The 109,810-nt window shown below is 58.4% G+C and overlaps 2 protein-coding genes and 4 gene segments (V, D, J or C); 3 read left to right on the forward strand and 3 right to left on the reverse strand.

The window, feature by feature from the left end:
* Positions 1-4,159: 4,159 nt before the first annotated feature.
* Positions 4,160-14,331, forward strand: LOC104579102 (Ig mu chain C region-like). The segment is given in 8 exon segments: positions 4,160-4,175; positions 5,261-5,554; positions 7,354-7,668; positions 7,749-7,822; positions 8,688-8,940; positions 11,327-11,659; positions 13,929-14,050; positions 14,312-14,331. Coding segments are annotated over 8 exon segments (1,416 nt in total).
* Positions 14,332-20,296: 5,965 nt separating this feature from the next.
* LOC148592479 (immunoglobulin heavy constant alpha-like) lies at positions 20,297-26,638 on the reverse strand. The segment is given in 5 exon segments: positions 20,297-20,685; positions 21,862-22,182; positions 24,090-24,398; positions 25,876-26,163; positions 26,611-26,638. Coding segments are annotated over 5 exon segments (1,332 nt in total).
* Positions 26,639-29,435: 2,797 nt separating this feature from the next.
* LOC148592480 (Ig gamma chain C region-like) lies at positions 29,436-43,140 on the forward strand. The segment is given in 6 exon segments: positions 29,436-29,701; positions 30,013-30,085; positions 35,635-35,911; positions 39,246-39,575; positions 40,361-40,693; positions 42,809-43,140. Coding segments are annotated over 6 exon segments (1,611 nt in total).
* Positions 43,141-54,714: 11,574 nt separating this feature from the next.
* LOC148592481 (immunoglobulin heavy constant mu-like) lies at positions 54,715-69,743 on the forward strand. The segment is given in 6 exon segments: positions 54,715-54,721; positions 57,927-58,238; positions 60,488-60,814; positions 63,848-64,183; positions 67,934-68,097; positions 69,678-69,743. Coding segments are annotated over 6 exon segments (1,212 nt in total).
* Positions 69,744-73,355: 3,612 nt separating this feature from the next.
* On the reverse strand, positions 73,356-94,809 carry DCAF11 (DDB1 and CUL4 associated factor 11). Its single transcript, XM_088534662.1, has 15 exons — positions 94,766-94,809; positions 91,935-92,108; positions 90,861-90,949; positions 90,667-90,770; positions 89,687-89,751; positions 88,005-88,105; positions 86,855-87,001; positions 86,009-86,063; positions 85,005-85,131; positions 83,085-83,264; positions 80,947-81,100; positions 77,505-77,645; positions 76,212-76,318; positions 74,447-74,609; positions 73,356-73,999 (listed from the first exon to the last, which is right to left on the reverse strand). Exons 1-15 carry the CDS (start codon positions 94,807-94,809, stop codon positions 73,356-73,358), a joined length of 2,295 nt encoding a protein of 764 aa, XP_088390788.1.
* A 1,309-nt stretch (positions 94,810-96,118) lies between these two features.
* Positions 96,119-108,391, reverse strand: LOC148592483 (phosphoenolpyruvate carboxykinase [GTP], mitochondrial-like; the record flags this gene model as incomplete). Its single annotated transcript, XM_088534663.1, has 7 exons — positions 96,119-96,573; positions 97,938-98,033; positions 98,107-98,244; positions 100,943-101,075; positions 103,179-103,264; positions 105,076-105,238; positions 108,203-108,391. Coding segments are annotated over 7 exons (1,260 nt in total), but the record flags the coding sequence as incomplete, so codon positions are not given.
* Positions 108,392-109,810: the final 1,419 nt, after the last annotated feature.

A 109,810-nucleotide genomic window follows, 5' to 3' on the forward strand; every position in this document is an offset into this window, starting at 1 on the left:
AATTGACCTGCAAAAAGGCAAAAAAATAAAGAAAAACGGGGAAAAAAAAAGAAACAGCTTGACCCAAATCTTTCATTATTAAGGGTCTTCGTTCCTCTATTTTTTCCCATTTTTTCCCTTTCTTTAAACCCAATTAAACCCATTATCAACACTTTAACTATTTAAGTATTATTTATTATTATTATTTAATTAGCCGGCTTTATTAACGCTAATTAATTACTACGCAACAACTTCATTATTTCCCCTCAGATTTTATTTTTTTAAAAAAATTCTTTTTGAAAAAAAAATCTTAAAAATTCCTTTAATTTTTGGACGCCCCTTGAGCCCATTCGGGAAGAAAAACCCAACCCCAATTTATTATGAAATAAATTATATAAATAAAAACATACATATATATTATATATATATATATATATATTATATAATATACATAATATATAATATACATATATATTATATAAAACATATATTTTATATTTTTTATGTTTATATATTTATATGTTTATATATTATATAATATATATATAAAAATAAATATATATAATATATATATTATATATATTATATGTTTTTATATATATTATATATAACACATATTTTTATATATGTAAATTTATAAATATATATAAATATATATAAATATATAAAATATATAAAAAATATATAAATACATATAAGTATATAAAATATATAAAAATATATAAATATATATAAAAATAAATATATATAAAATATATAAAAATATATAAATATATATATAAATATATATATATTAAGGCTAATTAAGGCAAATTATCAGCCAGCTAATTAATTAAACTCTTGGGAGCAAAGGGACAGTGGAAACGGAACCATTAAGAGATTTATTTCCATTTTTTCCGTGGATATTTCGTATTTTTAAGGAAATTCTGGTTTTTTGTGCTCGCGTCGTCGCGTTTTTTTGGGGCCGAAACGCCCCGAATTCTTCCATGTTGGTCGGGCCGTTGCTTTTGGTGGAAATAGCGGCTGTTTTTTGAGGTCGTTTGTGAGGAAAATCCCGTTTTGGGGTGAATTCCGGGCAGATTGGAGCTTTTGGCTGGTCTCCGCTGGAGATGGGGCTGGAATGAGGAGAAAACACAAGATTTGATGAGTTTTGCAGTTTCTGCTTCGAGAGCTCCTTGATTCGAAATCAGCCGCTTTTGGGCAATCGTTGGCTTTTATTTTTGACCGATTTCTCCCTTTTTTGAGGAAATACCTTGAATTGGTCCCAATTAAATCCCGGGCCGGCCTCGGGCGCTTATTTTGGGGCAAAATGAGCCAAATTGACCAGTTTGGGGCAGATGCAGTGGAGACATTTGAGCAGTTTTAGGGCTTGTGATTAATTTGATTAATTAATTTGATTAATTAATTCTATTAATTGGCCCTTAATTGGGCCGAGGGCTTTCACATGGCCCCGGAGCATCCAGGGAGGCTATTGACCCATTTTGGGGTAAATTCTCCCCATTTTGGGGTTAATTCTCCCCATTTTGGGGTAGATTCCCCTCATTTTGGGGTAGATTTCCCCAATTTTGGGGTAGATTCCCCCATTTTTTGGTAGATTTCCCGCCGTTTTGGGTAGTTTTAGGGTCTGCTCATGGTGGCACCGGTGCTGGGTCCACCAGAACCGGTTCCGTAGGGGCCTTGGGCAGCTGGAGCACCCAGGGGTGCCGGTACCGGCCCAGCTGGGGTTCTACTGGGTCGGGTGCATCGTGGTACCGGGGTCCAGGTCCTGCAGAACCGGCTCTGGGGCACCCGGGGGTGCTGGTACCGACCCAATTGGGTCCAGCAGAACCTGTTCCATAGCGGTACCGGGGTGGTACCGGGGTCCGGGTGCTGCAGAACCGGCTCTGGGGCACCCGGGGGTGCTGGTACCGACCCAATTGGGTCCAGCAGAACCTGTTCCATGGTGGTACCGGGTGGTACCGGGTCTGGGTGCTGCAGAACCAGCTCTGGGGGGCACCTGTGGGTGCTGTACCGACCCTGCTGGGTTGGGTCCAGCAGAACCTGTTCTATGGTGGTACCAGGTGGTACCGGGTCCAGGTCCTGCAGAACCAGCCCTGGGGCACCCAGGGGTGCTGGTTCTGACCCAACTGGATCCCAGCAGAACCAGCTGCATGGTGGGACTAGGTGGTACCGGGTCCAGGTCCTGCAGAACCGGCTCTGGGGCACCCGGTGGTGCTGGTACCGACCCAGCTGGGTCCAGCAGAACCTGTTCCATGGTGGTACCGGGCGGTACTGGGTCCAGGTGCTGCAGAACCGGCTCTGGGGCACCCTGGGGTGCTGGTACCGACCCGGTAGGGTCCAGTGGAACCTGTTCCATAGCGGTACCGGGCAGTACCGGGTCCAGGTCCTGCAGAACCAGCTCTGGGGCACCCAGGGGTGCTGGTACCGACCCAATTGGGTCCAGCAGAACCTGTTCCATGGTGGTACCGGGCGGTACCGGGTCCGGGTCCTGCAGAACCGGCTCTGGGAGCACCCGGGGGTGCTGGTACCGACCCAATTGGGTCCAGCACAACCTGTTCCATGGTGGTACCGGGGCGGTACCGGGTCCAGGTGCTGCAGAACCGGCTCTGGGAGCACCCTGGGGTGCTGGTACCGACCCAGCTGGGTCCAGCAGAACCTGATCCATAGCGGTACCAGCTTGTACCGGGTCCAGGTCCTGCAGAACCAGCTCTGGGAGCACCCAGGGGTGCCGGTTACCGACCCAGCTGGGTCCAGCAGAACCTGATCCATGGTGGTACCAGCTGGTACCGGGTCCAGGTCCTGTAGAACCAGCTCTGGGAGCACCCAGGGTTGCTGGTACCGACCCAGCTGAGTCCAGCAGAACCTGATCCATGGTGGTACCGGTTTCGGGTGCTGCAGAACTGGCTCTGGGAGCACCCTGAGGTGCCGGTACCGACCCAGTAGGGTCCAGCAGAACCTGATCCATAGCAGTACCGGGTGGTACCGGGTTCGGGTCCTGCAGAACCGGCTCTGGGGGGCACCTGTGGGTGCTGGTACCGACCCTGCTGGGTCCAGCAGAACCTGTTCTGTGGTGGTACCAGCTGGTACCGGGTCCAGGTCCTGCAGAACCAGCCCTGGGGCACCCAGGGGTGCTGGTTCTGACCCAACTGGATCCCAGCAGAACCTGTTCCATGGTGGTACCAGCTGGTACCGGGTCCAGGTCCTGCAGAACCGGCTCTGGGAGCACCAGGGGGTGCCAGTACCGACCCAATAGGGTCCAGCACAACCTGATCCATAGTGGTACTGGGCGGTACCGGGTTCGGGTGCTGCAGAACCAGCTCTGGGAGCACCCTGGGGTGCTGGTACCGACCCAGCTGGGTCCAGTAGATCCTGTTCCATGGTGGTACCGGGCGGTACTGGGTCCAGGTGCTGCAGAACCGGCTCTGGGAGCACCCGAGGGTGCTGGTACCGACCCAGCTGGGTCCAGCAGAACCTGATCCATAGCGGTACCGGGCGGTACCAGGTCCGGGTGCTGCAGAACCGGCTCTGGGGCACCAGGGGGTGCTGGTACCGACCCAGTTGGATCCCAGCAGAACCAGCTGCATGGTGGCAATAGGTGGTACCAGATCCAGGTCCTGCAGAACCGGCTCTGGGAGCACCAGGGGGTGCCGGGTACCGACCCAATAGGGTCCAGCACAACCTGATCCATAGTGGTACTGGGCGGGTACCAGGTTCGGGTGCTGCAGAACCAGCTCTGGGAGCACCCTGGGGTGCTGGTACTGACCTAATTGGGTCCAGCAGAACCTGTTCCATAGTGGTACCAGCTGGTACCAGGTCCTGCAGAACCGGCTCTGGGGCACCCAGGGGTGCCGGTTCTGACCCAGTAGGGTCCAGCAGAACCTGATCCATAACGGTACCAACTGGTACCAGGTCCAGGTCCTGCAGAATCAGCTCTAGGGAGCACCCTGGGGTGCTGGTACCAACTCTATTGGGTCCAGCAGAACCTGTTCCATAGTGGTACCAGCTGGTACCAGGTCCTGCAGAACTGTCTCTGGGAGCACCCAGGGGTGCCGGTACCGGCCAAGCTGGGGTTCTACTGGGTCGGGTGCATCGTGGTACTGGGTCCAGATCCCACAGAACCGGCTCTGGGGCACCCGGGGGTGCTGGTACCGACCCAGTAGAGTCCAGCAGAACCTGTTCCATGGTGGTACCAACTGGTACCGGGTCCAGGTCCTGCAGAACCGGCTCTGGGGCATCCTGGGGTGCCAGTACTGACCCAGATGGATCCCAGCAGAACCGGCTGCAGGGTGGGAATAGGTGGTACCAGATCCAGGTCCTCCAGAACCGGCTCTGAGAGCACCCTGGGGCGCCAGTTCTGACCCAGCTGGGTCCAGCAGAACCTGATCCATAGCGGTACCAGCTGGTACCAGGTCCGGGTGCTGCAGAACCGGCTCTGAGAGCACCCTGGGGTGCTGGTACCGACCCAGCTGGGTCCAGCAGAACCTGATCCCTAGCGGTACCAGCTGGTACCGGGTCCGGGTGCTGCAGATCCGGCTCTGGGGCACCCTCGGGTGCTGGTACTGACCCATATGGGTCCAGCAGGGCCTTCTGGATGTTGGGACCAGCTGGTACCAGATCCAGGTCCTGCAGAACCGGCTCTGGGGCACCCGGTGGTGCTGGTACCGACCCAGCTGGGTCCAGCAGAACCTGTTCCATGGTGGTACCGGGCGGTACCGGGTCCGGGTGCTGCAGAACCAGCTCTGGGGCACCCTGGGGTGCCAGTACTGACCCAGCTGGATCCCAGCAGAACCAGCTGCATGGTGGGAATAGGTGGTACCAGGTCCAGGTGCTGCAGAACCGGCTCTGGGGCACCCAGGGGTGCTGGTACCGGTTCAGCTCCAACCATGGCGTCTTCCACGGTGACCTCCATCCATGATGGCCTCCAACCGCATTGACCTCCATCCATGATGGCCTCCAACCGTGGTGGCCTCCAACTGTGGTGGCCTCCATCCATGATGGCCTCCAATAGTGGTGGCCTCCATCCATGATGGTCTCCATCCATGGTGGCCTCCAACCGTGGTGGCCTCCAACCGTGGTGTCCTCCATCCACGGTGTCCTCCATCCATGGTGGCCTCCATCCACGTTGGTCTCCAACCACTTTGGCCTCCATCCACGTTGGCCTCCATCCACGTTGGCCTCCATCCACGTTGGCCTCCAACCGCGGCGCCTCCCTCCGGCTCTTCCCAAATCCGCGGCCTCCCTTGGGCCTCCCCTCCCAGCGCCTCCGCTGTCCCCCTTCCAGGCGGCGCCAGCCCCCCGGACCTCTTCCCGCTGGTCTCCTGCGGCACCTCGGAGGACTCCGAGCTCTACTCGGTGGCCTGCCTGGCCGTGGACTTCCGGCCGGACGGGGTGACCTTCTCGTGGAGCGACTACGCCAACCAGAGCGTCTCCGGCGGCGTTGCCGTCTACCCCGAGGGCCTCTCCAAGGCCACCAGCCAGTTGAGGCTGCCCTTGCAGGAGGGCAAGAGCCAACAGCCCTTCTACTGCCGGGCCCGGCACGCCGAGGGCGACCGCTACGTGGAGCTCCACAACCCGGGTGAGTTGCTCCTCAGGCTTCGGTGGTGGCGCCGTGTTCCACAGCAGGGTGGGTTTTTGGGGTGGTTTGTGGTGTTATGGGTAGTCTAGGGCGTTGGGGATGGTCTAGGGCGTTATGGATGGTCTAGGGCGGATGGTCTAGGGTGTTATGGATGGTCCAGGGCATTGTGGGTGGTCTAGGGTGTTATGGGTGGTCTAGGGTGTTATGGATGGTCTAGGTCGTTGTGGATGGTCCAGGGCATCATGGATGGTCTAGGGCGTTATGGATGGTCTAGGGTGGATGGTCTAGGGCGTTACGGGTGGTCTAGGGCATCGTGGATGGTTATGGATGGTCTAGGGCATTATGGATGGTCTAGGGTGGATGGTCTAGGGCGCTGTGGATCATCTAGGGCATTGTGGGTGGTCTAGAGTGTTATGGGTGGTCTAGGGTGTTGTGGGTGGTCTAGGGTGGATCATCTAGGGTGTTATGGGTGGTCTAGCTCGTTATGGATGGTCTAGGGCGTTGTGGGTGGTCTAGGGCGTTGTGGGTGGTCTAGGGTGGATCATCTAGGGTGCTATGGGTGGTCTAGCTCGTTATGGATGGTCTATGGCATTGTGGGTGGTCTAGGGTGGATCATCTAGGGTGTTATGGGTGGTCTAGCTCATTATGGATGGTCTAGGGCGTCGTGGGTGGTCTAGGGCGTTATGGGTGGTCTAGGGTGGATGGTCTAGGGCGTTATGGATGGTCTCGGGCGTTGTGGGTGCTCAAGGGCATTGGGGATGGTCTAGGGTGTTATGGATGGTCCAGGGCGTTATGGGTGGTCTAGGGTGGATGGTCTAGAGCGTTATGGGTGGTCTAGGGCATTGGGGATGGTTATGGATGGTCCAGGGCGTTATGGGTGGTCTAGGGTGGATGGTCTAGAGCGTTATGGGTGGTCTAGGGCATTGGGGATGGTTATGGATGGTCCAGGGCGTTATGGGTGGTCTAGGGTGGATAGTCTAGAGCGTTATGGACGGTCTAGGGCATTGGGGATGGTTATGGATGGTCCAGGGCGTTATGGGTGGTCTAGGGTGGATGGTCTAGAGCGTTATGGACGGTCTAGGGCATTGGGGATGGTTATGGATGGTCCAGGGCGTTATGGGTGGTCTAGGGTGGATAGTCTAGAGCGTTATGGACGGTCTAGGGCATTGGGGATGGTTATGGATGGTCCAGGGCGTTATGGGTGGTCTAGGGTGGATGGTCTAGAGCGTTATGGGTGGTCTAGGGCGTTGGGGATGGTTATGGATGGTCCAGGACATTGGGGATGGTTATGGATGGTCCAGGGCGTTATGGGTGGTCTAGGGTGGATAGTCTAGAGCGTTATGGGTGGTCTAGGGCATTGGGGATGGTTACGGATGGTCCAGGGCGTTATGGGTGGTCTAGGGTGGATAGTCTAGAGCGTTATGGACGGTCTAGGGCGTTGGGGATGGTTATGGATGGTCCAGGGCGTTATGGGTGGTCTAGGGTGGATGGTCTAGAGCGTTATGGACGGTCTAGGGCGTTGGGGATGGTTACGGATGGTCCAGGGCGTTATGGGTGGTCTAGGGTGGATGGTCTAGAGCGTTATGGACGGTCTAGGGCGTTGGGGATGGTTATGGATGGTCCAGGACATTGGGGATGGTTACGGATGGTCCAGGGCGTTATGGGTGGTCTAGGGTGGATGGTCTAGAGCGTTACGGACGGTCTAGGGCGTTGGGGATGGTTATCGATGGTCCAGGACGTTGGGGATGGTTACGGATGGTCCAGGGCGCTGCGGGTGCTCAAGGGTGTCCCCACCGCAGGCCCCGTGGCCACCACGCTGGACGTGCGCGTGCACCCGCCGTCGCGCGACGACTTCGAGGGCCCCTTCCGCAACTCCACGGTGCTGTGCCGCGTGCTGTCCCCGCGCGCGCAGCCCGTGGCCGTCAGGTGGCTCAAGAACGGGGCCCCCCAGGACCGCGGCGTCGTCACGGGGGCTCCCGCGTCCGACGGCCGCGGCGCCTACGTCACCCACAGCGGCCTCTCCGTGGCCGAGGCCGAGTGGGACGCGGGCGCCGTCTACACGTGCCAGGTGGACGCCGAGATGAGGAACACCAGCAAGGCCATCGAGTGCGGCTGTGAGTCGGGTTTTGGGGCCGTTTTGGGGCGTTTTGGGGCGTTTCGGCCCCCCGATTCACCCCAAATGTCCCCTTTGCAGTTGACCGCCCGCAGGACACGGAGATCGCCGTCAAGGTGGTGGCGCCGGCCTTCGCCGACATCTTCGTGGACAAGGTGGCCGAGCAAAATAGCCATTTTCAGGCTTTTTCTTCATTTTTTTCCCCCAGTCGTGAAGAAATCACCTTTTTCTTCCCCAAGTCCTGCCTCTTGGGGCCATTTTGGGTGAAAAACGGGGATTTCGGGATATTTCGGCTGCGACTGAGGCTCTTGGTGCCGCTTTTTCACCCGTTAATTGTAAAAATTCCCCTTTTTGCCCCTTTTTAAGGGTTGAAAATCCTTTTGAATATTTTTAAAGGGGTCTACGGAGTGAAAATGTTGCTTTTTGGGGGCCAACTTCTGCATTTTTCACCCCAAATATTGAATTATCTCGGGGGTGGTGGGAGAAATATAGAATATAGAATATAGAATATAGAATATAGAATATAGAATATAGAATATAATATATATAATATATAATATATAATATATAACATATAACATATAACATATAACATACAACATATATAGAATATAGAATATAGAATATAGAATATAGAATATAATATTATATATATAAAACATATAACATATAACATATAATATATATAGAATATAGAATATAGAATTTAATATAATGTATATAACATAGAAAATATAACATAGATTATATAACATATAATATATAATATATAATACATAATACATAATACATAATATGTAATATATATGTTATATCATATATCATATATCATATATTATATATTATATATTATATATTATATATAATACGTAATATATAATATATAGTATAGAGTATAGAATATAGAATATAGAATATAATATAATATATAACATATGACATATATAATATATAGAATATAGAATATGTAATATATAATATATAACATACAATATCTTCGCCGGCGTCTTGGTGGCCCAGGTGGCCAAGCTGACGTGCCGCGTGCTCAACCTGCCCAACGTGGAGGGCTTGGCCATCTCGTGGCGCAAGGAGTCGGAGCAGGAGCTGGAGACCAGGACGCTGCCCCGGGTGCTGCAGCCCAACGGGCTCTACAGCGTGGACGGCGTCGCCAGCGTCTGCGCCGACGAGTGGGACAAGGGCGACGGCTACACGTGCCGCGTGAGCCACCCCGACCTGGTCTTCCCCGTGGAGGAGACGCTGCGCAAGAAGAACGGTGAGCGGCTTCCCGTGGGCCGTTTTGGGGCCGGAAACGCGAGATTCGGCACCACCGCTTTGGGTTTTGGGGGGGAAAACGGGAGAACGGGGTGCGTTGGGCGTCCACTCCATGAAATGGGGGTTTCTCATTGCAAGGAGATCGTTGGGCGCCTCCTCCATCTTCTTTTGGGCGTTGTGGGTCTCGAAACGCAAGATTTGGTGCCACCGCGTCGCGTTTTTTTGGGGAAAAACCAGGAGAATGGGGCACTTTGGGCAAAACGGGGGGTTCCTCATCACGAGGAGATCATTGGGTGCCTCCTCCATCTTCTTTTGGGCGTTTTGGGTCTTGAAACACAAGATTCGGTGCCAACGCGTCGCGTTTTTGGGGGAAAAACCGGGCGCGTTGGGCGAAACGGGGTTCCTCATCACGAGGAGATCATTGGGCACCTCCTCCATCATTTTGGGGTCTCGAAACGCGAGATTCGGTGCCACCGCGTCGCGTTTTTGGGGAAAAACCAGGCGCGTTGGGCAAAACAGGGTTCCTCATCACGAGGAGATCATTGGGCGCCTCCTCCATCTTCTTTTGGGCGTTTTGGGTCTTGAAACGCAAGATTCGGTGCCACCGCGTCGCGTTTTTGGGGGAAAAACCAGGAGAATGGGGCACTTTGGGCAAAACGGGGGGTTCCTCATCACGAGGAGATCATTGGGCGCCTCCTCCATCTTTTTTTGGGGTGTTTTGGGTCTTGAAACGCAAGATTCGGTGCCAACGCGTCGCGTTTTTGGGGGAAAAACCGGGTGCGTTGGGCGAAACGGGGGTTCCTCATCACGAGGAGATCATTGGGCGCCTCCTCCATCTTCTTTTGGGCGTTGTGGGTCTTGAAACGCAAGATTTGGTGCCACCGTGTCGCGTTTTTTGGGGAAAAACCAGGAGAATGGGGCACTTTGGGCAAAACGGGATTCCTCATCACGAGGAGATCATTGGGCGCCTCCTCCATCTTCTTTTGGGCGTTTTGGGTCTTGAAACGCAAGATTCAGTGCCAACGCGTCACGTTTTTGGGGTAAAAACCGGGAGAAGCGGGCGCTTTGGGCAAAACGGGATTCCTCATCACGAGGAGGTCATTGGGCGCCTCCTCCATCTTCTTTTGGGCGTTTTGGGTCTTGAAACGCAAGATTCAGTGCCAACGCGTCGCGTTTTTGGGGGAAAAACCGGGCGCATTGGGCGAAACGGGGTTCCTCATCACGAGGAGATCATTGGGCGCCTCCTCCATCTTCTTTTGGGCGTTTTGGGTCTCGAAAGGTGAAATTGGGTGCCACCGTGTCGCATTTTTGGGGGAAAAACTGGGGGTGTTGGGCGAAACGGGGCTTCCTCATCACGAGGAGATCATTGGGCACTACCTCCATCGTTTTGGGGTCTCGTGTTGCATTTTCGGGGGAAAAACCGGGCGCTTTGGGCAAAATGGGGGTTCCTCATCACGAGGAGGTCATTGGGCGCCTCCTCCATCTTCTTTTGGGCGTTTTGGGTCTTGAAACGCAAGATTCGGTGCCAACGCGTCGCGTTTTTGGGGGAAAAACCAGGAGAATGGGGCACTTTGGGCAAAACGGGGGGTTCCTCATCACGAGGAGATCATTGGGCGCCTCCTCCATCTTCTTTTGGGCGTTTTGGGTCTTGAAATGCAGGATTCAGTGCCAACGCGTCGCGTTCTTGGGGGAAAAACTGGGCAAAACGGGGTTCCTCATTACGAGGAGATCATTGGGCACTACCTCCATCGTTTTGGGGTCTCGTGTTGCATTTTCGGGGGAAAAACTGGCCGCTTTGGGCAAAATGGGGGTTCCTCATCACGAGGAGATCATTGGGCGCCTCCTCCATCTTCTTTTGGGCGTTTTGGGTCTCGAAACGCAAGATTCGGTGCGAACGCGTCGCGTTCTTGGGGGAAAAACTGGGCAAAACGGGGTTCCTCATCACGAGGAGATCATTGGGCGCCTCCTCCATCTTCTTTTGGGCGTTTTGGGTCTTGAAACACAAGATTCGGTGCCAACGCGTCGCGTTCTTGGGGGAAAAACCGGGCAAAACGGGGTTCCTCATCACGAGGAGATCATTGGGCGCCTCCTCCATCTTCTTTTGGGCGTTTTGGGTCTCGAAAGGTGAAATTGGGTGCCACCGTGTCGCATTTTTGGGGGAAAAACTGGGGGTGTTGGGCGAAACTGGGGTTCCTCATCACGAGGAGATTGTTGGGTGCCTCCTCTTTCTTTTTTGGGGCATTTTGGGTCTTAAAACGCAAAATTTGATGCCAACGCGTCGCGTTTTTGGGGGAGAAACCGGGCGCATTGGGCAAAATGGGGGTTCCTCATCATGAGGAGCTCATCGGGGCGCTCTAACGCGTCGGCTCTTCTTTCCCGCCCCGCAGACGCCGCGGCGAAGGCGCCGTCCGTCTACCTGTTCCCGCCGGCGCCGGAGCAGCTGTCCCTGCGCGAGGCGGCCACCGTGAGCTGCCTCATCAAGGGCTTCAACCCGCCGGACCTGCTGGTCCGCTGGCTCCGCAACGGGGAGCCCGTGGCCGCCGGCGACTACGTGACGATGGCGCCGGCGCGCGAGCGCCCGACGGGCGACGTCTTCTTCACCTACAGCGCCCTGAGCGTGGCCGGCGCCGACTGGGCCGCGGGCAACGTCTACACGTGTCTCGTGGGCCACGAGAAGCTGCCCCTGCAGGTGGCCCAGAAGTCGGTGGACAAGTCCTCGGGTAAACCCACCTCGGTCAACGTGTCCCTGGTGCTCTCGGACGCCGCCGCCGCCTGTTATTAACCCCAAAATCGGCAATTTCGCCCCAAAATCGCCCCCGATGGGGGGAATTTGCCCCATTTTCCCCCCGATTCCATGCGTTTTTGTACATAAATCTCCATATCCATAAAAAATCCAGCGAAAAAATCCACCCTGCCGTGTCGTCCTGCTCCGCCGGGGAGGGGGAAAAAGGGCAATAAAGTCGATAATTTTCAGGAGATACCAAAAATATAGGGTTTCTTTTCGGTTCTAGGATTTTCTTTTCGTTTTGGGGGGTTTCTTTTCGTTTTGGGGGGGTTTCTTTTCGTTTTGGGGGGTCCCTTTTCGTTTGGGGGATTTTCTTTTCAGTTTTGGGGTTTTCTTTTCGCTTTTGGGTGTTTCTTTTCAGTTTGGGGATTTTCTTTTCATTTTTGGGGGTTTCTTTTCAGTTTTGGGGGTTTCTTTTCGTTTTGGGGTGTTTCTTTTCAGTTTTGCAGATTTCTTTTCAGTTTTGCGGATTTCTTTTCAGTTTTGTGCATTTCTTTTCGCTTTTGGGGGTTTCTTTTCACTTTTAGGGGTTTCTTGCATGCATGCATTGCATTCTTGCATGCATGCATCAGCCTTTGCATGCATGCATTGCATTCTTGCATGCATTGCCTTCTTGCACGCATGCATTGCCTTCTTGCACGCACGCAACACCTTGCACACATGCAGCACCTCGTTGCATGCACATCTGCATGCAATTGCACAGTTGCATGCATGCACGCGCACCTGCATGCATTTCCTCCTTGCATGCATGCATGCAACACCCCTTTGCATGCATGCAGCACCTCGTTGCATGCACATCTGCATGCAATTGCACAGTTGCATGCATGCACGCGCACCTGCATGCATTTCCTCCTTGCATGCAACACCCCATTGCATGCACGACCACTGCACGCATGCAACGTCTCCATGCATGCAATGCCTTCCTGCACGCATGCACGGCCTTTAATGCAGCTTTTCCCTCTTAAAAACGCTAAAAAAGGGGTTTTCTCCTCAAACCAGCGGCACGGGGTGATGCAAACTGGAAAGGGCTCCGTTTTGGGGCAGAACAAGGGGAAATTGGGGCCTAGAGGCGGAGGCGCCGGGAGAGGTTGCAAAAAGGGGTGGGAAAAATGAGGAAAAGGAGGGAAAAGGGGATCCTGGGTTGCGTTTTTTGGGGGGGAAAGAGCCGTATTTAAGTGCATTTAAGCCCGTTTGGAAATTGGGAATTTTGGGGGGAAAAAAACTTCTTCCAAGAGGGATTTTGCCCCCAAAAAGTGGCGTTTTGCCCCATCACAGCCCGTTCCAGATTGCAGCATTGCCCCAGATCCCCAAAAACTCCCCAAATTGGGGCAAAAAAGCCTAAAAAGGGGCTGCTGGGTGGGAAAACACCACGTGGAGACGCTGCATGGGGGAAAGAGCCGGATCCGGGCGGAAAATCCCGGAAAAGGAAGCGGAAAATCACCCGATTTCCCCAAATCCGCAGATTTTTCCTCGGATTTTTGCAGCTTTCCCCCATTGAAGGACTCCAAATTTCTCACAGTGCCCTGAGCAAAAATGGGGGTTTTTGAAATAAATTTATTCCATATTTTCCCTGCTTTGCAAATAAAAGCTTCTTTTGGGGGAAAAGCTGGCAGAAAAGGGGCTTTTGGGGAGCATCGGCTCTGGAAAAGGGGGATTTTGGGGATCCAGGGGCTGATTCATCCCATTGGGCTCCGATCCCGGAGCTCGTGCGGGAAGAGCACGAGAAATTGCGGGAATTTTGCAAATTTGGGGCATATTTTGCCATAATTTTGGCTAATTCGCCAATTCTGCAAATTCTACCACGAAATTGGGCCGATTTCTGCCTCCGCGTTGCAATAAATCCCCGTTTCACAATAAATCCCCTTAATGCCTTAATACCAGAAAACCACCCCAAAATCCCCAATGGGGGCTTTCACACCACAAAAAAAAACATATAATATTTGCAAAACAGCACGAAATTGGGCCATTTTGGGGTGTTTTCGCCTCTTTGTCGCATCCGCCTCCCTGTGGCTTTCGGAGCTTGCAGCCCCCTTCGCTTGCAGCCCCAAATCCTCTCAAAAACGCCCAAATTGGGCAAAATTCCCGATTTTTTTTCGCTATATCAATTTTTTCTTTCGACGTAGGGATTTTGGTTGAAAATACCCATTTTTGCCTTGTTTTTCGTCCCGTCGAAGGCGCTAATCGGCTTTTGGCTCTGTCCCAAGCCTCCCTCGACGTCCTCGCGGAGGACGAGGAGGATCTGCACAACCTCTGGACCACGGCCTCGACCTTCATCGTCCTCTTCATCCTCAGCCTCTTCTACAGCGCCACCGTCACCTTGATCAAGGTAAATCCGGAAAAAAAAGGGGGAAAAAAACACCCTTTTCGCCCCAAAATCCCACCCCGAGACAACGCAAAACACCCAATGCAAAGATATTGCCCCGGGATGCAAAAATATCCCCCTTTTGGCCCCAAATTCCCTCTTTTTCCACCCGTTTTCCCCCCTTAGACTGTCCTTCTCTTTGCACAAAAATATATTAAAAAACAGGGGAAATCTGGGATTTTACCCCCAAATTAATGTTTTTTCTTGCTTTTTTCCCGATTTCAGGTGAAATAAGCTCGTTTTCCAGCAGGCCCCGCTGCTGCTCGATGATCCGGATGGATCCGGGGCTCTTTGGGGGTTCGAATCCCACCGACGCCTGCGGGAATTTCCCCTTTTCCCCCTTTTTTCTTGTAAATAACTGGAAAAATAAAGGGTCGATGGTGGCTCCTCGGTGTCGGCTTTACTTGTGTCCGTGTGCGATGTTTGGGATGCTCCGAGCACGGATCCGCGAGATGGGAATGTCATAGTGAGCTTGGGAATGTCATAAGGACCTTGGGAATGCCATAGTGAGCTTGGGAATGCCATGGCGAGGTTGGGAATGTCATGACGAGGTTGGGAATGTTATAATGGGCTTGGGAATGCCATAGTGAGCTTGGGAATGCCATAAGGACCTTGGGAATGCCATAGTGAGCTTGGAATGCCATGGCGAGGTTGGGAATGTCATGACGAGGTTGGGAATGTCATAGCGAGCTTGGGAATATCATGGCAAGCTTGGGAATGCCATAGTGAGCTTGGGAATGTCATGGCGAGCTTGGGAATGTTATAATGGGCTTGGGAATGCCATAGTGAGCTTGGGAATGCCATAAGGAGCTTGGGAATGTCATGATGAGGTTGGGAATGTCATGACGAGCTTCGGAATGCCATGGTGAGGTTGGGAATGCCATGGCGAGGTTGGGAATGCCATAGTGAACTTGGGAATGCCGTGACGAGGTTGGGAATGTCATAAGGAGCTTGGGAATGCCCTGGTGAGCTTGGGAATGGCATAGTGAGCTTGGGAATGCCATGACAAGCTTGGGAATGTCATGACGAGATTGGGAATGCAATAAGGAGCTTGGGAATGCCATAGTGAGCGTGGGAATGTCATGATGAGACTGGGAATGTCATAATGAGCTTGGGAATGCCATAAGGAGCTTGGGAATGCCATGACGAGGTTGGGAATGCTATAATGGGCTTGGGAATGTTATGATGGCCTTGGGAAAGCTAGAGTGATCTTGGCAATGCCATGCTGAGTTTGGGAATGTCATAAGGAGCTTGGGAATGCCATGGTAGGCTCGGGAATGCCATGACAAGCTTGGGAATGCCATAGTGAGCTTGGGAATGCCATAAGGAGCTTGGGAATGCCATGTCGAGCTTGGGAATGTCATAAGGACCTTGGAATGCCATGGCGAGCTTGGGAATGTCATGGTGAGCTTGGGAATGTCATGACGAGTTTGGGAATGTTATAATGGGCTTGGGAATGTCATAGTGAGCTTGGGAATGCCGTAAGGAGCTTGGGAATGTCATGACAAGCTTGGGAATGCCGTGACAAGCTTGGGAATGTTATAATGGGCTTGGAAATGACATAGTGATCTTGGGAATGCCATGGTAGGCTTGGGAATGCCATGACAAGATTGGGAATGCCATGGTGAGCTTGGGAATGCCACGGTGAACTTGGGAGTGTTATAATGAGCCTGGGAATGCTATGATGACCTTGGGAATGCCATAGTGAGCTTGGGAATGCCATAACGAGCTTGGGAATGCCATAATGAGCTCGGGAATGCTGTAGTGATCTTGGGAATGCCATGAGGAGATTGGGAATACCCTGGTGAGCTTGGGAATGCCATGGCGAGCTTGGGAATATTATAATGGACTTGGGAATGCCATGATGAGCCTGGGAATGCTATAATGAGCTTGGGAATGCTATAGTGAGCTTGGGAATGCCAGGATGAGCCTGGAATGCCGCGGCAACCTTGGAATGCCATGACGAGCTTGGGAATATTATAATGGACTTGGGAATGCCTTGATGACCTTGGGAATGCCATGATGACCTTGGGAATGCACCTCTTGCCTTGCCCGCTCCCGCATCCGATCCCTCGACTTTTCCGGGTGCCATCACAAGATGGCCGCGCGCCCCATCCCCATTCGGACACAAAAAAAAGACACTTTTGCCCCAAAATTACCTATTTTGCACCTTGTTTATTCGGTTTTTAACCTTTTCCCCCCCAAATTTGCCTTGCGGCGCGAGGGGTTTCCCATGAAAACGGCCCCTCCGTTTCCCCTCCCCTTGGTCGATTCGACCGGGAAAAGGGGTGGGGAAACGAGGGCGTTTGGGGGCCAAAACCGGCGATTTTGGGGTTATTTTCGCCCTGTGCTGACTCAGAGGGGGAGACGGTGCCGGCGTAAACAGGAAACATCTGGCGGCCCCGGGCCAGATGTTTGGGGCAAATTTGGCCCGTTTTGGCTTCCCGAATGACTCAGCGGCGCCCGGAGAACGTGGGAAAAAGGGCGAAATCGGGCGGTTTTCTAATAGCGAAACCCGCCTTCTAGGGCACGTTTTTGGGGCGATTTGCACGAAAACGCCGCGGTTTTGTCGCTCGAGAGTGAAAAATGGGGGTTGTTTGCACAAACCGGGCGTAAATTGGGGTGAAACGCGCCAAAACGCCCCGGTTTCACCCCAAAGGGATTAAAAAAACGGGATTTTTTTGCAACCTGGTGTAAATCGGGGTAAAATTCACCAAAACACCCTGGTTTCACACCAAAGGGGAAAAAATGGTGTTTTTTTTTGCAACCTGGTGTAAATCGGGGTGCAACGCACCAAAACACCCCAGTTTCACCCCAAGGGATAAAAAACAGGGATTTTTTTGCAACCTGGTGTATATCAGGGTAAAATACACCAAAACACCCCAGTTTCACCCCAAAGGGAAAAAAAAATGGGGATTTTTTTGCAACCTGGTGTAAATCGGGGTAAAATTCACCAAAACACCCCGGTTTCACCCCAAAAGGGGAAAAAAAGGGTTATTTTTTGCAACCTGGTGTAAATGGGGGTGCAATGCACCAAAACACCCCAGTTTCACCCCAAAGGGATAAAAAATGGAGATTTTTTGCAACCTGGTGTAAATCAGGGTAAAATACACCAAAACACCCCAGTTTCACCCCAAAGGGAAAAAAATGGGGATTTTTTTGCAACCTGGTGTAAATCAGGGTAAAATACACCAAAACACCCCAGTTTCACCCCAAAGGGACTAAAAAATGGAGATTTTTTTGCAACCTGGTGTAAAACAGGGTAAAATTCACCAAAACACCCCGGTTTCACCCCAAAAGGGGAAAAAAGGGTTATTTTTTGCAACCTGGTGTAAATGGGGGTGCAACGCACCAAAACACCCCGGTTTCACCCAAAGGGATAAAAAACAGGGATATTTTTGCAACTTGGTTTATATCGGGGTGCAATGCACCAAAACACCCCGGTTTCACCCCAAAGGGATTAAAAAATGGAGATTTTTTTGCAACCTGGTGTAAATCAGGGTAAAATTCACCAAAACACCCCGGTTTCACCCCAAAAGGGAAAAAAAAAGGGTGTTTTTTTTGCAACCTGGTGTAAATGGGGGTGCAACGCACCAAAACACCCCGGTTTCACCCAAAAGGGAAAAAAAACAGGGAATTTTTTTGCAACCTGGTGTAAATCAGGGTAAAATTCACCAAAACACCCCGGTTTCACCCCAAAAGGGGAAAAAAAAGGGTGTTTTTTTGCAACCTGGTGTAAATGGGGGTGCAACGCACCAAAACACCCCGGTTTCACCCCAAAGGGACTAAAAAACGGAGATTTTTTTGCAACCTGGTGTAAATCAGGGTAAAATACACCAAAACAACCTGGTTTCACCCCAAAAGGGGAAAAAAGGGTTATTTTTTGCAACCTGGTGTAAATGGGGCTGCAACGCACCAAAACACCCCAGTTTCACCCCAAAGGGATAAAAAACAGGGATTTTTTTGCAACTTGGTTTATATCGGGGTGCAATGCACCAAAACACCCCGGTTTCACCCCAAAAGGGGAAAAAAATGGTGTTTTTTTGCAACCTGGTGTAAATGGGGGTGCAACGCACCAAAACACCCAGTTTCACCCCAAAGGGATAAAAAACAGGGATTTTTTTGCAACCTGGTGTAAATCAGAGTAAAATACACCAAAACACCCCGGTTTCACCCCAAAAGGGAATAAAAAAGGGGATTTTTTTTGCAACCTGGTGTAAATTAGGGTAAAATACACCAAAACACCCCAGTTTCACCCCAAAGGGATTAAAAAAACGGGATTTTTTTGCAACCTGGTGCAAATTAGGGCACAATGCACCAAAACACCCTGGTTTCACCCCAAAGGGATAAAAAATGGAGATTTTTTTGCTACCTGGTGTAAATCAGGGTAAAATGCACCAAAACACCCCAGTTTCACCCCAAAGGGATAAAAAACAGGGATTTTTTTGCAACCTGGTGCAAATTGGGGCGCAATGCACCAAAACACCCCGGTTTCACCCCAAAGGGGAAAAAAAAAATGGGGATTTTTTTGCAACCTGCTGTAAATCGGGGTAAAATGCACCAAAACGCCGGCGTTTCCGGCTCCCCGGCGAGGACGAGGAGGACGAAGGCTCCGGGACCCTCATCGGGACCCACGGAGGTCACATGACCTGGGGAAGAGACCGGGTTTCATGAATTTGCCCCCGCTAATTGGGTTAATTAACCAATTAACGACCCAACGAGGCCGCTACCTTGAACAGGGTGACCCCGGTGCTGTAGCAGAGGCTGAGGAGGAAGAGGAAGATGAAGGTCACGGCCGTCCACAGGTCGCCGGGGTCCTCGGGGCTCTCGGCCGTCGCGTCCTCGCCGAACGTGACCACGACCCAGTCTGGGGGGACAGAACCGGGGCGCCCAATGAGCTCCCGCTGGGTTTTGGGGCAAAAAACGGCGATTTTGGGGCTAAAACGCCCCCATTTCCCGCCCCGTGGTGAAGCAGCGGCGCCGCGATGGGTTTTTGGGCTCAAATCCGCCCCCAAAATCCCCCATTTTCCCCCCATTTTCACCCGCCCCCAAAGCAAGGCCCGGGGGGATCCTTCGGCCCGTCGTTTTGGGGTGAAAAAGGGGCGTTTTGGGGTAACTCGGTGTCCAGAAGGAGCCAACGGGGGTGGGAGGGAGGAGCGATGAGTTTGGGGGTCCTGAGGGGGTTTCTTGCCCTTCTGGGGGGATGTGGGTTGTTTGGGGCTCTTTTCCCCCATTTTGGGCTCTTTTCCCCATGTTTTGGGCTCTTTCCCACCCATTTTGGGCTCTTTTCCCCCGTTTTGGCTTCTTTTCCCCTGTTCTAGGCTCTTTTTCCCCCATTTTGGGCTCTTTTCCCCCATTCTAGGCTCTTTCCTCCCCATTTTGGCTCTTTTCCCCCCATTTTCGCTCTTTCCTCACCATTTGGGCTCTTTTCTCCCCATTTTGGCTCTTTTCTCCCCATTTTGGGCTCTTTCCCCCCATTTGGGCCCTTTCTTCCCCTTTTGGGCCCTTTCTTCCCCTTTTGGGCCCTTTCTTCCCCTTTTGGGCCCTTTCTTCCCCTTTTGGGCTCTTTCTTCCCCTTTTGGGCTCTTTCCTCCAATTTTGGGCTCTTTTACCCCGTTTCAGGCTCTTTCCCCCCATTTCGGGCTCTTTCCCCCCATTTCGGGCTCCTTTCCCCCCATTTCGGGCTCTTTCCCCCCATTTCAGGCTCTTTCCCCCCATTTCGGGCTCCTTTCCCCCCATTTCGGGCTCCTTTCCCCCCATTTCAGGCTCTTTCCCCCCATTTTGGGCTCCTTTCCCCTCATTTCGGGCTCTTTCTTCCCAATTTCACGCTCTTTCCCTCAATTTCACGCTCTTTCCCCCAATTTCAGGCTCTTTCCTCCCATTTTGGGCTCTTTCCTCCCCATTTTGGCTCTTTTCCCCCCATTTTGGCTCTTTTCCCCCCATTTCACGCTCTTTCCCCCAATTTCACGCTCTTTCCTCCCATTCCATCCTCTTTTCCCCCCAATTTCGACCCAGGGCGCTCCGGGCAACCCGGGACCGGAGGAGACCCCCCCATTGGCCCCGTTGGGGTCAACCACGACCAGGCGCCATCACGTTGCATCTCCGCTTTATTCCGTAGCCCAAGGGCCACCCAACGCAACCCAACGCAACTCAACCCAACCCAACGCAACCCAACGCGACCCAACGCGACCCAACGCGCCCCAACGCGGCCGCTCAGGAGCAGGTGACGTCGGCGTCGGCCAGGACCACCGAGACGTTGACGGAGGCGGCTTTACCCGAGCTCTTGTCCAGGCTCTTCTGCACGAACGTGAGCGGCAGCCCCTCGTGGGCCACCACGCAGGCGAACGAGTCGCCCCGTTGCCACGCGGCCCACGTGGTCTGCAGGGCGCTGTAGACCGTGTAGCCCCCGGCGTCCTCCTTGGGGCCGAACACCTGGTAGCTCCCGCTGGCCACCGGCTGGTCCTGCTGGGTCCAGGTCACCAGGATGTCCTTGGGGCGGAAGTTGGTGGCCAAGCAGGTCAAGGTGGCCGTCTCCTCCCGCGCCAGCTCCTCCGCGGGCGGCCCGAACACGTAGACCGAGGGCGCCTGCACGGGGCCCGCTGCGGAGACGGGGGGAAGAGGCGCTCGGGACGTGGCCACCACTGGCCCCGGTGGCTCTCGCCATGGCCTGGACCCTTCCCGTTGACCGGCCCCTTCCATAGACCGGCCCAGTTGGCCCTTCCAGTAGAACAGACCCTTCCAACAGAGCAAACCCTTCCAATAGACGGGCCCAGTTGGCCCTTCCGGTAGGTTGGACCTTCCCAGTAGACCGGTCTCTTCCAGGAGAGCGGCCCATTGGGCTCTCCCAGTGGCCCAGTTGACCCTTCCAATAGACCAGACTCTTCCAGTTGACCCATCTCTTCCACTAGACCAGCCCAGTTGACTCCTCCAATAGACCAGACCCTTCCAATAGACCAAGCCCTTCCACTAGGGTGGCCCAGTCGACCCTTCCAATAGACCAGACCCTTCCAGTTGACCAATCTCTTCCACTAGACCGGCCCAGTTGACCCTTCCAATAGACCAGACCCTTCCAGTTGACCCATCTCTTCCACTAGACCAGCCCAGTTGACGCCTCCAATAGACCAGACCCTTCCAATAGACCAAGCCCTTCCAGTAGAGTGGCCCAGTTGACTCTTCCAATAGACCAGACCCTTCCAGTTGACCAATCTCTTCCAGTAGAGCAGCCCAGTTGACCCTTCCAGTAGAATAGACCCTTCCAATAGACCAAGCCCTTCTAGTAGACCGGCCCAGTTGACTCTTCCAATAGACCAGACCCTTCCAATAGACCCATCTCTTCCACTAGACTGGCCCAGTTGACCCTTCCAATAGACCAGACCCTTCCAGTTGACCAATCTCTTCCCATAGAGTGGCCTGGTTGACCCTTCCAATAGACCAGACTCTTCCAATAGACCCATCTCTTCCACTAGACCAGCCCAGTTCACTCCTCCAATAGACCAGACCCTTCCAATAGACCCATCTCTTCCAGTAGACTGGCCCAGTTGACCCTTCCAATAGACCAGACCCTTCCAGTTGACCAATCTCTTCCAGTAGACTGGCCCAGTCGACCCTTCCAATAGACCAGACCCTTCCAATAGACCAAGCCCTTCCAGCAGAGCGGCCCAGTTGACCCTTCCAGTCGCCTCATCTACCCCAACAGCCCCAGCTCTCCACCTGACCCCATCCAACCGCGTCACCCGACCACCCCGGCGCGGGACCGGGCGTCCCGGAGCTCCTACCCGTGCTCTTCTCGATGCTCTTGCTGATGGGCTCGAGCAGCTCGGGGCCGGACACGGTGCACGTGAAGGTCTCCCCCGAGTTCCACTCCTCGGCGCAGACCTTGAGGACGCTGGCGACGCGGTAGAGCCCGTTGTCCTGGCGCGCGGCCTCCCCGGTGGCCGCGTCCAAGGCGCCGCCGCTGCCGCCCTTGCGCTTCCACGAGAAGGTGACGTCGCCCGGCGCCCGCACGTTGGTGGCCACGCAGGTCACGCTGGCGTTCTGCGTCACGAAGAGCTCCTCCAGGGTGGGCGGGAAGATCTCCACGATCACCGTGGCGTCATCTGCGTGGAGGAAGCGGCAGGTATTAACATTTTTCCCAAAAAAGAGAGAAAAAATGGCTTTTTTCCCCAAAAAAAGAGAGAAAATATGGCTTTTTCTCAAAAAAGAGAGAAAAAATGGCTTTTTTTCCTCAAAAAACTAGAAGCCCTCTCCTTCTTCTGGGTTCTCACCCAGGGGCTTTTTTTAGAGCTGGTGTCACCTCCCATGGGGGTTTCGCAGGTGGCCGCGGCGCCACCGCAAGCGGCGGGGGGTGACGAGACGCGTCCGGGCGCTGGCGCGTGCAGAGAGCGGCGTGGGACCGCGCGCCCGGCCATCCACACAACCATCCAGCTTCCCATCCATCCATCCATCCATCTTCCCATCCATCCATCCATCCATCCATCCATCCATCCATCCATTCATCTTCCCATCCATCCATCCATCCATCCATCCATCCATCCATCCATCCATCCATCTTCCCATCCATCCATCCATTCATCTTCCCATCCATCCATCCATCCATCCATCCATCCATCCATCCATCCATCTTCCCATCCATCCGTCCATCTCCCCATCCATCTACCTGTCCCTCCACCCACTCAATCGCCCATCTTCCTGTCCATCCATCTGCCCATCCATCCGCTCAACCATCTCTCCATCTATCAACCCCTCCATCCATTCAACCCATCTCTCCATCCATCAATCCATCCCTCCATCCACTCAACCATCCCTCCATCAACTCAATCCATCCCTCCATCCATCAACCCATCCCTCCATCCACCAACCCCTCCATCCACTCAACCCATCCACTCAACCCATCCCTCCATCCACTCAACCCATCCCTCCATCCACTCAACCCATCCCTCCATCCACTCAATCCATCCCTCCATCCACCAACCCCTCCATCCACTCAACCCACCCACTCAATCCATCCCTCCATCCACTCAATCCATCCCTCCATCCACTCAACCCACTCAACCCATCCACTCAACCCACTCAATCCATCCCTCCATCTACTCAACCCATCCCTCCATCCACTCAACCCATCCCTCCATCCACCAACCCCTCCATCCACTCAACCCATCCACTCAATCCATCCCTCCATCTACTCAACCCATCCCTCCATCCACTCAACCCATCCCTCCATCCACCAACCCCTCCATCCACTCAACCCATCCACTCAATCCATCCCTCCATCCACTCAACCCATCCCTCCATCCATCAACCCCTCCATCCACTCAACCCATCCACTCAATCCATCCCTCCATCCACTCAATCCATCCCTCCATCCACTCAATCCATCCCTCCATCCACTCAATCCATCCCTCCATCCACTCAACCCACTCAACCCATCCACTCAACCCACTCAATCCATCCCTCCATCTACTCAACCCATCCCTCCATCCACTCAACCCACTCAACCATCCCTCCATCCACTCAATCCATCCCTCCATCCACTCAATCCATCCCTCCATCCACTCAATCCATCCCTCCATCCACCAACCCCTCCATCCACTCAACCCATTCCTCCATTCCCTCAATCCATCCCTCCATCCACTCAATCCATCCCTCCATCCACTCAACCCATCCCTCCATCCATCAACCCCTCCATCCACTCAACCCACTCAATCCATCCCTCCATCCACTCAATCCATCCCTCCATCCACCAACCCCTCCATCCACTCAACCCATTCCTCCATTCCCTCAACCCATCCCTCCATCCACTCAATCCATCCCTCCATCCACTCAACCCATCCCTCCATCCATCAACCCCTCCATCCACTCAACCCACTCAATCCATCCCTCCATCCACTCAACCCATCCCTCCATCCACTCAACCCATCCCTCCATCCACCAACTCATCCCTCCATCACCCCCTCCACCCCCGTCCCCCCGTCCCGCCGCGTCCCCCGCGTCCTCCTCCCCTCACCTAAGCACTCGTTGCTGATGGAGCGCTCGATGGGCTCCAGCAGGGCCTCCTGGGACACGCGGCACGCGAACACGGCGCCCGCGTCCCAGCTCTCCCGGCTGACCCGGACCTGGCTCGACTGCACCGAGCGGTTGTCGGAGCACTCGGCGCACACGTAGTCCTCCCGCGGCGCCTCCAGCGGCTCCCCGTTCTGCAGCCATTCCACCTGGGCCTCGGCGAAGAGGTTCTCCACCAGGCAGGCGAGCAGGACCTCGTCCTCGCCCTCGTGGCTCAGGATCTTCACGTCGGGCTGGGCGGTAGGGCACGATCCTGGAGAACAAGGAATTGGATGGGCTGGTGGCCCAAGACCTTGTGCAAGGCCAGGAGCATCTTCAGGAGCCAACCAAGGTCTTGTTCAATGGAGGAACCAGGTCAGGAGCATCTCCAGGACCTCCTGGAATCAATCAAGGCCTTGGATGATGGAGGAAACAAGGCCAGGAGCAACCCCAGGACCTCCTGGAGTCACCCAAGACCTCCTGCAAGGCCAGGAGCATCTTCAGGAGCCAACCAAGGTCTTGTTCAATGGAGGAAACCAGGTCAGGAGCATCTCCAGGACCTTCTGGAGTCAACCAAGGCCTTGTAAGATGGAGGAACCAGGTCAGGAGCATCTCCAGGACCTCCTGGAATCAACCAAGGCCTTGTAAGATGGAGGAACCAGGTCAGGAGCAACCCCAGGACCTCCTGGAATCAATCAAGGCCTTGTATGATGGAGGAACCAGGTCAGGAGCAAACCGAGGACCTCTGGAGTCACCCAAGACCTCGTGCAAGGCCAGGAGCATCTTCGAGAGCCAACCAAGGCCTTGTAAGATGGAGGAACCAGGTCAGGAGCAACCCCAGGACCTCCTGGAGTCAACCAAGGCCTTGTAAGATGGAGGAACCAGGTCAGGAGCATCTCCAGGACCTCCTGGAATCAACCAAGGCCTCATGCAATGGAGGAACCAGGTCAGGAGCAACCCCAGAACCTCCTGGAATCAACCAAGGCCTCGTGCAATGGAGGAACCAGGTCAGGAGCAACCCCAGGACCTTCTGGAGTCAACCAAGGCCTCGTACAAGGCCAGAACCAAGGCCAAGGGCATCTCCAGGGCCTCCAAAGCCAACCAAGGCCTCGTACAAGGCCAGAACCAAGGCCAAGGGCAACTCTGGGGCCTCCAGAGCCAACTGAGGCCTCAAACAAGGCAAAACCAAGGCCAGGGGCAACTCCAGGGCCTCCAAAGGCAACCAAGGCCAGAACCAAGGCCAAGGGCAATTCCAGGGCCTCCAAAGCCAACCAAGGCCTCATAGAAGGCCCAAAGTGAGACCAGGAGCAACTCCAGGGCCTCCAAAGCCAACCAAGGCCTCGTACAAGGCCAGAACCAAGGCCAGGAGCATCTCCAGGGCCTTCAAATCCAACCGAGGCCTCATAGAAGGCCCAGAGTGAGACCAGGAGCATCTCCAGGGCCTCCAAAGCCACCCAAGGCCTCGTACAAGGCCAGAACCAAGGCCAGGAGCATCTCCAGGGCCTCCAAAGCCACCCAAGGCCTCATACAAGGCCAGAACCAAGACCAAGAGCAACTCCAGGGCCTCCAAAGCCAACCAAGGCCAGAACCAAGGCCAAGGGCCTCCAAGGCCTCATAGAAGGCCCAAAGCGAGACCAGGAGCATCTCCAGGGCCTCCAAAGCCACCCAAGGCCTCATAGAAGGCCCAAAGCGAGACCAGGAGCCACCCCATCCCACCCGGGGCCCCCATCGAGGCCCGGATCCCTCCTCACCGGAGAAGCTCTTGGTGACGGTGGTGTCCGTGTCCGGGTGCGTCACGGTGCAGGACACGGAGTCGGCGTTGAGGTTGGCCAGGGTGGTCGTGAGGCTGGAGACCAGGGAGGAGACGCCGTCGGCGTCCGCGTAGACCGGGTAGACGTAGGACTCGTAGGGCTGCTCGGAGGCCCAGGTCACGGTGAGGGGCTCGGGGAAGAAGGCATCGGCCCAACAGGCGACGGTGACGTTGTCCTCGGGGCACGAACAGGGTTTCAACGGGTAGACAACGGGCGCCTGGGCCGGTTCTGGTGGGAGAGACGCGCGGTGACGTCGGGGCGGCCATTTTGCCCCGGAGGTGACGGGGTCGGCGGCCGAAAAGGGGACGTGAAAGTCCCGGCGGCGCCGGCGCCCCCCGGAAAAAAGGGGAAGTTCGAAAGGGCAGGAGTTTTCCCCCGAGACGCCGTTTCTGAGCCCAAAAAGGGCCCCGGCGCCGCCGGCGTCTCCTTGGGCTTCGGGGCGGCGAGAAGAGCCGGCGATTGGCCAAAAAGAGGGTTTTTGGGGTGTTTTTGGGGGGCAACGAGGGGTCTTGGGTCGCTCCCCGGCGAGGATGGGCCCGATTTGGGGGTGAATACGGCAAATTTGGGACGCGGCCCCTGAGGAGAGCGGCAGAGCGGCCCCCCAAGAGCAGGTATCGGAACGGGGCGTCGCGAGGGGCGCGAAAATGGGGTGGAAATGGGTGTTCGAGCACGAGCGTCGCGAGTACGGGTTAAAAATGGGCATTATGGGCACGGCTTGAGCACGAGCGTCATGAGTACGGGTTAAAAATGGGCATTATGGGCACGGCTTGAGCACGGGCATCGTGAGCTTGGCTTGATTAGGAGCCCTATGGGCACCATTCGAGCATGAGTATCACGAGCTCGGCTCAATAAGGAGCACTATGAGCTCGGCTTGAGCTCAAGCGTCATGATCTTGGCTCAAACAAGGGCTTTGCGAGCACGATGAGCACGAGTATCATGAGCTCAGCTCAATAAGGAGCCCTATGAGCTCAGCTTGAGCTCAAGCATCATGATCTTGGCTCAAACAAGGGCTTTGCGAGCACGATGAGCACGAGTATCGTGAGCTCGGCTTGATAATGAGCACTATGAGCTCAGCTTGAGCTCGGGCATCATGAGCTGGGCTCAATAAGGAGCTCTATGAGCTCGGCTCAATAAGGAGCTCTATGAGCTCAGCTTGAGCTCAAGCGTCGTGATCTTGGCTCAAACAAGGGCTTTGCGAGCACGATGAGCACGAGTATCATGAGCTCAGCTCAATAAGGAGCCCTATGGGCACCACTCGAGCGCGTCGTGAGCGCGGCAGGAAGGCGAGCGCGGTGAGCACGAGTCGGTGGTGCCCGCCGTGAGCGCGGCGCGGAAACGAGCGCTACGAGCACGACTTGAGCGTGAGCGTTGTGAGCTCGGCTCAATAAGGAGCCCTATGAGCTCGGCTCGAGCTCGAGCATCACGAGCTCAGCTTGAAGATGAGCATTGAGAGCACGGCTCGAGCACGGGCATCATGAGCTCGGCTTGAAAATGAGCTCTATGAGCTCGGCTCAAGCTCGTGCGTCGTGAGCTCGGCTCCATAAGGAGCCCTATGAGCTCGGCTCAAAAAAGGGCTTGGCGAGCACGACTCGAGCTCGAGCATCGTGAGCTCGGCTTGAAAATGAGCCCTATGAGCACCGCTCGAGCACGAGCATCATGAGCTCAGCTTGATAAGGAGCTCTATGAGCTCAGCTTGAGCTCGGGCATCATGAGCTCGGCTCGATAAGGAGCTCTATGAGCTCAGCTTGAGCTCAAGCATCATGATCTTGGCTCAAACAAGGGCTTTGCGAGCCCTATGAGCACGAGTATCATGAGCTCGGCTCAATAAGGAGCTCTATGAGCTCGGCTCGAGCTTGAGCATCGCTAGCTCGGCTTGGAAATGAGCACTATGAGCACGGCTCGAGCTCAAACATCATGAGCTCAGCTCAAAAATGAGCACTATGAGCTCGGCTCAAGCACGAGCATCGTGAGCTCGGCTCCATAAGGAGCCCTATGAGCACCGCTCGAGCTCAAACATCGTGAGCTCGGCTTGAAAACGAGCACTATGAGCACCGCTTGAGCATGGGCATCGCGAGCTCGGCTCGATAAGGAGCCCTATGAGCTCGGCTCAAGCACGAGGAACGCGAGGTCAGCTCGAAAATGAGCACTACGAGTGCGGCTCGAGCACGAGCATCGTGAGCTCAGCTTGATAAGGAGCCCTATGAGCACCGCTCGAGCTCAAACATCATGAGCTCGGCTCAAAAATGAGCACTATGAGCTCGGCTCAAGCACGAGCATCGTGAGCTCGGCTCCATAAGGAGCCCTACGAGCACTGCTCGAGCTCAAACATCGTGAGCTCGGCTTGAAAACGAGCACTATGAGCTCGGGTTGAGCATGGGCATCGCGAGCTCGGCTCAATAAGGAGCCCTATGAGCACTGCTCGAGCACGAGGAACGCGAGGTCGGCTCGGAAATGAGCAGTACGAGCTCGGTTCGAGCTCGAGCGTCGTGATTTTGGCTCAAAAACGAGCACTATGAGCGTGGTTTGAGCTCAAAAATCACGATCTTGGCTCAAAAATGAGCGCTACGAGTGTGGTTTGAGCTCAAACGTCGCGATTTTGGCTCAAAAATGAGCACTATGAGCACAGCTTGAGCTCAAAAATCCCGATTTTGGCTCAAAAATGAGCACTACGAGCACGGTTCGAGCTCAAAAATCACGATCTTGGCTCAATAAGGAGCATTATGAGCACAGCTTGAGCTCAAAAATCACGATTTTGGCTCAAAAATGAGCACTATGAGCGTGGTTTGAGCTCCAAAATCATGATCTCGGCTCAAAAATGAGCACAACGAGTGTGGTTTGAGCTCAAACGTCGCGATCTTGGCTCAAAAATGAGCACTATGAGCACAGCTTGAGCTCAAACGTCACGATTTTGGCTCAAAAATGAGCACTATGAGCATGGTTCAAGCTCAAAAATCACGATTTTGGCTCAAAAATGAGCACTATGAGCACAGCTTGAGCTCAAACGTCACGATTTTGGCTCAAAAATGAGCACTATGAGCATGGTTCGAGCTCAAATGTCGTGATCCTGGCTCAAAAATGAGCACTATGAGCACAGCTTGAGCTCAAAAATCACGATTTTGGCCCAAAAATGAGCACTACGAGCGTGGTTCGAGCTCAAAAATCACGATTTTGGCCCAAAAATGAGCACTATGAGCACAGCTTGAGCTCAAAAATCACGATTTTGGCTCAAAAATGAGCACTACGAGTGTGGTTCGAGCTCAAACGTCGCGATTTTGGCTCAAAAATGAGCACTATGAGCACAGCTTGAGCTCAAAAATCACGATCTCGGCCCAAAAATGAGCACTATGAGCACCACTTGAGCTCAAAAGTCACGATTTTGGCTCAAAAATGAGCAGTAGGAGCGTGATTCGAGCTCAAAAATCGCGATCTTGGCTCAAAAATGAGCACTATGAGCACAGCTTGAGCTCAAAAATCACGATTTTGGTTCAAAAATGAGCACTATGAGCGCGGCTCGAGCTCAAACGTCGGGATCTTGGCTCAAAAATGAGCACTACGAGCATGGTTTGAGCTCAAAAATCACGATTTTGGCTCAAAAATCAGCACTACGAGCGTGGTTCGAGCTCAAAAATCACGATTTTGGCCCAAAAATGAGCACTACGAGCACAGCTCGAGCTCAAAAATCACGATTTTGGCCCAAAAACGAGCCCTACGAGCACGACGAGCCCGCGCGTCGCGACATCGACCACCAAAACGGCTTCGGAATCGCGTCTCGAGGGCCAACGCGGCTCCAAAACGGGCGTCGCGGCCCAAAAACCCCAAAATGGGGTTATTTTGCCCCAAAAGAGCCGTTTTTTGGCCCTTCCGGGGGGTTTCGGCGCCCCCGAGGGTCCCCAACGCGTCCCCAACGTCCCCAATGTCCCCAATGACCCCAATGACCCAAACCAGCGTCGAGGTGGCACCACCGGGTCCTTCTTCATGACCGTCATGGCCGAGACCTGCAAGAGAAAAACGGTGATTTCCGGCGCGCGAAACGGGGCAAAAATCGCCCAAATTGACCCATTCTTTCTCGTTTTTCAGCCCCCGGGCCCGTTTTGGGCTGAAAAACGCCCGTTTTGGGGCCGCCGAGACGCCACGCGCCGCGAAACAAGAGGTGGGAAGCGGCCGCCCTCTCCATCGCGCCCGGATCGATGGATTGGCCGAGCGATTAGCGTTCCTATTGATTATTGATTGTTGATTATTGATTATTAATTATTGATTATTGATTATTGATTGTATCAATTATTGATTTTATTGGTTATCGATCCGATTTTATTGGGCGTTTCTCTATTAATTAATGGGCCATTGATCGATCCTATTGGTTATTGATCGTGGCCGCCATCAACGCCGGCGCTTGGCGATCGCTTATTGGCCGCTTATCGGCCACTTATCGGTCACTTATTGGTCACTTATTGGTCCCTTATTGGTCACTTATCGGTCACTTATCGATCACTTATTGGCCACTTATTGGTCCCTTATTGATCGCTTATTGGTCACTTATCGGTCACTTATTGATCGCTTATTGGCCACTTATTGGCCGTTTATCGGCCGCTTATTGGTCATTTATTGGCCACTTATTGGTTGCTTATTTGTCGCTTATTGGTCATCATTGATCACTTATTGATCACTTATTGGCCGCTAATTGGCTGCTAATTGGCCGCTTATTGGGCACTTATTGGCTGCTTATCGGTCACTTATTGGTCACTTATCGGTCGCTAATTGGCCGCTTATTGGTCACTTATCGGTCACTTATTGGCTGCTTATTGGTCACTTATTGGCCTCTTATCGGTCACTTATTGGCCGCTTATCGATCACTTATTGATCACTTATCGGTCACTTATTTATCACTCATCGGTCGCTTATTGATCACTTATAGGTCGCTTATTGGCCGCTAATTGGCCATTTATTGGCCGCTAATTGGCCGCTGATTGGTTGCTTATTGATCACTTATTGACCGCTTATTGGTCGCTTATTGGCCGCTAATTGGATGCTTATTGGTTGCTTATTGATCACTTATTGGTCACTTATTGGCTGCTTATCGGTCACTTATTGGTTGCTTATTGGTCGCTTCTTATTGGCCACTTATTGATCATTTATTGGACACTTATTGATCGCTTATTGGCCACTTATTGGCCACTTATTGGCCACTAATTGGCCACTTATTGATCACTTATTGGCCGCTTATCGGTCCCTTATTGGCTGCTTATTGGTCCCTTATTGGCTGCTTATTGGCTGCCTATTGGTCACTTATCAATCGCTTATTGATCACCTATTGGCCGCTAATTGGCCGCTTATTGGTCGCTTATTGATCACTTATTGGCCGCTTATCGGTCCCTTATTGGCTGCCTATTGGTCACTTATCGATTGCTTATTGATCACTTATTGATCGCTTATCGGTCCCTTATTGGCTGCCTATTGGTCACTTATCGATCGCTTATCGATCACTTATCGATCGCTTATCGATCGCTTATCGATCGCTTATCGATCGCTTATCGGTCCCTTATCGGCCGCTCATTGGTCGCCTCGCGCGCGCGGGTCAGGACGCGGCGCCGTTTTGGGGCCGTTCAGGCAGAACGGGGCCGTTTCGGGCCCGTTTCTCAGGAAGTCGCTGGTTTCTCCAGGCCAATTTTAGCCAATTTTCCACCCGCCCCAGCAGAGGCTTTTTTGGGTTTTTTTCGGGTTTTTCTCACCCTTTTTTTGGCCTTTTCGGCGTCCTCCAGGTCTCGGCTCAGAAAGGAGCCATTTGGCGCCCGGCAGCGGCCCCAAAAGCTCCAGTTTTGGCCCCAAATCTTCACCAGGGACCCAAGGGCTCCGTCGTGGAGCCGGAACCTCCAGGATGGACCCAAAAACTCCATGAATGGACCCAAATTCTCCAGCATCGACCCCGGATCTCCTTCACGGACCCAAAAATCTCCATTATGGACCCAAATTCTCCAGCATCGACCCCAGATCTCCTTCATGGACCCAAAAATCTCCATTATGGACCCAAATTCTCCAGCATCGGCCCCAAATCTCCTTCACGGACCCAAAATCTCCATGAATGGACCCAGAATCTCCATCAGGGACCCAAATTCTCCAAGATTGACCCAAAATCTCCATGAATGGCCCCAAATTCTCCAGCATCGACCCAAAAATCTCCATGAATGGACCCAGAATCTCCATCACGGACCCAAATTCTCCAACATTGACCCCAAATCTCCTTCGTGGACCCAAAATCTCCAGGAATGAACCCAGAAACTTCATGAATGGACCCAAATTCTCCAGTTTCAACCCAAATTCTCCAACATTGACCCCAAATCTCCTTCATGGACCCAAAATCTCCGTAAATGGACCCAGAATCTCCTTTGTGGAACCAAATTCTCCAGCATCGACCCCAAATCTCTTTCGCAGACCCAAAATCTCTATAAATGGACCCAGAATCTCCATCACGGACCCAAATTCTCCAACATTGACCCCAAATCTCCTTCATAGACCCAAAATCCCCATAAATGGACCCAAAAACTCCTTCGCGGAGCCAATTTCTCCAGCATCGACCTCGAATCTCCATCACGGACCCAAATTCTTCGAGAATGGACCCAAAAGGACCGGGATGGACCCAGAATCTCCAGGTTTGGCCCCAAAAGCAGCGTCATGGCCCCAAATGTCCAAATTTGGACCCAAATCTTGGCCGGGGAGCCCAAAATCTCCAAAATGGAGCCCGGAATCTCCCACCTGGACCCAAAAACGCCCCTTTTTGACCCAAAATCGCCAACGTGGCCCTAGAGTGACCCGAAAGCTCCATAATGGACCCCAAATCTCCTCCAAATGGCTCCAGAAATGACCCAAAACTGCCGGAATTGACCCCAAAACTGGGGCAAGGGCCTCCAATATGGGTCCAAAAGGGCCAAAATGGCCCCCGAGTCTCCGGAAAGGCCCCAAAATCTCTCGTTTTGGCCCCAAATCTGAGCCGCGGGGAGGCCGGAGGTGAGAGGGGCTGGGGGGACCTGTGGGGCTGGGAGCTGTGGGGCAGCCGTGGGGCTGGGGGGGCTATGGGGAGCTATGGGGAGATATGGGGCTAGGGAGAGCTATGGGGCTAGGGGAGCTATGGGGAGCTATGGGGCTAGGGAGAGCTATGGGGCTAGGGGAGCTATGGGGAGCTATGGGGCTAGGGAGAGCTATGGGGCTAGGGGAGCTATGGGGAGCTATGGGGCTAGGGAGAGCTATGGGGCTAGGGGAGCTATGGGGCTGGGGAGAGCTATGGGGCTGGGGAGAGCTATGGGGCTGGGGGAGCTATGGGGAGCTATGGGGAGCTATGGGGCTAGGGGAGCTATGGGGCTGGGGGAGCTATGGGGCTGGGGGAGCTATGGGGAGCTATGGGGCTGGGGAGATCTATGGGCTGGGGAGATCTATGGGGCTAGGGGAGCTATAGGGAGCTATGGGGCTAGGGGAGCTATGGGGAGCTATGGGGAGCTATGGGGCTGGTAGCTGTGGGGTTAGGGAGTAGCTATGGGGAGCTATGGGGCTAGGGGAGCTATGGGACTAGAGGAGCTATGGGCTATGGGAGCTATGGGGCTGGGGAGCTATGGGGCTGGGGAGATCTATGGGGCTGGGGGAGCTATGGGGCTGGGGAGAGCTATGGGGCTGGGGGAGCTATGGGGCTGGGGGAGCTATGGGGAGCTATGGGGCTAGGGGAGCTATGGGGCTGGGGAGATCTATGGGGCTGGAGGGGAGCTATGGGGCTGAGGAGAGCTATGGGGCTGGGGAGATCTATGGGGCTAGGGGAGCTATGGGGCTGGGGGGGGGCTATGGGGCTGGGGGAGCTATGGGGAGCTATGGGGCTGGTAGCTGTGGGGTTAGGAGTAGCTATGGGGCTGGGAGAGCTATGGGGCTGGGGGTAGCTATGGGGCTGGGAGCTGTAGGGATAGGGAGTAGCTATGGGGCTGGAGAGGAGCTAATGGGGCTGGGAGCTATGGGGCTGGGGGAGCTATGGGGCTGGGGGAGCTATGGGGCTAGGAGAGCTATGGGGAGCTATGGGGCTAGGGGAGCTATGGGGCTGGGGGAGATATGGGGCTAGGGGAGCTATGGGGCTAGGGAGAGCTATGGGGAGCTATGGGGCTGGTAGCTGTGGGGTTAGGGAGTAGCTATGGGGCTGGAGGTAGCTATGGGGCTAGGGGAGCTATGGGGCTGGAAGCTGTGGGGCTAGGGCTAGCTATAGGGCTGGAGAGAAGCTATGGGGCTGGGGAGAGCTATGGGGCTGGGAGCTGTGGGGCCAGGGGTAGCTATGGGGGCTGGAGAGGAGCTATGGGGCTAGGGGAGCTATGGGGAGCTATGGGGCTGGCGGTGAGCTGTGGGGCTACGGGTAGCTATGGGGCTGAGGGGAGCTATGGGGCTGAAGGGAGCTATGGGGCAGGTAGCTATGGGGCTGACGGGAGCTATGGGGCAGGTAGCTATGGGGCAGGGAGCTGTGGGTTAGGCAGTAGATGTGGGGCAGGGTCTATGGGGCAGGAGGCAGCCGTGGGGCAGCACCATGGGGCTGGGGGGGGGGCTATGGGGCAGCAGCCGCCAGGCCCAGCCCCACAGCTCCCCCTGCCCCATAGATCCCCCTGCCCCATAGATCCCTTCCAGCCCCACAGCTCCCCCTGCCCCATAGATCCCCCTGCCCCATAGATCCCCCCTGCCCCACAGCTCCCCCTGCCCCACAGCTCCCCCTGCCCCATAGATCCCTTCCAGCCCCACAGATCCCCCCTGCCCCATAGATCCCCCTGCCCCATAGATCCCTTCCAGCCCCATAGATCCCTTCCAGCCCCACAGATCCCCCCTGCCCCACGGAGCTGCCCCCCAAGTAGCCGTGAGAACTGTGGGGCAGGGGGCTCCTCTCAGGCTCCTCCCCCTTCTATGGGGCTCCCCTCCGCTATGGGGCAGGAGGCTTCTCTATGGGTCCGCCCTGTTCTATGGGGCAGGAGGCTCCTCCCCATTCTATGGGGCTCCTCTCCTTTCTATGGGGCCCCTCCTCATTCTATGGGGCAGGGGGGTCCTCTCAAGCTCCTCCCCCTTCTATGGGGCTCCTCCCCATTCTATGGGGAAGGAGGCTCCTCCCTTTTCTATGGGGCAGGGGGCTCCTCTCAGGCTCCTCCCCATTCTATGGGGCTCCTCCTGTTCTATGGGGCAGGAGGCCCCTCCCCCTTCTATGGGGCAGGAGGCTCCTCCCTTTTCTATGGGGCTCCTCCTTTTTCTATGGGGCAGGAGGCCCCTCCCCATTCTATGGGGCAGGGGGCTCCTCTCAAGCTCCTCCCCATTCTATGGGGCTCCTCCCTCTTCTATGGGGCCCCTTCCTGTTCTATGGGGCAGGAGGCCCCTCCCCATTCTATGGGGCAGGAGGCTCCTCCCCCTTCTATGGGGCTCCTCCCTCTTCTATGGGGCCCCTCCCTGTTCTATGGGGCAGGAGGCCCCTCCCCCTTCTATGGGGCAGGAGGCCCCTCCCCATTCTATGGGGCAGGAGGCTCCTCCCCATTCTATGGGGCTCCTCCCTCTTCTATGGGGCCCCTCCTGTTCTATGGGGCAGGAGGCTCCTCCCTCTTCTATGGGGCTCCTCCCCTTCTATGGGGCAGGAGGCTCCTCCCCCTCTATGGGGCGGGGTCTCCCCATGGGTCCCCCCATTGACGCCCCTCCCTCCCTCCCCCCCAGGCCCCGCCCCCTCCGTGTTCCCGCTCAGCCCCTGCTGCGGGGGCGGGGGCCGACGCCCTGGGCTGCCTCGTGATTGGCCCGTTCGCGGCGGCCCCGCCCATCGCGTGGCGGGACGAGGCCACGGGCGCCGCCCTCGATGACGTCACCAGTGACGTCATTGGCCATGACGTCACGGGCGCCCTGCGAATCAGCAGCCTCCTGCGCCCGCCCCGCGGAGCCGGGGGGCGGAGCTTCCGCTGCGCCGTGGGGCAGAGCGGCCCGGCCGCCGTCGTCACAGGTGAGAGGGCGACGGGGGGCGGGAACGGGGCCGAAACGGGGCCAAATTTGGCCCGGATTGGCCCGAATTGGTCAGAATTGGTCCAAATTGGTCCAAATGGGTCCGAATTGGTCCAAATTTGGTCCAAATTGGGCTGTTTTTGCAAGAAGGAAGGGGTGGGACATTTGGCCCGAATTGGCCCAAATTGGCCTGAATTGGTCCAAATGGGTCCAAATTGGCCCAAATTGGTCCAGATTGGTCCGAATGGGCCCAAATGGGCTCACATGGGCTCAAATTGGCCCAAACAGGGCTGTTTTTGCAAACAGGAAGGGGTGGGATGTTTTGCCCAAATTGGCCCAAATTGGCCCGAATTGGCCCAAATTGGTCCAAATGGGCCCAAATGGGCCCGAATGGGCTCAAATTGGGCTGTTTTTGCAAAAAGGAAGGGGTGGGATGTTTGGCCCGAATTGGCCCAGATTGGCCTGAATTGGTCCGAATAGGTCCAAATTGGTCCAAATGGGCTCACATGGGCCCAAATTGGGCTGTTTGTGCAAGAAGGAAGGGGTGGGATGTTTGGCCCAAATTGGCCCGAATTGGCCCGAATTGGTCCAAATTGGCCAGAATTGGTCCAAATTGGCCCGAATGGGCCCAAATGGGCCCAAATTGGGCTGTTTTTGCAAGAAGGAAGGGGTGGGACGTTTGGCCCCAATTTGGCCCGAATTTGGCCGAAATTGGCTGAAATTGACCCGAATTGGTCCAAATTGGCCCGAATTGAGCCAAATGGGCTCAAATGGGCCCAAATTGGGCTGTTTTTGCAGACAGGAAGGGGTGGGATGTTTTGCCCACATTTGGCCCTAATTGGCCTAAATTGGTCCAAATTGGTCCAAATGGGCCCAAATGGGCCAAGAGTGCAAAATGGGGAAAAAACGGTGCAAAATGGGGAAAAACGGGAGAAAAGGATGCAAAATCAGTGCCAAAGCGATGCAAAATGGGGAAAATCGGTGCAAAATGGGGCAAAATCGATGCAAAATGGGGCAAAATGGGGCAAAAACGGTGCAAAATAGGGAAAAACGGGGGAAAAACGATGCAAAATGGGGAAAAATGGGGAAAATGGGGCGAAAACGGTGCAAAACGGTGCAAAATTGGGGCAAAAACGGTGCAAAATGGGGCAAAACTGGTGCAAATTCGGTGCAAAAATGGTGCAAAATGGGCAAAAACGGTGCCAAAATGGGCAAAAACGGTGCCAAAACGGCACAAAATGGGGAAAAACGGTGCAAAACGGTACAAAACGGTACAAAACGGTGCCAAACGGGCTCAAGCGGGTCATTTCTCACCCCGTTTCAGCGTGCCCCCCGGGCGCCGCGTCCCCCCCGTGGCTCCGCGTCCTGCACTCCCCCGCGTGCGGCGCCGGCGGCTCCGTGGAGCTGCTGCAAAATGGGGCAAAAACGGGGAAAAATGGGGAAAAGGGTGCAAAATGGGGCAAAAACCATGCAAAATGGGGAAAAAATCGTGCAAAATGGGGCAAAATTGTGCAAAATCGGTGCAAAATGGGGAAAAATTAGTGCAAAATGGGGCGAAAACGGTGCAAAATTGGGGCAAAAACGGTGCAAATTCGGTGCAAAAATGGTGCAAAATGGGGCAAAAACGGGGGAAAAAAACGGGGAAAATCGATGTAAAACAGTGCAAAAACAGTGCAAAATGGGGAAAGATCGATTCCAAATGGTGCAAAATGGGGCGAAAATGGTGCTAAATGGGGAAAAATCGCTGCAAAATGGGGGAAAATCGCTGCAAAATGGGGGAAAAACTATGCTAAATGGTGCAAAATGGGGCAAAAATGGTGCAAAATCGACGCAAAACGGTGCCAAAACGGTGCAAAAATGGGGCAAAATGGTCCAAAAACGGCACAAGATGGGGCAAAACCGGCGCAAAAACGGCACAAAATGGGGAAAACGGTACAAAACGGTACAAAACGGGTGCAAACGGGGTATTTTCTCCCCGTTTCAGCGTGCCCCCCGGGCGCCGCGTCCCCCCCGTGGCTCCGCGTCCTGCACTCCCCCGCGTGCGGCGCCGGCGGCTCCGTCGAGCTGCTGCAAAATGGGGCAAAAACGGGGAAAAATGGGGAAAAAGGGGTGGAAAGGGTGCAAAATGGGTGCAAAATCGATGCAAAATGGGGAAAAATTCGTGCAAAATGGGGCAAAATTGTGCAAAATCGGTGCAAAATGGGGTAAAATGGGGCAAGAACAGTACAAAATCGATGCAAAATGGGGAAAAAAATCGATGAAAAACAGTGCCAAAAACGGTGCAAAATGGTGCAAAATGGGGCAAAAACGGGGCAAAATCGATGCAAAATGGGGAAAAATCGATGCAAAATGCTGCAAAATCGATGCAAAATGGGGAAAAATCGATGCAAAATTGATGCAAAATGGGGAAAATGGGTGGAAAATGGTGCAAAATTGGGAAAATTGGTGCAAAAATGGTGCAAAATTGGTGCAAAATGAGCAAAATTGATGCAAAAACGGTGCAAAATGGGGAAAACGGTGCAAAGTGGTCTGAAACGGGCTCAAACGGGTCATTTCTCACCCCGTTTCAGCGTGCCCCCCGGGCGCCGCGTCCCCCCCGTGGCTCCGCGTCCTGCACTCCCCCGCGTGCGGCGCCGGCGGCTCCGTCGAGCTGCTGCAAAATGGGGCAAAAACGGGGAAAAATGGGGAAAAGGGTGCAAAATGGGGCAAAAACCATGCAAAATGGGGAAAAAGGGGGGGAAAGGGTGCAAAATGGGTGCAAAATCGATGCAAAATGGGGAAAAATTCGTGCAAAATGGGGCAAAATGGGGCAAAAATGGGGCAAAAACAGTGCAAAATCGATGCAAAATGGGGAAAAAATCAATGCAAAACAGTGCAAAAACGGTGCAAAATGGGGCAAAAACAGTACATAATCGATGCAGAATGGGGAAAAAATCGATGCAAAACAGTGCAAAGACAGTGCAAAATGGGGAAAAATCGTTGCAAAATCGATGCAAAATGGGGCAAAAACGGGGCAAAAACGGGGCAAAATCGATGCAAAATGGGGAAAAATCGATGCAAAATGCTGCAAAATCAATGCAAAACGGGGAAAAATCAATGCAAAATCGATGCAAAATGGGGAAAAGTCGGTGCAAAATCGATGCAAAATGGGGAAAAATCAATGCAAAATCGATGCAAAATGGGGAAAATGGGTGCAAAATGGGGCAAAATTGGGAAAATTGGTGCAAAAATGGTGCAAAATTGGTGCAAAATGAGCAAAATTGATGCAAAAACGGCACCAAATGGGGAAAACGGTGCCAAACGGGTGCAAACGGGGTATTTTCTCCCCGCCTCAGCGTGCCCCCCGGGCGCCGCGTCCCCCCCGTGGCTCCGCGTCCTGCACTCCCCCGCGTGCGGCGCCGGCGGCTCCGTCGAGCTGCTCTGCGAGGCCGGCGGCTTCGCGCCGGCGCCGCTGGCCATGGAGTGGCTGGTGGACGGGGCGCCCGGGCTGCTCCCCATGGACGCCCTGGACGGGCCCCGGCGCGCGGACGGCGCCGGGACGTTCGCGGCCGCCGGGAGGGCCAACGTGTCGCGGGACGAGTGGACGCGCGGCCGGGTCTACACGTGCCGCGCGGAGCACCCCGGGAGCGGCGCCGTCGTGGAGGAGCACGCGCGGTTCTGCCCAGGTGGGGTGCGCGACGGGGGGCTCGGGTGGGCTTGGAGGGGTCCTGGGAGGGGCTTGGATGGGTCTCAGAAGGGTCTTGGATGGGTCTACAATGATGGAGGGTCTTGGAAGGGTCTTGGAGGGTCTTGGATGGGTCTACAATGATGGAGGGTCTACAATGATAGAGGGTCTTGGATGGGTCTTGGATTGGTCTTGGAGGGGTCTTGGATGGGTCTTGGATGGGTCTACAATGATGGAGGGTCTTGGATGGGTCTTGGAAGGGTCTTGGGAGGGTCTACAGTGATAGAGGGTCTACAATGATGGAGGGTCTACAATGATGGAGGGTCTTGCAGTGATGGAGGGTCTTGGATGGGTCTTGGAAGGGTCTTGGGAGGGTCTTGGGAGGGTCTACAATGATGGAGGGTCTTGGAAGGGTCTTGGAAGGGTCTTGGAAGGATGGAGGGTCTTGCAATGATGGAGGGTGTCCAATGATAGAAGGTCTTGGAAGGATGGAGGGTCTTGGAAGGGTCTTGGAGGGGTCTTGGATGGGTCTTCAACGATGGAGGGTCTTGGATGGGTCTTGGGAGGGTCTTGGATGGGTCTTGGAGGGGTCTTGGAAGGGTCTACAATGATGGAGGGTCTACAATGATGGAGGGTCTTGGAAGGCTCCCGGAAGGGACGTCCAACCATAGAGAGTCTCGCGATGACGAAGGGACGTCCAACACGGAGGGTCTCCAGACCCCCAAGGCCGTAGGGCCTGGCGGGTCCCCCCGCGTCCCCCATGACGCCGCCATGGCCGCCCCGCAGGCCCCGAGCTCCGCTGCAGCAGCCCCGTGTCGGCCTTCGTCCTCCCCCCCGGCCCGGCCTCGCTCTACGTGCGCCGCTCGGCGCGGCTGCTCTGCCTCGTGGTCGACCTCCCCGGCGAGGCCGGCCTGGAGGTGACGTGGAGCCGCGAGCGGCCGGGGCCGCTGCGCCCGGCGCCGCTGCGCGTGCGGCCCCACGCCAACGGCACCTACACGGCGCTCAGCGCGCTCGACGTGGGCGCCGACGACTGGGAGGCCGGCGAGCGCTTCGAGTGCGCCGTGCGCCACGGCGCGCTGCCCGCGCCGCTCGTGCGCTCGCTCGCGCGGAGGCCGCCAGGTGGGTGCTGGGCCGGGAGGGCGGCAACGGGTGGGATCGGGGTCTAGGGGGGCCAAAAAGACCCGGGGCGGCCTCCGCGGGTCAAAAAAGACCCGGGGTCGGCCTCCGCGGGCCAAAAAAGACCCGGGTTCGGCCTCCTAGGGCCCAAAATCGCCTGGATTTGGCCTCCTAGGGCCCAAAATCACCCGGGTTCGGCCTCCGCGGGCCAAAAAAGACCCGGGTTCGGCCTCCGCGGGCCCAAAATCACCTGGATTCGGCCTCCTAAAATCACCTGGATTCGGCCTCCTAAAATCACCCGGATTCAGCCTCCCTGGGCCAAAAAATACCCAGATTTGGCCTCCTCAGGCCCCAAAATCACCTGGATTCGGCCTCCACGGGTCAAAAAATACCCGGATTCGGCCTCCTAGGGCCCAAAATCACCTGGATTTGGCCTCGACGGGCCAAAAAATACCCGGATTCGGCCTCCCTGGGCTCAAAATCACCCGGATTCGGCCTCCTAAAATCACCCGGATTCGGCCTCCCCAGACCCCAAATCACCCAGATTCGGCCTCCCTGGGCCCTAATTCACCCGGATTCGGCCTCCCTGGGCCAAAAAATACCCAGATTCGGCCTCCTAAAATCACCCGGATTCGGCCTCCCTGGGGGCGGTTGAGGCCAAAAGCGCCTGGATTCGGCCTCCCTGGGCCAAAAAATACCCAGATTTGGTCTCTCTGGACCCAAAATTACCCAGATTCGGCCACCCTGGGCCAAAAAATACCCAGATTCGGCCTCCTAGGGCCCAAAATCACCCGGATTCGGCCTCCTAAAATCACCCGGATTCAGCCTCCCCAGACCCCAAATCACCCAGATTCGGCCTCCCTGGGCCCTAAATCACCTGGATTCGGCCTCCCTGGGCCAAAAAATACCCAGATTCGGTCTCTCTGGACCCAAAATTACCCAGATTCGGCCTCCACGGGCCAAAAAATACCCGGATTCAGCCTCCCTGGGAGCGGTTGAGGCCAAAATTGCCCAGATTCGGCCTCCTTTGGCCCCAAATTGCCCAGATTCAGCCTCCTCGGACCCAAAATCACCCGGGTTCGGCCTCCTCGGACCCAAAATCACCCGGATTCGGCCTCCTAGGGCCCAAAATCACCCAGATTCGGCCTCCTAAAATCACCCGGATTCGGCCTCCACGGGCCCAAAATCACCCGGATTCAGCCTCCTAAAATCACCCGGATTCGGCCTCCCTGGGGGCAATTGAGGCCAAAATCACCTGGATTCGGCCTCCCCGGACCCAAAATCACCCAGATTCGGCCTCCCTGGGCCCCAAATCACCCGGATTCGGCCTCCCCGGGGTGGTTGTGCCCCAAATGCCCCCGAACCGGCCTCCCTGGAGGCCGCTGTGCCCAAATTGCCCCATTTTCACCCTCCCTGCACCCAATCACCCCAAATCGCCCCAAATCACCCCAAATCGCCCCCAACCACCCCAAATCGCCCCCAATCGCCCCCAATCACCCCAATCACCCCAATCACCCCCAATCTCCCCCAATCCCCCCCAATCACCCCAAATTGCCCCAATCACCCCCAATCGCCCCAAATCACCCCCAAATTGCCCCATTTTCCCCCTCCTCACCCCAATCGCCCCCAGTCGACCCAAATCACCCCCAAATCGCCCCATTTTCCCCCTCCTCACCCCAATCACCCCAAATCACCCCAAATCACCCCCAAATCGCCCTATTTTCCCCCTCCTCACCCCAATCACCCCCACTCACCCCAAATCGCCCCCAATCACCCCCAATCACCCCCCACTCACCCCAAATTGCCCCAATCGCCCCCAATCGCCCCCAATTGCCCCAAATCACCCCCAAATTGCCCCAATCGCCCCCAATCACCCCCAATCTCCCCATAATCACCCCCAATCACCCCCACTCACCCCCAATCACCCCAATCCCCCCCACTCACCCCAAATTGCCCCAATTGCCCCCAATCACCCCAATCTCCCCATAATCACCCCCAATTGCCCCATTTTCCCCCTCCTCACCCCAAATTGCCCCAATCTCCCCCAATCACCCCAAATCGCCCCAAATCGCCCCATTTCCACCCCACTCACCCCAATCTCCCCCATTCCCCCCCCAGAGAAGCTCTCGGCTCCCTCCGTCCTCGTCCTGGCGGCCCCGGACGAGGCCCCGTCGGCCTCCCCCAACGTCCACCTCACCTGCCTGGTCACCGGGTTCCACCCGGCCGCCGCGGACGTCGAGTGGCTCCAGGGCAGCGCGGCCGTTGCCGCCGGCGCCGCCGCCACCACCGCCCCCCAGCGCGACGGCCGCGGCGCCCACTTCATCTACAGCAAATTAACGGTCGGCCGCGACGCGTGGGACCGCGGCGACGTCTTCACGTGCGTCGTGGCCCACGAGGCCCTGCCGGGGAGGCTGCTCCAGCGCTCGCTGCAGAAGAGCCCCGGTAAATAGAGGGGGCGCCCCCGTGGCGAGCAATAAAGCCCCCCGTGATGACGGCCCCACGCGTCGCTTGTCTGCGCGCCGGGGCGGTGGGGGGGGGGCGGTGGGTGGGTTGGGTGGTTGGTGGTTGGTTGATGGTTGGTTGAGTGGATGAGTTGGTTGGTTGATGGTTGGTTGGTTGATGAGTTGGTTGGTTGATGGTTGGTTGAGTGGATGAGTTGGTTGGTTGATGGGTTGGTTGGTTGGTTGGTTGATGGGTTGGTTGGTTGATGGTTGGTTGGTTGATGAGTTGGTTGGTTGATGGTTGGTTGAGTGGATGGGTTGGTTGATGAGTTGGTTGATGGTTGATGGTTGGTTGATGGGTTGGTTGGTTGGTTGGTTGATGGGTTCGTTGGTTGATGAGTTGGTTGGTTGATGGGTTGGTTGGTTGATGGGTTGGTTGGTTGGTTGGTTGATGGGTTGGTTGATGGGTTGGTTGATGAGTTGGTTGATGGTTGATGGTTGGTTGATGGGTGGGTTGGTTGGTTGATGGGTGGGTTGGTTGATGAGTTGGTTGGTTGATGAGTTGGTTGGTTGATGGTTGGTTGGTTGGTTGATGAGTTGGTTGATGGGTTGGTTGGTTGAGTGGCTGGGTGGTTGAGTGGATGAGTTGGTTGGTTGGTTGGGTTGGTGGGTTGGTTGGTTGGTTGGTTGACGGTTGGGTGGTTGAGTGGATGGGTTGGTTGGTGGGTTGGTTGGTTGGTTGACGGGTTGGTTGGTTGGTTGGTTGATGGGTTGGTTGATGAGTTGGTTGGTTGATGGGTTGGATGGTTGATGGGTTGGTTGATGGTTGGTTGGTTGATGGGTGGGTTGGTTGATGGGTTGGTTGGTTGGTTGGTTGATGGGTTGGTTGGTTGGTTGGTTGATGGGTTGGTTGATGGGTTGGTTGGTTGATGGGTTGGATGGTTGATGGGTGGGTTGATGGTTGGTTGGTTGATGGGTGGGTTGGTTGATGGGTGGGTGGGTTGGTTGATGGGTTGGTTGGTTGGTTGGTTGATGGGTGGGTTGGTTGGTTGATGGATGGGTTGGTTGATGAGTTGGTTGGTTGATGGGATGGTTGGTTGATGGGTTGGTTGGTTGGTTGATGGGCTGGTTGAGTGGATGGGTTGGTTGAGTAGATGGGTTGGTTGATGGGCGGATGGGTTGGTTGATGGGTGGGTTGCTGGGTTACTTAATGGGTGGGTTGGTTGGTGGGTGGGTGGATTGGTTGATGGGGTGGTTAGTTGTTGATGGGTTGCTTGATTGATGGGTTGGTGGGTTGGTTGGTTGGTTGGTTGATGGGTTGATGGGTTGGTGGGTTGATTGGATGGGTGGGTGGTTGGTTGAAGGATGGGTTGGATGATCTGTTGATTGGTCCATGGGTCGGTTGGTCCATGGCTCAGTTGATCCATGGGTCGGTTGGTCCATGGGTTGGTTGGTCCATGGGTCGGTTGGTCCATGGGTCGGTTGATCCATGGGTTGGTTGGTCCATGCGTTGGTTGGTCCATGGGTCGGTTGGTCCATGGGTTGGTTGATCCATGGGTTGGTTGGTCCATGGGTCGGTTGGTCCATGGGTTGGTTGGTCCATGGGTCGGTTGGTCCATGCGTTGGTTGATCCATGGGTTGGTTGGTCCATGCGTTGGTTGGTCCATGGGTCGGTTGGTCCATGGGTTGGTTGGTCCATGGGTCGGTTGGTCCATGGGTCGGTTGATCCATGGGTCGGTTGGTCCATGCGTTGGTTGGTCCATGGGTTGGTTGCGTGGATGGGCTGGTTGATGAGTTGTTTGGTTGATGGGTTGGTTGATCTATTGGTTGGGTGGGTGGGTGGATGGTTGGTTGGTCTATAAGTTGGTTGATGGGTTGGTTGGTTGGTTGATTGAATGGTTGGTTGGGTGGGTGGATGGACGGTTGGTTGGATGGTTGGTTGCTCTAATGGGTGGATGTTTGGTTGGTTGGATGGGTGGGTGGGTGGTTGAAGGATGGGTTGGATGATCTGTTGATTGGTCCATGGGTTGGTTGGTCCACGAGTTGGTTGGATGGGTGGTTGGTTGATTGATGGGTCGGTTGGTCCATGGGTCGGTTGCTCGATGGGTTGGTTGGTTGGTCGATGGGTTGGTTGGTCCATGGGTTGGTTGGATGGGTGGTTGGTTGGTCCATGAGTTGGTCGGTCAATGGGTCGGTTGGTCCATGGGTCACTTGGTCAACGAGTCGCTTGGTCCATGGGTTGATTGGTCCATGGGTTGGTCGGTTGGTCAATGGGTCGGTTGGTCCGTGGGTTGGTTGGTCCGTGGGTTGGTTGGTCCATGGGTTGGTTGGTCCATGGGTTGGTCGGTTGGTCCAGGGGTTGGTCGGTTGGTCCATACGTTGATTGGTCCATGGGTTGGTTGGTCCGTGGGTTGGTTGGTCCATGGGTTGGTTGGTCCAGGGGTTGGTCGGTTGGTCCAGGGGTTGGTCGGTTGGTCCAGGGGTTGATTGGTCCATGGGTTGGTTGGTCCAGGGGTCGGTTGGTCCATGGGTTGGTTGGTCCATGGATGGGTCGGTTGGATGGGTGGTTGATTGGTCCATGGGTTGGTTAATGGGATGGGTTGGTTGGTTCGTGGGTTGGTTGGTCGGTCGATGGGTCGGTTGGTCGATGGGTTGGTTGGTCCATGGGTCGGTTGGTCAACGACTCGGTTGGTCCATGGGTTGGTTGGTCCATGGGTTGGTCAATGGGTCGGTTGGTCCATGGGTCGGTTGGTCCATGGGTTGGTTGCTCCATGGGTCGGTTGGTCGGTTGGGCTGGTTGTTGATTCGTTGGCTTGGTTGTTGGTTGGTTGTTGCTCGGTTGTTGGTTGGTTGTTGGTTGGTTGTTGCTCGGTTGTTGCTCGGTTGTTGGTTGGTTGGTCGGTCAACGGTTGAGTTGGTCGCTTGGTCGCTCGGGCTGGTTGTTCATTGGTTGGTGGTTGTTGGTGGCTCTTGATTGGTTGGTGCTTCTCCATCACTTCCTTCCTTGGTCCCTCATTGGCTGCAGGCGCCACCGGGGCCGTGGGGAGAGGGAGGGACACGGGGACCCCCCAATGTCCCCCATGACCCCAGTGTCCCCCCATTGTCCCCAATGTCCCAATGTCCCCAATGTCCCCATGACCCCCATTGTCCCCCATGACCCCATTGATCTCATTGTCCCCATTGTCCCCATTGTCCTCAATGTCCCCAATGTCCCAATGTCCCCCGATTGTCCCCAATGTCTCCATTGTCCCCCATGACTCCCATGTCCCCCCATTGTCCCCATGTCCCCTGATTGTCCCCAATGTCCCCAATGTCCCCATTCCCCCCATTGCCCCCATTGTCCCCATTGACCCCATTGTCCCCATTGCCCCCATTGTCCCCATCGTCCCCAATGTCCCCATTGCCCCCATTGTCCCCATGTCCCCCATTGTCCCCAATGTCCCCATGTCCCCCCATTGTCCCCATGACCCCCATGTCCCCCCATGTCCCCCAATTGACCCCATTGTGCCCAATGTCCCCATGACCCCCATTGTCCCCCATGACCCCATTGATCCCATTGTCCCCATCGTCCCCATTGACCCCATTGTCCCCAATGACCCCCATGTCCCCCATTCCCCCCATTGTCCCCATCGTCCCCATTCCCCCCATCGTCCCCATTGTCCCCATGTCCCCCATTCCCCCCATTGTCCCCATTGTCCCCATGTCCCCAATGACCCCCATTCCCCCCATCGTCCCCATTGTCCCCATTCCCCCCATTCCCCCCATCGTCCCCATCGTCCCCATTGTCCCCATTGTCCCCATGACCCCCATTGTCCCCCATTCCCCCCATTCCCCCCATTCCCCCCATTCCCCCCATTGTCCCCATTCCCCCCCAGGCCTCTCCCTCCCCGGCACCCCCTGCCCGGACGCGGCCGCCGGGGACCCCGATGGCCCCTGGGCCCCCCTGGGCGCCGTCGTCTCCCTGTTCCTGCTGAGCGTCGGCTACAGCGCGACCGTCACCCTGTGCAAGGTGAGACCCATAGAGACCCATAGAGACCATGGGGACCCATAGGGACCATGGGGACCATAGAGTGACCCATAGGGACCATAGGGACCATAGGGACCCATAGGGACCTATGGAGTGACCCTGTTCCTGCTGAGCGTCGGCTACAGCGCGACCGTCACCCTGTGCAAGGTGAGACCCATAGAGACCCATAGAGACCCATAGGGACCATGGGGACCATGGGGACCATAGAGTGACCCATAGAGAGACATTGGGACCCATAGAGTGACCCATAGAGTGACCTATAGAGACCATGGGGACCATAGAGACCATAGAGTGACCCATGGGGACCATAGGGACCATAGAGACCCATAGGGACCCATAGAGACCCATAGAGACCCATAGAGACCATAGAGAGACCCATAGAGACCCATAGGGACCATAGGGACCAATAGGGACCCATAGGGACCATAGGGACCCATAGAGACCCATAGGGACCCATAGAGAGACATAGGGACCATAGGGACCCATAGGGACCATAGGGACCCATAGAGACCCATAGGGACCCATAGAGACCATAGGGACCCATAGAGACCCATAGAGACCCATAGAGACCCATAGAGAGACCCATAGAGACCCATAGGGACCATAGGGACCCATAGGGACCCATGGAGACCCATAGGGACCCATAGGGACCCATAGGGACCATAGGGACCCATAGGGACCCATAGAGACCCATAGAGAGACCCATAGAGACCCATAGGGACGATAGGGACCCATAGGGACCCATAGGGACCCATAGAGACCCATAGAGAGACCCATAGAGACCCATAGGGACCATAGGGACCATAGGGACCATAGAGGGGACCATAGGGACCCATAGAGAGACCCATAGGGACCTATGGAGACCCATAGGGACCCATAGAGACCCATAGGGACCATAGGGACCCATGGAGACCCATAGGGACCATAGAGAGACCCATAGGGACCCATAGGGACCCATAGGGCCCCCCCTGCCCCACATCTCTAGGGCAGCCCCACGGCGCCGCCTCCTCTGCCCCCCATCCAGGTCAAGTGGCTCCTGGGCACCGTCCTGCAGCTGCGGCAGCTCCGTGGGGCCAAGGAGGGCGTCTAGGGCCGGCCCCACGGCGGGACCCACGGCGGGACCCACAAGTGGCGTCTAGGGCCAGACCCACGGCGGGACCCACGGCCGGACCCACAAGTGGCGTCGGGGCCGGCCCCATCGCGGGGCCCCCGTTGCTTTTTTTGGGGGGAAAAGAAGAGAAAAGGAGAAAATCGGCTCTGTCTGTGCTATGGGGCAGGGGCTGCTATGGGGCAGGGGGTGCTATGGGGCAGAGGGTGCTATGGGGCAGGGGGTGCTATGGGGCAGAGGGTGCTATGGGGCAGGGGGTTGCAATGGGGCAGGGGGTGCAATGGGGCAGAGGGTGCTATGGGGCAGGGGGTGCTATGGGGCGCAGAGGGGGTTGCAATGGGGCAGGGGGTGCTATGGGGCAGGGAGTTTGCTATGGGGCAGGGGGTGCTATGGGGCAGCAGGGGATTTGCAATGGGGCGCAGGGGCTGCTATGGGGCACAGCGCGTGGTGCTATGGGCCGTGGGCGGGCCGAGGGCGCCGCTATGGGGCGGCGGCGGGAGCTGCCGTGGGGCACAGGACGCTGCTATGGGGCTCCTATGGGGCAGAGAGCGCCGCTATGGGGCACAGGGGCTGCTATGGGGCACAGGGCATCGCTATGGGGCACAGGGCGCTGCAATGGGGCTCCTATGGGGCAGAGAGCGCCGCTATGGGGCACAGGGGTTGCTATGGGGCACAGGGCATCGCTATGGGGCACAGGGCGCTGCTATGGGGCTCCTATGGGGCAGAGAGCGCCGCTATGGGGCACAGGGGGCTGCTATGGGGCACACGGCGCTGCTATGGGGCACAGGACGTGCTGGGCCGTGGGCCGAGAGCGCCGCTATGGGGCAGCAGCGGGAACCGCAATGGGGCACAGGGGGCTGCTATGGGGCAGGGAGCCCAGCGCTATGGGGCACAGAGCGCCGCTATGGGGCAGCAGCGGGAACTGCAATGGGGCACAGGGGGCTGCTATGGGGCAGAGGGGCCGCTATGGGGCACCACTATGGGGCAGGGCGCCCAGCGCTATGGGGCACAGGGCGCCACTATGGGGCTCCTATGGGGCACAAGGGTCGCTATGGGGCACAGGGGTCGCTATGGGGCTCCTGTGGGGCACAGGGCTGCTATGGGGCACAGGGCGCTGCTATGGGGCACAGGGCATCGCTATGGGGCACAGGGCGCTGCAATGGGGCTCCTATGGGGCAGAGAGCGCCGCTATGGGGCACAGGGGTTGCTATGGGGCACACGGCGCTGCTATGGGGCACAGGACGTGCTGGGCCGTGGGCCGAGAGCGCCGCTATGGGGCAGCAGCGGGAACCGCAATGGGGCACAGGGGGCTGCTATGGGGCTGGGCCGTGGGCGCCGCTATGGGGCGGCAGCGGGAACCGCAATGGGGCACAGGGGCTGCTATGGGGCACAGGGAGCTGCTATGGGGCTCCTATGGGGCACAGGGGCTGCTATGGGGCACAGGGCCCCGCTATGGAGCACAGGGCCCCGCTATGGGGCACAGGGGCTGCTATGGGGCCGCTATGGGGCACAGGGGCTGCTATGGGGCACAGGGCCCCGCTATGGGGCACAGGGGCTGCTATGGGGCCGCTATGGGGCACAGGGGCTGCTATGGGGCTCCTATGGGGCACAGGGCCCCGCTATGGGGCACAGGGGCTGCTATGGGGCCGCTATGGGGCACAGGGGGCTCCTATGGGGCACAGGGCCCCGCTATGGGGCCGGGCCGCGGGCCGCGGGCGCCGCTATGGGGCAGCCGCGGGAACCGCAGTGGGGCAGAGGCTCCGGCCCCGCCCGCTCCCTGGGGCCGCCCCCCCCTCGCTATGGGGCAGGGCCTGGGGGGGGGGGGCGGGGCCCCGTTTGCAGCGTTTCTATGGGGCGCCGGGAGAGCCGCGTGTGGGGCAGAGCCCCCAGCCCGGTGAGTGCCCGAGCGGGGGGGGATCTATGGGGCAGGGGGGTCTATGGGGCAGGGGGTGGATCTATGGGGCAGGGGGGATCTATGGGGCACGGGGATCTATGGGGCAGGGGGGATCTATGGGGCACGGGGATCTATGGGGCTGGGGGGATCTATGGGGCAGGGGGGTCTATGGGGCAGGGGGGTCTATGGGGCGGAGGGGTCTATGGGGCAGGGGGATCTATGGGGCAGGGGGGTCTATGGGGCGGGGGGATCTATGGGGCAGGGGGAATCTGTGGGGCTGGGGGATCTATGGGGTGGGGGGGATCTATGGGGCACAGGGATCTATGGGGCAGGGGGGTCTCTATGAGGCACAGGGATCCATGGGGCGGGGGGATCTATGGGGCACAGGGATCTATGGGGCAGGAGGGTCTATGGGGCTGGGGGGATCCATGGGGCACAGGGATCTATGGGGCAGGGGGATCTATGGGGCACAGGGATCTATGGGGCAGGGGGATCTATGGGGTAGGGGGGTCTCTATGGGGCACAGGGATTTATGGGGCAGAGGGATCTATGGGGCAGGAGGATCTATGGGGCAGGGGGGTCTATGGGGTTCTATAGGGCACAGGGACCTATGGGGCACAGGGATCTATGGGGCACAGGGATCCATGGGGCAGAGGGATCTATGGGGCAGGGGGATCTATGGGGCAGGGGGTCTCTATGGGGCACAGGGATCCATGGGGCGGAGGGGTCTATGGGGCACGGGGGTCTCTATGGGGCAGGGGGATCTATGGGGCAAGGGGGCTCTATAGGGCTCAGGGATCCATGGGGCAGGGGGATCTATGGGGCATGGGGAGCTATGGGGCAGGGAGGGCTCCCCTCTAGCTATAGGGCAAATGTCTCTATGGGGCAGAGGGGGGCCCTATGGGGCAGGGGATCCATATGGGTTGGGGGGAGCTATAGGGCTGGGGGCCCCTATGGGGCAGGGGGGAGCTGTGGGGCTGGGGGAGCTCCCCTATAGCTATAGGGGTAGCTATAGGGCAGCTATAGGGCAGCTATAGGGCAGGGTGCAGGTATAGGGCAGCTATAGGGCAGGGGCTGCTATAGGGCAGGAGTAGCTATAGGGCAGCTATAGGGCTGGGTAGGCTATAGGGCAGGGGGAGCTCCCCTATAGCTATAGGGCAGGGGGGCCGGGGGATCTATAGGGCAGCTATAGGGCAGGGAGTAGCTATAGGGCTGAGGTCCCTATAGGGCAGGGGCTGCTATAGGGCAGCTATAGGGCTGGGTAGGCTATAGGGCAGGGGAGGGCTCCCCTATAGCTATAGGGAAGCTATAGGGCAGCGCTGGCTATAGGGCAGGGTAAGCTCTAGGGCAGCTATAGGGCAGGGGCTGCTATAGGGCAGCTATGGGGCAGGGGTAGCTATGGGGCAGGGGCTGCTATAGGGCAGCTATGGGGCAGGGATAAGTATAGGGCTGGGTTAGCTATAGGGCAGGGGGGTCCCTATGGGGCAGGGGGGTCCCTATAGGGCAGGCGGATCTATGGGGCAGGCGGATCTATGGGGCAGGGGAGGATCTATGGGGCAGGGGGATCTATGGGGCAGGGGGAGCTCCCCTATAGGGCAGGGGGTCCCTATAGGGCAGGGGGATCTATGGGGCAGGGGGATCTATGGGGCAGGGGGGGATCTATGGGGCAGGGGGATCTATGGGGCAGGGGAGGATCTATGGGGCAGGGGGAGCTCCCCTATAGGGCAGGGGGTCCCTATGGGGCTCCCTATGGGGCCGGGGATCCTGGGGGGGGGGCGCGTCCAACAAGGGGTAAATTTGGGGCAAAAAGGGGCCGTTTTGGGGCAGAGGGTCCCACTTTTTGGGGCGAAAAAAGCAAAATTTGGGGGCCGCGGGGCCCCATTTTGGGTGCAAACGGCTGCATTTTGGGTGCAAAAAGGCCGTTTTGGGGGGGGAAAAAACATGTGATTTGGGTGCCAAAAAAAGGCCCCGTTTGGGGCCCGGGGGTTTCGTTTTGGGTGCGAAAGGCGCAGAATGAGTCAAAAGGGCTCCGGAAGTTGCAGTTTCCGTCGCGGGGCTGCGTTTTGGGGGCAAACGGTGCAATTTTGGGTGCAAATGTTGCAATTCTGGGGGCAAACGTTGCAAATCTTGCAATTCTGGGTGCAAATCTTGCAATTTCGGGTGCAAACACTGCAATTTGGGTGCAAACCTTGCAATTCTGGGTGCAAACACCACAATTTGGGTGCAAACTTTGCAATTCCGGTGCAAATCTTGCAATTCCAGGTGCAAACCTTGCAATTCTGGTTGCAAAGGCTGCAATTTGGGTGCAAACGTTGCAATTTCCGGTGCAAACCTTGCAATTTGGGTGCAAATCTTGCAATTCCAGGTGCAAATCTTGCAATTCTGGGTGCAAACACCACAATTTGGGTGCAAACCTTGCAATTCCGGGTGCAAATCTTGCAAGCCCAGGTGCGAACTTTGCAATTCCGGGTGCAAACGTTGCAAACGTTGCAATTCCGGGTGCAAACACTGCAATTTGGGTGCAAATCTTGCAATTCTGGATGCAAGTCTTGCAATTCCGGGTGCAAACGTTGCAAATCTTGCAATTCCGGGTGCAAATCTTGCAATTCTGGGTGCAAACTCCACAATTTGGGTGCAAACCTTGCAATTCCATGTGCAAACGCTGCAATTTGGGTGCAAATCTTGCAATTCTGGATGCAAATCTTGCAATTCTGGATGCAAATCTTGCAATTCCACGTGCAAACGTTGCAAATCTTGCAATTCCGGGTGCTAATGCTGCAATTTGGATGCAAATCTTGCAATTTGGGTGCAAAGGCTACAATTTGGGTGCAAACTCCACAATTTGGGTGCAATTCTTGCAATTCCAGGTGCTAACGTTGCAAATCTTGCAACTCCGCGTGCAAACTCCACAATTTGGGTGCAAACCTTGCAATTCCATGTGCAAACCTTGCAATTTGGGTGCAATTCTTGCAATTCTGGATGCAAATCTTGCAATTCCGGGTGCAAACGCTGCAATTTGGGTGCAATCCTTGCAATTCCGGGTGCAACCCTTGCAATGTCCTGACGTGTCCCCCATGTCCCCCCGTGTCCCCCGTGTCCCCCCCAGCCCCGTGACGGCCCCGTCCGGGTTCCCCTTGGGTCCCATAGGGACCCCCTGCCCTATAGGGGTGCAATTTTGGGTCCAAACGTTGCAATTCCGGGTGCAAAGTCCCCAATTTGGGTGCAAACGCTGCAATTTGGGTGCAAGGTCCACAATGTGGGCGCAAACCTTGCAATTCCGGGTGCAAATCTTGCAATTCCGGGTGCAAGCTCCATAATTTGGGTGCAAACCTTGCAATTCTGGGTGCAAACCTTGCAATTTGGGTGCAAATCTTGCAATTTGGGTACAAACCTTGCAATTCCAGCTGCAAACCTTGCAATTCCATGTGCAAACACCACAATTTGGGTGCAAATCTTGCAATTCCGGGTGCAAACGTTGCAATTCCCGGTGCAAACTCCCCAATTTGGGTGCAAACGCTGCAATTTGGGTGCAAGCTCCACAATTTGGGTGCAAACCTTGCAATTCTGGGTGCAAACCTTGCAATTTGGGTGCAAATCTTGCAATTCCAGGTGCAAACCTTGCAATTCCGGGTGCAAACCTTGCAATTTGGGTGCAAACCTTGCAATTCCAGGTGCAAACTTTGCAATTCCGGGTGCAAATCTTGCAAGTCCAGGTGCAAACTTTGCAATTCCGGGTGCAAACCTTGCAATTTGGGTGCAAACCTTGCAATTCCGCGTGCAAACTCCATAATTTGGGTGCAATTCTTGCAATTCCGGGTGCAAATCTTGCAATTTGGGTGCAAAGGCTGCAATTTGGGTGCAAACTCCACAATTTGGGTGCAATCCTTGCAATTCCGGGTGCAATTCTTGCAATTCCGGGTGCAAACGTTGCAATTCTTGCAATTCCGGGTGCAAATCTTGCAATTCCCGGTGCAAACCTTGCAATTCTTGCAATTCCGGGTGCAATCCTTGCAATGTCCTGACGTGTGCCCCGTGTCCCCCCATGTCCCCCCGTGTCCCCTGTGTCCCCCATGTCCCGGTGCAAACGTTGCAATTCTTGCAATTCCGGGTGCAAACGTTGCAAAACTTGCAATTCCGCGTGCAAACTCCACAATTTGGGTGCAAAGGCTGCAATTTGGGTGCAATCCTTGCAATTCCGGGTGCAACCCTTGCAATGTCCTGACGTGTCCCCCGTGTCCCCCGTGTCCCCCCAGCCCGCACGACGGCCCCGTCCGTGTTTCCCTTGGGCCCCTGCGGCGATTCCGGCGCCTCCGAGCGCCTCTTCGGCTGCTTCGTGAGCGGCTTCTTCCCGGAGCCGGCGACGGTCCGATGGGATGCGGCCGGATCGGGAATGCGGACCCGGACATTCCCGGCCGTGCGGGATCCCTCGTCCGGCCTCTTCCGCCTCACCGGGAGCCTCGGCGTTCCCGCCGGATCCGGGGATTCCTTCGTGTGCACCGTGGAGCACCGGCCGTCCGGATTCCGGGAATCGCGCACGGCGAAACGTGAGTTGCGATGAGGGGTGCGACGCGTTGCAAAGGGCTTGGGTTGCATTGCATGCGCTTGCATGTGCATTGCATGCGCTTGCGTGTGCATTGCAATGGGTTTTGCATTGCAAAAGTCTTGGGTTGCATTGCACATGTGCAATTGCATTGCATTGCATGCGCTTGCATGTGCATTGCAATGGGTTTTGCATTGCAAACGTCTTGGGTTGCATTGCACATGTGCAATTGCATTGCATTGCAAAGGGTTTTGCATTGCAACTGCCTTGGGTTGCATTGCACATGTGCAATTGCATTGCATTGCATGCGCTTGTGTGTGCATTGCAATGGGTTTTGCATTGCAAACATCTTGGGTTGCATTGCATGCATGCAATTGCATTGCATTGCAATGGGTTTTGCATTGCAAAAGTCTTGGGTTGCATTGCACATGTGCAATTGGATTGCATTGCAATGGGTTTTGCATTGCAACCGCCTTGGGTTGCATTCCATGCATGCAATTGGATTGCATTGCAGGCACTTGCATGTGCATTGCAATGGGTTTTGCATTGCAACAGTCTTGGGTTGCATTGCACATGTGCAATTGCATTGCATTGCATGCGCTTGCGTGTGCATTGCAATGGGTTTTGCATTGCAAACATCTTGGGTTGCATTCCATGCATGCAATTGCATTGCATTGCAACGGGTTTTGCATTGCAAATGTCTTGGGTTGCATTCCATGTGTGCAATTGCATTGCATTGCAATGGGTTTTGCATGGCAACTGCCTTGGGTTGCATTGCATGCATGCAATTGGATTGCATTGCAAATGTCTTGGGTTGCATTGCACACGTGCAATTGCATTGCATTGCATGCACATTGCAAAGGGTTTTGCATTGCAAACACTTTGGGTTGCATTCTGTGCATGCAATTGCATTGCATTGCATGCGCTTGCATGGGCATTGGAAACGGTTTTCCATTGCAAAAGTCTTGGGTTGCATTGCACACATGCAATTCCATTGCATTGCATGCACATTGCAAAGGGGTTTGTGTTGCAAATGTCTTGGGCTGCATCGCATGCGTGTGGCTGCATTGCATTGCATGCATGCATTGGCGTTGCAAAGGGCTCCGCGTTGCATTGCTGCAGCTGCAGCTTGCATTGCATGCGTGGATTTGTGCTGCAAGCAGCTTGCATTGCACCAGCTCTTTTAGGGGCTGCAATTGGCTCTTTTTGGGGTTGCAACCAGGTAATTTGGGGTTGCAATGGGGCCAAATTTAGTACTGCAAGCAGACCATATGGGGGTGGCAATCGGCCCACTTAGGGGTTGCAATCAAAAGATTTGGGGTTGCAATAGGCCCAGTTAGGGGTTGCAATTGGGTATTTTATGGGTTGCAATTGGCTCTTTTTGGGGTTGCAATTGGGCATTTTATGGGTTGCAATTGGGCATTTTAGGGTTTGCAATTGGCTCTTTTTGGGGTTGCAATTGGGTATTTTATGGGTTGCAATTGGACATTTTAGGGGTTGCAATTGGCTCTTTTTGGGGTTGCAATTGGGTATTTTATGGGTTGCAATTGGGCATTTTAGGGGTTGCAATTGGCTCTTTTGGGGTTGCAACCGGCCCATTTAGGGGTTGCAATTGGCTCTTTTTGGGGTTGCAATCAGCCCACTTAGGGGTTGCAATCAGACAACTCGGGGTTGCAATTGGGTATTTTAGGAGTTGCAATCAGCTCTTTTAGGGGTTGCAATTGGCTGTTTTAGGGGTTGCAATTGGGCAGTTTAGGGGTTGCAATTGGCCGTTTTAGGGGTTGCAATTGGGTATTTTAGGGGTTGCAATTGGGTATTTCAGGGGTTGCAATTGGGTATTTTATGGGTTGCAATTAGACAACTCGGGGTTGCAATCGGGCCATTTAGGGGTTGCAATTGGGTATTTTAGGGGTTGCAATTGGGTATTTTATGGGTTGCAATTGGGTAGTTTAGGGTTGCAATCAGACAACTTGGGGTTGCAATTGGGCCATTTAGGGGTTGCAATTGGCTCTTTTTGGGGTTGCAATCAGCCCACTTAGGGGTTGCAATCAGACAACTCAGGGTTGCAATTGGGTATTTTAGGGGTTGCAATTGGGTATTTTAGGAGTTGCAATCAGCTCTTTTAGGGGTTGCAATTGGGTATTTCATGGGTTGCAATTGGGTATTTTATGGGTTGCAATTAGCTCTTTTTGGGGTTGCAATCGGGCCATTTAGGGGTTGCAATCAGCCCATTCAGGGGATGCAATTGGGTATTTTAGGGGTTGCAATTGGGTATTTCATGGGTTGCAATTGGCTGTTTTAGGGGTTGCAATTGGGTATTTTATGGGTTGCAATTAGACAACTCGGGGTTGCAATCGGGCCATTTAGGGGTTGCAATCGGCCCATTCAGGGGATGCAATTGGCTCTTTTTGGGGTTGCAATTGGGTATTTCATGGGTTGCAATTGGCTGTTTTAGGGGTTGCAATTGGGTGTTTTAGGGGTTGCAATTGGGCCATTTAGGGGTTGCAATCGGCCCATTCAGGGGATGCAATTGGGTATTTTAGGGGTTGCAATCAGACAACTCGGGGTTGCAATCGGGCCATTTAGGGGTTGCAATCGGGTCTTTTAGGGGTTGCAATTGGCTCTTTTAGGGGTTGCAATTGGGTATTTCATGGGTTGCAATTGGGTATTTCAGGGGTTGCAATTGGGTATTTTAGGGGTTGCAATCAGCTCTTTTTGGGGTTGCAATCGGGCCATTTAGGGGTTGCAATCGGCCCATTCAGGGGTTGCAATTGGCCCATTTAGGAGTTGCAATCAGCCCATTCAGGGGATGCAATTGGGTATTTTAGGGGTTGCAATCAGACAACTTGGGGTTGCAATTGGGCCATTTAGGGGTTGCAATCGGCCCATTCAGGGGATGCAATTGGGCCATTTAGGGGTTGCAATCAGCCCATTCAGGGGATGCAATTGGGTATTTTAGGGGTTGCAATTGGGTATTTTAGGGGTTGCAATCAGCTCTTTTAGGGGTTGCAATTGGGCCATTTAGGGGTTGCAATAGGCCCATTCAGGGCATGCAACTGGGCCATTTAGGGGTTGCAATTGGGTATTTCAGGGGATGCAATAGGGCCATTTAGGGGTTGCAACCGGGTATTTTCTGGGTTGCAATGGGCCCTTTTCGGGCCGTTTCGGGCCGCTTTCTCCCGCCGCACCGCCGCTTCCCCGCGCGCTGACGCCGCTTCCGCCGCAGCCTCCGCGCCGCCGCCGTCGCCCCCGGCCGTGCGGCTGCTGCACGCCTGCAGCGCCGGCACCGTGGAGCTGCTCTGCATCGTCTCCCGCTTCCGCCCGCAAGAACTGCGGATCCGGTGGCTCGCGGACGGCGCCCAGGCCACGCAGAGCCCCACGACGGGGCCGCTGCTGCAAGGGGACGTTGCGGGCACCTATAGCACCAGCAGCAGCATCAGCGTCGCCTTGGATGAATGGAGGGAGCGCGCGTTCGCGTGCGAGGTGACGCACGCGGCCAGCGGGACCGTGGTGCAGGAGAGCGCGCGCGCGTGCCCAGGTGAGCCCCGGCGCGCGGGAGGCGTGCAAATGCGTGTAAATGCGGCTGGAGTGCGTGCAAATGCGTGCAAATGCACGTGGGATGTGTGCAAATGCAGCTGGAGTGCGTGCAAATGCGTGTAAATGCGGCTGGAGTACGTGCAAATGCACGTGGGATGCGTGCAAATGCGGCTGGAGTGCATGCAAATGCGTGCAAATGCGGCTGGAGTGCGTGCAAATGCGTGCAAGTGCACGTGGAATGCGTGCAAATGCAAGTGGGATGCATGCAAATGCAACTGGAATGTGTGCAAATGCAGCTGGAATGCGTGCAAATGCGCATGGGATGTGTGCAAATGCACGTGGGATGTGTGCAAATGCGTGCAAATGCAGCTGGAGTGCGTGCAAATGCGTGCAAATGCACGTGGAATGTGTGCAAATGCAAGTGGAATGCATGCAAATGCAACTGGAATGTGTGCAAATGCACGTGGGATGCGTGCAAATGCGTGCAAATGCAGCTGGAGTGCGTGCAAATGCGTGCAAATGCACGTGGGATGCATGCAAATGTGTGTGAATGCACCTGAAATCCGTGGAAATGCAGCGGAAATGCATGCAAATGCAGCTGGGAGCATGCACAAGTGTGCAGAGTGCGTGCAAATGCACCTGGGAGTGGGTTGGGAGCGTGCACAAAAGTGCGTGCAAATGCAACTGGGAAAGGGGTTGGGAGCATGCATGAGTGTGCAAAAGGGCCAAAAGTGTGTGCAAATGCACCTGAAATGGGTGCAAATGCACCTGAAATGCATGCAGCAAATGCACCTAAAATCCGTGCAAATGCAGCTGGAAAAGGTTGGGAGTGTGCAGAGTGCATGCAAATGCACCTGTGAGCATGCACGAGTGTGCAAAATAATTCAAAGTGTGTGCATATGCACCCAGGAGAGGGTTGGGAGCATGCACGAGTGTGCAAAGGGGTGTTGAGTGCGTGCAAACGCAGCTGGGAGTGTGCACGAGTGCAGGAACAGGGATTTCGAGCACGTACAATTGCAAAAACTGGGATTTAGTGCATGCACGACTGCAGTAACAGGGATTTAGTGCACGCACAATTGCAGAAACAGGGATTTTGAGCATGCACGAGTGCAGAAACAGGGATTTTGAGCATGCACAATTGCAGAATCAAGTATTTTGAGCATGCACAATTGCAGAAACAAGTATTTCAAGCATGCACAATTGCAGATTCAGGGATTTTGAGCATGCACGAGTGCAGAAACAAGTATTTCAAGCATGCGCAATTGCAGAAACAGGGATTTTGAGCATGCACGAGTGCAGAATCAGGGATTTTGAGCATGCACAATTGCAGAATCAAGTATTTTGAGCATGCACAATTGCAGAATCATGGATTTAGAGCATGCACGAGTGCAGAAATAGGGATTTCGAGCATGCACGAGTGCAGAAACAGGGATTTCGATCAGACACAATTGCAGAAACATGGATTTCGAGCATGCACGAGTGCAGAATCAGGGATTTTGAGCATGCACGACTGCAGAATCATGGATTTTGAGCATGCACAATTGCAGAAACCCAAATTTTGAGCATGCACGAGTGCAGAAACAGGGATTTCGAGCATGCACAATTGCAGAATCATGGATTTTGAGCATGCACAATTGCAGAATTGGGGATTTCGAGCATGCACGAGTGCAGAACCAGGGATTTCGAGCATGCACGACTGCAGTAACAGGGATTTCGAGCATGCACGAGTGCAGAATCAGGGATTTTGAGCATGCACAATTGCAGAAACAGGGAGTTCCAGCATGCACGAGTGCAGTAACAGGGATTTCGTGCATGCACGAGTGCAGAACCAGGGATTTTGAGCATGCACGAGTGCAGAACCAGGGATTTCGAGCATGCACAATTGCAGAATCATGGATTTTGAGCATGCACGAGTGCAGAATCAGGGATTTCGAGCATGCACGAGTGCAGAATCAAGCATTTCGAGCATGCACAATTGCAGAAACATGGATTTCAAGCATGCACGATTGCAGAATTGGGGATTTCGAGCATGCACGAGTGCAGAAACAGGGATTTCGAGCATGCACAATTGCAGAAACCCAAATTTCGAGCATGCACGAGTGCAGAAACAAGTATTTCAAGCATGCACAATTGCAGAATCATGGATTTTGAGCATGCACGAGTGCAGAACCAGGGATTTTGAGCATGCACGAGTGCAGAACCAGGCATTTCGAGCATGCACAACTGCAGCACCCCCCGTGCACCCCGCAGGCGCCGAGGCCGACTCGAGCGGCATCCAGGTGTTCGTGGTGCCGCCCAGCCCGGCCGAGCTCTACCTGTCGGGCAGCCCCGCGCTGCTGTGCCTGGTGTCGGGGCTGCCGAGCGACGAGGGCCTGGACGTCAAGTGGACGCGGGAGCGCGCGGGGCCGCTGGCGCCGCGGCCGCTGCAGCTGCGGGAGCTGCCGAACGGCACCTTCAGCGCCCTGAGCCGCCTGCCCGTCACCAAGGAGGCCTGGGACGGCGGCGAGGCCTTCACGTGCACCGTGAGCTACGGGGAGCTGCCGGCGCCGCGCAGCCGCCGCGCGCAGAGGGACGCCGGTGAGACGGGGTGAAGCGCGGGGGGCGGTGCGTTGCGTTGCATGGGGGTGGTTGCATGCTTCGGGCTTTGCATTGCACCGGAATGACGTGCATCCCGCTTCCATTGCCTTGCATGGGGGTGGTTGCATGCTTCAGGCTTTGCATTGCTTTGCATGGGGGTAATTGCACCCTCGTGGCTTTGCATTGCACCAAAAGGAGGTGCATCCTGCTTGCATGGGGTAATTGCATGCTCTGAGCTTTGCATTGCACCGAAATTAGGTGCATCCTGCTTGCATGGGGGTAATTGCACCCTCATGGCTTTGCATTGCACCGGAATCAGGTGCATTGCGTTGCATGGGGGTGGTTGCATGCTTCTGCCCTTGCATTGCACCGGAATTAGGTGCATCCTGCTTGCATTGCATTGCACAGGGTGATTGCAAGCTCCAGGCTTTGCGTTGCACCGGAATGAGGTGCGTTGCGTTGCATGGGGGTGGTTGCATGCTTCGGGCTTTGCATTGCACCAAAAGGAGGTGCATCCCGCTTGCATTGCGTTGCATGGGGGGTGGTTGCATGCTTCGGGCTTTGCATTGCACCAAAATGACGTGCATCCTGCTTGCATTGCATTGCACAGGGCGATTGCAGCTTCCAGGCTTTGCATTGCACCGGAATTAGGTGCATTGCGTTGCATGGGAGTAATTGCACCCTCGTGGCTTTGCATTGCACCGAAATTAGGTGCATTGCGTTGCATGGGGGTAATTGCACCCTCATGGCTTTGCATTGCACCGAAATTAGGTGCATTGCGTTGCATGGGGGTGCTTGCATGCTCCAGGCTTTGCATTGCATTGCATGGGGGTAATTGCATGCTCTGGGCTTTGCATTGCACCAAAAGGAGGTGCATCCTGCTTGCATTGCATTGCATGGGGGTGGTTGCATGCTTCGGGCTTTGCATTGCACCAAAAGGAGGTGCATTGCGTTGCATGGGGGTAATTGCACCCTGGTGGCTTTGCATTGCACCGAAATTAGGTGCATCTGGCTTGCATTGCATTGCACAGGGTGATTGCAGCTTCCAGGCTTTGCATTGCACCGGAATTAGGTGCATTGCGTTGCATGGGAGTAATTGCACCCTCATGGCTTTGCATTGCACCGAAATTAGGTGCATCTCGCTTGCATTGCATTGCATGGGAGTAATTGCACCCTCATGGCTTTCCATTGCACCAAAATGACGTGCATCCCGCTTGCATTGCGTTGCATGGGGGTGGTTGCACACTCTGGGCTTTTTATTGCACCGAAATTAGGTGCATCCCGCTTGCATTGCATTGCACAGGGTGATTGCATGCTCTGTGCTTTGCATTGCACCAAAATGACGTGCATCCTGCTTGCATTGCATTGCACAGGGCGATTGCAGCTTCCAGGCTTTGCATTGCACCGAAATTAGGTGCATCCTGCTTGCATGGGGGTAATTGCATGCTCTGGGCTTTGCATTGCACCAAAAGGAGGTGCATCCTGCTTGCATTGCATTGCATCTCCCATTGCATTGCAAATCCCTTTGCATTGCAACCCCATTGCATTGCAACCCCATTGCATTGCAAATCCCTTTGCATTGCAACCCCTTTGCATTGCAACCCCCTTTGCTTTGCAACCCCATTGCATTGCAAACCCCATTCCATTGCAAATCCCTTTGCATTGCAAGCCCCTTTGCATTGCAACGCCATTGCATTGCAACCCCCATTGCTTTGCAACCCCACTTGCTTTGCAACCCCCTTGCATTGCAAATCCCTTTGCATTGCAACCCCTTTGCATTGCAAATCCCTTTGCATTACAACCCCGTTTGCATTGCAACCCCCACTGCATTGCAACCCCCTTTGCATTGCAACCCCCTTCCATTGCAACCCCCTTCCATTGCAAATCCCTTTCCATTGCAACGCCATTGCATTTCAACCTCATTGCATTGCAACTCCCCTTGCTTTGTAACCCCCTTTGCATTGCAACCCCCTTTGCATTGAACCCCATTCCATTGCAAACCCCTTTGCATCGCACCCCCTTTGCATTGCAACCCCATTCCATTGCAAACCCCTTTGCATCGCACCCCCTTTGCATTGCAACCCTATTGCATTGCAACCCCCATTTCATTGCAACCCCATTGCTTTGCAACCTGCTTCCATTGCAACCCCCTTTGCATTGCAACCCCTTTGCATCGCACCCCCTTTGCATTGCACCCCCATTCCATTGCAAACCCCTTTGCATCGCACCCCCTTTGCATTGCAACCCTATTGCATTGCAACCCCCTTTGCATCGCACCCCCCTTTGCATCGCACCCCCTTTGCATTGCAACCCCCTTTGCATTGCAACCCCCTTTGCATCACACCCCCTTTGCATTGCAACCCCCTTTGCATTGCAACCCCATTGCTTTGCAACCCGCTTGCATTGCAAACCCCTTTGCATTGCAACCCCCTTTGCATTGCAACCCCCTTCCATTGCAAATCCCTTTCCATTGCAACGCCATTGCATTTCAACCTCATTGCATTGCAACTCCCCTTGCTTTGCAACCCCTTTTGCATCGCAACCCCCTTTGCATTGCAACCCCATTCCATTGCAAACCCCTTTGCATCGCAACCCTATTGCATTGCAACCCCCATTTCATTGCAACCCCATTGCTTTGCAACCCGCTTCCATTGCAACCCCTTTTGCATTGCAACCCCTTTGCATTGCAACCCTATTGTATTGCAACCCCCTTTGCATTGCAACCCCATTGCTTTGCAACCCCCTTCCATTGCAAATCCCTTTCCATTGCAACGCCATTGCATTTCAACCTCATTGCATTGCAACCCCCTTTGCATTGCAACCCCCTTCCATTGCAACCCCCTTCCATTGCAACCCCCTTTGCATTGCAACCCCCTTTGCATTGCAACCCCTTTTGCATTGCAACCCCCTTTGCATCGCACCCCCTTTGCATTGCAACCCCATTCCATTGCAACCCCTTTTGCATCGCATCCCCTTTGCATCGCACCCCCTTTGCACCGCACCCCCATTCCTAACCCCCCCCATTCCCCCCAGGCCAGCGCCTCGTCCCCACCGTCCACCTGTACCCGCCGCCCGCGGAGGAGCTGAGCGTGCCGGGCGACGCGGTGACGCTCACGTGCCTGGTGCAGGGCTTCTTCCCGCCGCACGTCTCCGTGCAATGGCTGCGCGACCGCGAGGCCCTCCCGGCGTCCGGGGCGACGACGTCGGCGCCCGCGCGCGAGCCCGGGGGCCCCGGGGCCTCCTACTTCGTCTACAGCCGCCGCGCGGTCCCGCGGCGCCAGTGGGAGCGCGGCGACACCTTCAGCTGCATGGCCGTGCACGAGGCGCTGCCCATGCGCTTCCTGCAGCGCTCCGTCAGCTGCGCGCCCGGTAAATAGCGGGAACGCGGCGCCCGCAGCCCGGGGGAGCGGGAGGGCGCGTGTGGGGGGCTCTTGGGGGGCTTTTTGCACGCATTTTGCAAGTTTTCTGCAAGCTTTTTGCATGCATTTTGCAAGTTTTCTGCAAGCTTCTTGCAAGCTTTTTGCATGCTTTTTGCAAGCTTCTTGCAAGCTCTTTGCATGCTTTTTGCACACTTTTTTGCACGCTTTTTGCATGGCTTTTTGCATGCTTTTTGCAAGCTCTTTGCATGCTTTTTGCAAGTTTCCTGCAAGCTTTTTGCATGCTTTTTGCATGCTTCTTGCAAGCTCTTTGCATGCTTTTTGCACACTTTTCTGCAAGCTTTTTGCATGCTTTTTGCACACTTTTCTGCAAGCTCTTTGCATGCTTTTTGCAAGTTTTTTGCAAGCTCTTTGCATGCTTTTTGCACACTTTTTGCAAGCTCTTTGCATGCTTTTTGCACACTTTTCTGCAAGCTCTTTGCATGCTTTTTGCACACTTTTTTGCATGCTTTTTGCAAGTTTTCTGCAAGTTTTCTGCAAGCTTTTTGCATGCTTTTTGCAAGTTTTCTGCAAGCCTTTTGCATGCTTTTTGCATGGCTTTTTGCACGCTTTTTGCATGGCTTCTTGCATGCTTTTTGCATGCTTTTTGCATGGCTTTTTGCAAGCTTGTTGCAAGCTTTTTGCAAGTTTTATTCTGGCTTGTTGCAAGCTTTTTGCAATCGTTATGCTGGCTGGTTGCAAGCTTTTTGCTCTGTTTGCAATCGCCTTGCAACTGCCTTGCAATCTTTGTGCAATCTCCTCGCAATCACCTTGCACTCACCATGCAATTGCCTTGCAATCTTCATACAATCTCCTTGCAATTGCTATGCAATCACCTTGCAATCTTCATGCAATCTTCTTGCAATCTTCTTGCAATTGCCTTGCAATCTCCTTGCAATCGCCTTGCAATCTCCTTGCAATCTCTTTGCAATCTTCATGCAACTTTCTTGCAAACTGATTGCAAATTTCGGCAAGCTTTTTGCAAGCTTTTTGCACTTTCTTCTGCATGCTTCTTGCAATCTCTTTGCAATCTCTTTGCAATCTTATTTTGCCAATTTAGTGTGCCCATTTTGCAATTTGTTTGCAACTTTCTTGCACCGTCACCACCTCCTGCTTGCGCCCCCTTCGCCCCCCGTTTCCACCCGGTGTTTCTGCCCCATTTCCCCCCGTTTTTTGCCGTTTTCGCCCCCGTTTTGTTCGTCCCTGGCTTGCAAATAAAGAGATGGAAGGAGCGGCCTGTGCCTGTGCGGGGGTTGGGACGCGGGGACGCGGGGGGCGCGGGGACGGACGGACGGACACGCGGGCATGGACGGGGTGCAAGGACAGATGGACATGGGGATGCACGGGGTGCAAGGACAGAGGGACACATTGCAAAGACAGACGGACACATTGCAAGGACAGACGGACACATTGCAAGGACAGAGGGACATGTGCATGCACGGGGTGCAAGGACAGACAGACGGACACATGCACGGGGTGCAAGGACAGATGGACACATTGCAAGGACAGATGGACACGGTGCAAGGACAGAGGGACATGTGCATGCATGGGGTGCAAGGACAGACAGACGGACACATGCATGGGGTGCAAGGACAGACGACCACATTGCAAGGACAGACAGACACATGCATGCACGGGGTGCAAGGAGAGATGACCACATTGCAAGGACCAATGGACACATTGCAAGGATAGACGGACATGTGCATGCACGGGGTGCAAGGACAGACGGACACATTGCAAGGACAGGGTGCAAGGACAGACAGACATGTGCATGGACACATTGCAAGGACAGACGGACACATTGCAAGGACAGATGGACGTGTGTGCGTGCACAGGGTGCAAGGACGGACATATTGCAAGGACAGACAGACACATTGCAAGGACAGACAGACACGTGCATGCACGGGGTGCAAGGAGAGATGACCACATTGCAAGGACAGATGGACATGTGCATGCACAGGGTGCAAAGACAGATGGAGACGGTGCAAGGACAGACAGACATGTGCATGCACGGGGTGCAAGGACAGACAGACACGGTGCAAGGACAGATGGATACGTGCATGCACAGGGTTCAAGGACAGACGGACACGGTGCAAGGACAGACAGACACATTGCAAGGATAGACGGACACGTGCATGCACAGGGTGCAAGGACAGATGGACACGGTGCAAGGACAGGGTGCAAGGACAGACAGACATGTGCATGGACACATTGCAAGGACAGACGGACACATTGCAAGGACAGATGGACATGTGTGCGTGCACAGGGTGCAAGGACGGACATATTGCAGGGGCAGACAGACACATTGCAAGGACAGATGGACACGTGCATGCACAGGGTGCAAGGACAGACGGACACGGTGCAAGGACAGACAGACACATGCATGCACGGGGTGCAAGGAGAGATGACCTCATTGCAAGGACAGATGGACACATTGCAAGGACAGAGGGACATGAGCATGCATGGGGTGCAAGGACAGACAGATGGACACATGCATGGGGTGCAAGGACAGACGGACACATTGCAAGGACAGACGGACACGTGCGTGCACAGGGTGCAAGGACAGACATATTGCAAGGACAGACAGACATATTGCAAGGACAGACGGACACATTGCAAGGACAGACGGACACGTGCATGCACGGGGTGCAAGGACAGACAGACACTGCAAGGACAGACGGACACATTGCAAGGACAGACGGACATGGGCATGCATGGGGTGCAAGGACAGACGGACACGGTGCAAGGACAGACAGACATGTGCATGCACGGGGTGCAAGGACAAAGGGACACATGCGTGCACGGGATGCAGGGACAGACGGACACATTGCAAGGACAGATGGACACGAGCATGCACAGGGTGCAAGGACAGATGGACACGGTGCAAGGACAGACAGACACATTGCAAGGACAGATGGACACGTGCATGCACAGGGTGCAAGGACAGACGGACACGGTGCAAGGACAGGGTGCAAGGACAGACAGACATGTGCATGGACACATTGCAAGGACAGATGGACACGTGCATGCACAGGGTGCAAGGACAGACGGACATGTGCATGCACGGGGTGCAAGGACAGACGGAGACGGTGCAAGGACACACAGACATGTGCATGCATGGGGTGCAAGGACAGACAACCACATTGCAAGGACAGATGGACATGTGTGCATGCACAGGGTGCAAGGATAGATGGACACGGTGCAAGGACAGACAGACACATTGCAAGGACAGACGGACACATGCATGCACAGGGTGCAAGGACAGATGGACACGGTGCAAGGACAGACGGACACGTGCATGCACAGGGTGCAAGGACAGACAGACATGGTGCAAGGACAGACAGACACATGCATGCACGGGGTGCAAGGAGAGATGACCACATTGCAAGGACAGACGGACACATTGCAAGGACAGACGGACACGTGCATGCACAGGGTGCAAGGACAGACGGACACGTGCATGCACAGGGTGCAAGGACAGATGGACATGGTGCAAGGACAGACGGACACGTGCATGGACACATTGCAAGGACAGACGGACACATTGCAAGGACAGACGGACACGTGCATGCACAGGGTGCAAGGACAGACATATTGCAAGGACAGACAGACACGGTGCAAGGACAAACGGACACATTGCAAGGACAGACGGACACGTGCATGCACGGGGGTGCAGGGCGGGGTGGGGGGGGACACATTGCAGGGCCCCCCCTTGACGTGTCCCCTCCCCGGCCAGGGCTGCTCCTGCCCCCGGACCTGTGCGTGGCCGCCCCGGAGCAGCCCGAGGGGCCCTGGGACACCCTGGCCGTCTTCATCACCCTCTTCCTCCTCAGCGTCTGCTACAGCGCCACCGTCACCCTGTGCAAGGTGGGCAGGGGCGCGCGGGGTGCACAAGGGGTGCAAATGCAGCGCAAAAATGCAAAATGCAAATGCAAAATGCCAAGCGGGCGCAAATGCAATGCAAAAATGCAAAATGCAAACACAAAATGCAAAATGCAAAGTGGGTGCAAACGCAATGCAAAATGCAAATGCAAAATGCAAATGCAGAGCGGGTGCAAATGCAATGCAAAAAATGCAAAATGCAAAAGGGGTGCAAATGCAGTGCAAAATTGAAAGCAAAATGCAAATGCAAAATGCAAAGCGGGCGCAAATGCAATGCAAAAATGCAAATGCAAAATGCAAAGCGGGTGCAAATGCAATGCAAAAATGCAAAATGCAAAAGGAGTGCAAATGCAGTGCAAAATGTAAAGCAAAATGCAAATGCAAAATGCAAAAATGCAAAATGCAAAAGGGGTGCAAATGCAATGCAAAATGCAAAGCAAAATGCAAATGCAAAATGCAAAATGCAAATCGGGCGCAAATGCAATGCAAAAATGCAAAATGCAAAAGAGGTGCAAATGCAGTGCAAAATGCAAAGCAAAATGCAAAATGCAAAGTGGGTGCAAATGCAATGCAAAATGCAAAAGGGGTGCAAATGCAATGCAAAATGCAAAAGGGGGGCAAAGGCAATGCAAAATGCAAAGTGGTGCAAATGCAATGCAAAATGCAAAGCAGAATGCAAACACAAAATGCAAAATGCAAAGTGGGTGCAAACGCAATGCAAAATGCAAAATGCAAAGCGGGTGCAAATGCAGTGCAAAATGCAAAGCAAAATGCAAATGCAAAATGCAAAATGCAAAGCGGGCGCAAATGCAATGCAAAAATGCAAAATGCAAAAGGGGTGCAAATGCAATGCAAAATGCAAAAGGGGGGCAAAGGCAATGCAAAATGCAAAGCAAAATGCAAATGCAAAATGCAAAATGCAAAATGCAAAGCGGGTGCAAATGCAATGCAAAATGCAAATGCAAAATGCAAAATGCAAAGTGGGAGCAAACGCAATGCAAAGTGCAATGCAAAATGCAAATGCAAAATGCAAAGCGGGCGCAAACGCAATGCAAAACGCAAAATGCAAAATGCAAATGCAAATTGCAAATGCAAAATGCAAATGCAAAATGCAAAATGCAAAGCGGGTGCAAATGCAATGCAAAATGCAAATGCAAAATGCAAAATGCAAGTGGTGCAAATGCAAATGCAAAGCGGGTGCAAATGCAATGCAAAATGCACATGCAAAATGCAAGTGCAAAGTGGTGCAAATGCAAAGCGGGTGCAAATGCAAAGCAGATGCAAATGCACAGCAAAATGCAAAATGGGTGCAAATGCAATGCAAAATGCACATGCAAAATGCAAATGCAAAGCGGGTGCAAATGCAAAATGCAAATGCAAAATGATGCAAATGAAAAGCAGATGCAAATGCACAGCAAAATGCAAATGCAAAGCAGACACAAAGGCCAAATGCAAAGGGGATGGAAATGCAAAGCAGGTGCCAATGCAAATGCAAAGTGGGTGCAAAGGTGAAATGCAAATGCAAGGGGGATGCAAATGCAAATGAGATGCAAATGCAAACGCAGGTCCAGTGGCTCCTGGCCACCCTGGTGCAGCTGAAGCGGCCGGGCGGCCTCCAGCGCGTCCCGTAGCCGATGACGTCACCGATGATGTCACGCCCGCCCCCTCCCCGATGACGTCACCGATGACGTCACTGACCTCGCCGACGATGACGTCACCGCCAGGACAAGGCCCGGCCGGGGGAACATCAGGTCAACCCAGGGCAACACATGGGAGGAGGGGAAAAAAAATCACCATTTTGGGGCCATTTCCCCCAAAATCGCCCCTTTTCCCCCCTCCGAGTTCTTTGTTTTGCTGCATAAAAAGTCTGTTTTGGTTCTAAAGCTTTTCCTGATTTTTGTTTAACCCCAAAATGCCCAACTTTGACCCCAAACTTCCGTTTTTTACCCCAATTTCCCCTCTGTCCCAAACTCCCCCCTTTTTGCCCCAAAATGGCCTCCCCCGCTGCCAACGATGACATCATGAGCCCCGATAGCAGCCCAGGCCCCACCCTCCCTGATTGGCCAAGAGCAACGGGGGGGGCGGGGCCTCATTACCATAACCCACCCGTGGTGACCAACCAGGCAAAGAAAAGAGCCAAAACCCTGCTTTTTTCACCCAAAAAAACCTTCATTTTATTACAGGTGGCTTCAGTGCATTGGGGGGGGGGGGGGGGAGGCAGCCTCGCCCGGACGCCGGGGCCCCTTCCCGGAGCCTTGAGCCCTATGGATCCCTATGGGGCAGGGGGTCCATATGGGGATCCCAATGGCTCCCTATTTGGCAGGGGGCTCCCTATGGGGCTCCCAATGGCTCCCTATTTGGCAGGGGCTCCCTATGGGGATCCCAATGGCTCCCTATTTGGCAGGTTGTTCCCTATGGGGCTCCCAATGGCTCCCTATTTGGCAGGGGCTCCCTATGGGGCTCCCAATGGCTCCCTATTTGGCAAGGGGCTCCCTATGGGGATCCCAATGGCTCCCTATTTGGCAGGGGCTCCCTATGGGGCTCCCAATGGCTCCCTATTTGGCAAGGGGCTCCCTATGGGGCTCCCAATGGCTCCCTATTTGGCAGGGGGCTCCCTATGGGGCTCCCAATGGCTCCCTATTTGGCAAGGGACTTCCTATGGGGGAAATCAATGGCTCCCTATTTGGCAATGGGGCAAATGGCCCTCCCAGACCCCTGGGCCCCTTCCCAGCCCCAATCCACCCCATGGCTCCCTATTTTGCAAGGGGCTCCCTATGGGGGAATCCTATGGCTCACTATTTGGCAATGGGGTATATGGGGCTCCCAGACCCCAGGGCCCCTTCCCAGCCCCAATCCACCCCATGGCTCCCTATTTGGCAGGGGGCTCCCTATGGGGGAAATCAATGGCTCCCTATTTGGCAATGGGGTATATGGGGCTCCCGGACGCCGGGGCCCCTCGCGGCTGCAGCCCCAGGCCCGGGCGCCCCGGGGAGCAGGGGCAGCGGAACCAGAGGCGGTAGGAGGCGGCCCAGGCGGCCCAGCCCAGCGCGGCGCCGGCCGCGTTGGTCGCCCATTGGCCCCGGTGGGCCAGCGTGGCCGCCAGCAGCGCCAGCCACAGCAGCAGCAGCGCCGCGTTGAGCAGCAGCAGCAGGGCCAGCGCCAGCCCCGGACGCCGGGGCCCCTCCAATGTCCCCGATGTCCCCAAGGGGCCACCCCGTGTCCCCAAGGTGCCACCCGGGGGGTGCAGGAGCCTCCCCACGGCCCCGGCCTCCTCGGCCAGCGCCAGCCCCCAATGCACCAATGCAAAAGCCTGGGGGGACACGGCGAACCCCCCCTTGCAGGTGACGTCGTTGATGACGTCATCGGTGATGTCACACTGCGCGGTGACGCGTTCGATGGCCCCGAAGAGGGAGGTGGCCCCGCGGGCCAGGGCGGCCCCCGTGGCCAAGCGGCCCCCGGCGCGGAGCAGGGCCCCCCCCCGCGCCCCCCCCGGCCGGGCCAGCGGCCACGCGGCCACCAGGAGCCCCCCGGCCAGGAGGGCCGTCCAGGAGCCCGACGAGGCCACCAGGCGCCTGCGGGGGGACAAGGGACATCCATGGGGCCCCTGGTGTCCCCCATTGTGTCCCCAATGTCCCCTGATGTCCCCTATGTCCCTCCATGTCCACACTGTCCCCCCATTGTCCCTCCATGTCCCCCTATGTCTCCTAGTGTCCCTCCATGTCCCCATTGTCCCCCAATGTCCCCCTATGTCCCTCCATGTCCCTCCATGTCCCCATTGTCCCCTCATTGTCCCTCCATGTCCCCCTATGTCTCCTAGTGTCCCTCCATGTCCCCATTGTCCCCCAATGTCCCCTATGTCCCTCCAGGTCCCCATTGTCCTTCCAGGTCCCTCCATTGTCCCTCTATGTCCCCTGATGTCCCCAATGTCCCTCTATGTCCCTCCATGTCCCTCCATGTCCCACCAGGAGCCCGACGAGGCCACCAGGCGCCTGTGGGGGGGACGCGGGGTCACCCTGGTGTCCCCAATGTGTCCCCAATGTCCCCATTGTCCCTCTATGTCCCTCCATGTCCCTCCATGTCCCTCCATGTCCCCATTGTCCCTCCATGTCACCCAGTGTCCCCCAATGTCCCCCTATGTCCCTCCAGGTCCCTCCATGTCCCCCGGCCAGGAGGGCCGTCCAGGAGCCCGACGAGGCCACCAGGCGCCTGCGGGGGACAACAGGGCACCCTCGATGTCCCCCATTGTGTCCCCGATGTCCCCTATGTCCCTCCAGGTCCCCATTGTCCCCCCATTGTCCCCTATGTCCCTCCATGTCCCTCCATGTCCCACCAGGAGCCCGACGAGGCCACCAGGTGCCTGCGGGGGACAAGGGACACCTGTGGGGCCCCCATTGTCCCCTGGTGTCCCCCAGTGTGTCCCCAATGTCCCCTGATGTCCCCAATGTCCCCATTGTCCCCTCATTGTCCCTCCATGTCCCTCCATGTCCCCTGGTGTCCCCCATTGTACCCCCCCATTGTCCCTCCATGTCTCCTAGTGTCCCTCCATATCCCTCCAGGTCCCTCCATGTCCCTCCATGTCCCCATTGTCCCCCAATGTCCCCTGGTGTCCCCCAGTGTGTCCCCTATGTCCCCTGATGTCCCCCAATGTCCCCACTGTCCCCATTGTCCCTCCATGTCCCTCCATGTCCCCATTGGCCCCCCATTGTCCCTCCATGTCCCCCTATGTCTCCTAGTGTCCCTCCATGTCCCCAATGTCCCTCCATGTCCCCAATGTCCCTCCATGTCCATTCATGTCCCCAATGTCCCATGTCCCCAATGTCCCCAATATCCCCCATGTCCCCAATGTCCCCAATGTCCCCCCCCCCATGTCCCCACCGTCCCCCGGTGCCACTCACGCCTCCAGCAGGTTGTGCGGCCGGGCCAGCACGCTGTGCGGGTCCGCGTGTCCCCTCAGCAGTGGCCCCAGGGCCACCAACACGGCCAGGGCCAGCACGTGGACCCGGACGAAGCGGGGGGACCCCAGCGCCGCTGCCACCCCCTGGCTCAGCCTCCACGTCGCCGAGGCCGCCAGGCCACCCAGCGAGCGCCACGCGGGGCCCAGGGCCACCAGGGCGCGGGTGGCCACCGCCAAGGCCGCGCTGGTGGCCGCCACCGGGGTAGACTTGGTGGCCGCCGCCGGGGTAGACTTGGTGGCCGCCACCGGGGTAGACTTGGTGGCTCTCGCCGGGGTAGACTTGGTGGCTTCACACGGGGTAGCCTCGGCTGGGGTAGACGTGATGGCCGGCGCCCATTTGGCTACGTAGCGGGTAGACCTGATGTCCCCGGGCAGGACGACGTCTCCGGAGCGGATGACTCCGTACGGGGTAGACCTGGTAGCCCCGGCCGCGGGCGCCTTGATGACCCGATAGCGGGTAGACGTGGTGGCTCCGTACGGGGTAGACATGATGACTCCGTATGGAATAGAGTCCGCACGCGGGGTTGACGTGGTGGCTCCATACCGGGTAGACGTGGTGGCTCCGGGCGGGGTAGACGTGATGGCTCCGTACGGAATAGCCACAAACGGGGTAGACGTGGTGGCTCCGTACCGGGTAGACGTGGTGGCTCCGTGCGAGGCGGCGGCGTCTCCGTACCGGGTAGACGTGGTGGCTCCGTGCGAGGCGGCGGCGGCTCCGGCCGGGGTAGACGTGGTGGCTCCGGCCGGGGTAGACGTGCTGGCCGCTCCGCTCCGGGTAGACGTGGTGTCCCCGGTGCCCCCCGTGGCCCTGGTGGCCGCTGTCCCCATGGCGGTGGCCCCGGGCCCGCGTGTCCCCCCGTGTCGCGGTGGCCCCGTTGGTGGCCCCGGCGGTGGTGGCAGCGGTGTCACCTCCCCGCTGAGGCCCCGCGACAGCTGCCACCGCCGGGGGGAGGGGCGAGGAGGGGGAGGGGACACGGGTGGCAGGGGACATGTGGGGGGGGGAGGGACAAGGTCAAGGGGACAAGGGGACATTGGGGGGACACGGGGGGGACATCGGGGGACATTGGGGGACACGAGGGGACATTGGGGCTTTGGAGACATGGGACATTGGGGACATTGGGGACATGGGGGACATGGGGGACTCTAGGGGGATATTGGGGACATTGGGGACATGGGGGGACACGGGGGGACATTGGGGACTTTGGAGACATGGGGGACATTGGGGACATGGGGGACTCTAGGGGGATATTGGGGACATTGGGGGGACATTGGGGGACATTGGGGACACTGGGGGGACACTGGGGACACACTGGGGACACGGGGGGTGGCGCCAGCGGGGACACGGAGGCCGGGGGGTGTCAGAGCTTTATTGGCGCCTGCGGGTGGCCGGGGGGACGTCCCGGTCCCGGTCCCTGTCCCCGTCCCCGTCCCGGTCCCTGTCCCCGTCCCCGTCCCCGTCCCTGTCCCCGTCCCCGTCCCTGTCCCCGTCGCTGTCATCGTCCTGTGGGTCCCGGTAGTCCCAGAGCCGGAGGCTGCCGTCCCACTGCGGGGGGGGGGGGACATGGGGGGTCAGCGCCCCATAGGGACCCATAGGGACACATAGGGACACATAGGGACCCATAGGGACCCACAGAGACCCATAGGGACACATAGGGACCCATAGAAACCCCATAGGGACCCATAGGGACCCATAGAGACCCATAGGGACCCATAGAGACCATAGAGACCCACAGAGACCCATAGGGACCCATAGAGACCCATAGGGACCCATAGGGACCCATAGAGACCCCATAGGGACCCATAGGGACCCATAGGGACCCATAGAAACCCCATAGGGACCCATAGAGACCCATAGGGACCCATAGGGACCCATAGAGACCCATAGAGATCCATAGAGACCCATAGGGACCCATAGAAACCCCATAGGGACCCATAGAGACCCATAGGGACCCATAGGGACCCATGGAGACCCATGGAGACCCATAGGGACCCATAGGGACCCATAGGGACCCACAGAGACCCATAGGGACCCATAGAAACCCCATAGGGACCCATAGGGACCCATGGGGACCCACAGAGACCCATAGAGACCCATAGAAACCCATAAAGACCCATAGAAATCCTACAGGGACCCATAGGGACCCACAAAGACCCATAGGGACCCATAGGGACTCACAGACAGCCATAGGGACCCCATACGGACCCCATAGAGACCCATAGGGACCCACAGAGACCCACAAGGACCCATAGAGGACGCATAGAAACCCCATAGGGACGTGCAGAGACCCATATGGACCCCATAGGGACCCCACAGAGACCCATAGCGACCCAAAGGTGCCCCATAGAGACCCATAGGGACCCCATATAAACCCATAGGGACCCGCAGAGACCTATAGGGATGCATAGGGACCCATAGGGACCCCATAGGCACCCTACAGAGACCCATAGGGACCCATAGAGACCCGGAGATACCTATAGGGATCGCATAGAGACCCATAGGGACACATAGGGACCCCACAGAGACCCCATAGGGCCCCATAGAGACCCCACAGGGATGTGCAGAGACCCACAGGGACCCCACAGAGACCCATAGGGACCCACAGAGACCTATAAGGACTCATATGGACCCGCAGAGACCCATAGAGACCCCATAGGGACCCACAGAGCCCCACAGAAACCCCATAGAGTCCCCATAAGCACCTACAGAGCCCCACAGCGACCCATAGGGACATCATAGAGACCCACACACCCCATAGAGACCCCATAGGGACCCACAGAGCCCAATAGAGACCCATAGGACCCCATAGGGACACACAGAGCCCCACAATGACCCATAGGGACCCCATAGAGACCCATACACCCCATAGGGACCCACAGAGACCTATAGGGACCCATAGAGACCCCATAGAGACCCAGAGAGACCCATATGGACCCATAGGGAGCCAGTGAGTGCCATAGGGACCCACAGAGACCTATAGGGACCCATAGGGACCCATAGGGACCCACAGAACCCAAGAGAAACCCATAAGGACCCATAGGACCCCATAGGGACCCGCAGAGCCCCATAGGGATCCATAGGGACCCCCCGAGCCCCCGAGCCCCGCCCCCCGCCGAGGCCCCGCCCCCCCGCCGAAGCCCCGCCCACCGAGGCGCTGGCCAGGGTGCCGTGGTGGGGGTGCCAGCTGACGTCACGCACGCAGGCGCCGTGATTGGCCAGGCGCCGCGCCGCCCGCCCCGTCAGCACGTCGTACACTGCCCGGGGGCGGGGCCAAGTCGGGACACGCCCCCCCCCGCCCGCGAGACCCGCCCCCCGAAGCGGCCCCGCCCCCCGACGCGGCCCCGCCCCCGACGTGGCCCCGCCCCCCCGCGTGGCCCCGCCCCCTCCCAGGGCATCCCCCCCTCTCCTCGCCCCCCCCGATGTGGCCCCGCCCCTCCCTCAAGCCCCGCCCCCTCCCGCATGGCCACGCCCCTCCCACGTGACCACGCCCGCTCCAGCTCTCCGCCCCTTCCCACGTGTCCCCGCCCCCTTCCACTGGCCACACCCCCTCCCGCGTGTCCCCGCCCCCTCCCATTAAGTCCCCGCCCCCTCCCATTGGCCACACCCCTTCCCATGTGTCCCCACCCCCTTCCACGTGTCCCCGCCCCCTCCCAGGTGCCCCGCCCCTCCCTTGGCCCCGCCCCCTCCCTTGGCCCCCCTTGGCCCGTCCCCTCCATTGTCCCCGCCCCCTCCATTGTCCCCGCCCCCTCTCTTGGCCCCGCCTCCTCCCTTGGCCCCCCTTGGCCCGCTCCCTCCGTTGTCCCCGCCCCTCCATTGTCCCCGCCCCCTCCATTGTCCCCGCCCCCTCTCTTGGCCCCACCCCCTCCCTTAGCCCCCCCTTGGCCCGCCCCCTCAATTGTCCCCGCCCATCTCAAGGCCCCGCCCCCCCAAGTCCCCGCCGCCTCCCTTGGCCCCGCCTCCTCCCTTGGTCCCCCTTGGCCCGCCCCCTCCATTGTCCCCGCCCCCTCCATTGTCCCCGCCCGTCCCAAGGCCCCGCCCCCTCCCAAGGCCCCGCCCCCTCCCTTGGCCCCGCCCCCTCCCTTGGCCCCGCCTCCTCCCTTGGCCTCGCCCCCTCCATTGTCCCCGCCCCCAAGGTCCTGCCCCCTCCATTGTCCCCGCCCCCTCCAGAGGCCCCGCCCCCTCCCTTTGCCCCGCCCTCCATTGTCCCCACCACCTCCATTGGCCCCTCCCATCCCAAGGCACCGCCCCCTCCATTGTCCCCGCCCCCAAGGTCCCGCCCCCTCCCTCGGCCCCGCCCCCCAAGTCCCCGCCCCCTCCCTTGGCCCCGCCCCCTCCCTTTGCCCCGCCCTCCATTGTCCCCGCCCCCTCCCTTGTCCCCGCCCCCTCGCTCGGCCCCGCCCCCTCCCTCGGCCCCGCCCCCCCAAGGCCCCGCCCCCTCACCCAGGACGGCCCCCGAGGCGCAGCCCGTGGCCAGGAAGCGGCCGCCGGGCGCCAGGCGGCAGCGCACGAGGGTGTGGAGGACGGCGTGACCGCGGAGCGTCGCCACCGACGCGTCCCCCGGCAGCGGCGCGGGGCTGCGCGCTGACATCACCGTGACGTCACCGCCACGTCACCGCCACGTCACCGAGCCGCCACGACCCTTTTTTGCCCGTTTTCCCCCCATTTTCGTGCATTTTCGACCCTTTTTCGCCCATTATCGACCCTTTTTCGCCCATTATCGACCAATTTACGCCCATTATCGACACATTTTTGACCCATTTTCGCCCGTTATCGTCCCGTTTTCGCCCCATTTTCGTCCATTCCCGACCCCATCTCGACCATTTTCACCCCATTTTCACCCCATTTTAGCCCATTTTCGACCCAATTACGCCCATTATCGACCCATTTTCGACACATTTTCGCCCATTATCGACCCGTTTTCGCCCATTATCGTCCCATTATCGACCCCTTTTCGCCCCTTATTAACCCATTTTCGCCCATTCTCGCCCCATTTTCACCCATTCTCGCCACCGTGACGTCACCGTGACGTCACCGAGCCGCCACGACCCGCTTTCACCCGTTTTCCCCCCATTTTTGCCCGTTTTCGCCCCGTTTTTGTGCATTTTCGACCCATTTTAGCCTAGTATCGACACATTTTCGCCCCTTATCGACCCATCTTCGCCCAATATCGACCCGTTTTCGCCCCATTTTCGTCCATTCCCGACCCCACCTCGACCATTTTCACCCCATTTTCACCCTTTTTCACCCCATTTTAGCCCATTTTCGACCCAATTATGCCCACTATCGTCCCATTTTCGCCCCATTTTCGCCCATTCCCGACCCGATCTCGTCCATTCTCGCCTCATTTTTCCCCATTATCGACCCATTTTCGTTCATTTTCGTCCCATTTTCGCCTATTATCGACAATTTTTCGCCCGTTATCGACCAATTTTCGACCCATTTTCGTCCATTATCAACCAATTTTCGCCCATTATCGTCCCGTTTTCACCCCATTTTCGTCCATTCCCGACCCGATTTCGCCCATTTTCACCCCATTTTCATCCATTTTCGTCCATTTTCGTCCCATTTTCGACCCATTTTCGCTCATTATCGACCCATTTACGCCCGTTATCGTCCCATTTTCGCCCCATTTTCGCCCATTCCCGACCCGATCTCGCCCATTCTCGCCTCATTTTTCCCATTTTCGACCCATTTTCATCCATTTTCGTCCCATTTTCGCCCATTATCGACACATTTTCGCCCGTTATCGACCAATTTTCGACCCATTTTCGTCCATTATCAACCAATTTTCGCCCATCATCGTCCCGTTTTCACCCCATTTTCGTCCATTCCCGACCCGATTTCGCCCATTTTCACCCCATTTTCATCCATTTTCGTCCATTTTCGTCCCATTTTCGATCCATTTTCGCTCATTATCGACCCATTTACGCCCGTTATCATCCCGTTTTCGCCCCATTTTCGCCCATTCCCGACCCGACCTCGCCCATTCTCGCCTCATTTTTCCCCATTTTCGACCCATTTTGGTTCATTTTCTTCCCATTTTCGCCCATTATCGACCAATTTACGCCCATTATCGTCCCATTTTCGACACATTTTCGCCCATTTTCGACCCTTTTTCGCCCATTATCGACCAATTTACGCCCATTATCGACACATTTTTGACCCATTCTCGCCCGTTATTGTCCCGTTTTCGCCCCATTTTCGTCCATTCCCGACCCCATCTCGACCATTTTCACCCCATTTTCACCCATTTTCACCCCATTTTAGCCCATTTTCGACCCAATTACGCCCATTATCGTCCAATTTTCGACCCATTTTCGCCCAATATCGACCCATCTTCGCCCAATATCGACCCGTTTTCGCCCCATTTTCGTCCATTCCCGACCCCATCTCGACCATTTTCACCCCATTTTCACCCCATTTTAGCCCATTTTCGACCCAATTACGCCCATTATCGACACATTTTCGACCCATTTTCGTCCATTTTCGACCCCTTTTCGCCCATTATCGACCAATTTACGCCCATTTCCGACCCATTTTCGCCCCATTCCCGCCCCGTTTCCCTCCCGTTTCCGCCCGTTTTCACCCCGTTTCCGCTCACTTTTACCAATTCCCGCCCCCTTTTTGCCGATTTTCGCCCCGTTTCCGCCCGTTTTCGCCCCGTTTTCACCCTGTTTTCGCCCATTCCCGCCCTGTTTTCGCCCATTTTCGCCGATTTTCGCCCCGTTTCCACCCATTTTCACCCCGTTTCCGCGCATTCCTGCCCATTCCCGCCCCGTTTTCGCTCATTTTCGCCCTGTTTTCGCTCATTTTCACCCCGTTTCCGCGCATTTTCGCCCCATTTTCGCCCCGTTTCCACCCATTCTCGCCCCGTTTCCACCCATTCTCTCCCCGTTTTCGCCCGTTTTCACCCATTTTCGCCCCGTTTTCGCCCATTCTCACCCCGTTTCCACCCATTTTCGCCCCGTTTTCCCCCGTTTCCACCCATTCTCGCCCCATTTTCGCTTATTTTCACCCCATTTCCGCCTATTTCACCCGATTTGCGCCTACTATCGACCCATTTCGCCCATTTTCGCCCCATTTTCGCTCATTTTCGCCCCGTTTTCGCCCATTTTCACCTCGTTTCCGCCCATTCCCGCCCCGTTTTTGCTCATTTTCACTCCGTTTTCGCCCGTTTTCACCCATTTTCGCCCCGTTTTCGCCCATTTTCGCCCCGTTTCCGCGCATTTTCGCCCCATTTTCGCCCCGTTTCCACCCATTCTCGCCCCGTTTCCACCCATTTTCGCCCCATTTTCGCCCCGTTTCCACCCATTCCCGCCCCGTTTTCGCTCATTTTCGCCCCGTTTCCACCCATTCTCGCCTCGTTTCCACCCATTTTCGCCCCGTTTTCGCCCGTTTTCCCCCCGTTTCCGCCCATTTTCGCCCCGTTTTCGCTCATTTTCCCCCCGTTTCCCCCCGTTTTCCCCCCGTTTCCCCCCGTTTCCCCCCGTTTTCCCCCCGTTTCCCCCCGTTTTCGCCCGTTTTCGCTCATTTTCGCCCCGTTTTTGCTCATTTTCATTCCGTTTTCGCCCATTTTCCCGCCGTTCCCCCTCATTTCCCCCCGTTTCCCCCCCGTTTTCGCTCATTTTCGCCCCGTTTCCACCCGTTTTCGCTCATTTTCGCCCCGTTTCCCCCCGTTTCCCCCCGTTTTCCCCCCGTTTCCCCCCGTTTTCACCCATTCTCTCCCCGTTTCCACCCGTTTTCGCTCATTTTCGCCCCGTTCTCCCCCCGTTTCCCCCCGTTTCCGCCCATTTTCGCCCCGTTTCCCCCCATTTTCGCCCCGTTTCCCCCCGTTCCCCCCCATTTCCCCCCGTTCCCCCCGTTTCCCCCCGTTTGCGCTCACCGTGCCGCGGCGCGCGCTGCCACCGGTAGTCCCAGCTCTGGCGCGCCACGGCCCGTCGCGCCGCCGCCGCCGCCGCCGGCCCCGCCGGCCTCCGCAGGTCCCACACCTTGGCCGTCTGGTCCTTGGCGTTGGACGCCACGTAGCGCCCGTCGCCCTGGGGGGGCGGGGCTTGCATGGGGGCGGGGCCTCCGAGGGGGCGGGGCATCGCGGGGGGAGGGGCCTCAAGGGAATGGGCCTCCCCTTCTGGCTCCCATGGCCTCTCATTGCTCCCAATGGCCTCTCATTGACCCCAATGGCTCCCATTGGCCTCCCCTTGCTCCCAATGGCCTCCCCTTGCTCCCATTGGCCTCCCCTTGCTCCCAATGACCTCCCATTGACCCCAATGGCTCCCAATGGCCTCCCCTTGCTCCCATTGGCCTCCCCTTGCTCCCAATGGCTCCCATTGGCCTCCCCTTGCTCCCAATGGCCTCCCATTGCTCCCAGGGGCCTCCAGGGCCTCCCCATGGCCTCCCATTGATCCCAGGGGCCTCCAAGGCCTCCCAACAGCCTCTAGGACCTCCCAATGGCCTCCAGGACCTCCCAAGGGCCTCCCCTTGCTCCCAATGGCTCCCATTGCTCCCATTGGCCTCCCTTTGCTCCCAATGGCTCCCATTGGCCTCCCATTGCTCCCAATGGCCTCCCATGGCTCCCAGCAGCCTCCAGGGCCTCCCCATGGCCTCCCATTGCTCCCAGGGGCCTCTAGTGCCTCCCCATGGCCTCCAGGGCCTCCCAAGGGCCTCCCATTGCTCCCAACTCCCTCCCATTGCTCCCAGCGGCCTCCAAGGCCTCCCAACAGCCTCTAGGACCTCCCAATGGCCTCCCATGGCTCCCAATGGCCTCCCATTGCTCCCAGGGGCCTCCTGGGCCTCCCAACGGCCTATAGGGCCTCCCAAGGGCCTCCCATTGCTCCCCACAGCCTCCCATTGCTCCCAATGGCCTCCCCTCGCTCCCATTGGCCTCTCCTCGCTCCCATTGGCCTCCCCTTGCTCCCAACCACTCCCATTGGCCCCCATGGCCTCCCCTTGCTCCCAATGGCTCCCATTGGCCTCCCCTTGCTCCCATTGGCCTCCCCTTGCTCCCATTGGCCTCCCCTCGCTCCCATTGGCTCCCATTGGCCTCCCCTCGCTCCCATTGGCTCCCATTGGCCTCCCCTCGCTCCCATTGGCCCCCGGGCTCACGCGGGCGTGCAGGGCGGTGAGGCCGTCGCGGTGGCCGGCCAGGAGCCCCACGGGCCTCCCCTCGCTCCCCACGGCCTCCCATTGCTCCCAATTGATCCCATTGGCCTCCCATTGCTCCCAATGGCTCCCATCGCTCCCAATGGCTCCCATTGGCCCCCACGGCCTCCCATTGACCTCCCCTCGCTCCCATTGGCTCCCATTGGCCCCCATGGCTCCCATTGGCCTCCCCTCGCTCCCATTGGCTCCCATTGACCCCCATGGCCTCCCATTGGCCTCCCCTCGCTCCCAATGGCTCCCATTGGTCTCCATGGCCTCCCCTCGCTCCAAATGGCTCCCATTGGCCTCCATGGCCTCCCCTCGCTCCCATTGGCTCCCATTGGCCTCCCCTCGCTCCCAATCACTCCCATTGCTCCCCGCGGCCTCCCCTTGCTCCCCATGGCCTCCCATTGCTCCCAATGGCCTCCCATTGACCCCAATGGCTCTCATTGGCCTCCCATTGCTCCCATTGGCCTCCCCTTGCTCCCAATGGCCTCCCATTGACCCCAATGGCTCCCATTGGCCTCCCATTGCTCCCATTGACCTCCCCTTGCTCCCAATCACTCCCATTGGCCCCCATGGCCTCCCATTGCTCCCAATGGCTCCCATTGGCCTCCCCTCGCTCCCATTGGCCTCCCTTTGCTCCCTATGGCTCCCATTGGCCCCCATGGCCTCCCATTGGCCTCCCATTGCTCCCATTGACCCCAATGGCTCCCATTGGCCTCCCCTCGCTCCCATTGGCCTCCCTTTGCTCCCTATGGCTCCCATTGGCCCCCATGGCCTCCCATTGGCCTCCCCTCGCTCCCATTGACCCCAATGGCTCCCATTGGCCTCCCCTCGCTCCCATTGGCCTCCCCTCGCTCCCATTGGCTCCCATTGGCTCACGCGGGCGTGCAGGGCGGTGAGGCCGTCGCGGTGGCCGGCCAGGAGCCCCACGGGCCTCCCGTCGCGGAGGCAGCGCCGGTCCCACAGGCGGCACACGGCGTCGTCGCCCCCCGACAGCAGCAGCTGCCCCCCGGCGTCGGCCAGGGCCACCGCGTTCACGTCGTCCTCGTGCGCCCGCACCTGGGGACAACGGGGCCGTTGGGGTCCCATAATGAGTTGGGGTCCCCATTGGCCTCCCATGATGAGCTAGGGGCCCCATTGGCCTCCCTTGATGGGTTGGGGTCCCCATTGGGGTCCCATGATGAACTGGGGGTCCCATTGGGCTCCCAGGATCACTTCGGGGTCCCATTGGCCTCCCTTGATGGGTTGGGGTCCCATTGGGGTCCCTTGATGGGTTGGGGGTCCCATTGACCTCCCTTGATGGGTTGGGGGTCCCATTGACCTCCCTTGATGGGTTGGGGTCCCATTGGGGTCCCATGATGGGTTCGGGGTCCCCATTGGCCTCCCAGGGCCACCGCGTTCACGTCGTCCTCGTGCGCCCGCACCTGGGGGGCCGTTGGGGTCCCATTGGGGTCCCATTGGGGTCCCTTGATGGGTTGGGGTCCCCATTGGGGTCCCTTGATGGGTTTCGGGTCCCATTGGCCTCCCATGATGAGTTGGGGGTCCCATTGGCCTCCCTTGATGGGTTGAGGGCCTCATTGGCCTCCCTTGATGGGTTGGGGTCCCCATTGACCTCCCTTGATGGGTTTCGGGTCCCATCGGGGTCCCATGATGAGTTGGGGGTCCCATTGGCCTCCCTTGATGGGTTGGGGGTCCCCATTGGGGTCCCATGATGGGTTGGGGTCCCCATTGGCCTCCCAGGGCCACCGCGTTCACGTCGTCCTCGTGCGCCCGCACCTGGGGGCAACGGGGGCCATTGGGGTCCCATTGGGGTCCCTTGATGGGTTGGGGGCCTCATTGGGGTCCCATGATGGGTTGGGGTCCCATTGGCCTCCTGGGATGGGTTGGGGGTCCCATTGGGGGTCCCTTGATGAGTTGGGGTCCCATTGGGGTCCCTTGATGGGTACAGGGCTCCATTGGCCTCCCTTGAGGGGTTGGGGTCCCATTGGGGTCCCACTGACCTCCCATGATGGGTTGGGGTCTATGGGGTGGCTATGGAGCGCTATGGGGTGACTATAGGGCAGCTATGGGGCGCTATGGGGCAGTTATGTGGGGCGCTATGGGGTGGCTATGGGGCAGTTATGGTCAATACGGGGTGCTATGGGGCGCTATGGGGTGGCCATGGGGGCGCTATGGGGCAGCTATGGGGCGGCTATAGGGCGCTATGGGGTGGCTATGGGGCAGCTATGGGGGGGTCAGTATGGGGTGCTATAGGGCGCTATGGGGCAATGCTATATGCCGCTATGGGACGCTATGGGGCACTATGGGGTGGCTATAGGGCAGCTATGGGTCGCTATGGGTCGCTATGTGGCTCTATGGGGCTCTATGGGGCGCTATGGGGCAATGCTATGGGTCGCTATGCGGCTCTATAGGGCGCTATGGGGCAATGCTATAGGGCTCTATAGGTCGCTATAGGGCGCTATGGGGCTCTATAGGGCGCTATGGGGCAATGCTATAGGGCGCTATGGGGCGCTATGGGGCAGTTATGGGGGTCACTATAGGGCTCTATGGGGCGCTATGGGGCAATGCTATGGGGCAATGCTATAGGGCGCTATGGGACTCTATGGGGCGCTATGGGGCGCTATGGGGCAATGCTATAGGGCGCTATGGGGCGCTGTGGGGCACTATGGGGCAGTTATGGGGGGTCACTATAGGTCGCTATGGGGCGCTATGGGGCAATGCTATAGGGCAATGCTATGGGGCAATGCTATAGGTCGCTATAGGGCGCTATAGGGCGCTATGGGGCGCCGTGGGTCGCACCTGCAGCGTCCGTCTCTGCACCTCCCGGTCGTACACGTAGACGCAGCCGTCGTTGGCTCCGCCCACGACCTCCCGCCCGTCCGGCCCCACGGCCAATGAGAAGAGGGCGAAGCGCCGCTCGGCCGGCCTGCCCCATGGCGGGACCCATAGAGTGAGCGGGACCCATAGAGTGAGCGGGACCCATAGCGGGACCCATAGAGTGACCCACGGCAGGACCGGGACCCATAGAGTGACCCACAGCGGGACCCATAGAGTGAGCGGGACCCATAGCGGGACCCATAGAGTGACCCATAGAGTGACCCACGTCAGGACCGGGACCCATAGAGTGACCCACGGCGGGACCCATAGAGTGAGCGGGACCCATAGAGTGACCCATAGAGTGACCCACGGCGGGACCCATAGAGTGACTGGGACCCACGGCCTGCCCCATAGCGGGACTCACAGCGGGACCCATAGCGGGACCCATAGCGGGACCACGACCCATGGTGGGATAGATCCCCCCAGCCCCATAGACCCCCCTGCCCCATAGATCCCCCAGCCCCATAGACCCCTCTGCCCCATAGATCCCCCAGCCCCATAGATCCCCCCTGCCCCATAGATCCCCCCCCTGCCCCATAGACCCCCCAGCCCCATAGCTCCCCCTGCCCCATAGATCCCCCCCCGCCCCATAGACCCCCCTGCCCCATAGACCCCCCTACCCCATAGACCCCCCCAGCCCCATAGACCCCCCAGCCCCATAGACCCCCCTGCCCCATAGATCCTCCCACCCCATAGACCCCCCTGCCCCATAGATCCCCCTGCCCCATAGATCCCCCCCACCCCATAGATCCCCCCCCAGCCCCATAGACCCCCCCCAGACCCATAGATCCCCCCAGCCCCACAGATACCCCCGCCCCATAGATCCCCCCCCCATCCCCATAGATCCCCCCCTGCCCCATAGATCCCCCCAGCCCCATAGACCCCCATTCTGCCCCATAGCTCCCCCTGCCCCATAGCTCCCCCACCTCAGGTCCAGGGCCGTGTGGTTGTCGCCCTCCCCATAGATGTCAAACACGTGAACTGGGGGAGGGGGGCGGGGCCACATTAGCTCCGCCCCCCGCCCTCAAGCTCCTCCCCCCGGCCTCAAACCCCGCCCCAGGCCCTAAGCCCCGCCCCCAAACCCAGGAAGCCATTGGGCTCCATGGCCGAAGCTCCTCCCACCGCCCCCTGGCTCCGCCCCCAGGCCCCAAGCTCCGCCCCCAGCCCTTAAACCCCACCCTGGGCCTCTAAGCTCCGCCCCCAGCTCCAGGCCCCGCCCCCTCCCCAGGCCCCTCCCCCGGCTCCAGGCCCCGCCCCCAGTCCCAGCCCCCCCCCCCCCCCGGCCCTAGGCCCCGCCCCTCGGGTTTAGGCCCCGCCCCTCGGGTTTAGGCCCCACCCCTCTGATTTAGGCCCCGCCCCCCGTCTCCAAGCCCCGCCCCTCGGGTTCCAGGCCCCTCCCCCGTCTCCAGCCCCCACCCCCCGGCCCTAGGCCCCGCCCCTCGGTTTTAGCCCCTGCCCCCATCATTAGCCCCCACCCCCATCATTGGGGCCTCTCCCCCATCATTAGGCCCCGCCCCCAGCTCCAGACCCCGCCCCCCAGCTCCAGGCCCCGCCCCCAGGGCCAGCCCCCTGGTTCCAGGCCCCTCCCCCGGGTTCTAGGCCCCGCCCCTAGGTCCCACCCCCAGCTCTAGGCCCCGCCCCCAGGCTCCGCCCCCCCGGGTTCCAGGCCCCGCCCCCGTCCCTAGGCCCCGCCCCCGGGGTCCAGGCCCCGCCCCCGTCCCTAGGCCCCGCCCCGTCCTCAGGCCCCGCCCCCGCCCCTAGGCCCCGCCCACCGTAGCGGCTCCAGCTGCAGTAGAGGAGCTGCCGCCCGTCGGGGCTGAAGGCGACGTCCAGGAGGCTCCACCCAACGTCCCGCCCACGGGTGGAGCGGAGGGGGCGGAGCCAGCGGCCCCGCACGTTGTAGACCCGGATGGTGTGGTCTGCCCCATAGCGAGACCCATAGAGAGACACTGAGACCCATAGGGACCCATGGGGACCCATAGAGAGACACTGAGACCCATAGGGACCCATAGAGACCATAGGGACCCATAGAGACCCATAGGGACCCATAGCGAGACCCATAGAGAGACCCATAGGGAGCCATGGGGACCCATAGGGACCCATAGGGACCCATAGAGACCATAGAGACCCATAGAGAGACCCATAGCGAGACCCATAGAGAGACCCATAGAGACCCATAGGGAGACCCATAGGGACCATAGAGAGACCCATAGAGACCATAGGGACCCATAGAGAGACCCATAGAGACCATAGGGACCCATAGAGACCATAGGGACCCATAGAGACCCATAGGGACCCATAGGGACCATAGAGACCCATAGAGACCCATAGGGACCCGTAGGGACCCATAGGGACCCATAGAGAGACCCATAAGGACCCATAGAGACCCATAGGGACCCATAGGGAGCCATAGGGACCCATAGCGCCCCATAACCCGCCCCATATCCGCCCCATAGCTGCCCCATAGCTGCCCCATAGCGCCCCACATCCGCCCCACATACACCCCATAGCCGCCCCACATCCGCCCCATAGCCCCCCATAGCCACCCCATATCCCCCCATAGTGCTGTCCCATAACCTGCCCCATAACCCGCCCCATAGCGCCCCAGATCTGCCCCATCGCGCCCCATAGCGCCCCATAGCTGCCCCATAGTGCCCTACATCCACCCCACATCCGCCCCATAGCGCCCCATAGAGCCCCACAGCGCCCCATAGCCCCCCATAGTGCTGCCCCATAGCCACCCCATAGCACCCCATAACCCATAGCCGCCCCATAGCGCCCCATAGCTCCCCATAGCGCCCCATAGCGCCCCACATCCACCCCACATCCGCCCCATAGCCCCCCATAGTGCTGCCCCATATCCGCCCCATAGCGCCCCATAGCGCCCCATAGCTGCCCCATAACCCGCCCCACAGCGCCCACCTTGGCAGGCCGCCGCCAGCAGCCGCCCCTCGGGCCCGAAGACGCCGCAGAAAACCTTGTGGCCGAAGCTCCGCCGCGCCGCGACGTGATTGGGCAGGAAGCTGCGGGGGGCGGGACCAGCCCCACGGCCGCCCCAGAGCGCCGTGGGGCGGGGGGAGGTTGGGGGGCTGCCCCATAGCGCCATGGGGCACAAGGGGGGGGAAGGGGCTGCCCCATAGCGCCGTGGGGCAGGGGGCGGTTGGGGGGCTGCCCCATAGCACCATGGGGTGGGGTTGGGGGTCTGCCCCATAGCACCATGGGGCACAAGGGGGGGGGAAGGGGCTGCCCCATAGCGCCATGGGGTGTAGTTGGGGGGCTGCCCCATAGCCGCCCCATAGCACCATGGGGCAGGGGGGCAGTTAGGGGGCTGCCCCATAGCTGCCCCATAGCGCTGTGAGTTGGGGTTGGGGGGCTGCCCCATAGCGCCGTGGGGCGGTGGTTGGGGGGCTGCCCCATAGCGCTATGGGGCAGGGTGGGCAGTTGGGGGGGCTGCCCCATAGCACCATGGGGCAGGGGGGCAGTTAGGGGGCTGCCCCATAGCGCTGTGAGTTGGGGTTGGGGGGCTGCCCCATAGCACCGTGGGGCTGGGGGGGGATGGTTGGGGGGCTGCCCCATAGCGCCATGGGGCGGGGGGAGGTTGGGGGGCTGCCCCATAACACCATGGGGCACAAGGGGGGGGAAGGGGCTGCCCCATAGCGCCGTGGGGCACAAGGGGGGGGGGAAGGGGCTGCCCCATAGCGCCGTGGGGCAGGGGGCGGTTGGGGGGCTGCCCCATAGCGCTATGGGGTGGGGTTGGGGGGCTGCCCCATAGCGCCATGGGGCACAAGGGGGGTGGAAGGGGCTGCCCCATAGCGCCGTGGGGTGTAGTTGGGGGGCTGCCCCATAGCCGCCCCATAGCGCCGTGGGGTACGAGGGGGTGGTTGGGGGGCTGCCCCATAGCGCTATGGGGTGGGGTTGGGGGGCTGCCCCATAGCGCCGTGGGGCAGGGGGGGCAGTTGGGGGGCTGCCCCATAGCACCATGGGGCGTAGTTGGGGGGCTGCCCCATAGCCGCCCCATAGCACTGTGGGGTGGGGGGGTGGTGGTTGGGGGGTGGCCCTATAGCACTGTGGGGCAGGGGGAGGCGGTTGGGGGGCAGCCCCATAGCTGCCCCATAGCACCATGGGGCGGGGGGGGTGGTTGGGGGTCAGCCCTATAGCCGTCCCATAGCGCTGTGGGGCAGGGGTGGTGGTTGGGGGGCTGCCCCATAGCACCATGGGGCACAAGGGGGGGGGAAGGGGCTGCCCCATAGTGCTATGGGGTGGGGTTGGGGGGCAGCCCCATAGCACCATGGGGCTGGGGGGGGATGGTTGAGGGGCAGCCCCATAGCGCAGTGGGGCAGGGGGGGCGGTTGGGGGGCTGCCCCATAGCGCCATGGGGTGTAGTTGGGGGGCTGCCCCATAGCCGCCCCATAGCGCTGTGAGTTGGGGTTGGGGGGCTGCCCCATAGCGCTATGGGGCGGGGGGCAGTTGGGGGGCTGCCCCATAGCGCCGTGGGGTGGGGGGGGGATGGTTGGGGGGCAGCCCCATAGCGCCATGGGGTGGTGGTTGGGGGTCTGCCCCATAGCGCAGTGGGGCGGGGGCGCTTGGGGGGCGCCGACACTCACTGGGCCCCCACGCGGCTCCGCTCCCCCGGCGAGAAGCTGCCCTGGCGGCACCGGCCCCACTCGCGCTATGGGGCAGAGCGGGGTCACGGGGGGGGGCTGCCCCATAGAGCCCCGCTCTGCCCCACAGATCAGCGCAGCCACCCCATGGGCTGCCCCATAGAGCCCTCCATGTGCCCCATAGCCGCCCCATAGATGCCTCCCACAGCCCCATAGTCGCCAATGCCCCAACAGCCCCATAGCGCCCCATAGCACCAGCCCCATAGTGCCCCATAGCTGCCCTATAGCTGCCCCATAGCACCCCATAGCTCCCCATAACCTGCCGCATAGCTACCCCATAGCGCCCCATAGCCCCGCCCCATAGCGCCCCATAGCTGCCCCATAGGACCCCATAACCCGCCCCATAGCCACCCCATAGCTCCGCCCCATCTCCCCATAGCCCCGCCCCATAGCCCCGCCCCACATCTCCCCATAGCCCCGCCCCATAGCCCCGCCCCATAGCCCCGCCCATAGCTCCGCCCCACATCCCCCCATAGCTCCGCCCCACATCTCCCCATAGCCCCGCCCCACATGTCCCCGTAGCCCCGCCCCACATCTCCCCATAGCCCCGCCCCACACCCCGCCCCACATCTCCCCATAGCCCCGCCCCATAGCCCTGCCCCACATCTCCCCACACCCTGCCCCATAGCTGCCCCACATCTCCCCATAGCCCCGCCCACATCTCCCCATAGCTCCGCCCCACACCGTGCCCCATAGCCCTGCCCCACATCTCCCCATAGCTCCGCCCCACATCTCCCCGTAGCCCCGCCCCCATCTCCCCATAGCCCCGCCCCATCTCCCCATAGCTCCGCCCCATAGCTCCGCCCCACATCTCCCCATAGCCCCGCCCCTCTCCCCATAGCTCCGCCCCACATCTCCCCACATCTCCCCATAGCCCCGCCCCATAGCCCCGCCCCTAGCCCCGCCCCGCGCCCCGCCCCTACCAGTCTCAGGAGGCGGGGCAGGCTCCGCTCCGCCGGCCCCGCCCCCCCCTCCAGCTCCGCCCGCAGCTCCGGGGCCTCCAGGGGGCGCGAGGGGGGCGGGGCCACTGCGGGGAGGGAGGAGGGGGCGGGGCCGTGACGTCAGCGCAGGGGGCGGTGACGTCGCGGGCGGGGGCGGGGCGGGGGGCGGGGCCTACCCGGGGGCACCCGCGGGGGGGTCCAGGCGGCTCCGTCGTCGTCGTCGTCGTCGTCGTCGGGGTCCCCACGTGACCCCCCCTGGGGCTGGCTGGGGACAACGGGGACAATGGGGACAATGGGGGGGATGGGGGGGATGGGACAATGGGGGGACAATGGGGACAATGGGGGGACATGGGGACAATGGGGGGACAATGGGGGGACAATGGGGGGATAATGGGGGGGATGGGGGGGATGGGGACAATGGGGGACAATGGGGGGACAACGGGGGGACAATGGGGGGACAATGGGGGGGATGGGGGGATGGGGGGGATGGGGGACAATGGGGGGGATGGGGGACAATGGGGGGACATTGGGGGACAATGGGGACAATGGGGACAATGGGGGGACATTGGGGGGGATGGGGGGGATGGGGGGACAATGGGGGGATATTGGGGACAATGGGGACAATTGGGGACATTGGGGGACATTGGGGACAATGGGGGGACAATGGGGGGGATGGGACAATGTGGGGGATGGGGGGACAATGGGGGGGATGGGGGGACAATGGGGACAACGGGGGACAATGGGGACAATGGGGACGATGGGGGGGATGGGGGGACATTGGGGACAATGGGGGGGATGGGGACAATGGGGACAATGAGGGGACAATGGGGGGATGGGGGGAAAATGGGGGACAATGGGGGGACATGGGGACAATGGGGGGGATGGGGGGATGGGGGACATGGGACAATGGGGGGGACATTGGGGGACATTGGGACAATGGGGACAATGGGGGAGAGATTGGGACAATGGGGGAACAATGGGGACAATGGGGGGACATTGGGGACAATAGGGGGACAATGGGGGGATAATGGGGACACTGGGGGGTCATTGGGGACAATAGGGGACAATAGGGGACAATGTGGGGACATGGGGGTACATTGGGGACATGGGGGGCCAATGGGGACAATATGGGGGGACATTGGGGACAATAGGGGGACAATGGGGGGATAATGGGGACACTATGGGGACATGGGGGGACATTGGGGGGACATTGGGGACATCGGGGACACGGGGGCGGGGCCGCCCCCCACCTGCTCAGCAGGGCCTCCAGCCCCTCCCGCAGCTCCTCGCTGTCCCCGTCGCTGTCCCCGCCGCTCTCCCTATTGTCACCGTCCCCATTGTTGTCCCCATTGTTGTCCCCGTTGTTGTCCCCGTTGTCGTCCCCGCGCGGGGGGGGGACGCGGCTGCGCGACCCCATGGAACAGCTGCGGGGGGGGGGGGGGGAGGAGGGAAGAGCGCGCCGTTACCAGGGCAACCGCGCGGGGAGGGGGGGGGGAGCGCCGTTACCGGGGCGACCGCGGGAACAGCCCGCGGGGGGGGGGGGGAGCCGTTACCAGGGCGACCGCGCGGCGCGCGCGCCCCCTCCCTCCGCGCGTTACCCCGGCAACCGCGCGGGGGGGGGGGCGCGTTACCGGGGCAACCGCGCGGGGGCGGGGGCGCGTTACCCCGGCAACCGCGCGGGGAGGGGGCGCCGTTACCAAGGCGACCGCTCCCCCCCCCCCCGCTCCGCGCGGGCCAATCAGGAGCCGCCGCTCCCGCCCGGCCGCCCCCCCCCCCCCCCTCACCTGCTCCCGCGGCGGCGGCGGCGGCGGCGGCGGCGCTCGATGACGTCAGCGCCGGGGGGCGGGGCCTGCGCGGCGCGCCCCCATTGGCCCGCGCGGCCGCCGCCCCCCGCGCCGATTGGCCGCGGGAGCCGGAAGCGGGAAGCGCGCGCGGATTGGCCGGGAGGAGGCGGGGGCGCTTCCGGCTTCCTGCGGCCGCGCGCTCTGATTGGCCCGCGGGGGATGACGCGCGGAGGGGCGGGACCCGGAAGCGGGAAGCGCTCCCTGATTGGCCGCGGAGCCCGCGGGGGCTCCCGTAGGGCCAGACCCGCAGGGGGCGGGGCCAAGAGCCCCTCCCCTTGACCCCTGACCCCAGTGACGACACGTGACTCCCTCCGGGCTCTTTTATTGGCTGCTTTGTCCAAAGGGGGGGGTGGGGGGGCACAGGCCCCGCCCCCAGGGCCGGGCCATGACGTCACGGCGATGACGTCACTTCCGGCAGGGCGATGGGTCCATGATTGGGGCAGCGATGACGTCACGGCGACGGGGCCATGATGAGGTCGGCGATGACGTCACAGGTCCGTGATTGGGTCAGCGATGACGTCACAGCCCCGCGATGAGGTCGGCGATGACGTCACAGTCACCTAAGGGGGAGGGGCCGGTGAGGGCGGCGCCCAACGGGCTGCAGGGATTGGCCAAGGAGGCCCAAGGGGAGGAGCCAAGAGCCCCCAACACCCAATGGGAGGAGCCAAGAGCCCCCACACCCAATGGGAGGAGCCAAGAGCTCCAAGACCCAATGGGAGGAGCCAAGAGCCCCAACACCCAATGGGAGGAGCCAAGAGCCCCAAGAGCCAATGGGAGGAGCCAAGAGCCCCCAACACCCAATGGGAGGAGCCAAGAGCCCCAACACCCAATGGGAGGAGCCAAGAGCCCCAAGAGCCAATGGGAGGAGCCAAGAGCCCCCAACACCCAATGGGAGGAGCCAAGAGCTCCAAGACCCAATGGGAGGAGCCAAGAGCCCCCAACACCCAATGGGAGGAGCCAAGAGCCCCAAGAGCCAATGGGAGGAGCCAAGAGCCCCCAACACCCAATGGGAGGAGTCAAGAGCCCCAAGAGCCAATGGGAGGAGCCAAGAGCCCCAACAGACAATGGGAGGAGCCAAGAGCCCCAAGAGCCAATGGGAGGAGCCAAGAGCCCCCAACACCCAATGGGAGGAGCCAAGAGCCCCAACACCCAATGGGAGGAGCCAAGAGCCCCCAACACCCAATGGGAGGAGCCAAGAGCCCCAACAGACAATGGGAGGAGCCAAGAGCCCCCAAGACCCAATGGGAGGAGCCAAGAGCCCCAAGAGCCAATGGGAGGAGCCAAGAGCCCCAAGACCCAATGGGAGGAGCCAAGAGCCCCAAGAGCCAATGGGAGGAGCCAAGAGCCCCCAAGACCCAATGGGAGGAGCCAAGAGCCCCAACACCCAATGGGAGGAGCCAAGAACCTCCAACACCCAATGGGAGGAGCCAAGAGCCCCCAAGACCCAATGGGAGGAGCCAAGAGCCCCAAGAGCCAATGGAGGAGCCAAGAGCCCCAACAGCCAATGGGAGGAGCCAAGAGCCCCAAGAGCCAATGGGAGGAGCCAAGAGCCCCAAGAGCCAACGGGAGGAGCCATTGGCCAATGAAGACCAACAGGTCAACCCATTGGCCAACGAAGACCTTGGCCAAGACCCCAAGACCCAATGGGAGGATCCATTGGCCAATGATGCCCAATGGGAGGAGCCATTGGCCAACGACGCCCAATAACTCAACCCATTGGCCAACGAAGACCTTGGCCAAGACCCCAACACCCAATGGGAGGATCCATTGGCCAACGAAGACCTTGGCCAAGACCCAACCCATCGGCCAAGACCCCAAGACCCAATGGGTGGACCCATTGGCCAACGAAGACCAACAGGTCAACCCATTGGCCAACGAAGACCTTGGCCAAGACCCCAAGACCCAACGGGAGGATCCATTGGCCAACGACGCCCAATAACTCAACCCATTGACCAACGAAGACCTTGGCCAAGAGCTCCAAGACCCAATGGGAGGAGCCATTGGCCAACAAAGACCAACAGGTCAACCCATTGACCAACAAAGACCAACAGGTCAACCCATTGGCCAACGAAGACGGTCAACCCTTGTGGCCAACGAAGACCAACAGGTCAACCCATTGACCAATGACGCCCAATAACTCAACCCATTGACCAATGACGCCCAATAACTCAACCCATTGGCCCCGCCCCCAGGCCCCGCCCCCCCGTGGCCCCGCCCCCCGAGGCCCCGCCCCTCACATGGCGCGCACGCGCCGCTCCAGCGCCTCCAGCTCCCTCCACATCTCGGGGGGCAGGTCCGGGCCCAGGGTGACCAAGAGCCCCCAACACCCAATGGGAGGAGCCAAGAGCCCCAAGAGCCAACGGGAGGAGCCAAGAGCCCCAACACCCAATGGGAGGAGCCATTGGCCAACGAAGACCTTGGCCAAGAGCCCAAGACCCAACGGGAGGATCCATTGGCCAACGACGCCCAATGGGAGGAGCCAAGAGCCCCGAGACCCAACGGGAGGATCCATTGGCCAACAAAGACCAACAGGTCAACCCATTGACCAACGAAGACCAACAGGTCAACCCATTGACCAACGAAGACCTTGGCCAAGACCCCAAGACCCAATGGGAGGACCCATTGGCCAATGATGCCCAATGGGAGGAGCCAAGAGCCCCGAGACCCAACGGGAGGATCCATTGGCCAACGACGCCCAATGGGAGGAGCCAAGAGCCCCGAGACCCAACGGGAGGATCCATTGGCCAACAAAGACCAACAGGTCAACCCATTGACCAACGAAGACCAACAGGTCAACCCATTGACCAACGAAGACCTTGGCCAAGACCCCAAGACCCAATGGGAGGACCCATTGGCCAATGATGCCCAATGGGAGGAGCCAAGAGCCCCGAGACCCAACGGGAGGATCCATTGGCCAACAAAGACCAACAGGTCAACCCATTGACCAACGAAGACCAACAGGTCAACCCATTGGCCAAGGAAGATCTGGCCCCCCAAGCCCCGCCCCCAAGCCCCGCCCCCAGGCCCCGCCCCCCCGTGGCCCCGCCCCTCACATGGCGCGCACGCGCCGCTCCAGCGCCTCCAGCTCCCTCCACATCTCGGGGGGCAGGTCCGGGCCCAGGGTGACCAGGAGCCCCCAACACCCAATGGGAGGAGCCAAGAGCCCCAAGAGCCAATGGGAGGAGCCAAGAGCCCCCACACCCAATGGGAGGAGCCAAGAGCCCCAAGAGCCAATGGGAGGACCCATTGACCAACGAAGACCAACAGGTCAACCCATTGGCCAATGAAGACCTTGGTCAAGACCCAACCCATTGGCCAAGACCCAACACCCAACGGGTGGATCCATTGGCCAACGAAGACCAACAGGTCAACCCATTGGCCAACGAAGACCTTGGCCAAGAGCTTCAAGACCCAATGGGAGGAGCCATTGACCAACAAAGACCAACAGGTCAACCCATTGGCCAACGAAGACCAACAGGTCAACCCATTGACCAACGACGCCCAATAACTCAACCCATTGGCCAACGACGCCCAATAGGTCAACCCATTGGCCCCGCCCCCGTTGGCCCCGCCCCCCGTGGCCCCGCCCCTCACATGGCGCGCACGCGCCGCTCCAGCGCCTCCAGCTCCCTCCACATGTCGGGGGGCAGGTCCGGGCCCAGGCTCTCCCCGTAGAACCTCCGGATGGCGCCGGCCTCGGCCAACCAGAACTCCCGATCCCGCGGGAACAGCGCGTCGTAGGGGGCGGAGCCCGCGGGCAGCTCCAGCGCCCCGGGGGGCGGGACCAAGCCCATGGGGGCGGGGACGGCCGGGGCGCGGCCAATCACGCGGCCGCACACCCAGGCCAGGACCCGGATGTTGTCGCCGAAGCCGGGCCACAGCCATTGGCCGGTGGCGGCGTCGCGGAGGAACCAGTTGACGTGGAAGAGGCGGGGCAAGCGGAGCCCCGCCCCCTCGGCCAGCGCCAGCCAATGGGAGAGGTAGCGGCCGGCGTTGTAGCCGAAGAAGGGGCGCATGGCGAAGGGGTCGTGCATGAGCCGCGAGCCTATTGGAGGAGAGCGGGTTATGGTAATGAGGGGGGCGGGGTTATGGTAATGAGGGGGTCATTGGGTTATGGTAATGAGGGGGCGGGGTTAGCGCCCATGCTGTAGGTGAAGAAGGGGCGCGTGGCGAAGGGGTCGTGCATGAGGCAGGAGCCTATTGGAGAAGAGGGGAAAGGGGCGGGGCTATGGTAATTAATGGTAATGAGGGGTTATTGCGTTATGGTAATGAGGGGGTGGGGTTATGGTAGTGTCCCCGTGTCCGCTGTCCCCCCATATAGCCCAATGTCCCCATGTCCCCCCATTGTCCCCATGTCCCTCCATGTCCCCCCATGTCCTCATTGTCCCCATGTCCCCCCATATCCCCAATGTCCCCCCATGTCCCCGTTGTCCCCAATGTCCCCCCATGTCCCAATGTCCCCATGTCCCCCATTGTCCCCATGTCCCCAATGTCCCCCCATGTCCCCCCCCGTCCCAATGTCCCCAATGTCCCCCATGTCCCCCCATATCCCCAATGTCCCCCCGTTGTCCCCATGTCCCCCCATATCTCCCATTGTCCCCCAATGTCCCCATGTCCCTCCATGTCCCCTCATCCCCCATGTCCCCCCATGTCCCCCCATTGTCCCCAATGTCCCCAATGTCCCCATGTCCCCAATGTCCCATGTCCCCAATGTCCCCCATGTCCCCCCATGTCCCCCATTGTCCCCATGTCCCCATTGTCCCCATGTCCCCCATTGTCCCCATTGTCCCCATGTCCCCATTGTCCCCATGTCCCCCCATGTCCCCTCATCCCCCATATCCCTCCATGTCCCTCCATGTCCCTCCATTGTCCCCAATGTCCCCCCACATCCCCCATGACCCCCATAACCCCCAATGTCCCCCATGTCCCCATTGTCCCCAATGTCCCCCCATTGTCCCCATATCCCCCCATATCCCCATTGTCCCCATATCCCCCATTGTCCCCCCATGTCCCCAATGTCCCATGTCCCCAATGTCCCCATGTCCCCCAATCCCCCCCATTGTCCCCATGTCCCCCCATGTCCCCATTGTCCCCATTGTCCCCAATGTCCCCATTGTCCCCATATCCCCCCATATCCCCATGTCCCCATATCCCCCATTGTCCCCCCATGTCCCCAATGTCCCATGTCCCCAATGTCCCCATGTCTCCATATCCCCCCATGTCCCTCCATGTCCCCCATTGTCCCCCATGTCCCCATTGTCCCCAATGTCCCATTGTCCCCATGTCCCCCCATATCCCCAATGTCCCCACGTCCCCCAATGTCCCCATGTCCCCCAATCCCCCCCATTGTCCCCACGTCCCCCGTTGTCCCCGTTCCCCCCAATGTCCCCCCATTGTCCCCATTGTCACCTTGGTGCTCGGCGGCCGCGGTGGCCTCGCTCCTCATGGCGCTGCCCACGAACACCCCGTGGCGCCAGTTGAAGGCCTCGAACACCAGGGGGACCCCTACAAACAACACCGATGACGTCATCACGACGTCACCCCCATGACGTCACCACCCCCCCGTGACGTCACGCACCGCGGGGGCGGCGCCCGCCGAACACGATGGCGTCGATGGGGACCCCGTCCGGGTCCTCCCAGGCCGGGTCCATGACGGGGCAGTTGCGGGCGGGGGAGCAGAAGCGCGAGTTGGGGTGGGCGCAGGGGTGGGCGGAGCCTAGCGGGGGTGGGCGGGGCCGCGGGGAGCCAATGGGGGGAGGGGGAGGCCCAGAACCGTCGTTGGGTTGAGGTGGAGGCCCAAGAACCGTCAATGGGTCCAGGTGGAGGCCCAAGAAGCATCAATGGGTGGAGGCCCAAAACCATCATTGGGTTCAAGTGGAGGCCCAAAATGGCCATTGGGTCCAAGTGGAGGCCCAAGAACCATCGTTGGGTCAAGGTGGAGGCCCAAGGACCATCAGGTTCAAGTGGAGGCCCAAGAACCGTCGTTGGGTCCAGGTGGAGGCCCAAGAACCGTCATTGGGTCCACGTGGAGGCCCAAAACCGTCATCGGGTTCAAGTGGAGGCCCAAGAACCGTCACAGGATGAGGTGGAGGCCCAAGAACCGTCGTTGGGTTGAGATGGAGGCCCAAAAGCGCCATCGGGCCCAGGTGGAGGCCCAAAAGGGTCGTTGGGTCCAAGTGGAGGCCCAAGAACCGTCATGGGGATGAGATGGAGGCCCAAGAACCATCAATGGGTCCACGTGGAGGCCCAAAACCGTCATCGGGTTCAAGTGGAGGCCCAAGAACCGTCACAGGATGAGGTGGAGGCCCAAGAACCGTCGTTGGGTTGAGATGGAGGCCCAAAAGCGCCATCGGGCCCAGGTGGAGGCCCAAAAGGGTCGTTGGGTCCAAGTGGAGGCCCAAGAACCGTCATGGGGATGAGATGGAGGCCCAAGAACCATCGTTCGGTTGAGATGGAGGCCCAAGAAGCATCAATGGGATGAGGTGGAGGCCCAAGAACCATCGTTGGGTCAAAGCGGAGGCCCAAAAGCACCATCGGGTCCAGGTGGAGGCCCAAAACGGCCGTTGGGTGCAGGTGGAGGCCCAAGAACCATCATGAGGACGAGGTGGAGGCCAAGAACCATCATGGGGATGAGGTGGAGGCCCAAGGAGCGTCAATGGGTCCAGGTGGAGGCCCAAGAACCATCAATGGATCCAGGTGGAGGCCCAAAAGCACCATCAGGTTGACATGGAGGTCCAAGAACCATCGTCGGGTCCAGGTGGAGGCCCAAAAGCGCCGTCGGGGCGAAGAGGAGGTCCAAGAACCCCGGTCAGGTCGAGGTGGAGGCCCCGCACCCCGAGATAGAGGCCCCCACGCCAAAAGGGAGGCTCCCACCCCCAAAGGGAGGCCCGTAACCCCAAAAAGGAGGCCCGGGACCCCAAAAGGGAGACCCATAACCCCAGTAGAGAGGCCCAACACCCCCAAAGGGAGCCCCGTAACCCCAATCGGGAGGCCCAACCCCAAGATGGAGCCCCATAATCCCAAGAAGGAGACCCAGAACCCCAAAAGGGAGGCTCCTAACCCAAGATGGAGGCCCAGAACCCCAACAGGGAGGCCCAGAACCCCAAAAGGGAGGCTCCTAACCCAAGATGGAGGCCCAGGATCCCAATAGGGAGCCCCAGAACCCCAATAGAGAGCCCCATAACCCCAAAAGGGAGGCCCAGAACCCCCAAAAGGGGAGGCTCCCACCCCAAGATAGAGCCCCATAGCCCCAAGATGGAGCCCCATAACCCCCATAGGGAGGCCCATAACCCCCATAGGGAGGCCCAGGACCCCATTAGGGAGGCCCAGGACCCCAATAGGGAGCCCCATAACCCCAAAGGGAGGCTCATAACCCCAAAGGGAGCCCCACAACCCCAAAATGGAGGCCCAGAACCCCAAAAGGGAGGCTCCTAACCCAAGATGGAGGCCCAGAAGCCCAAAAAGGAGCCCCATAACCCCAAAGGGAAGCCCAAAACCCCAATCGGGAGGCCCAGAACCCCAAGATGGAGCCCCATAATCCCAAAAAGGAGACCCAGAACCCCAAAAGGGAGGCTCCTAACCCAAGATGGAGGCCCAGGATCCCAATAGGGAGCCCCATAACCCCAACAGGGAGGCCCAGAACCCCCAAAGGGAGGCTCCCATCCCAAGATGGAGGCCCAGGATCCCAATAGGAAGCCCCAGAACCCCAAAGGGAGACCCAGAACCCCCAAAGGGAGGCCCAGAACCCCAATAGGGAGCCCCAGAACCCCCATAGGGAGCCCCATAACCCCAAAAGGGAGGCCCAGGACCCCAAAGGGAGACCCAGAACCCCAAGATAGAGGCCCATAACCCCCATAGGGAGGCCCAGAACCCCCAAAGGGAGCCCCAGAACCCCAAAAGGGAGGCCCAGAACCCCAATAGGGAGCCCCATAACCCCCACAGGGAGGCCCAGAACCCCAAAGGGAGCCCCAGAACCCCAAAATGGAGGCCCAGAACCCTCATAGGGAACCCCATAACCCCCATAGGGAGCCCCATAACCCCAAAACGGAGCCCCATAACCCCAAAAGGGAGGCCCAGGACCCCAAAGGGAGACCCAGAACCCCAAGATAGAAGCCCAGAACCCCAATAGGGAGGCCCAGGATCCCAATAGGGAGCCCCATAACCCCCATAGGGAGCCCCACAACCCCAAAATGGAGGCCCAGGACCCCAATAGGGAGCCCCAGAACCCCAAAGGGAGGCCCAGAACCCCAATAGGGAGCCCCAGAACCCCCATAGGGAGGCCCAACACCCCAATAGGGAGGCCCAGAACCCCAAAGGGAGGCCCACAACCCCCAAAGAGGCCTGTGACCCCAATAGGGAGCCCCACAACCCCAAAACGGAGGCCCAGAACCCCCCAAGACGGAGGCCGCCCCCACCGGGCTCCCATGGCCGCCCGCGCCAGTCGCTGAGGGTGACCCCGGGCTCCAGGGGGTCGTCCAGGCCCTCCCAGAAGGGCCCCCCGTCGCTGCGGAGGCCCACGTTGGTGAAGAGGGTGTCGCGGCGCACGGCCTCCATGGCGGCCGGGGTTGGTCCGCGCCGACGTCCCCGGCGCCACCCCGAAGAAGCCGCACTCGGGGTTGATGGCGCGGAGCCGCCCTGGGGGGAAAACGGGGACAAATTGGGCCATTTTGGGGCGTTTTTAGGTGTTTTGGGGCGTTCTGGAGGCCGTTTCGGAGGCCCTTTTGGAGGCCGTTTTGGTTCATTGTGGGGCGATTTGGGGTTTTTTGGAGTCTTTCTGGGGCGTTTTGGGGTCTCCAGGGCCGTTTTGGGGGTGTTTTGGGGCATTTTGGGCCATTATGGGGCGTTTTTGGGCATTTTGGGGCATTTTGGGGCGTTTTGGAGGCCCTTTTGGAGGCCGTTTTGGAGGCCCTTTTGGAGGCCGTTTTGGTTCGTTGTGGGGCCATTTGGGGTTTTTTGGAGTGTTTCTGGGGTGTTTTGGGGTCTCCAGGGCCGTTTTGGGGGTGTTTTGGGGGCGTTTTGGGGCATTTTGGGCCATTTTGGAGCATTTTAGAGGCTGTTTTGGAGGCCGTTTTGGAGGTCAATTTGGAGGCCGTTTTGGGCCATGGTGGGGCGATTTGGGGTTTTTTGGAGTGTTTCTGGGGCATTTTGGGGTCTGGTCTCCAGGGCCGTTTCGGGGGTGTTTTGGACGCTTTTGGGGGTGTTTTGACGGTTCTGGGGGTATTTGGGGGCGTTTGGGGCCGTTCCGGGGCCGTTTGGGCCCCCGGCGCTGCGGAGGCCCACGTTGGTGAAGAGGGTGTCGCGGCGCACGGCCTCCATGGCGGCCGGGTTGGTCCGCGCCGACGTCCCCGGCGCCACCCCGAAGAAGCCGCACTCGGGGTTGATGGCGCGGAGCCGCCCTGGGGGAAACGGGGACAAATTGGGCCATTTTGGGGCGTTTTGGGGTGTTTGGGGGCGTTTTGGAGGCCGTTTCGGAGGCCCTTTTGGAGGCCGTTTTGGGCCATTGTGGGGCAATTTGGGGTTTTTTGGAGTGTTTCTGGGGTGTTTTGGGGTCTCCAGGGCCGTTTTGGGGCGTTTTGGGCATTTTGGGTGTTTTGGGGCGTTTTGGGGCATTTTGCGGCGTTTTGGCCGTTTCGGAGGCCCTTTTGGAGGCCGTTTTGGTTCATTGTGGGACGATTTGGGGTTTTTTGGAGTGTTTCTGGGGCCTTTTGGGGTCTCCGGGGCCGTTTTGGGGGTGTTTTGGGGGCGTTTTGGGGCGTTTTGGGCCGTTTTGGAGCATTTTAGAGGCTGTTTTGGAGGCCTTTTTGGAGGCTGTTTTGGGCCATTGTGGGGCGATTTGGGTTTTTTTGGAGTGTTTCTGGGGTGTTTTGGGGTCTCCAGGGCCGTTTTGGGGGCGTTTTGGGGGTGTTTTGGGGCATTTTGGGCCGTTTTGGAGCATTTTAGAGGCCGTTTTGGAGACCGTTTTGGAGGCCCTTTTGGAGGCCATTTTGGAGGCTGTTTTGGTTCATTGTGGGGCCATTTGGGGTTTTTTGGAGTGTTTCTGGGGCCTTTTGGGGTCTCCAGGGCCGTTTTGGGGGCGTTTTGGGGGCGTTTGGGGCATTTTGGGGCATTTTGGGGCGTTCTGGAGGCCGTTTCGGAGGCCTTTTTGGAGGACGTTTTGGGCCGTTGTGGGGCGATTTGGGGTTTTTTGGAGTGTTTCTGGGGTGTTTTGGGGTCTCCAAGGCCGTTTTGGGGGTGTTTTGGGGGCGTTTTGGGGCATTTTGGGCCGTTTTGGAGCATTTTAGAGGCTGTTTTGGAGGCCGTTTTGGCCCCTTGTGCGGTGTTTTGGGGTGTTTCTGGGGCGTATTCAGGGTGTTTTGGGGCGTTTTGGGGGAATTCGGGGTGTTTTGGGGTGATTCAGAGGCGTTTTGGGGCAATTTAGGGGCATTTTGGAGGCCATTTTGGGGCAATTTAGGGGCATTTTGGAGGCCGTTTTGGGGCAATTTGGGTTTTTTGGAGTGTTTCTGGGGCATTTTGGGGTCTCCAGGGCCGTTTTGGGGGTGTTTTGGACGGTTCTGGGGGTATTTTGGGCCGTTTGGGGCCGTTCCGGGGCCGTTTGGGCCCCCCGGCGCTGCGGAGGCCCACGTTGGTGAAGAGGGTGTCGCGGCGCACGGCCTCCATGGCGGCCGGGTTGGTCCGCGCCGACGTCCCCGGCGCCACCCCGAAGAAGCCGCACTCGGGGTTGATGGCGCGGAGCCGCCCTGGGGGGAAACGGGGACAAATTGGGCCATTTTGGGCCATTTTTAGGTGTTTTGGGGCGTTCTGGAGGCCGTTTTGGAGGCCTTTTTGGAGGCCGTTTTGGGCCATTGTGGGGCGATTTGGGGTTTTTTGGAGTGTTTCTGGGGCGTTTTGGGGTCTCCAGGGCCGTTTTGGGGGTGTTTTGGGGGCGTTTGGGGCGTTTTGGGGCGGTTTGGGGTGTTTTGGGGCGTTTTGGAGGCCGTTTCAGAGGTCATTTTGGAGGCTGTTTTGGTTCGTTGTGGGGCCATTTGGGGTTTTTTGGAGTGTTTCTGGGGTGTTTTGGGGTCTCCAGGGCCGTTTTGGGGTCTCCAGGGCCGTTTTGGGGGTGTTTTGGGGCGTTTTGGGGGCGTTTTGGGGTGTTTTGGGGCGTTTTGGAGGCCGTTTCGGAGGCCCTTTTGGAGGCCGTTTTGGGCCATTGTGGGGCGATTTGGGGTTTTTTGGAGTGTTTCTGGGGTGTTTTGGGGTCTCCAGGGCCATTTCGGGGGCGTTTTGGGGGCATTTGGGGACGTTTTGAGGGATTTTGGGGCATTTTAGAGGCTGTTTTGGAGGCCGTTTTGGAGGCTGTTTTGGCCATCGTGGGGTGTTTTTGGGGTGTTTCTGGGGCATTTTCGGGGCCTTTCAGGGCATTTGGGGGAATTTCGGGGCGTTTTGGGGAGATTCAGAGGCGTTTTGGGGCAATTTAGGGGCATTTTGGAGGCCGTTTTGGAAGCCATTTGGGGGGAGTTTGGGCTTTTTTGGAGTGTTTCTGGGGCGTTTTGGGGTCTCCAGGGCCATTTCGGGGCATTTTGGGGGTGTTTTGGGGCATTTTGGGGTGTTTTGGGGGCATCTGGGGACCATTCTGGCCCATTTTGGGGTTGTTTTGGGGCATTTTGGTGCATTTTGGGGACATTTTGGGGTGTTTTGGGGGCATTTCTGGGCCGTTTTTGGGCATTTTGGGCGTTCTTGGGTGTTTCTGGGCCGTTCTTGGCCGTTTTTTGGCCGTTTTTGGCCGTTTCTGGGCCGTTTTTGGCTGTTTTGGGGCCGTTTCGGAGGCCCGGCCTCACCGTCGGGGCCGAACCCCATCCAGGTGATGTCGTCACCCATGCAGGTCACAGCATTGGGGGCCATTTTGGGGCGTTTTGGGGCATTTTTGGCGTTCTTGGGTGTTTCTGGGCCGTTTTTGGGGCATTTTGGGCCGTTTCGGAGGCCCGGCCTCACCGTCGGGGCCGAACCTCATCCAGGCGATGTCATCGCCCACGCAGGTCACAACATTGGGGGCCATTTTGGGGCATTTTGGGCGTTCTTGGGTGTTTCTGGGCCGTTTTTGGCCATTTCTGGGCCATTTTTGGCCGTTTTGGGGCCGTTTCGGAGGCCCGGCCTCACCGTCGGGGCCGAACCTCATCCAGGCGATGTCGTCGCCCACGCACGTCACAACATTGGGGGCCATTTTGGGGCGTTTTGGGGCCATTTTGGGGCGTTTTTGGGCATTTTGGGCGTTCTTGGGTGTTTCTGGGCCGTTCTTGGCCGTTTCTGGGCCGTTTTTGGCCGTTTTGGGGGTATTTTGGGCCGTTTCGGAGGCCCGGCCTCACCGTCGGGGCCGAACTTCATCCAGGCGATGTCGTCGCCCACGCAGGTCACAGCATTGGGGGCCATTTTGGGGCATTTTGGGGCCATTTTGGGGCGTTTTGGGGCATTTTGGGCGTTCTTGGCCGTTTCTGGGCCGTTTTTGGCCGTTTCTGGGCCGTTTTTGGCCGTTTTTGGGGTATTTGGGGCCGTTTCGGAGGCCCGGCCTCACCGTCGGGGCCGAACTTCATCCAGGCGATGTCGTCGCCCACGCAGGTCGCGCTCCAGCCCGGAAGCGCCGGCCGGATCATGGCCAGGTTGGTCTTCCCGCAGGCGCTGGGGAAGGCGGCCGCCACGTAGAACTTCCGGCCCTCGGGGTCCTTCAGGCCCAGGATCTACGGGGAAAACGGAGGCCGGGAGGAAGGGGAGGCCCCGGAGCCGCCCCCCGGCCTCAATTCCAGGAGCTCCAGGAGCTCCCAAGGGCCCCCGGGACCCCCCGGAACCTCCAGGACCCCCCAGAACTTCCAGGACCTCCCAGAACCTCCAGGAGGCCCCCAAGAACCTCCAGGACCCCCCAGAACCTCCAGGACCTCCCAGAACCTCCAGGAGGCCCCCAAGAACCTTCCAGAACCTCCAGGAGGCCCCAAGAACCTCCAGGATCCCCCAGAGCCTCCAGGAGGCCCCAAGAACCCCTAAGAACCTCCCAGAACCTCCAAGAGGCCCCAAGAACCTCCAGAGCCTCCAGGAGGCTCCCAGGACCCGCCAGAAGCTCCAGGACCTCCCAGAACCTCCCAGAGCCTCCAAGAACCCCCAGGGCCTCCAGGAGGCCCCAAGAACCTCCAGGACCCCCCAGAGCCTCCAGGAGGCCCCCAAGAACCCCCAGAGCCTCCAGGAGGCTCCAAGAACCCCCAAGAACCCCCAGAGCCTCCAGGAAGCCCCAAGAACCTCCAGGACCCCCAGAGCCTCCACGAAGCCCCCAAGAACCCCCAGGGCCCCCATGACCTCCCAAAACCTCCAGGAGGCCCCAGAGCCTCCAGGAGGCCCCCAGGACCTCCCAGGACCCCCAGGAGGCTCCCAGGACCCCATAGAACCTCCAGGAGGCCCCAGAGGCTCCAAGAGGCTCCCAGGACCCGCCAGAACCTCCAGGACCCGTCAGAACCTCCAGGAGGCCTCAAGAACCTCCAGAGCCTCCAGGAGGCTCCAAGAACCCCCAAGAACCTCCCAGAACCTCCAGGAGACCCCAAGAGCCCCCAAAGCCTCCAGGAGGCCTCAAGAACCTCCAGGACCCCCAGAGCCTCCACGAAGCCCCAAGAACCCCCAGAGCCTCCACAAGGCTCCAAGGACCCCCTAGAAGCTCCAGGGTCCCCCAAAACCTCTAGGATGCCCCCAAAATCTCCAGAACCTCCCAGAACCTCCAGGAGGCCCCAAGAGCCCCCAGAGCCTCCAGGAGGCTCCCAGGACCCGCCAGAAGCTCCAGGACCTCCCAGAACCTCCCAGAGCCTCCAAGAACCCCCAAGGCCTCCAGGAGGCTCCCAGGACCCCATAGAACCTCCAGGACCTCCCAGAACCTCCAGAAGGCCCCCAAGAACCTTCCAGAACCTCCAGGAGGCCCCAAGAACCTCCAGGATCCCCCAGAGCCTCCAGGAGACCCCCAGGACCCCCCAGAGCCTCCAGGAGGCTCCAAGAGCCCCCAGGAACCTCCCAGAGCCTCCAGGAGGCCCCAAGAACCTCCAGGAGCCCCCAGAGCCTCCAGGAGGCCCCCAGGACCTCCTAGAACCTCCAGGAGGCCCCAAGAGCCCCCCAGAGCCTCCAGGAGGCCCCCAAGAACCTCCAGAGCCTCCAGGAGGACCCCAGGACCCCATAGAACCTCCAGGAGGCTCCAAGAACCCCCAGGAACCTCCCAGAGCTTCCAGGAGGCCCCAAAAACCTCCAGGATCTCCCAGAGCCTCCAGGAGACCCCCAGGACCCCCTAGAACCTCCAGGACCCCCTAGAACCCCCAAGAACCTCCCAGAGCCTCCAGGAGGACCCCAGGACCCCATAGAACCTCCAGGAGGCCCCAAGAGCCCCCAGAGCCTCCAGGAGGCTCCCAGGACCCCCTAGAACCTCCAAGAACCTCCCAAAGCCTCCAGGAGGCCCCAAGAACCTCCAGGATCCCCCAGAACCTCCGGGACCCCCCAAATCTCCCCCGGGCCTCCGTTTGAGGCCGGGCCTCCGCTCACCAGCATGTGCTCGGCCAGCCAGCCCTCGTCGTGGGCCAGGCTGGAGGCCACGCGCAGGGCCCCGGCCTCCACCCCCAACCTCCAGAACCTCCCAGAACCTCCAAGAGGCCCCCAAGAACCTCCAGGAGCCCCCAGAACCTCCAGGACCTCCCAGAACCTCCCAGAGCCTCCAGGAGGCCCCAAGAAGCCCCAGAGCCTCCAGGAGGCCTCCAGGACCCCCCAGAGCCTCCAGGAGGCCCCAAGAACCCCCAGAGCCTCCAGGAGGCTCCAAGAACCTCCAGGATCCCCCAGAGCCTCCAGGAGGCCCCCAGGACCTCCTAGAACCTCCAGGAGGCCCCAAGAACCCCCAAGAACCTCCAGGAGGCCCCAAGAACCCCCAGAGGCTCCAGGAGGCTCCCAGGACCCCATAGAACCTCCAGGACCTCCCAGAACCTCCAGGACCTCCCAGAAGCTCCAGGAGGCCCCAAGAACCTCCAAGACCCCCCAGAACCCCCCAAATCCCCCCCGGGCCTCCGCTCACCAGCATGTGCTCGGCCAGCCAGCCCTCGTCGCGGGCCAGGCTGGAGGCCACGCGCAGGGCCCCGGCCTCCACCCCCAACCTCCAGAACCTCCCAGAACCTCCAAGAGACCCCCAAGAACCTCCAGGACCCCCCAGAACCTCCAGGACCTCCCAGAACCTCCAGGACCTCCCAGAACCCCCAGAGCCTCCAGGAGGCCCCAAGAACCTCCAGGATCCCCCAGAACCTCCAAGAGGCCCCAAGAACCTCCAGGAGCCCCCAGAGCCTCCAGGACCCCCTAGAACCTCCAGGAGGCCCCAAGAACCTCCAGAGCCTCCAGGAGGCCCCCAAGAACCTCCAGAGCCTCCAGGAGGCTCCCAGGACCCCCTAGAACCCCCAAGAACCTCCCAGAGCCTCCAGGAGGCCCCCAAGAACCTCCAGAGCCTCCAGGAGGACCCCAGGACCTCCTAGAACCTCCAGGAGGCCCCAAGAGCCCCCCAGAGCCTCCAGGAGGACCCCAGGACCTCCTAGAACCTCCAGGAGGCCCCAAGAGCCCCCCAGAGCCTCCAGGAGGCCCCAAGAACCTCCAGGATCCCCCAGAACCTCCGGGACCCCCCAAATCCCCCCCGGGCCTCCGCTCACCAGCATGTGCTCGGCCAGCCAGCCCTCGTCGCGCGCCAGGCTGGAGGCCACGCGCAGGGCCAGGCACTTCTTGCCCAGCAGGGAGTTGCCCCCGTAGCCGCTGCCGTAGGAGACGATCTCGCGGCGCGCGGGGACGTGGGCGACCAGCGTCCGCTCCGGGTCGCACGGCCACCGGCGGCGACGGCGCGTCTGGAACAGCAGGGGGTCAGGGGGGCCCCACGACCTCCTAGAGGCCCCACAGAGCCCCTGGAGGTCCCTGGAGGCCCCACGGCCCCTTGGAGGCCCCACAACCTCCTGGAGGCCCCACAACCTCCTAGAGGCCCCTGGAAGCCCCACAGCCTCCTGGAGGCCCCACGAAGCCTCTGGAGGCCCCACAACCTCCTGGAGGCCCCACAACCTCCTCCCAGTCCCAGTGCCTCCCACAACCTCCCGAAGGCCCCCGAGAGGCCCCACAACCTCCTGGAGGCCCCACAATCTCCTGGAGGCCCCAGAGCCTCCTGGAGGCCCCACAGCCTCATGGAGACCCCTGGAGACCCCACGGAGCCCGTGGAGGCCCCACAACTTCCTGGAGGCCCCACAACCTCCTAGAGGCCCCTGGAAGCCCCACGGAGGCCCTTGAGAGGCCTCAAAAGCTCCTGGAGGCCCCACAACCTCCTGGAGGCCCCACAACCTCCTGGAGGCCCCACAACCTCCTCCCAGTCCCAGTGTCTTCCACAACCTCCTAAAGGCCCCCCGAGAGGCCCCACAACCTCCTGGAGGCCCCACGGAGCCTCTGGAGGCCCCACAACCTCCTGGAGGCCCCAGAGCCTCCTGGAGGCCCCACAACCTCCTGGAGGCCCCACGAAGCCTCTGGAGGCCCCACAACCTCCTGGAGGCCCCTGGAGGCCCCACAACCTCCTCCCAGTCCCAGTGTCTCCCACAACCTCCCAAAGGCCCCCGAGAGGCCCCACAACCTCCTGGAGGCCCCAGCCTCTTCTCCAGCCCCATGGAGGCCCCATGGATGCCCCACAAACGCATGGAGGCCCAATTGTCCCCACAACCCCATGGAGGTCCCATGGACACCCCACAACCCCATGGAGGCCCCAGTTGGCCCCAGCCTCTCCCCTAGGCCCCTGGAGGCCCCACAACCCCCTGGAGGCTCCATCGAGGCCTCACAGTCTCATGGTGACCCCAGTCTCTCCCTGATCCCCATAGAGGCCCCACTTGTCCCTATAACCCCATGGAGGCCCCAGCCTCTCCCCCAGCTCCATAGAGGCTCCCAATTGTCCCAGAACCTCATGGAGGCCCCAGCCTCCCCCTCAACCCCATAGAGGCTCCCAATCATCCCCACAACCCCATGGAGGCCCCAATCGTCCCCATAACCCCATGGAGGCCCCACAACCTCCTGGAGGCCCCAGAACCCCCTGGAGGCCCCATGGAGGCCCCAATTGTCCCCACAACCTCATGGAGGCCCCAGCCTCTACCCCAGCCCTATAGAGGCTCCCAATCGTCCCCACAACCCCATGGAGGCCCTGATGTCCCCATAACCCCCATGGAGGCCCCAATTGGCCCCAGCCTCTCCCCTAGTCCCCTAGAGGTCCCATGGAGGCCCCATAACCCCATAGAGGC

This window comes from Tinamus guttatus, unplaced genomic scaffold, assembly GCF_059628265.1.
Source record: "Tinamus guttatus ecotype Peru unplaced genomic scaffold, ASM5962826v1 Tinamus_guttatus_pri_ptg000581l, whole genome shotgun sequence".
Lineage (NCBI taxonomy): Eukaryota > Metazoa > Chordata > Aves > Tinamiformes > Tinamidae > Tinamus > Tinamus guttatus.

What these genes read in the sequence shown, in the direction of transcription:
- DCAF11 (XM_088534662.1), bottom strand. Translation starts at nt 94,809, where the DNA reads ATGTGGAGGGAGCTGGAGGCGCTGGAGCGGCGCGTGCGCGCCAT. An exon ending in CTGGAGGCCCTGCTGAGCAG is followed by an intron (nt 90,950 to 91,934) that starts GTGGGGGGCGGC and finishes CGTTGTCCCCAG; the next exon opens with CCAGCCCCAGGGGGGGTCAC. An exon ending in CGGAGCCGCGTGGGGGCCCA is followed by an intron (nt 88,106 to 89,686) that starts GTGAGTGTCGGC and finishes CGCCCCCCGCAG; the next exon opens with CTTCCTGCCCAATCACGTCG.